This window comes from Sus scrofa, chromosome 18, assembly GCF_000003025.6.
Source record: "Sus scrofa isolate TJ Tabasco breed Duroc chromosome 18, Sscrofa11.1, whole genome shotgun sequence".
NCBI lineage: Eukaryota > Metazoa > Chordata > Mammalia > Artiodactyla > Suidae > Sus > Sus scrofa.
The window spans coordinates 45,376,312-45,512,039 of record NC_010460.4 but is presented as its reverse complement, the minus strand read 5'-3'; the positions used below and the strand labels follow the sequence as shown (position 1 = coordinate 45,512,039).

General features: G+C 51.2%; 13 protein-coding genes and 6 long non-coding RNA genes across 48 annotated transcripts in view; 7 read left to right on the top strand and 12 right to left on the bottom strand.

Annotated features, from left to right (window-relative positions):
- Nucleotides 6,059-29,363, bottom strand: LOC106506836 (translation initiation factor IF-2-like). Of its 5 annotated transcripts, none has more exons than XR_002340313.1 (4): nt 26,212-29,363; nt 23,584-23,625; nt 16,955-17,086; nt 6,717-6,838 (listed from the first exon to the last, which is right to left on the bottom strand). XR_002340313.1 is itself a non-coding variant. In XM_021078834.1 (3 exons), the coding sequence occupies exons 1-3, from the start codon at nt 26,941-26,943 to the stop codon at nt 6,704-6,706; spliced, it is 909 nt and encodes a 302-aa protein (XP_020934493.1). In that variant the 5' UTR covers nt 26,944-29,286; the 3' UTR covers nt 6,059-6,703. The 5 variants fall into 5 exon arrangements, 3 of the variants coding, with proteins under 3 accessions (XP_020934493.1, XP_020934494.1, XP_020934495.1); XR_002340312.1 differs by lacking the exon at nt 6,717-6,838 and adding an exon at nt 16,335-16,375 and having other exon boundaries at nt 26,212-29,362; XM_021078834.1 differs by lacking the exon at nt 16,955-17,086 and having other exon boundaries at nt 6,059-6,838; nt 26,212-29,286.
- On the bottom strand, nt 31,734-34,479 carry HOXA1 (homeobox A1). Of its 2 annotated transcripts, XM_005673302.3 has the most exons (3): nt 34,024-34,479; nt 33,726-33,820; nt 33,112-33,244 (listed from the first exon to the last, which is right to left on the bottom strand). In XM_005673302.3, the coding sequence occupies exons 1-2, from the start codon at nt 34,378-34,380 to the stop codon at nt 33,761-33,763; spliced, it is 417 nt and encodes a 138-aa protein (XP_005673359.1). In that variant the 5' UTR covers nt 34,381-34,479; the 3' UTR covers nt 33,112-33,244; nt 33,726-33,760. The 2 variants fall into 2 exon arrangements, with proteins under 2 accessions (XP_003134892.1, XP_005673359.1); XM_003134844.5 differs by having other exon boundaries at nt 31,734-33,244; nt 33,726-34,479.
- LOC106506838 lies at nt 34,624-38,677 on the top strand. The gene is made up of 2 exons (XR_001302424.2): nt 34,624-34,848; nt 38,221-38,677. It is a non-coding gene; the product is annotated as an uncharacterized LOC106506838 (long non-coding RNA).
- HOXA2 (homeobox A2) lies at nt 38,695-41,961 on the bottom strand. Its single transcript, XM_003134843.5, has 2 exons — nt 40,577-41,961; nt 38,695-39,904 (listed from the first exon to the last, which is right to left on the bottom strand). The coding sequence occupies exons 1-2, from the start codon at nt 40,977-40,979 to the stop codon at nt 39,165-39,167; spliced, it is 1,143 nt and encodes a 380-aa protein (XP_003134891.1). The 5' UTR covers nt 40,980-41,961; the 3' UTR covers nt 38,695-39,164.
- HOXA3 (homeobox A3) lies at nt 44,237-90,498 on the bottom strand. 10 transcript variants are annotated; one of them, XM_021079039.1, is made up of 7 exons: nt 88,422-88,502; nt 78,121-78,224; nt 64,742-64,921; nt 61,051-63,007; nt 60,455-60,537; nt 48,596-49,241; nt 44,237-47,233 (listed from the first exon to the last, which is right to left on the bottom strand). In XM_021079039.1, the coding sequence occupies exons 6-7, from the start codon at nt 49,119-49,121 to the stop codon at nt 46,428-46,430; spliced, it is 1,332 nt and encodes a 443-aa protein (XP_020934698.1). In that variant the 5' UTR covers nt 49,122-49,241; nt 60,455-60,537; nt 61,051-63,007; nt 64,742-64,921; nt 78,121-78,224; nt 88,422-88,502; the 3' UTR covers nt 44,237-46,427. The 10 variants fall into 10 exon arrangements, with proteins under 10 accessions (XP_020934698.1, XP_020934697.1, XP_020934700.1 ...); XM_021079038.1 differs by having other exon boundaries at nt 60,455-61,188; nt 62,222-63,007; XM_021079041.1 differs by having other exon boundaries at nt 62,222-63,007.
- Nucleotides 49,238-50,377, top strand: LOC110257592. Its single transcript, XR_002340416.1, has 3 exons — nt 49,238-49,537; nt 49,709-49,789; nt 50,098-50,377. It is a non-coding gene; the product is annotated as an uncharacterized LOC110257592 (long non-coding RNA).
- Nucleotides 51,622-60,774, top strand: LOC110257526 (ena/VASP-like protein). Its single transcript, XM_021078743.1, has 4 exons — nt 51,622-51,671; nt 51,828-51,967; nt 52,043-52,483; nt 59,824-60,774. Exons 1-4 carry the CDS (start codon nt 51,622-51,624, stop codon nt 60,168-60,170), a joined length of 978 nt encoding a protein of 325 aa, XP_020934402.1. The 3' UTR covers nt 60,171-60,774.
- HOXA4 (homeobox A4) lies at nt 66,378-68,772 on the bottom strand. Its single transcript, XM_003134841.4, has 2 exons — nt 67,997-68,772; nt 66,378-67,444 (listed from the first exon to the last, which is right to left on the bottom strand). Exons 1-2 carry the CDS (start codon nt 68,631-68,633, stop codon nt 67,092-67,094), a joined length of 990 nt encoding a protein of 329 aa, XP_003134889.1. The 5' UTR covers nt 68,634-68,772; the 3' UTR covers nt 66,378-67,091.
- Nucleotides 79,317-82,349, bottom strand: HOXA5 (homeobox A5). The gene is given in 2 exon segments (NM_001195232.1): nt 79,317-80,149; nt 81,163-82,349. Coding segments are annotated over 2 exon segments (813 nt in total). The 5' UTR covers nt 81,725-82,349; the 3' UTR covers nt 79,317-79,898.
- On the bottom strand, nt 82,093-88,510 carry HOXA6 (homeobox A6). The gene is made up of 2 exons (XM_005673298.3): nt 85,373-88,510; nt 82,093-84,019 (listed from the first exon to the last, which is right to left on the bottom strand). Exons 1-2 carry the CDS (start codon nt 85,812-85,814, stop codon nt 83,760-83,762), a joined length of 702 nt encoding a protein of 233 aa, XP_005673355.1. The 5' UTR covers nt 85,815-88,510; the 3' UTR covers nt 82,093-83,759.
- On the top strand, nt 89,425-92,976 carry LOC110257591. The gene is made up of 4 exons (XR_002340415.1): nt 89,425-89,529; nt 89,686-89,792; nt 89,948-91,110; nt 92,962-92,976. It is a non-coding gene; the product is annotated as an uncharacterized LOC110257591 (long non-coding RNA).
- On the bottom strand, nt 92,927-94,903 carry HOXA7 (homeobox A7). The gene is made up of 2 exons (XM_021079046.1): nt 94,321-94,903; nt 92,927-93,342 (listed from the first exon to the last, which is right to left on the bottom strand). The coding sequence occupies exons 1-2, from the start codon at nt 94,697-94,699 to the stop codon at nt 93,017-93,019; spliced, it is 705 nt and encodes a 234-aa protein (XP_020934705.1). The 5' UTR covers nt 94,700-94,903; the 3' UTR covers nt 92,927-93,016.
- On the top strand, nt 97,352-101,281 carry LOC106506841. The gene is made up of 3 exons (XR_002340419.1): nt 97,352-97,444; nt 97,574-99,334; nt 99,532-101,281. It is a non-coding gene; the product is annotated as an uncharacterized LOC106506841 (long non-coding RNA).
- Nucleotides 100,528-107,446, bottom strand: HOXA9 (homeobox A9). The gene is made up of 2 exons (XM_003134838.6): nt 103,004-107,446; nt 100,528-101,925 (listed from the first exon to the last, which is right to left on the bottom strand). The coding sequence occupies exons 1-2, from the start codon at nt 103,581-103,583 to the stop codon at nt 101,687-101,689; spliced, it is 819 nt and encodes a 272-aa protein (XP_003134886.1). The 5' UTR covers nt 103,584-107,446; the 3' UTR covers nt 100,528-101,686.
- LOC102159438 lies at nt 107,479-109,568 on the top strand. Of its 2 annotated transcripts, XR_002340417.1 has the most exons (4): nt 107,479-107,925; nt 108,517-108,650; nt 109,302-109,325; nt 109,491-109,568. It is a non-coding gene; the product is annotated as an uncharacterized LOC102159438 (long non-coding RNA). The 2 variants fall into 2 exon arrangements; XR_002340418.1 differs by lacking the exon at nt 108,517-108,650 and having other exon boundaries at nt 107,629-107,925.
- On the bottom strand, nt 108,781-118,515 carry HOXA10 (homeobox A10). 14 transcript variants are annotated; one of them, XM_013985769.2, is made up of 5 exons: nt 117,941-118,509; nt 113,276-113,511; nt 111,594-112,068; nt 110,803-110,861; nt 108,781-110,404 (listed from the first exon to the last, which is right to left on the bottom strand). In XM_013985769.2, exons 3-5 carry the CDS (start codon nt 112,019-112,021, stop codon nt 110,130-110,132), a joined length of 762 nt encoding a protein of 253 aa, XP_013841223.1. In that variant the 5' UTR covers nt 112,022-112,068; nt 113,276-113,511; nt 117,941-118,509; the 3' UTR covers nt 108,781-110,129. The 14 variants fall into 14 exon arrangements, 11 of the variants coding, with proteins under 11 accessions (XP_013841223.1, XP_013841224.1, XP_005673351.1 ...); XM_013985770.2 differs by having other exon boundaries at nt 113,276-113,449; XM_005673294.3 differs by lacking the exon at nt 111,594-112,068 and having other exon boundaries at nt 113,276-113,449; nt 117,941-118,504.
- Nucleotides 119,850-123,517, bottom strand: HOXA11 (homeobox A11). Its single transcript, XM_003134850.4, has 2 exons — nt 122,746-123,517; nt 119,850-121,320 (listed from the first exon to the last, which is right to left on the bottom strand). Exons 1-2 carry the CDS (start codon nt 123,464-123,466, stop codon nt 121,088-121,090), a joined length of 954 nt encoding a protein of 317 aa, XP_003134898.2. The 5' UTR covers nt 123,467-123,517; the 3' UTR covers nt 119,850-121,087.
- LOC102160006 lies at nt 123,780-127,574 on the top strand. Of its 2 annotated transcripts, XR_001302428.2 has the most exons (4): nt 123,780-123,957; nt 124,369-124,585; nt 124,964-125,159; nt 126,845-127,574. It is a non-coding gene; the product is annotated as an uncharacterized LOC102160006 (long non-coding RNA). The 2 variants fall into 2 exon arrangements; XR_002340414.1 differs by having other exon boundaries at nt 123,780-124,585.
- Nucleotides 132,994-135,728, bottom strand: part of HOXA13 (homeobox A13) — a 5,707-nt gene continuing 2,972 nt past the window's right edge. Inside the window, exon 2 of the mRNA XM_021078465.1 lies at nt 132,994-135,728. This exon is cut by the window's right edge and continues 1,232 nt beyond it. The gene's annotated coding sequence lies outside the window, so the exon portion shown is untranslated.

The window sequence follows — 135,728 nt, the reverse complement described above, 5'->3', positions numbered from 1 at the left end:
GGAATTCCTGTCGTGGCTCAGCAGTTACCGAATCTGACTAGCACCCATGAGGATGGCCTTGCTCAGCGGGTTAAGGATCTGGCATTGCCATGAGCTGCGGTGTAGGTTGCAGACGAGACTCAGATCCTGCGCTGTTGTGGCTGTGGTGTAGGCTGGCAGCTACAGCTCCAATTCGACCCCTCTCCTGGGAACCTCCATATGCCATGGGTGCTGCCCTAAAAAAAATAAATCAATAAAAATCAATAAAAATAAAATAGAGCTTCAGAGTTAGAACAATGAAAGCAGTCATTTCTTACTTTTTTAGAGTTAACTTTTTTTAATGAACTGATGATTCTATAAGGTGGTATTTATTTTCCTTAGTGCCCTTGCTTGAGAAAATAACACATTTGCAACCATATGAGTGCCCGTGTTATTTTTAAAATTAACAAGTACATGAAATCCAAAAGTTTAGAAATCATTGTCCTAAAGGTCATCTGGAAAAAAGTATATATTTAATTCTACAGACGACGGGAATGGTCTCTAGGGTAAAGAAGGGTAAGATTAGAGCAGTATAATGGTAATAGATTAGAGGCTCATTATTTGTTGACCTCTCCTTAATAGATTTTTCACAAGGGTAATTTGGTGAAATGTAAAAAATTAAAAATACATAAAAAGGAGAAACTATTACACAGAGTAATTTAATACAGAAAATATGAAATACAAATAGAATAAGCAGGACGTAAGCTTTAATAGCTCAAACCATTTCCAAATATCCATGCGAGTGCACACACCCGCACCCATACACTTCAGCAACGATAACGTTAGTGTGTGTGCTAAGCTGAGGTATCAGGATCAACTCAATATACTATGCATACCTATTCAACTCTACTGTTCACAGAGTCTAAAGAAAACAGTAAGTCTTCCAGCTCCTGGCCTACACCACAGCCCCAGAAACACTGGATCCCAAGCCACATCTGCAACATACACCACAGCTCACGGCAATGCCAGATCCTTAACCCACTGAGCAAGGTCAGGGGTCAAACCCACATCCTCATGTATACTAGTTGGGTTCATTACTGCTGAGCCACAAGGGGAACTCCCAGTCTGCTTTTTTTTTTTTTAAGTAAGTCTTAATGTGTTGCCTCTCATTTTTCCAAGTCACTGAGATGTATTATTATTTATTTAATATTTTTTGTAAGTGGAGTTAGTAGTACCCCAATTTTAATTTTGGATTATGATACTAACCCAAATACAATTTGTCACTGCCTTGGCTTTCTCAGTGTATACAGTAAGGGAAAAAGTAAAGACTGATAAAACCCTGTTATTTATTTTGAGTGAGTGAACCAAGAACAGTCCTACAGATAATGGGATGAATCACTAGACTGCAGAAGACAGCATCTGCCAAGCTTCCATTTTTAAAAAGCTAGCATTTCTGTAGTTCCCTTTGTTCTTCCCTTGCTGTAGGGCAGATGTCTCACACTACTTAGAACATCAAATAGTGGCTAACCATTGGGACTCAATAATTTAACTGTCAACCTGACAGCTTCATTTTTATTTCTCTTCCAAAATATGTGTGTTACCTTTGATTTTCTTCTTGTATCATTTTTCTATTGCAAAGCTACTCTTCTAAAATTTTTTTTTTCTCTACACAAGACTCATCAAGCTACCTGCTCTGGGGTTTGTGATAATTCCCTGAACACATTTCTTTATGAACATGAACTTCTGGACATTATATAAGCTATCTGATTCCAGCCTTGATCCTCAAGGAAACTTTCCAGGGTGCTATACTGGTGGTTTCTTGGTGAACCTGCCTAGAAACCACCACCATCTGCCCACTGGAATCAAGTCTTTGTCCTCAGCAGTAGTTCACAACTTCAATGGCATTAGAATCACCTGCCTGGCTCCTTAAACACACAGAGGCCCAACTTCAGCCCAGCTCAGTAAAGAGCAGAAATCTGGGGGATGCCACCCAGGCATATGTAGTTTCTTTCTCTACTTTGCCAGAACTGAGAAGCACTGGTAAGAGGTAGAAATTAACTAGGATTTCCGAAGTTACCCCACTGACTTGGCATTGTTTCTTTATAGGTCAGTCTCCTCTGCTAGACTGTGAACTCCTTGAACAGTATTTGGCATAGCAAGTTTTCAATAATTTCACTTAAAATAAAAATCCTAACTCTTTATTATTGTTTACATGGCCTGGTGTGAGCTTTTCCTTATCCATCTCACAGCTCCCTCTTCATCCCTGAGTTTCTTGCACACATACCAAATTTACTCTTACTTCCATGCCTTCGCATTTACTGCCCCGTAACCAGAAACACTCTTCTCCTTAAAAAGTCTTTTCCCTGCCAGCCTATATAACATAGCCACACCACCTGCAGTCTCCAATCACCTCCCGCTGTCTTAATTCTATAATGTTATTCACATCTGTTAAAAATTAACTTTCTGGAGTTCTCTCCTGGATCAGCGGGTTAAGGATCCTGCATTGTCACTACAGTGACCTGGGTTGCTGCTATGGCGGAGGTTCGATTCCTGGCCCAGGAACTTCCACATGCCCTGGACATGGCCAAAAATAAAAAATAAATAACTTTCATATTTATTATGTACTTATTTACTGTCTATTTCCACATACCCATTCCACCCACCCCCACACTAGGTTGAAAATTCTAAGAGAGTCAGAACTGACTTTGCTGTTATATCCTCAGGGCTTGCTTACTGTGCCTGGTATGGAGAAACCCTTAATATTTTTGAACCGTTGAATAAGCATTTGAATGAATGAATGAGCGCATCAACCCAGCAGACTGTTCAAAAGTTCAGGACCTCTTGGCCTAGCCTGTGATTAGGAACATTTTTTTTTTTTCTTTTTTACGGCCATACCCGGGGCACATGGAAGTTCCAGGGCTAGGGGTCAAATCAAAGCTGCAGCTGCAGTTCTACATCACGGCCACAGTAACACAGGATCTGAGCTGCATCTTAACTCCAGATACTTAACACACCTAGTGAGGCCAGGTACCAAGCCCACATCCTCACCCTCACAGAGACTGTCAGGTCCTTAACCCACTGAGCCACAATGGGAACTCCAGTAACATCTTTTTGATATTACTTTTTATCACTCCATGTCCCTTTGAAAAAGTGTCAATAAATGTAGGCTCCCACTTACTAAAGGTATTGTCAATTTTATTTTTTTGTCTTTTGTCTTTTTAGGGCCGCACCTACGGCATATGGATGTTCCCAGGCTAGGGGTCCAATTGGAGCTGTAGTCACCGGCCTATGCCACAGCCACAGCAATGCGGGATCTGAGCTGCATCTTCGACATACACCACAGCTCACGGCAATGCCAGATCCTTAACCCACTGAGCGAGGCCAGGGATCGAACCTGAAACGTCATGGTTCATAGTCAGATTCATTTCTGCTGCGCCACCACGAGAACTCCTCATTGTCAATTTTAAATCATTACATTGGCTTTTTTCGGTAATTCACTCCCTCTTTTGCCCAGATTGATTTGTATTTTCTAAAGTCACCAAGAAACAGAATATAAAAACCACATGCCATCCTGCTGTAGATTATTAAGATTTGGAGGTCGATTCATGATGAAGATTATTCATTATGCTGTATTATATTCAATCAAGTCATTGGCATCTTTCTAGAACAAACTTTATTTCATTGTCTCAAAAATAGAAATAAACCTAACTTATTTGAATGTATAGATTAAGTATACATAAGTTCATATATTAAAATTTGAATAAAATTAATATTTCACTTTCTGTTTGAAAGTTAATTTTTTAACATTTAAAAATTTTTTGCATTATAATTGATCTATAAAGTTAGATTTTTTTTAAATCTCAAAGCCAACAGTCCTTATAGAAGAATCAGTTTCTAATTCTATAATGGGATCTAGAATGGAAAGGACTTAACATGAAGAAATTCACAAGAAAAAAAAATGAATAAACTCACTTTACAGAGGAAAGAATTCCTCTGTTCCATAAAGTAAGCTTCAGCTGAATAGCTCATGTAAGAAATAGGATAAGAAAAATATTAAACAAAATATAGTCAGAGTAAATGTATTATCATGTGATATCTCTTATTGTTTACTAGGTTGTAACATAATACTCAAGGGTTTTTTTCAGTTGCTTATATTGTATTAGATCCTCTTTAATCACACACATCGACCCTGATCAAATGATCATGAAGGATGACCTTGCAAATCATGTCATGAAATCTGAATTATATCTTCAAAGAAAGGCAGGGCTATGGAAGGGCTGGGTCTTAAGCAAAGAGAGTATTACCAGCTTGGTGTTTGAGAACTGTCACTCTCGGATGGCGAATGGAGTGGAAGAGAACAGAGCTAAAGGCAGGGAACTTGCCTGGAACTACTGACCTGGAAGTGGACAGTGACAGCAAACATGAGGCTAGACAAACAGATTCCAGGGAAACTAGAGATAAGACAGACAGAACTTAATCATTGTTGTTTATTATATCTTGTCCTCTTTTATATATATTTTTGTGCATTTTACTTATAGAGAGGGTATTAAAAGGTTATAAATTAAAGGTATTTCACATTAAAGAATAATGGAAACAATATCTTACTCCCTATTCAATCCCCCAAATCTTAGAAGAGTTACAGAAGCAAAGCTACAACAGATTCACAGAATGCTAATCAAATATCGCATCAGAATATGCGACGTGATTTCTTTTGTCCTTTGTACAATTAGTAATATATAACTTGTACATAATACGTAAGCAATATACGACATAAATTGACAAACAGCAATACCACTTGTTTGTCCGCACGCCAAAGAACTATGAGCAGCCTCCCTATGGCTCTTCTGTAAATGATACAATGGCTCTTAATGGTCGGCAGAGCCTTTTCTTTCCTGCCCATGTCTGCATGTCCAAATCCAAAAATGTACTCTCCAGCTCATTTCAACTGCCATGCAGCTGTCTCAGATACCAGAACCTGGAGGTAACAAATCTTTTCCCCCACAGAGGTCCCATATTCTTTTTATGACACTTCATGTTCTACTTTGTGTAGACTATAAGCTACTTGTAACCAGGGTCCTTGCCATTTTTTATTTAATTTACCCATAGTACTTAGCATAGTGCCTGGCATGCCATAGAAACTCCATTAATATTTGTCAAATGAATAAATCAATACCTATTTCCAGCTGCTCTTTCCACCTCTGCCTTGTTTCACCTTGATCAATAGCAACGGAAATGCTGCCGAGATCAAAGCCTCCTGGGACCTTCTGAATTATAGGTTCAGGGAAAAAGGTTCACTGGCAACTATGTAGAAACTATACCAGATATTTCACTCAAAGAGATACTGCTAAACCACATGTCTAAACTGTGATTTATAATCTTTCTGACAACACTGCCCATTGACTATTTTAGCATAAAAATTCCAACCACAAATTTTTTCGGAACTTGGCTATCCCCACATACCACACTATACATAAGAAAATGCTCTAGCTAACCAGATTGGGGTCCCTATATTGAAACTAAAGACAGTTTTAATGACTTTTTTTTCATTGCACCACTTCTCTACATTGCATATGTTTGAATTTTTTAAACATTACATTTTTGCAAAAACAATTTTTCTTAGGGCCACACCCAAGTCACATGGAAGTTCCCAGGCTAGAGGTCAAATCAGAGCTGCAGCTGCCAGCCTATGCCACAGCCGCAGCAATGCCAGATCAAGCTGCATCTGCAACCTACACCACAGCTCACGACAACACCAGATCCTTAACCCACTGAGCAGGGCTAGGGATCGAACCTGCTTCCTCACAGATACTACTCAGGTTCTTTACCACTGAGCCACAACAGGAACTCTGTAAAAACAATTTTTCTCTCTCTCTTTTTTTTTTTTTTTTTTTGTCTTTTTAAGGCCTCACATGAGGCCTATGGAAGTTTCCGGGCAAAGGGTCAAATCATAGCTATAGCTGCCAACAAACACCACAGCCACAGCAACACAGGATCCCAGCAGTGCCTGCAACCTAAATCACAGCTCATAGCAGCTCTGGATCATGAACCCACTGAGGAAGGCCAGGGATTAAATCCATGGATACTAGTCGGGTTCATTACTGCTGAGCCATAATGGGAATTTCTAAAAACGATTTTAAATTAAAAACACAAACCCAAACAAATAAAACCCAGAATCCTGAATCACTCTTGAAAACTGCAGGGTGTATTCCATCATGGGCCATCTCAGTTTGACTCTAGACTAATGTTCTTAAAACTGACTCTCAGTTTTGATTTCATTTGTTTCATGGGGATGGGGGGGGGGCAGTGCTTTCAAAGAGCCAAGTGGTATACAGCAGAAATTGGTGCAATACTGTAAATCAACTATAGTTAATTTTTTAATGTATTTTTAAAAATAGAGCCAACAGGATCTGTGGCTCAGAACACTGAAGCACAACCAGAAAATTTGGGATGGCTCTTGACTTCATATCTCTTAAGTTTCTGGAGACACAGGATCTTCTTGGCAGAGGCAGCTTGTTAGCTGACCGTGGTGGACATGTGTTGCTTTTGCTGCCTCCATCTATCTGCTTCCTGCGATAACAATTCCTAACTTTCCACTTGAGGATCCGCGCCAGCCCCATTCTCAATCCGTGAAGAAGCTGATGCCACCTCTGGATTGGGGAGTGGAGTTTAACACCAAGACGAAGTCAACCTGAGCATCCATCTCTCCCAGCCACTGACAGGTTCCTTCTTGGGCGCATCACAGAAATCAGGCCAGTGAGGGCTGAGGAGGTTCAGGCTTCTGTGTGGCTACAGGGAAGGGAACTCTTTCTCGCTGGCTTTGGTATTGGGTTAATGTGTTCTCATTGTTGCTTGAAGGCATCTTGCATAGCCTGACAAAGAACTGAACACAGCACAAGGCAGCCATATTAACCACTAGAGGTAAAAGAAGACAGGTTCTGATGACATCATGGGAGCCCCGAATAGCTGCCTTTGAAGATTTTCCCTGGCCTTTCAGCTGTGTGAGTCAATAAATTACATGAAGTGCTCTGACTGATCTGTAGCTTAATCTCTCCCTTTTGTAATTAAGCCACACTGAATAGTGAGATGGCTTGACAGCACAGCACTTTGTAAGGTTTGTGCTCCAAAGGAAGATGCATAAACTTAAAGCATAATTCTTACTTGTCGAAACACATGAATGACTTCTGAAAATGTGACTTCTTATCCATTAAATTCTGTGATTAATTCTATTAATATTGCATGCCTACTCTGTGACTGTGCTATGCCCAGTGCCAACTCCAGCAAAGTCAGGGCAGCTCAGCAATGGGAAATAAATGCGGTCTTTGAATGTTTCCATTTGCTCAACTGCTCTGTTTGAGATTTATAACAAAAAAAGAGTTGACTATTTCCGTCATATAACTGTTCCTGGCCCGACTCCCTCCTGAATAACTGGGGGGTCTCTGTGACATCCAGGCTGGGGCTGGAAGAACAGGAGTGGGCATTTGCTTAAGGTTTCCTCTGGCTCATGAGCCTAGAACAAGGAAGCTTCCAAAGATAGTTTCCAGAAAGAAAGCTGAGACCAAGCAACACAATCTCATCAAAGCAATAAATTGAGGGGAATGGGCACAGAGTGAGACAAAAACACGTAGGAGCCACTGGAGAAATCAGGAGCAACTGGTTCAAACAGAAGGTGGAAGACGGAGAATCTCAGAGAGGCAGGTTATCACACCTGGGAAAGGGGCTATGAAGGTGCCCAGCTAACTCAGACCAGCAGGAAAATATCGTAGAGTCATCATTCTTTTTACTACGTTAGTGGAAACAATTCACTTGTCTAAATGAAAATCAAAGGACATCAGGAAGAGAAAGAGACCCCATGGATTTCCTATCCTGTTTTTGTCGCTTTAGACTGTGAGCTGGAAATGATTAGCAATCAGCATCCACTTCAACTCCCCTCAAGGGTGCCTTCCACTTGTGCTGAGACTGGAAAGCTTGAAAAGCAGATCTCCCCACATTCCAGCAAGACTTCTGGAATCAGGATCCACCAAATAGAAGCGACTGCAGGAGAGCTGGAAGGTGGAAGGGAGGTGAGAACAATCACTCTGCTCTTCTTTTGCCTGCTGCTGACAAGCAGGATTAGGGGTGGGGAGATACTGGGTTTTACCGCAAAACAGTCCCAGCGTCCAGTCAGCAGATTTGTGAGGCTATTGTGGGGAGCTCTCGAATTCCACAGTTCCATGGCCACCGCCCGACTTCCCCAACTTCCTGAACAAGTAGCAGCTAAATTTTCAGGCCAGTTCAGCATTTTTAGGAGTCACCTCTGAAGGCCCAGCATTGCGCTCACAACTCCAAATTTATTGATAAGAACAAAATTCTCTCTATTTAAATCTCTTCTTAAAGGAGCAAAATGGTTTCTGCTCCCTGAAATGAAATAGTCCACTTCCTAAAGCATTACAGAATTGCAGTGATAAACGAGTCAAGCCAAAGACGAATCCTGTTCACAGGGAGGGGCCATTTGGGTACAAATGATAGTTCTCATAACAGAAAAAGCATTGGGAAGTATGCAGATGAGCAAAGCGGCAGAACAGACGCATCTCTGCAGCAGCCGATTGTGTCTTATTATCTTGTCCCCAGGTAGAAGGGTTTCCAAGAGACAAACCTCCATAACGCCAAGCTCTCCGTTCTGAAGTGTTAGCCAAGTTAATGAGGTTCCTGGTACTCACTTGTCATTTCCCCATTGGAGGCACTTAGACCCAATGTGGAACATTAATAAATTGAATAGGTCACCAAATACAGTGGTCTTGTCAAGATGGAGCTGTTTGTAAGAGGTTATGAATCAGATTAAAATCCTCATTTGTCACAGAGCCAGGGAGGTGATACTCTTCCCTTAGCCACAGATCCCGCCACACTTCTCAGAGAACATTATATAAACCCAAATTACAATGTTATCAGAAAGCATTACCAATTAGAGTATGCAGATGACTACCTGTTTCTCTCATTAAAAGCACAGCAAGAAATAATAAGGACGGAATGCCATCCTGGGGAAAGCAGAGTCTTGAAAGTCAATATAGCCATTGAATCTAGCATATAGCGGCCCTGGAAGGAAGGTGATTCAGCAAAAATTTGGTATTTGTGAAGATCTGACTCAAAACCTCTACCATTTTTCAGCACTGCAAGTAGGAGGCAGAAGGCTTTTTCCTTTTTTCCCCTGGAGTCAGGGTGGGAGCTGCAGCTCTGTCCTGTGCTTAGTACTGCCACGGGGTCACAGGTCCCCAAAAGACCTGGAAGTCCAGGTCCTATGGGGCTGCCAGGGGAACTTCTAAAGTGATTCTGACAAATTCCAAATGCAGGATCTGTTTAAGAGCTGCAGTGGTCTTGGAAAAGCTGAAAATGAGAGAGACTTCAGAGAAACAGGATTTGTATGATTATCTATTGCTTGTGAATATTTTTTTTTTTCTTTTTGCCATTTCTTGGGCTGCTCTCGCAGCATATGTATGTTCCCAGGCTAGGGGTCGAATTGGAGCTGTAGCCGCCGGCCTACGCCAGAGCCACAGCAACGCGGGATCTGAGCCACGTCTGCGACCTATACCACAGCTCACAGCAATGCCGGATCCTTAACCCACTGAGCAAGGCCAGAGATTGAACCTGCAACCTCATGGTTCCTAGTCGGATTCGTTAACCACTGAGCCACAATGGGAACTCCATTGCGAATAATTTGTTAAATGCATTTTATACTTGGAGGAGATTGTACAGATATCGTCCTCTGCATTTTCACTGGTTGCTTGTAAACATGTGAGTCATTACACATGCTAATAGTATAAATAATTTATCTTTTTTTCAATGTTAGTGTATCTACTTTTCATGCATGAGAATCCTAGGAAGAGAGGTGTTACAAAAGAGAAAACAACCCAAAATTCTCCACTTTAGTCACTTAAATCTAGTAAGGTAACCTGCACTCCTAGTGCTTAGCTCCTCCAAATGTCTATCCCCTTATTAACAGCTATGCTTTATTAAAATAACTGTTTCACATAGCATTTCTGCAGCAAAGGAGCATGACAATCAAGTCTAAATCCATATTCTGCAGTTCGGTATGTGTGCTTCCCCTAAATTATCATTATTAACCAAGTTATAAAGATTTAGGTAAGAAATTCAAAATGTAGGCCGACGTTAGGAAGAAAGAGCTACCAAACACAAACAAAGGCATTTGGCCATAAAATGCCATGTGAGGGAGTTCCTGTCATGGCTCAGCTGTAACCACCCCAACTAGGATCCATGAGGATGCAGGTCCGATCCCCGGCCCTGCTCAGCAGGTTAAGGATCCTGGGTTGCTGTGGCTGTGGCGTAGGCCGACAGCTGTAGTTCTGATTTGACTCCTAGACTGGGAACTTTCAGACGCCTCGGTGCAGCCCTAAAGGAAAAATAAAATAAAATAAAATGTGTGATTTTAAGCATTTTAGAATATATCATTCCATTGTTGTAAAATTAATTCCTGATGTGTGTATTTATAAAATGTATACACACATGGGACCAATATTTGAAGACATGGTCAAATTAGAATGTTTTAAACAATATAAAAACCTATTAATTGTTCTTCTATGAACCTTTACAAAGCAGAGAGCAGCTGAAGTCAACATTAATACTCAGAAATTTATTTCAAAATATAAGAGAAAAGAGCATGGAGGTGGCATTACTGTTTGTCGCCTGCATGTACATCAGACCCTGCAAGTGATTCTGCAGTTGCCTCACAGTGGGGCCCTCCAAGCCTGTTAGATTATCTGATTCTTGGGCTCTGCTACGCATCTAACTCCCGCATCCAGCAGAGCTCGGGGTCATTCTTAGGTCATAGTGGTTAAAGATGGCTGTCAATTCACTGCTTGGGTTTCCAGTCTCCCTTTATCTCTGCCATATTGACGATTCTTAGTGATAATTTAGGAATTTAACCACACCAACCATATGCATGTTGTGTGGTTAAATGGTGTGTTATGTAGCACCAAAGCAACTGTTTTAAAAGCTCGGTGTGCTGTATTTGAAAGAGTCTATTACTCTTTGAAAGCTAAGAACTGGAACAGATACATACTTTTATCTGAATAAACAGTTATGGTTCTATGCTGCCTTGCAAATTTAAAAAGGGGGACTGTAATAAAACAAGTTGAAACTAGCTGATCCTGCTTTTTTTCAGTGCAAAAGTAATTATTATTCAGTCAAAAAATATGCAGGGAAAAAAAATAATTGCATAAGAGGACATTATATTCCTGAGAGTATCCACCTGGTGTTTTTATTTTGATGAAGACCCTTTTGGATCCATACGCCCGAGCAACTTAATGGTTGCCACAATTCTCTATGGCTAAGGAGAAAGACAAGCCTTAATTGTAAATTTGCACATGCTTTATTGCCAATGCAATGGCATGAACACATTTAACAGGAGTGTCATTCCATTTAATTACTCGGATTTTGACATGGACCTACCACAGATAAAATTGATGGTATGAGTTACGAGAACCATAAAAAATCACTGCTTTCTCCTCAAGGGGTGAGTATTAAGGTGTTCTTCCATATTCTCTACAGCTATCTGTGTTAGGTGAGGAAAAACTAAAGCATGGTAATAGGAAACCCATCCTCAGATTGCTTCCTTCCAAACCGAGTTATGTTTGTGACATGACCATGATGAATGATCTTTTTTTTTTTTTTTTTCAGCTTGCCGGGGTAAGATCTGTGACATTTAAAGAAAAATAAACAAATAAATAAGTAGGTGAGTAGACAAAGACAGGGAAAAGTTTTCTTCCAAATCAATCCTGTGTTTAATTTCTATCATATTTGCTATTTCTCAGCTTTTTCTCAGCAGTATTTAATGGTATTCATTATGCTTTTGCCTAAAACAAATGGGAAAAAAAAAAAAAATCCCAGGAGCTGGACAATAAGCTCAAGATGTGTTCAAGATGTGTGCAGGTGGACAGAAAGTATGACAGGGCAATGCTAACAGTCACTGCCAGAAATTTAAAACTGGCAGCAAGAGGAAGTCAGCAGCTCTAGTCAAGTAAGTGGTGGTGTGGCGCCTGGCATCCTGGCACATGGAGCCAAGTGGAAAAGTGCCAGATATTGGCTGGAAGAGCATAAAGCGCTGCCTTTCTCTTCCACAAGCTGAGGGAAGGACTTTAGCAGCACAGCATCAATGTTTTATTTGGCCATATTAAACTGTCTGCTACTTGAGTTCATTTTCCACATTCTAGTTGATGACTCACTGAAAAAAAGAAGCTAATGTCTTCTTAAAACATCTCCATGAGCCTCCCTCCTCAGTCCATGGAGAATACCTAAATTCCTAAATAAATCTATCAATTGATTACCCAAACAGATGATGAATCAAAGCATCTCTTTTGGTCTTTTAAACTTGAAACTGTCATTGAAAATAAGCTCATATTTATTTGGCTATTGATCTAGCAGAATCTTCGATAAAAATATTCTGCCGTGTGGTTTCATCCCAAGCTTCCTTTGTCTTTCAATTAAGAAATGGTTTTATGCTGTACCAAGAGAGTGAGATATTCAGAGGATTAAATCAATAGACTATAAATTATACGTAAAAGAAAACATCAGGTCATTGCCCTGACACAACAGATTTATTATTAAAGTAGGCAACTCCATGGCAATTCACTACATTCGTTTTTATAAAGTAAGAGACAGGGAGAGATCAATGATAACTTTGGCTTACTGTTGCTTTTAATGGTTCATTTATAATAGCTACTTATCTCCTATTATTTTAGCTTGCTATAATAATGTCAAGCCAAGAAAAAAAGATAATCACCATTATGGGAATATATATTTAATTCAAGTCTGGCTGACTATTCCTTAATCTGATTCATGTATTTGTGTCTGATGCATGTATTTGTGGAGTAGCCAGAAATATTCTAAAACGCATAGTGATTCTTAGTTACACGTTCAGAACTCCATTATACAGTCTACCTTAGGTTTAGAGTACAAAAATCAGGCAGCGTGGGGTGTACGTGCATAGGCATGTTATTAGAGGAACAGCCACACTGCAAGGCCCACCTATAGCCCTCCAGCTCAAACCTGCCTGGTACTAGCAACATCAAGAATAACTGCTGAGGATTTTCCATCGTGGTGCAACAGAAATGAATCCGACTAGGAACCCTGAGGTTGCGGGTTGGATCCCTGGCCTTGCTCAGTGGGTTAAGGATCCGGAGTTGTCGTGAGCTGGGGTGTAGGTCGCAAACGCGGCTCGGATCTAGTGTTGCTATGGCTGTGGCGTAGGCCGGTGGCTCCAGCTCCAATTAAACCCCTAGCCTGGGAACCTCCATATGCCACGGGTGTGGCCCTAAAAGGATAAAAAGAAGAAAAAAAAAAAAATAGAATAACTGCTGAATCCTAAGTAGACCCTTCAGCTTCACTATGTTTCCTAGAAACTATTGTCTTTGAAAATACAAAGCATATTTCTGCTCCAGACATGCATATGGACCCACACTCCATTTGCAGATACTCTGCAGCCACCCTGCCATTTTTGAATAATTACTGCTCTAATTTCAGTGGAGGTTGACACAGGTTTCTAAAGGCCGTCTCAAATGACAGAGAAATAAATTCACCCATATCTTTTGCTAAGGATGCAGGAAGGGGGTCCTCACCAAACAGTCCCCCAGATATCTTCTCTCCTGGAAAACGAAAGTAAATAAATATTAAAGGGGAGGTGGTGCGATTAAACAGGGAGGGGAGGCTCACTGGCACCACCCCCACTTCTTAGGGACACAGGAGTGATAAATTTAAAAGCCTTAGAGGTCCTGTTGTGGCTTAGCGGGTTAAAAACCCAACTAGTATCCATGAGGATTTGGGTTCAACCCTTGGCCTCACTCAATGGGTTAAGGATCCACCGTTGCCACAAAGCTGAGGCATAGGTTGAGGATGCGGCTCAGCTGGCATTGCTGTGGCTGTGTCGCAAGCCTGCGGCTGTGTCTCCATTTGACCCCTAGCCTGGGAACCTCCATATGCCATGGGTATGGCCCTAAAAAGACAAAAAAGAAAAACCCTTGGGTCTCCTTGGCAACAAAAGGTGGCTCCACCACTGCTTGCCCTTGTTGGTGGCCTTATCACTGATCACTTCAGATTCTCCACACCCCCTACTAGTGTTGCACATGCAACTTCATTCTACTTAAAAAGCAGTTTACGTGGAGTTCCTTGGTGGTTAATGGTTGGGATTTTTCCAAACAAAATATGCAACTCACCAATAAGCACATGAAGAGATGCTCAATATCATAGTCACCAGGGAAATGCAAATTAAAACTACAGTGAGGGAGTTCCTATCGTGACTCAGTAAGTTACAAACTTGACTAGTATCCACGAGGATGCAGGTTTGATCCCTGGCATCACTCACAGCGTTGCTGTGAGCTGTGGTGTAGGTCGAAGATGCAGCTTGGATCCTGTGTTTCTATGGCTGTGGTGTAGGCTGGCAGCTGCAGCTCTAATTCGACCCCTAGCCTGGGAACTTCCATAGGTCACAGGCGTGACCCTAAAAATACACACACAAAAAAGGAAAAAATGAGCCAGTCATAAAAAGACAAATACTGTATGATCTCACTTATGTGTCATAAAAACAGCAGAACACATGGTGGTTGCCAGAAGCTGGAGAGAAGAGAGGAATGGGAGTTATTGTTTAATGGGTATAGAGTTTCAGTTTTACAAGATGAAGCATTCTAGAGATGGACAGTGGTGATGGTAGTACAACATTTTGAACATATTAAAACCACTTAACTGTATACTTAAAAGTAGTAAAGATAGTAAATTTTATGTGATGTGTATTTTACTATGATAAAAAAATGGGGGGGAAAGGGGGCAGTCCTCTACAACTCTCCGAAAAGGTTCAAATATAACCGTCAGTACCAAATGTCGGCAAGGATGTGGAATAACTGGAAATCACAGACATGGATTATGGAGAGTATAAATTGGTACCACCAGTTTAGAAAAGTGTTTGGCAGCATCTATTAAAACTAAACAAATGCCTAGCCTAGGATCCAGTAATTCTACTCTTAAGAATATATCCCAGAGAGGAGTTCCCGTGGTGGCGCAGTGGTTAACGAATCCGACTAGGAACCAGGAGGTTGCGGGTTCAATCCCTGGCCTTGCTCAGTGGGTTAACGATCCAGCGTTGCCGTGAGCTGTGGTGTAGGTCGCAGAGGCGGCTCGGATCCTGCGCTGCTGTGGCTCTGGCGTAGGCCGGTGGCTACAGCTCCGATTAGACCCCTAGCCTGGGAACCTCCATATGCCGCGGGAGCGGCCCAAGAAATGGCAAAAAGACAAAAAAAAAAAAAAAAAGAATATATCCCAGAGATATATGAGTGCATATTTTCACCAAAAGACATCAACACGAATGCTCATAACAGCTTTATTCAAAACAGCCGAATGTCAGCCACAACCCAAATGCCATCACAGGGGGGTGGGTAAATGAAATGTGGAATATTCAGACAATGGACTACCACACGGCGATTACTGAAAATAACAAACTACTGCAAGTTCCCCTGGGGTGCAGCAGGTCAAGGATCCAGCATTGCCACAGGTGTGGCACAGGCCACAACTGCGGTGCGAATTGATCCCTGGCCCAGGAACTTCCACATGCCATGGGCGTGGCAAAAAAAATTAAAATTAAATAAAATAACAAACTATTATTACTAGTTATAATACGAATGAATCTTATAGGAATTATATTAAGCAAAAAAGCCATCACAGTACCTACTGTACTGTATAGTTTTACTTATATGAAATATGAAATACAGAATATTAATAGTATAGTAAGACTAGAATAGTAGAAGCCAGACTAGTGAGAGGAGGGTATTATCTGGGAAAGCACATGAGAGAAGCTTTTGGGGTGTTAGAAAAGTACTGTGTGCGCCTTGGTCCAGACGGCCATTAGACTGGTACGTGATGAATTTCTGAAGTATTATAAAGCCAGACAGAAAAGTCTATATATGGTATGATTTCACTTATACGACATTTTGGAAAAGGCAAAAATTTTTGGCCTTTTAGAATAGGAGTAGAAAACAGATTTGTAGTTTCCAGGAATTTGGTGTGGAAGAAGGTGACTGATTTCAAAGAGACACAAGGGAACTTTGGGGGATGCTGGAAATGGCCTAAATCTTGACCATGATGGTGCTACGCTACAGAACACAGTTATCAAAACTTATCAAACGATACATTTTAAAAGGCTGGATCTTGGAGTTCCTGTTGTGGCTCAGTGGAAACAAATCTGACTAGTATCCATGAGGACGCAGGTTCAATCCCTGGCTTCGCTCAGCGGGTTAAGGATCCAGCGTTGCTGTGAGCTGCGGTGTAGGTCGAAGACGCTGCTTGGATTTCCCGTGGCTGTGGCTGTGGCTGTGGCTGTGGGCTGGCAACTGTAACTCTGATTTGACCCCTGGCCTGGGAACTTTCGCATGCCGAGGGTACGGCCCTGAAAAGCAAAAAAGACGAAAGATGAGTACTTTATATACTTTCTATACTAAGTGTATATTATATTTCAATTAAAAAGCTTTACATTAATTTTTTCAAGTAAAGGTTAAATGGGTTATAAGACATGTGTTCCAGTACAAACTCTGCTACTGGTTTACTGTCAGATACTCTAGCTGTTGCAGCTGAGCAGAAACACAGAAAGCATTATGTCTGGAAGGAGCCCTGAAGTTCACAGTCACTCACCCCAGAGAAAAGTGATCTGTGAAATGTCACACAGCTACACACAGCCAGAAACTAAAACCAAGGACATCTGACGCTCAAAGCAATACTCTAGTTCAGCTCCAGTTCAAGGGAAATTTTTAAAACGAAAGAAAGAAAAGTCAAACCGACCATTTGGCACTGCATAAGCTGCAAATTTTCAACCAAGAGTGCGGCCGGGCCTCTGTTGGCACATACTTGCTTTTCTCTTCCAAAGGTACTGAGAGAACTAACCAGAAGTGTGCAAAGTGTCCTGAGCTGTTGAAGCAGCGCTACCTGAAGAATCTGAGGCATCAGAGCTCCTTTGATAACAGCCACTTACCATAAAATGTAGATGACCGCAGTTCCCAGGGAGGGAGCTCCAACTCAAAATCAAATCTTGGCACATCATCTTCCCCTCCAGGGTCCTCTCGAACCTCGGTTAGTCTCGCCAAGTACACAGACTGTCCTACCACTGGGAGAGTTATTTTAGGGTATAATCTAGGTTATATGACCTTTAATTAACATCTTGAAAATGTAGTTCTTCTGCAACAAAGTCAACTGCTTAAAGCGCGCACCTGCACAAACACCCAGACGTCACAAATCCTGTAAGGCACTGTCCGCTTGCCATACCTCTTCCAACATTGTTCGAACAAAACCATGAAAGTCTGAGGAGTGGGCCATACTTCTCTCTACAGCTGAGATATTAAGAAAGTGCTACATCAGCAGCCCCTACTTCCCCTTTCAATGCTCTGTATCTACCTAGATGGCCCTGTGACCTCCCACCCTCTCCTTCGCCCACACCCACGAAGGCCCAAGCACCAACTTCACTCTAACCCCCACCCCCCTGACAAAACAGAAAAGGCTCAAGGATCAGTTATTTACGCTTTTTTTTTTTTTTTTTTTTTTTTTTTTTGTCTTTTTGCCATTTCTTGGGCCGCTCCCGCGGCACATGGAGGTTCCCAGGCTAGGGGTCTAATCGGAGCTGAAGCCACTGGCCTACACCAGGGCCACAGCAACTCGGGATCCGAGCCGCATCTGCAACCTACACCACAGCTCATGGCAACGCCGGATTGTTAACCCACTGAGCAAGGGCAGGGACCGAACCCGCAACCTCATGGTTCCTAGTCAGATTCACTAACCACTGCGCCACGACGGGAACTCCTATTTACACTTTTTTGACTGACTGGTTACACTTTAGTTTCAATAACCTTTAGTCAATATGTTAATTCAAGAAACATTTACATTTAAACCTTTTTACACCTCAATGTGGACTGAAAGGTCAATTCTCCATTAAAGAATTTTGAACTTCAATATAACTTCAGCAAGCAAGTAAGAAAAAATTGTGGAAACAAGGAAGAACTGGAGATCACACTTTGTGTCCCCAGCTGTGGGGAGCACAAACCACACGCGAAGAGCTGAGAGGCTGTAGAAAGAACCCAAAGAACTGCCCCTTCACCCACTGGCTCATTCGCCCATTCATGCATTCAGCAAACATTTATCAAGGGGCTACCATGTGCGAGGTTTTGTACAAGGCAGAGGGAATGATTGATAAGATTCGGTCTCTATCTTGGAGTAATTTACAAAGAAGAGTAACAGACAGGATGAAAGAATTTAAAGGCCAAAAGCGAGAGGTGCTCTAGCAAATAAAATGCTAAAGAAGGATCATGTCTTCTCCCTGGGGCAGGGCGCACAGAAGGCAGGTCCGTGAGTTCAGATGGAAGGAGCAAGACAGGCTGAAAGGCAGAGAAAGGGCAAAATGAGTTCCCTCATCTTTTGGCCAAATATGTCGGAGAGATGGGAGGGCAATGGTTACCTTTTTTGTGCAAAGAATATTTAAGGCAGGAGGGGCTAACACCAAGCCCAGTGTCTCCTGCAGCCACAAACAAAGATAACTTGGGCTGTGGCAGCAGCTGGGTCCCCTCCTTTCATCTGCAGTCACCTAACCCGGCCAACTGATGATAAGCCAAGATGCCCTGAGCCACTTGAAGGGAAAGACGGGTGCCAGCATGGTCATACAGCACCATACTCAATCCACCTTTTTAAAAAAATTTTTTTTTTTTTTTTGCTTTTTTAGGACCTCACCTGAGGCATATAGAAGTTCCCAGGCTAGGGGTTGAATTGGAGCTGCAACCGCTGGCCTGCGTCACACACTGACACAACAATGTGGGATCCAAGCCACATCTGCGACCCACACCACAGCCCACGGCAACACCAGGTCCTTAACCTGCTGAGCAAGGCCAGGGATCAAACCCTCATCCTCATGGATGCTAGTCAGGCTTCTTACCACTGAGCCACACCGGGAACTTCCAAGTCACTATATTTTTAGATTTCTTGGATAGGGCGGCTTAGCTGGGCCCTAGTTAATATAAATATTCATTCCATGTCCATTGTGTATTTATTATGTGACAAGAACTGTATGCTGAGGAAACATAACGTAGGGAATGGACAGAAATGCCCTCTGGGCATAGGCTGCTTATGGTCTAGAAGAAGAGACAGAATATATATATAAAACTACATCTGCAAACTCTGGTAGTGTGTAAAGGAAGCAAGCAGGGTACTCGGGTAAGGCCTCTCTGAAGAAGCATCATTTAGCTAAGGCTCAAGATCTTTGGAGAAAATTGGGGGGGGCCTGATTCCAGCCTCTTTGATGGAACTGGAGACGGCAGGTGAACGATGTGAGCAGCATGGCAGCCGGAGGAAAGGTGCATCCTAAAGAGACATATACACACATACGTGTATAATCGCATAGACACACCGAACCATGGGTGATTATCCTGCCTTTAGAGTTGTTCCTAATGCCAGTTTCTCCTTTCAAACCAGAAGGTTTTTCGCACTTCCTTAGTCGCTCACGTACACCAGCACTGGCTCGCCTTGAGAGCAGAGGAACTCTGATTTGGAAGCATCCCTCGATTCTACCTACTGAATTTTCCTAAAAGTAAATCCCCTTTTTTCAGCAGCACACAATTTCCCCAGGGTTATCACTATCTATCTTACTCTCCCCCTCCCCCCCCCCCTTTTTTTTCTTTTTAGGGCTGTATTTGCGGCATACAGAGGTTCCCAGGCTAGGGGTCTAATCAGAACTACAGCTGCCAGCCTACCCGACAGCCACAGCAATGCCAGACCCAAGCTGCATCTGCGACCTACACCACAGCTCACGGCAACGCCGTATCCTTAATCCAATGAGCAAGGCCAGGCATCGAACCTGCAACCTCATGGTTCCTAGTTGGATTTGTTTCCACTGCACCAGGACGGGAACTTGCTACGTTCCCTTTTCATCTTTTCTGATTCACAAAACATTTGAAAAGCCTGAAGTTTCTACTTTTCTAACTCCCTTTTCTTTCTATCCCCTTGGCTTTCAGAGTCAAATAGGGGCATGGATTTTATGTTAACACTGAACCAACATCTCATCTTCTCCAACAAAGGTCATCACAAAACCTTAGCATTTGACCCAAATCACATGTTGACCACAGTCTCAACCAGAATTAAAGGCTTAATTAAAAAAAAAAAAAAAGAAGAAGAAGAATTAAAGGCTTACTCTCAAGGTACACATTTCGGGGAGAAAGGCAAATCACCTGTAATTATAAGACTTTTATAATAAAATCCTTAAAGTCTGTGTTTAAATTCTATTCAAAATATTAATTAAAAATGTAATATAGCATAAATTAGGTAATAGGTTATATGCTTCATTATGATTTGTAAACTCCTTGAAAAGGGATGGTATCTTCTCTTGGAAAAATTCTGCATCAGCGCTGAAAAAATGTTTTAATTCCTGAAGGAGCAAAGTCATGAGATAGGATTCAAATAGAAGGCAGCAAGAAAGAAACCAGATGACGGGAGAGCAGAAGTTCCAAGTGGGGGAAGGGATGGACTGAGAGGTCAGGAAGAGGTGAAGCCAGAAGGAATTCGTAGAGCCAGGAGAGCCGGACAAGAAGTACTTCTCAAGTACCCGCAGCTGACAGGTACTGAACCATTCACCTCGCACAATGACAGATGCTCAGCTAGGGACCGCAAGGGATGCCTTCCACGTCACTGTCAAATGAGGACCAAAAAATCTAGAGAGGAGATGAGAAAGAGGAAAAGTAAGAAGAAGAAAAGTTGGATTTCGAGAGTGTATACAATATTATTAAGAATGAGGGCTCAAGGGCCAGACCGCTGTATTTAAAAGGGAGCATTGCCATTTTCTAGCTGGGTGACCTCTCCCCTCAGGTTCTTCTTCTTTGAAATGGGGATTTTAATAGTTCCTACACCTCCTGGAGCTGTGCAGAGGAGTTTAGTGAGCCAGTCCACGTGCAGTGCCTCGTGCAGGGCCTACCACAATGCATGCCGTCAAGAAGCGTCAGCTGCTCTTACACATAACAGGCTCAGCCTCAGCAGAATAACTTCTCAAGATGGTAAGAGAGGAAAGCCGTACAATCTAACAGGAAATAAGTTTCCTTCTACAATTCTGCTGGATAAATGCATGGTTTCTTGGTGGACAAAGAAAAGGGCCATCTTGGGCTCTGTTAATGTACTTATTTAGGTTTAACCAGGTGAAAAGGTGTGTATTAAAGGACCTGGGGAAGCTGGGGAAGGAGTGAAGATGAAATGTGAAGAAGCTGCCATCTGGCCCATCTTACAGAGATACTTTCTAAACCATAGTCCAACTGCCCTCCCACAATTCCAGACCACAGTCCATAAGTCCTAAAACATTTCAAGGCAAATTTATTTGATGGATCGCATGGTACGTTGTCAGGATTCTTAGTTGTAAGCAGCAGAAACTGACTACTGGTTATTTAATTGGAAGAAGAACATACAGGTAGCTCAAAAAATTGCTGAGAAGACTAGAAATCAAGCTTGAACAATAGAAAGTTTGACAGCCAGAGTGAGGGCTAAATGTCACCACACAGCCAGTCTGGGGAGGAGAGCACTACCCTTACCCCAAGCCCCGATGCTGCCAAACCACTAGCCCTAAGTGCTGCTGCATGCTATCTCCAGCACCTTCACCATAGCTGTCCTGGAAACGATGGGCTTACCAAGAAAGCAAGGATATGGCCTTTTCTGGCTCACAGAGAGAAAATTCTCGAAACATAAAAAGTTCAGATATGGGAGTTCCCGTCGTGGCTCAGTGGTTAACGAATCCGACTAGGAACCGTGAGGCTGCGGATTCGATCCCTGGCCTCCATCAGTGGGTTAAGGATCCAGCGTTGCTGTGGCTGTGGTGTAAGCTACACTGTGCAGCTACAGCTCCGATTCGACCCATAGCCTGGGAACCTCCACATGCTGCGAGTGTGGCCTAAAAGCAGAAAAAAAAAGTTCAGATATGGGCCAATTCCACTCAAAAAAAAAGGGAGTTCCCTTTGTGGCACAGCAGAAACAAATCCAACTAGAATCCACTCAGTGGGTCTGGAAAGCGGCATTGCCGTGAGCTGTGGTGTAGGTCACAGATTTGGCTTGGATCCCGTGTTAATACGGCTGTGGCTGTGGCTGTGGCTGTGGCTGTGGCGGACAGTTGTAGCTCTGATTTGATCCCTAGCCTGGGAACCTCCATACGCCACGAGTGCAGCCCTAAGAAAAAAGAAAAGAAAAGAGGAGGGGAGGAGGAAAGAAAAGAAAGAAAGATACCTTACGTAATGAGTAATGGTACTTCCACTGTTTTAACTAATCATCAAATAAAAATTATACCACAGGAACACAGATAGTACTTGTGATAAAAGCGGGAAAAGAAGTAGAATTCAAAATTGTGGCAAACATAATTGCCTTTAAGCAAAAGTATGCATAGGGCCAAAGACTGGACTATAGGGAAAAAACCCATATTTTGGGAAATGTGTGGTAACTGGATGTTTTTCCTTTATGAATAATTTATCTGTATGACATTATAGACCCATGCTATGTCTTTACTAGGCTATGAGTCCAATAAACAAGTCATTACTATTCTGAGAGGTTCAATTCTGTCCACAGTAAAACCCCAAAAGGAGAAGTTAATTTTTCTCTATGCATATGCCTAATTATATATTTTTAATATTTTTTACAGAACTTAGATAACTCATAGTGTACATACAGGTATTATAACAACCTAACAACAGGCTTCCAAAATTTAAGCACTTAAAATCAGAAAATAATCGAAGGTTAAATCCCTAATTACATTATTAATCTTACGTTCTTAAGATATGAGGCTTCCACATATGAGAATTAAATGCATGGGCTATAAATTTCAACTTATCACTTACTCTGTAAAGAGGAGGAACTTAGAGAAGTTCTCTAAGCTTCAGTTTTTCTGTCTCTGAATGGGGACAGTAAAACCCACATCATAAGGCTGTTATGAAGAGTAACTGAGAAAACACACATAAAACTCTTAGCTCAGCATCTGCTACCAAGAAAGCCTGAAACAAATGTTAACATAAAAAGAGTAAGTTGTCACAACTTGCTAAAGCCTGGATCTCTCTCCTAGTAGGAGTGCTTCGTATACAGGTAATGAATTGCAAGTTAAGTTCTCCTGGTCCATGGGCACCACAAAGCCCTCAACTTCTATAGCGCCTGAATCAAGGAACAGCCAGGGAGTTAACATGCCCTCTGAGGGGTTTGGGCACTTAAGGAAGCCTGGCTTTCCTTCTTGATTTTTTTCTCTGTCTCATCTGTTGAACCATAAGAAAGATTTCTGAAATAGAAGAAATAAAATGGACCACCCGGTTCCTCTTCACCCGTGGATAAGAGAGATGAGCAGTCACCTTTTCTGTAGGATCCACAGAGATAAGTGCGAAGGAAGAAACCCTCTGGCCATAGATCTAGTTATTCAAACCTGCTTATTCTTAATAACTCTTAGATCTTCAGGATTTAATTATTGCTCGAATTAATTACTGTAATTACCATGTTTAATATAGTAATTAATCATTAATGTTATGAACACATCTAGCTTGAGACTCACTTTTGCCTGCCAGTTTTAATATCGACTTGAGTACATATTAAAGATATAAGCAAATATTTTTTTCTTACCACTAATGGTGCTAGCACCTTTCTGCGCCTCCTTTTCTTCACCTGTAAAATGGAAAAACCAAATTAGACAACTTCTACTGCCTCTTCTTAAATTCTGTGATTCAAAATTAATAAGATCAGTAATGTTGTAATGTTTGTAATTATGCCGAGTCCTTGTTCACCTATCAAAGTTAGAAAACTAAGAAGACGTAACAGTATGTGCTTCTACATATAACTTAACCTGACTTTGTGCAAATTGAGTTCTGAGGCGTTCCCATCGTGGTGCAGCGGAAACGAATCTGACTAGGAACCATGAGGTTGCAGGTTCGATCCCTGGTCTCGCTCAGTGGGTTAAGGAACCCGCATTGCCATGAACTGTGGTGTAGGTCACAGAGGCAGCTCAGATCTGGCGTTGCTGGGGCTGTGGTGTAGGCCGGCAGCTGTAGCACTGATTAAACCCCTAGCCTGGGACCTTCCATGTGCCACAAGTGCGGCCCAAAACGAAAAAAAAAAAAAAAAAAAAATTGAGTTCTGAGGATAACTGGCTTCTAAAGACTGGTTTCCTTTAGGCCTCAATACATTCCTTTCAGTTCTTGTTGAATCTGGTTTCTCTTGTTATGCTGAGTCACGAAGTGTTAAGTGGTAAACTTTGAGGAGTAGCCCCTTTGGGTGAGAATGAATTATGCTTTTCCTTTTTTCTTTAAATGTAAGTTGTGACTGGATTTGTGGTATAAAAAATAGCCAAATGAAAACGAGGGGGTGGAACCTCATGCATTCAAATGTTTGCAACCATATGGATGCTAGCTTTCAAGGAGACAGCACATCTGTATTTTACACTGAATATTTCTAATTTTGTCCATATGTTAGCCATGGCACAGACAAAATTTGAGACTATAAAGGGTATCTTTTTTCTCCCCTTCACCAGTTAGTGTCAGATATGAAAAAGAGACGTTTATTAAGTTAATCCTCTCATTGACTTTATTGCTAAATTTGACCTCTCTCTTTAGCTTTATTTTCATTCTTATATTTGCCATTGGCTAATTTTCCCAAGGATGGAAAGCTACAGTTTACATATATATCTGATATTCAACAGTCAGTTTCTCCAGCTCTTAATTCCTTACCAGTGAGCAATTTTCCACTATAGTCGCTGTTGAAACACTCACAGTCTGGTAACTCTTTGTAGAGGATTTATGTGGCTGACCCTGTGGAGCAGCATCACAACAAGTGGATAACAATTTGGGTTCTGGATTCAGTGGACAAGTTACTACTTAACATCTCAGCCCTCTCCAGTTCCTTATCTGAAAAATGAAAATTAAAAAAAAAAAAAAAAAGAAAATGGGAGTTTCCGTTGTGGCTCCGTGGTTAACGAATCCGACGAGGAATGATGAGGTTGTGGGTTCAACCCCTGGCCTCCCTCAGTGGGTTAAGGATCCAGCGTTGTTGTGAGCTGTGGTGTAGGTTGCAGACGCAGCTCGGATCCTGTGTTGCTGTGGCTCTGGCATAAGCCAGCAGCTACAGCTCCGATTAGACCCCTAGCGTGGGAACCTCCATATGCCTCAGGAGTGGCCCTAGAAAAGACCAAAAAAAAGAAAGAAAGAAAGAAAATGAAAATAACAACAATCCTTCCTTCTTGGGGCTGATTAAATGAGTTAATGTATGTATTTGACATAGGGCTTGGCTTAGAGTAATCCTGAATGAATACCAGATTTTCAGGATACTGGAAAACCGCATAAATTTTAGAGGATAACTTAAAAGTCAACAAGGGGAGTTCCCATTGTGGCTCAGCCGTAATGAACCGAACTAGTATCCATGAGGATGCAGGTTCGATTCCTGGCTCCACTCAGTGGGTTAAGGATCCAGCATTGCCACAAGCTGTGCCATAGGTTGCAGATGCAGCCAGGATCCAGTGTTGCTGTGGCTGTGGTGTAGGCCCACAGTTGCAGCTCCGATTCAACCCCTAGCCTGGGAACTTCCATATGCCTCGGGTGTGGCCCTAAAAAAAAGAAAAAAAAAGTCAACAAGAACATTAGCCTTATGTTATACTTTAAGAATCTCAACGTATAGAAAGGTTAAGTATCCCGCCCACGCTTATCCTGTGAATTCGAAAAGACTAAAGAGGCGCCCTGAATTCCAGTCCGGAGCACTTTCCACAGGGACTGCCCCCAAAGTGCTGGCGGTCCAGAGTCCTGCCCTCAAGAAGCTTAGGGTCTCTCAAGAGGGAGCCAAGACTAACACACACGGATAGTCTAGAACAAAGCTTCCTGTGCAAACGGTGGAATTCTGAGAGGCTCAGCTGAAAGAGTGCGAAGTAGTACAGGAAACATTCTAGAAACAAGTGAGACTTGAGGCAAAGCAGGGTTAGACTCCATAACTGAACGAGAGGTTATCTGAGACGCAAGGATGCTTTGCTGAGCACAGGAGTACTTGTCCTTCTAGGAACATTCTCTCATGTTGAGAAACTTGGAGTCATCACACCTGCAACCCCCACCTCCACCCTCAAACGCCAAAGGTGAACTAGAAAGGAAATGAATGTATTACTCAGTGGAACACAGTTTGAAAATATCTGGGAGGAGGGGGCAGGCAAGCAGGAAAGTCGCGCCTCGCCCCCTTTCGAATTAAAAAGGTGGCCTAGGGGGCTAGGCTTCCCACCTGCATTCTCTCCTGGGGGGAAAGGTCCTGTCCAGCACGCCGGGTTGGGGCCGGGGGGCGGGGGGGGGTTCCCGGGCGGGCCGGCCGGCCGAGGCCCTGACTAGGAGGAGTCTGACGCCACCTTAGGCCGCAGCTCTCAGCTCCTGCGACTCTGTGCCCGGAGCACCGGGACGCAGGGGTGCCGGCGACCAAAGAAGGAGGAGACGGGAAGCGCAGCGGGCCCCTGAGACGAGGCGGAGCTCTCGGCCGCCCGGGGGCCGCGCCCCGACTCGGGGGGCGTTCACGGTCAACCGCGCGGGCGCTGGGGCCGGGCTCGGCGCGCCGGCCCCGGGAAGGCCCGGATGCTGCCGCCTCCGGCGCCGCGGGGGTCCCGCGGGGACGCGAAAGGAAGCCGCGACGTCTGCTCCGGAGTTCGGGGCGAGCAGGCGGGGAAGCCGTGGGGGACGGGCGTCGTAGCCGTGACCGTGACGTCGGGGTGCCCCTCCACCTCCACCGGCCCCCGGGGACCCGGCGGCACCCCCCCCCGCGCCGGCCCCCTACGGCCGTGGCACCGGCCGGGTCTCCGCGCGCGACGCAGCGCCGCCCCCACGAGCTGAGCGCCCGCCGCGCTCTCCCCGCGGCTGCCCGGGTCAAGGTCCCCATTTGCTCTTCGGAATGGAAAATCCCCGTGCTTGGGTTCCCAGAACCGCCTCGCTGACGGGTGGACTGGAGGGGGGGGGGGTCCTGTACCATTTTAAATCATTGCTTTCTGCCTTCTCGTAATAGGGCTGTGGCGATTTTTCTTTTAAAAAGCAGCCGGTCGTAATTTGTGAAATGCTCAGCGCGGCTGAAAAGTATCTCGATTTAAAAAAAAAAAAAAAAAAAAGCATCCAATAGTTTCCCCTTTATCTTCTGTTGCAAACACCTGCGTGGTGTTTTGTGTTTTGTTTTGTTTTGTTTTTTAAACTAACCAAATAACGACCCAAACCTAAAAGGAAGACGTAAAACAATCTGATTTCTATAGATTTGCTTTATGGCGAGACGTTTTACCAATACATTTTTAACAAGAAAAATGTAATGGGATGTTTAAAAAAGAGAGATTGTATTTTAGATATGGTGATCTTTTCATTATTTACAATAAGCCCACATGCAGTCTTTCCACAATATTTTGTGGGATGTAATTGGGATTTGGGGTGGGGTGGGGGAGGAGTTCATAGGCTAACGTCTACCGGGCAGAGTTGCTTGATTGATCCTTGGTTTTCAGTTCTGCAACCTGAAGGTCAGCTATATTTGATGGCTGATGTTATTAAAAATAAGGCTCTAAAACGCTAGGGATTCCAGTTAAGCTTTTCAAACACTGACAGCCGCAGATGTCCGTTTGGGCAGCGGGTTCTGCTGAGATCAGTAGGGCTCCACCGAGAAAGGAAAACGTGGCAGGTTGTGTTGCAAGGAAACTTTATGTTCATTGTTTGGGCTTTGGGGGGGTGTGTGTGTGCACGTGCTTTAGGTGCGCCCTAGTGAGTCGTGAAGAAAATTAAGAAATTTGGTCCAGAACAATTCAGGAGGATGTGCTGTGCCACAAACCAAATAGAAACAAACACGAAAAAGATTCAGTGTTAAGACACCCCCATGGAGTATTCCTTGCATCTCTAAGCCCTTCCTGGCCAATACCTTCTGACAATTTAAGAGAGGTTGAACTTCAGTGCAGGCAATTCCTCTTTCATTTATTCTTCCGTAGTCTAGGTTTAAAAACAACAGCAGCAACAAAAATGTATGTGTGTTGAACATTGCCTGCCCACCCTATTTTCATTTTTATGTTTTAAGAACATATGTTTTTACCAGCAAGTAGCCCAACATTTTGTTGTTCCAGCAAGATGGTAGGAACTGTCCATCTGCCCTACAGGGAGATTGTTTCACAGATTCAGTAATGCCGATGACTTCAAAATCAAAGACTTAACTGAGTGGGTGGCTAGTAAACCAGAAGTGGAAAAATTTAAACAACATCCAACCAAAACAAATCATGTAGAATAAATGGGAAGGAACAGAATCAAATCTGGAATTTAGAATTAAGTGCACTGGCCTCAGGTTCTAAACCACTCTTTTTTTTTTTTTTTTTTTTAGGGATTAGGAGTGTTGAGATTATGTGCTCTAAGTCAGATCAACCCATCTCTAGGTGCCTTGTCTTTCTGACTCATAAAAATGACAGTTGGGTAGATGGATTCCTTTCAGTTCTGGTCACCTAGGCACAAGAAGTCCTAAGGCAGAACTTTTGTGTGCTCTCAGAAATGCAGGCAAAAAGTAGATTCTCTACAGCAGAGGGTCACTCTATGTAGCTATCTAGTGAATATCTTATCTGATAGGAACATGCTAATTCATGTTCTCCTGTGTATCGAAAAGGAAAAAGCCATAGCATTGCTAGGAGTGAGAGAGGTACATTACCATCCATCCAATATAAACAAAGATGCTGTTCATGCCCTAATTTCAAAAAAATTTTAAACAGAAGTGTTGCCTGTCATTCAAAACAGTAAATTAAAACTCAGGCTCCTAAAGCTTCTACTGCAAGGATGATTGTTCTTCAGGAAGAAACACAAACAGCAGTGACCGTTTTTTTTTTTTTTTTTCTTTTTTCCACAGACGTGCTCAGCCATCAGAAAAGCTTAATAAATCCTTATTTAGTATGCATTTATGCAGTGATTACATGAACTTTGACCCTTGAAGAGCTGTAGCAATTAGCTTCAGTGTCCAGCATCTTCTCCCACCATTCCCCACTGGCTTCCTTGGTTCCTTTTTCATCTCAGCAGTTTGTGTGCTAGGAGGGCGTAAAATTTTAAAGTTGACTTTCCACGTGAGGAATTTTCTTCTGCACAAGTTCCTGCCCCCTCTGCTCCTCCCCACTCCCATCTAAACAGCCATCGCAGATGAATATTGGGCCTGTGATTTCGATATTACTCAAACGCAAATGGATTTCAATTCAATCTTGCCCTGTACTTTCACAAAGAAGATAAACTCTAATGGCCCAAAGAGCTTCATTTCATAGCTCGTGGCACCTGAAATAAATCGGATCTCTTCTGTCAGGCTAATTTAACATTTTTAAAATATTCAACGTAATTTATTTTAAGTCAAATGAAACCTAGTGGGTTGGCAGAAAGCTAGAGGCGGCAGCAGAAGGGCAGAAGGAAAGCCCTCCCCCCCCCAAAAAAAAAGCTAGGAAGGGAGAGGAAAGTGTTTTAAGTTTCTAGTAAACACTGTTTAGCAAAAGAATAATAGGAAAGTTGCCCCTTTCCCAAAGAGGGATGGAACTATAATTGTTGCCTTTAGCGGAGAGCTCAGATAAACCGCTGGGACTCATTCTAAAGTGACCCATCACTGCATTCATCTCTTCTTGAACTTTCGGTGAACCTGAGATTAAACAGGGGTGAGCAGCTAAGCAGTTTGTTGTTAGCAGCCTTTTCAACAACCCTTTCAGACTGAGTAAATATTGATCGGTTTGAATCTGATTGCCCCAGAGGAAAACACCACGGGCATCTGAATAGCCTCCAAAAGTAAACTTTCAAAGGTGAAGCTGAGAGCAGACTTTACAGCCACAGCACGATTTCAACTCAGTCACTTTGGGGGACACCCTGAATTTCTGGAGCACTTTGAATGAATGTGAGGAAATTGAGGAAAAAAAGCATCTGAAACCTGGAATTTTATATTGCAATTATCTCAAGTCCCTAATTGAGACTCTTGTCCTTTTTAAATTTATCAATCAAATGTTATTTCCTGTTTTCCTCTTCTGTCTTCTGTCATTTCAGTTACCATGGCTGTCATTTTTCAAGGAGCTAGCTGTGCCCCTCTGAGACCAAAACAGAAAAAGAGAAACCTTGAAATAGGAGGTGTTAAGCGCCTTTGATTTAATCGATTGGGACAACTAAAAAGATACAAATGTTTTCCTCGTTGAAAGGTGTATTAATGTTTCCTAAATGCATTGCTTGTTAACTGATTTATTCCACCACCTAGAGAAGGCTTGGGATGTTTAGCCATAATTCATTGTTCTCTCTCTCAGCTACATTAAAACCAGCACCTTGAAGATTGGAATCTCCGGGATTCCAGCAGGTCGGCCCTGCTTTTAGATATTGAAATCTCGGCAGTGGCATGCAAATGACACTTTAACACATTAAAGTATTTGGAACCCAGCCATCTGTTTTGCTGTGTGGCCTTACACTAATAAACAAAAGATACTGTATAGGGCCAGGAGGGAAATGAAAGAGAGAGTTGGCTGACTTTGAAGTTCTCCTCCATCCACTTGAGTCATTTAGAAGCACCCCCTGCCCCAACCCAAGAGCGGAGGGGAGGGCACCGGGTGCCCTTGATATGGCCGCAGCAACTGGCTCACTCCCTTTGACGGGGAACTACAGGACATCTCAGGGCTGCTCTAGCAGGCCTGCAGATGACAAGTTTTTGTAGGATTCTCCCCCACCCGCGCCCCCACCCCCACCAAACCCCAGCCCATCCTTTGTAAAACACCCTTTGGAGAGGAAGGAAGTATTATTTGTGATGCTGTAAAAATTCTGCTCTACTCTTGGGGCTAAATTAAAGCCTCCAGAAATGTGTGAAAGTAAAGGAACAGTGGCAAGAGGTCTAGAAGGAGAGCCACTTTGAACTCTTTGATTTCCTGGCTTCCTCTGCTTGAGAGCAGCAGACACAAGCATTGGTCAGAAGCAGCGTGGATATTGACAGACTTCAGGGTGGCATCCACAAGTCCACCTGGAGGAATCTGTTGAGCCCAGGGAAGAAGTTTTTTAAAATGTTTTCCAGGTTTTGTCCTATGGACTTAGAACTGTAAACCCACTCTAGCCTTGATGGCGGTGACGTTAAAGCCGAATCTGATGGGAATGAGATGTGTAACCCAGAAGGAACGGGGGTAGGAGTTTAAAAAGTGGCAGGAAGGGGCGGAGAAGGAAAGACGCCAGGGTTTACTCAGAACAGACCACACTCGATTTAAAGGGTGGAATATTTGGCACACTGTCACAGACAAGCCAAAAAGGAGGAAGAGGGGTTGGGTGGGAGCCCCATCCCCAAACAGCTTTATACTGGAGCCAGTTAAATGTGAATCTCTTAGCTCTTGGTTCACTGATGTGAGGAAAGACTGACTGAAGAGTCTCGCCTTTGAAGGGGATTCTGTTTATATATACGTCAACATTCAGTTGGAGGTGAAAAGGTTAGCACTTGACCCAGGAAGTATCTATGTTTGTTTCAAAAATAGATCTGCTTCATCTATTTCTTCACCATTCATTTTTTCCATGATGGACTCTGATGATCGTAAAGGAACTGCTGCTGTTTTTAAAGAGAATCAACCTATTGCATGCACATTGGTTAGGTGCAATTACACTCATTGGGGAAGCATCAGCTCCATATGAAAAGTATTTCCCTTTTTTTTTTTTTTCCAAGAAGAGGCCCATCTCTTTGAAAATACACAACACCCTTCTCCCCTTCCCCACAGGAAAGGAGCCAACTTTGTAGGGACCAACAAATTGTAGCCAAGCCAGACACAGAGATGCTTAAGCATATCTGAAACTTGAATATATTTATTACAGACATCTTAAGACCCGTAAACTCTGCTCTGGATCACATCCTTCTGGGATCTCGGAGCTGTTCATGATTGTACAGGAAATGGGAACTATCACAAAGGATAACTGATAAAACTCAGTGTGGTACTTCGGGAACATCAAGACATTGTGCGACATGCAAAAGACTATTCACGAATCACACAAAATATACATTCATTGTGCCATCCATCACATTAACAACTGAGCTAAAAATACATCATATCCAGCTACAATAACTGTGGAGGGAAGAAGCTGGTGTGAAATAATACGTTTGGGTCCTGAATACTCCAGCGCAAATTTGAAAGAGTGTGGCCAGAGAAAGGAGAAAGGCGTGGGGATGGGGAGAGACTCAGCCCAGGGAGCCAGGTTTCTGACCCTTTATGCTGCAGGCTTTCTTAACTTGCTGAAAGAACAAACGGAGGCGACCCTCTGAGGCCTCTGATTGATTTTACTGGGAGCTTTTAGTCTTTAACCTATAATCACATACAAAGTTGTACCAGCTTAGAGAGTTTGCCCACCCTATTTTCATCCCTTAATCTAAACATTTCTAGAAAATCTGTATAAAGATAAATCTTTCAGGACAAAGTATTTACAACCAGCAGACTCACACACATGAAACTGAGTTAAATTAAGGGGTGAATTAATTGTGTAAACACGCTCATAGTGCATCTCTTCCTCATGAGCTCCTGGACTCTCTTCTCTCTCTATCCTACTTTAAGGGCAGAGTAGGGGAGAACTGTAAATACACGGTTAGATATAAGATGAGAGGCCTCCCTCTGACATGTTTCTGCTGGCAAAGGAGACTATTTTCCAAAGGGCATCTGAAAGGAACTGTAGGGTCTGTCAAAGAAATCTCCTAAAACTAGGGGCGTTAGGGGCCTTGAGAAAATTGATGTTGGCACTCAATTTGCATTGCGGAGCTAGCACTCCCCTGCCCCCACACCAGTCTCTAATCCAGAATTCACTGGAAACACAGTATCCTGGCCAGGAGTTCCCCAGATAGGATCAGAGAGGAAGAGAGAGATTGTAAATGGACAGGAAGATAAGCTAAGAATGTGCTTTGGGAAAGAAGTCCCAGCCGGAAGAGTCGAGTCTGGGGCTGGGGCGGCCTCAGTGGGAGGTAGGTAGAGTGTCTGAGGTAGCAGACCCCGGGGAAGGAACGCAGGGCGAGGAGCTGGACTTCTCGGAGGATTCCTCGGCCTTCTCCTCACTGCCCGGTGGGGTGGCTGGAGAGATGGGCAAGAGGCCCTCCTTCTCTCGTTTCTTCTGCTTCATTCGGCGGTTCTGGAACCAGATCTTCACCTGGGTCTCATTGAGCTGCAAGGACGCGGCGATCTCCACCCTGCGGGCCCGCGTCAGGTACTTATTGAAGTGAAACTCCTTCTCCAGCTCCGTGAGCTGCTTGGTGGTGAAGTTGGTCCGCACCGCGTTGGGCTGACCCACGTAGCCGTACTCGCCAACTTTCCCTGAGGGCAAGGGGAAGCGATGGGGAAAAAAGGGGAAAAAATTTATATTCGATATGAGAGTCCCTGTAGGCTTCAGAGCAAGATTCAGGCAAAGGGGGAATCAAGAATTTCTCAACACAAGCCGGGCTTGGGAGGGTGAGTGATGAGGTGTAAAGCGTTCATCTGAAGTCACCCATTAGCATGGTCAGACCAGTGATTAATGGAGCCTGGAGATATTAACACACACATACACACCTACCCACTTTCCCACGTCCTACTTCCAAAACCTCTAAAACTCAGCCCCCTTGGAAACACAACAATCCCAGATGTTCCTTTGTGCCAACCACACCTGGGCAGCCTCCCAACACCCTACAACACCGGTGGGAAGCAAGAATTTTAAAGAAAAAAACAAAACAAAACCTTGATTAATTTTCCTTGGAAACTAAGCATACCGGCTCCTTCCTGAATAATCAAGGATCATTCATGGAAGGGCAAGACTGACCTGTTTTGGGAGGGTTCCTTTTGACTTTCATCCAGTCAAATGTCTGCGCTGGAGAAGACGTCTCTGATGCAGGGGAGCGGCAGGCTTCTTGGTGGCTGGCGTGGAGAGGGGACAAGGAGTTATTATACGTGGCCAGGGCCAGGCTCTGATGCTCTTGTCCATATGAGTGGTGAATATATTGAGGCGAGCCCACCGCGCCCCCGGCATAACCCTGGTGGTGGTGGTGATGCTGGACCATGGGAGATGAGAGATTTCCAGAGTAAACAGCGGGAGCGCACGTGGGGTACCCACCACTTACTTCTGCTTCCTGATTTAACGCGTAGGAGCTGTAAGGCGCGCCAAAGTTCTGCGCGCCGTAGCTTGGACCACAACTCGAGTGGGAGTAGGACACCCCCAGGTTCCCAGGAGTCTGGTAGGTGGCCGGCTGGGGGTGGTGATGGTGGTGGTGGTGGTGGTGGTGGTGGGGCGGGCTGATCTGCACCCCCCTGCCCACTAGGAAGCGGTCGTCGCCGCCACAGCTATTGGCACTGACCGCGCACGACTGGAAAGTTGTAATTCCATGGTCGGAGGGGTAGGCTCGCGCTGAGCAGGTCCCCGAGTCGCCACCGCTGAGGATGGGGTATTCCAGGAAGGAGCTCATTCTTGCATTGTCCATCTGTCACTGAGTGACCGGGTCCTGCGAAGCCCTGAGTGACCGTGCCAACTTTCTCACTTCCTCCATGGGGCCGGAGAAGAAAAATGATATGAATGTACAGTGCGCAAGAGGGGGGGCGGGAGGGCGGAGGGCGCTAGGGGAGGGGCACGTGACTCTCTCAGCCAATGGCGGAGCCTCCTGCGAAAGTTTGCTGGCTCCTGCGGTGATGGATCACCCTTTCAGTGGCATTTAAATCCCCGGCGCTCCTCAGTCTAGGTGACGCGCAGTCGCCCCCCCAGGCAGCCCGGGCGGCAGCAGCAGCTGCGGCGGCTGCAGGGGCAGATTCCCAGCGTTGGGGCGAAGGGGAGCAGGGGCTGCCTTCTGCGAGTGGCCGACTCCGATCGCCCCCCTCCGGGAGGTGGGGGCTGAGAGCCATCCTCGGTCACCGCCCCCCTCCCCACCGTGCACAGAAAGAGGAACTGGCAAGAGGTGAGACGCCAAGAGGGCTCCGCGCTCTCTTGGGTCGGGAGTCAGTGGGAGGGAGCTCGCTGGGCCGCCACTTGCACACTGGCTGAGCCCGGAACGCGAGGAACTGGAAGGGTCGCTCCCCGGGCGCTTTCACTGCCGTCCCTTCTGTGATGCCTTGGGGGCAGTGAGGAGAGCCGAGAACGGTGGCGGGGGACGAGGCTGGGCCACCACCAGGTCTCCGGAAGGAGAGGGAAGTGCGCAGAGGGCTGGCTGGGGGAACCCGAGTGGGCGTGGAGGGGACAAGCGCAAGAAAGGAAACTTCCCTCTCCCTGTAGGGTCTTGAAGCCCCCGTTCCTCCCCCACCCCCACGAGCTGTTAGCGTGGCAACGGGGAGCTGCTGTAATTCGATGCTCGGGAACGGGTGAACCTTGGGAGCTAAGCTTGCCGGAAAAGGCCGGGGGTGGCCCGGCTCTTCGCCCTCCCTCTCTCCTCGCTCTCCGCCCCTTTCTCCTCCCCACTCAGCTCTGTTCTGGGAGCCCTGCGGGATCCGGAGCAACTCTGCTGCCGGATTTTGAGGGGTAGGAGGCGGGGGAGAGAGATGACGCTAGCCGACGTGGCCAGCGTGGGGGCCGGGCCGTGCGCTGCAGGCCATCTGCCGGCTCCCTAGGACCCAGGAGCCTGTGTACACCGACCTGGGCCTCAAAGGGCGAGACCACAGTGAAGTACGATGAACTCCCCCTCCACCTCCCCTCCCACCCCGCCACCCCCAGAAACGTTTCTCGTTTCCTGGAGGCGAATGTTAGGCGTGCTAGAGCTTCCTTCATCCACCCCCCCCCCATTCTACTGCACAGCTGAAGTGGGGGTGGGGGCTGGCAGGTGGGAGGGGCAGTGGACAGATGGCTGATGGTGGACAGGACATTTTCTTCTTCCCCAACAACACCTCCTCCCTTTTGTAAACTGGCTGTGTGGTTCCCTGTGTGAACCTTCAAGTCCTTCCCTAGAGAGACACGTGCAAATCTGAGCGTCATCCCAGGACAGGAGTCCTGTTCTCCATCACCCTCAGCCTACCCGGATGCTGACGGGGTCGTTAATTGCTGTTTACTATTAAGTTTCATGTCGACCCTGGGCTTGTAAAGAGAAAAGGCCAAACAGAGGCCAAGAATTGATGCATTCCTAGATAAAAGAAATCCAGACATCATCCAAGAAGCTTTGCAGCAAATACCCTATAGATTTTACTCTGATCATGTTCACCACATTGGAATCTGACAGATCAAATTTATCTGAGGGTGGAATGTGTATTTGGGGTTCCCACTCTTCTCTACTCTTCCCTCTCCAGTTAGAAGGAAGTTTTGCTGGAGGCAGACACATTGTAAATGGGTTGGCCTTTTAGGTTTCTGTCTGTGTTCTGTGCTCCACACAGAGAAGTTCTCCCCTAACCTGTCCCCCCCAAGAGAGAGAACTCTGGCAGTCATTTGACTGTGGTTTCCCTCCGTAGCAAAGGGGCATTTTCCCTAAATATTTCCTTCCGAAAGGGTATTTTCCTGTGACCTTTGACCCATCCCCGATCCTGGTTAAGAGGGAGCCAGGAAGGTCACTCCGGCCCCAATTTCAGCACCTGGGGAACCTCCTCCTGGAGAACGGAAAAGGCAAGGCGGACCTCCTGGAGGTGGCTTCCTGGGGAGCGCCAGGCCTCCAACCGGAGGACAGAAGGGGCTCCTGGGGGGGAGGAGGCACGAAGCGAGGGGGTCCGGGCCAGCATTGGACGATTTGCTCTCCCAGCCGAAGCTCCTCGGTACGTTCTTCCCCATCCCCCCCTTGCCTCATTCCTACCCCTTTGTTGGCCTCCTCCGCTCGGGTTTGCACGACCCCCTCGCCGCAGGGCTCGCGCCACAAAGCCACCCCAGTCCGCCACCGCTCTCCTTCCTCCGCTAGTTCTCGGCCTCTGAACGCCTCTCCCTGCACCTCTCTTCCTCCCTCCAGGCCTCTCTTCCCAGCCAGCGCGGGTGGAGTGTTTTTCTTGCGATCCCAAACTTGCGCTCGCACACAGGCCCGCCGCCCACGGGCGGGCGACCCACCCGCCTCCGCTCCCTGCTCCCCGCAGGCCGGGCTCTAGCGGCCGCGGCGGCTCCGCCCGGGCTGGTGGCCCGGAGCGCCACTCTCCCGGCGCGGCGCACAAAGGCGGCCTCCTCTGGCCGCGAGCCCGCAGGCTTCCGTAGCTCCGCCGCTTCCCCCCCCCAACCCCCACCCCCACGAAGCCCGGGGGCTCCTTCCGCGGGGTCGGAGACCCTCGGTGCTCCGAGCAGGCAGGCCGGCGCCCCAGGACTGGAGCTAAAGTCTCTTTAAACGCCCCGGGAGACGGGGTAAAAGGCGAGCCCGGTCACTATTTAAACGATCGCCTGCAAGCGGTTTGCTGGGCTCAAAGCGCCTCTTTCAGGGCTGTTCTACTGGAAAGGGAAGGAGTGAGGAGGAGGCGAAACGCCGCCGAGGCCGGGAGCTGTTCATGGCAACCGCGGCTCAGCCAAGCTGTTGTTTTAAAAGAGCAATAAAAATGAATTATGACTAAACGCCTTCTAACTTAATGCTTTCGGACGGGGATCCCCGGCAAATACGTAAGAGGATTTTTATTTGTGCATGTGTTCCTGCAATTGATCTCTTTGATGACATTCTCATTCATAGAAAGCGTTTGATTTATGAGCGTAGGATGAATCGCAAACGGCAGCGGCTTAGCTCTGGCCGCGGCCGGGCCGCCTGCTCCGCTCTGCTCCGCGCCTGGGGCAGGAGACCCGCCGGGGTCCTCGCACGCCTCGGCTGCTGCCGGGATTTAGGGGGCAAAGGGGGGTGGGGGTAGCGAGCAAGCCCATGGAGAGAGATCGCGATTTCCTCGTAACTTCCAAGCCTTGGCTATTGAGAGCCGGGTTTTTAAATCAACCCGCCCCCACACATGTTGCTTACACGCTGCGTTTTCTCACGGTAAGAACATATAGCCGTCAGAACAGAGCTCAGTAAGGGAAAATAAAGGTTGGGAGACAGAGGAAGGGAGAAAAAAACAGAACAACCCAGGAACATACCCTAGTTCACATTTTATTGATATTTCATTTAAAGTGCTTTTTCTCGTTCTCTCTCTAGAAACTGGGTTAATTTATAACCTAGGGTGCAGAAACACTCCATTTTTAAATCTCATCTTACCTAACCTGACTTCAAAGCTTTAATGATCCATTATTTACCATGTAAACAGATTTAAGAATGAAATATTGATTTTTCTGACCCTGAAAAAAAAAAAGAAGAAGAAGAATCCTAGAACGACTGAATCAGAGGATTGGAAAGAACCCTTTCTGAGGTCCATTTTCCTGCTAGTAACCATTGTCTTGTTTTATTTTTGTTTTTCTCTTTTAGGTCTGTTTGCCTGGACCCATCAACAGCCAGGAGACTAACCAACCACACTGAAAATGTTCTGGGATTTGTGGGGGAGGGGTTGGGATGTAGATGTTTGAAGCAAATGTGTATAAATAAATGAATTGCTGATAACTTAGTTTTTGACCTGGAGACTGGTAGATTAAAGAAGCTCCATGTTTCTGCTTCCTGGAGTTGGAGGTTTCTATAGGCACTTTATTTCTCCACTTTGAAAATCTTGGGCTTGGCCCCAATCTGGGGCTGCCCGGTCCCGTTTCGATTACCAATTTAAATCTATGGCTTGAACCTTTACGTTGAAAAAACCATATCCATTCCCCTAAAAAATAAAAAAAAAAAACCCGACACTTCTCAGAAGCCCTAACCTTTTTCTGGCTTTTGTTTTATTGTTGCTGTCTATTGAAGACTTTGAACATGCCCCTTTAATAAATATATTAAAATTGAAAAAGAAAATGGATTGTGACCAGAATTTTATTTACCAAGTTAGACTAAAAGAGGAAAAAGAAACCGTTATGAGCCTTGAGAAAGAGGGGGAGAAAAAAATAAGAAAGCTACTTATAGCAAAGGAGAATTTATTCTACCAAAAATACGCATGACAATGCATCCTAGTGTAATACAAAAATAAAAAGAAAGTGAAGATACAATTATATGATCACTTTCTTGCAGGTCTCATATATTGCTTTTAGAAAATCACATAGAGGTGGTTGGATTAGATTTAAAACAACTAAAACTCCAAAATAACCTGAAAAAGATGGCTCTGAACCTGGGCCAGGGGATCACTAAACAGAAAATCTTCGACATTTAAAGGAGGGAAAGGGTAGGTCAAGAAAAAAAAATAAAATAAAAATCAACTCTCAGAATAAAGGAAGGCCAAACCGCCTGGTCAAAGGGGGTTTTGTTTTGGGATGCTTTGTTTTGCTTTAATGTGTTTAGTAATTCAGATGCTGCAGGTCGATTGTGGTGAGTGTGTCTGTAAAAAAGTCAAAGCTGTCAGCTGAAATGTCTACGGGACTGTCGAGGGAACCTGGCAAACTGGGCGAGACTGCATCTGAAAGCTGCAGGCAGGAATCTGTGGAGAAAACGTTAAAGTCCTGCAAAGAGGGGACCTCGAGGGCCTCGGGACTGTCATTGTTTAGGCCTGAGCCACAGTTCTGGCCCATTGTTGACAAGCAGTTAGGAACAGTGGGTGACTGGTGCTGAAAATGTTTCAGATTTTTCTCATTGCTGGTTAAAGGCGAAACTGGGAAACTTTGGGAGTCGCCATTGTGTCCATTGGGAGCCTGCTGCTGAGAGAGGGCATTTTGCTGAAAAGTGTAACCTTCCCTCTCCAGAAGGGCCCCGGAGACGCTGAGGGCTTGCTCAAAGAGCGACTTCTCTTCCTCGTCCTCCTCCACTTTCTCAGAGTCTTCCAGGCTCTTAAATTTTCCTTCGCTGTTTTGGTTCTCCTTGCACTGGGTCTGCCTCTTGTGCTTCATCCTCCGGTTCTGAAACCACACTTTCACTTGTCTCTCAGTCAAATCCAGCAGCGCTGCGATCTCCACCCTTCGGGGTCGGCAAAGGTACTTGTTGAAATGAAATTCTTTTTCCAGCTCTAAAAGCTGCGTGTTGGTGTAAGCAGTTCTCAGGCGCCGGGAGCCCCCGCCGCTGCCATCGGCGATTTCCAGGGATTCTGCGGAAAGGGAAACCAACAAGAGACACATGCACAGTTGGAGGCGGAGGGGTCCGAGCCGGGTTATTCCGCTGGAGAATAAATAGAGCTGAAAAGATCAACTGCAACAAAATGGCCGCCCCTGGATGCAGAAAAGCTATTGTGCTGCCTTTCCTGGGAGCCCAGCCTGGGGAGACCCCATCTCTTCTACCTCCATCAAATTCCTGCCTGCAGCTCCCCCCAACCTCTCCATCCGGGAGCAAACTTTATATTAGCCACACCACAATTTATAATTAATGCATCAGCTGCTTAGCTGAGCAAGAGCGATCTATCACTCTTCATTACTGTCAAAAAGCCAAACTCTAGGACAACTAGACAAGAGGAGGTCAGTTCCAACTCAAATAAATCATCCCACATTACACAAGTTGGGGAAAGTTCCCCACCCCCTTCTTCAAAATACATATATGTGTATGTATATATATATATATATATACATGTCTCATGGTGGAGGGCAGGATCCCTTTTCTCGACATCAAACCCACTCCTGAGCCCACAGGGGAAGGGAAGGCAGCCAAGCATCTCTCCCTCTCCCCCTGCTCTCCCAGCCCACGCTCCCCTCCCCCCAACCGCTCTCGGGGCAGCCCAGAAGGGGAAGAGGATCCCGGGGACCTGGGGCCAAGTCTTTGGACTGACCTTTGTGGCTGAGACAGGCAGGGCCGGTGGCGGCGGCGGCGGCGGCGGCGGCGGCGGCGGCGGCCGAGGCGGGCGGCAGCGCGGTTTTCTTGGCCGCCTTCTTCTCCTTCATCCAGGGGTACTCGGGCGGCTGCAGGGCGCCGGCGGGTACTGGGCTGCCGCGGCTGCCCGCGGGGCTCGGCTTAGGGCGGCCGCCAGCGCCGTGGCGAGGGTGACTGCCCGGGTTCAGGCTGGGAATGGTCTGCTCAAAAGGAGGAGGAATCAGTGTCGAGTGTGAAAGCGTCGAGGTCTTGATTGATGAACTTTGAAATGTATCAGCGACAGGGGGAAAAGATGTCAGGCACTCAGCGAGCGACGGCTGGCTATTGATAAAACCAATCTCTCGCTCAAATTCGTAATTCATGGCCTTCTCCTTGGAGCCCCCTCGGAGAAAAAGTTCCCTCTTCTGGAGGGGCTTTGGGGGGGCAAGGCCCAGGAAAAAGGCGAGCGCGGAGGAAAAAAAAAATCTATCATAGAAGATCGCTGCTGGGGTGTTTTTTTTCTAATTCACTGATTACAGCCGTATGGGGACCGCGCTACTATTAAACTATTGAATTCATGGAGACAAGGTTGAAATTGGACCGAATTGGCTGTCACATGATTGCTTCTGCCCAATGACAATTTGGGCTTTAATCAAAAGAAGCCACTGTCTGTTTGATTGATCCAAAAAAGTCGGGAAGGAACGCCTCATTGGGGGCCAGCGAGGCTTTATTTACACTTTTTTCAGGGCAAAAACACATATATGTGGGTGTGGGTGGGGATGCCTGGGCGTGCGTGGGGGCGAGGGTGCCTGCCTGCCTCCGGATCAGCAAGGATCTGGTGTGTGCGCCTGGGAGTGTGTGTGAGTGTGCGAGTGCGTGCGAGTGGTGAGCCCTGCTGCGGGTCCCGCCGGAGGCTGCCCTCTGCCTCCCCCGCACACTCCGCGCATTGTTCGGTACTGTCGGGAAGACGCCTCGCACCTCACAAATCATTTAAGCACCTCAGTCTGACGCCTGCAGTCATTAACAAAGTAATCCATTAATCTTCAAAGTTTTGACACCCGAGGGCCCCGCATCCCAGCCACATAAGTTCTGCTAAAGCAGGAGGAAGAGGCAGAAGGAGAGGGGAGATGAGACAGAGAGAGGGAAGGGAGAGAGAGAGAGAGGGAGAGAGGGAGGAAGAGAAGGATTCTTTGGGGGGACCCCCTCCCTTGTATCTCCCTTTTCCTCCTCTGCCTTTTCTAAAACCGGTTCCTGGATCTCAGAACTGATGGCTCTCTGTTTTCCTTCCTGTCTCTTTCCCTCGTTTCCTCTCTTCCCCGTGTTCTGCCCTCTCCTCCTCCCAGTCTCTCCTCTGTCCACCTCTCCTCCCCACCCCCCGCAGGCCCTAGCCCCCCTCCCACAGCCCAGCTCCGAGTCCGCGCCCCCGGACCCCCGGACCCGGCCCATTGTTAGCGGGCTTTTCCAAGACAGCTAAGCATCTGGCTCCAGCGGGAAGCGGAAAACGGGAGGCGGCTCTCCAGGCTTCCCGACCTTCCTGCGCCATCAACTTTTCAGGAGTGGCTGGAGAAAGATAGATGCATGTGCCAAGCGAGACAACAACCCCAGGTCCAAGTGTTCAAATCCCTGTAGCCAGGGCGGCGGCCAGCCAAAGAAATGCCGCCCCGAGCAGGCGCGTGCGGCTCCTGGCATTCTGGGTTTCATACCCGTAGGGCTCGGGTGCGGTGAGTATTTCTGATTTCCAGGAAGTCTGTTGGAAGTTAGCAGCAGGGAGGGAGAAGGCTCTCGCTTGTTCCTCTCTCTCTCTCTCTCTCTCTCTCTTCCTCCCCTTTTTCTCCTCATCCTTGTCGCTCTGATTGGGGCTTCTTAGTTCAGATGCGGCGAATGCTCCCTGGCAGCCCGAATTGTCTCCTGCACCTTCTGGCTTCTTGGCCACCAGGGATGTTTGCACTCGGGTTCTGTTTCGGGCAAAACAGCACCGCGGGTGAGAGAGGGCGACCCAAGGAGGAATTATAAAGGTTCTGTTTCTCTGTTCACTTTCTTTTTTCCAACTCGGAGACTTGAGACTGAGCGCATCTTGGACTGTGCTGGAGGGTTCAAAAGATAACACCTTTAGGTAACCAACAATAACTTTGAAAAAATCCACCTCGCCAGAAAGAGGGGAGGAGGCTGAGAGAGAAATCTGAAGGTAGCTCTTTTCCCCCAAACCCTGAAGATGATGATTCTCTTTTGCTTCCTTTGAAATGGACCGAGTGATCAGACTCCCCCAGGCCGGCCGGCATCGGTGGCAGGAAAATAAATCATTCTGATGGCCAGGGAGAGAGAGATTGTCGGGGGAGAAAAATCTACGTAGAAAACAAGAAAGGCTGATCAAGACACAAGGATAGGACTCCATCTCTGAGGCTAGCGTCTAAGGGGGCTTGGGCTGAAAATTTGATATAAAGTGGCCTCGGTTGTTGACTAGCCCAGAGCATTGCCTTACAGATAGAGATGCTACTTTGGAAAATGTGGGGTTTTTCAGTTTTCTTGCTTTTATTCCAAACAAAGCTCTGAAGGAAGTCTGGGTGTGATCAATCTTGCTCACCAAAAGCCTTGACAGCTTCTGGCCCTTAAGAACACATTTCAGCTTCGAGCTCTTTCCAAGATCAAATGTGGCCGAGCAAAGAGGAGAGCAGGAAACGCAAGTAAATGAGGAAAACTAGTCTTTTTTTAAAGATTTTTTTTTTGGCAGCAGAAAGACTTAGGCTACTTTTAGGAAAGGTGCTTTTTGGACTCGGGGATGGTGGCTTTTGGCTTTCGCTTTACCCAGAAAATATTGAGGGGTTAAGGGGAGGGGGAGCACAGAGAGGGAGCAGAGCTGCCCCCATATCGCTGAGGCTTTGTCAGGGGCTGTGTGGGTGAGAGCTTTCTGCTCGCCTCAGCGGCCTTAATTCAAATACCATCTGGAGGAAAACCCTTTTCTTTGACCATTCAACACTGAAATCTTCCCCAAATCTATTACTTTGACTCAGAAAAGATATTTTAATAAGGATTTCCTTTTAATACCTAGGAAGTTGGAGGTGAGATCTATATTTTTCTTTGAAAGCCAAAATGAATGTCTTGACTGGCAAGCTATGGGAAATCATATTGGAATCTCATTTAAGAAATCTCTGCCCCGAGGGAAGGATGAAGCTCCAAACCTCAGTGAAAGAGTAGATTTTAGACACCAGTTCAAACAGTGGTATCCCTGAAAGACTTTCCTCTCTGGGTGGGTAGCTTTCTTCCCCCCCCCCCCCGTCTCCACTGTCCCATATTCTCCTGGGTAATTTTACACGCTTCTCTAAAATTATTGCTGAAAAGGAGACTCCCTTGTCTGCTCAGCCTACTGTGTTCAGATCTGAAAGACCAAAAGGGCAGAAAGCTTCGGTCCTCACAAAGACTGGTCCCCTGCATTTCTGAGGTGCCTCCATATCTCAATAGTGAGGTTGGGGTGGAGTAGGGAGCAAATCTAACCACAGCCCAACTTTTAAAAGAAAAAAAAAAAAAAAACATAGCAGGAGCTCCAGGAGAGATATGGGGGAAGCACCTCTGGCAGTGAGAGAAGCACCCAGATCTCTACAGCTGCCTGGATTTGCATCTTCCCAGTCTTTTTTTTTTTTTTTTCCTAATGTGAGAAGCTTCCTTAAAAGCAACTCCTTGGGCCCCAGTAGTTACCAAAAAAATAGTTCCACTGCTATTTTTTAAAGCTCATCAGAGGGAGCTTCTCAGGGGGGTGACAGTGGCCATGATGGTGTATGTATATTTTGGATTGCAAACAAAATGGCGACATTTTCCTTCTCTGCCTCTGAAAGATACAATCCAGGGAGATGGGGGGATCTATTTCTCACATCGGAAGCTCCTGACCCCCAGACCAATGTGGTTCCTCACTTCCATCTTGGGGAAGGGGGTGATAGGGATGCAGTTTCTGATTTTGGTTCCTTTTCTGGGCACTGCTTTAGTCTGAAAATGAAAATAGTTCCCTTCCCTGTGCCTGCCTTGGCCTCTTCCAGCCAGTCAGTAGGCAGCCCTCTCTTAAATCCAGCAGAATTGTAATGTTTAGCTCCTGTAGCATCAAATAAAAGAAGTACTTGTAAAACTGCATTTTTATTAGAAAGATACCAATCTCCTTTCTCTCTCCCCCTCCCCCTGGGGCCATAAAAGGAGAGCGGGGAGGGAAGGAGAGGAAATAAATCTAGAGAATGCCAAATCCTATATTCTGGGAAGAAGCCAATGCTGGCACTCCAGCAATCCACGGAAGGACTCCGGGAGGTTCCTCCCCTTCTTTTGCTGGAGACCTGGGTGAGCTTCGGTCTCTTCCGAGCCGCCCCGCTCCCACTGATGACTTTAGGAGTGATTCTTTCCTCCTGGCTCGAGAAGGCACAGAGAAGCATCCGCGGAGCGGCCCGGTGCTCCTAGAAAGTGTTCGCCATTCTCCGGGCGGCCAGTGATTTTTCCGGTTTAAGGCGTTGGCTGCTCCTCTTGGACCAGAGGAAGATCGTGGAGCAGAAGACAGCCCTACCTTGTTCCCCACGGGGGCTGCCGGGGCACCTGTGCCCCCCCCCCGCCCCCCGCACGCCTCGGCCCAAGCTGCCTTTGTTTCTCCCGCACTGAACGCGCCGCAACCGCTGTGCCCGCGGCGGGCCTCCGTGGCAGCTGGGAACCAGACAGCCCAGCAGGTTGGCAGCTTGGCGTTTGCTGAGCTGCTGCCGCTAGAAGCTCCGGCTGCCTTCCGGAGGGAGAATTCGGTGAGATCGCAGGCGAGCCGCCCGGCCAGGCCGCACGCGGGAGCTGGAGGGCTGCCGCGGCCTGCTCCGCCAGCTCGCCTCTGCCTGGACTCCACGCAGACCCTTATCTTCGGCCAAAGAATCCCTTCTGAACACAGATATTATTCAGAATAAAAACTTTATTTTTTTTGTTTTGTTTCTCAGAATGTGAGCAGCAAGGAATGTAGAACTCTCAAAACAAATCTAGCATTTTTCACTGTCACAGATTTTTTTTTTCAGTTTTGCAGGATGTTGCAAACCTAAATCACTGTTCTGAAAAGCTGGATCCTCTCTGGTATTATTGCATCATTACCGTTTTTATAAAGGAATTATATTTCCCTTTCAAATAAATTTTTTCCTATGTACGCCAATAGACCATTGAACAAAAGGCCCAAGAAACCTTCTGAACAACCAGGGTACAGAATTTCTTTAATATAAATACGAACGGATGGGGATAAATAATATTTAAAACTTAGATTATTCAATGCTTGCAAAAAAAATATAAATAAATCTGACTGTTCACCAGCATACACACACGGAAAGACGTACACTTAATCATCCTTGTACAGGGAGTCCCTGTTTCAAAGCGCCTTTGATTTTTTTCTCGCTCTTTACAAGAAGTGCAATTAAAAAAAAAAACCCTAAAAATTACAAAAAAAAAAAAAGTAATCGCTTCCCCTCGGGAGCCATAATGTACGAACAAATTCACATTGAAGAACTTGGCTAGAAAATTTGTTCATTTACCCTGTTTCTGATCAAAGAATTGAGAAGGTAAAGGGTGCAGGGCCATCGGCCGAGCGAGGGGCAGGAGAAGATAAATATCGCTACTGATACTGACAGCCATTCCAGCAACCAAGATTGCTACGTCACATAAACTATAAAAACGTGTTACCAAAGAAAACAAAACGCGGGGGGGGGGAGTGGGGGGGTGGAAGAGAGAGAAAAGGGAGGGGCGGGAAAAACCTTAAACAAAACCAAAAAAAAAAGCGACTGAAGAAAGGTGGTGGGAGGTTGGGGGAGGGACTCTCCTGGCGCGCAGCCCCGAGCCCACCATCACAGATGGGTGAGCTTGGGGGCTTCCTGAATTCTTCCCTGAGAAGGATGGTGGGCGGTAAGGTCCGTGTAGGTGGGGTGCGGCTCCCCCGGCCCGGGCCCGTGGTGGTGGCCACTGCCCAGCGGCCCAGCGCCCCCGTAGTCCATGGCAGCCGAGGCGGCGTGGGGGAGGTGAGTTAGGCCAAAGAGGGGCGGGCCAGAGTTGCTCATGGGCTCCACATAGCTGCCCCCCACGAAGACGGGGCTTCCCTGTAAGTGTGGGGTCCCATAGCTGCCGTTGCCCTGCAGGCCGTGCGCGTGTGGATCATAGTCGGGCGTGCCACCCGCGCCCGCCCCAGCTGCGGTGTAGCGCTTCTGTGGGGGTGGCGGGGGCGCGCAGCTGGGCAGAGGTGCGGGGTAGGAGGCGGGGGGCAGCCCGTAGGCACCCTGGGGGGGCTTGGAGAAAGGCGGGGGCGACTGGGGCTCATACGGGACGCTGTTCACCAGAGAATGCATAGAGTTCAGATAGCCGCCAGCGCCGGGGGGCACGGGACTGCGACTCGGAGACTGGCCCCCTGATGACGTCAGCATGCCCTTGCCCTTCTGATCCTTCTTGTACTTCATGCGGCGATTCTGGAACCAGATCTTGATCTGGCGCTCGGTGAGGTTCAGCAGGTTGGCCATCTCCACCCTGCGTGGCCGGCACAGGTAGCGGTTGAAGTGAAATTCTTTCTCTAGCTCCACCAGCTGCGCGCTCGTGTAGGCCGTGCGCGCCCTCTTGGAAGACGCCTGCCCAGGTGGGCTCTTGTCACCTGCGCAGCTCTCCCCTGCGAGATCAGAGGAGAGAGGAAGTGTGGCATCAGGGGCTGCCCGCAGCCCCGCCCAGCCCCTGACCCAGCAGGGCCCCCTTCTGTCTCCAGGCTCCAAAGATCCCTCCGTCAGGGCCCAGGAAGGGGAAGGAGGAGTTAGGTGCTCTCCTCTGTCCTAGTGGGGAAACGGTGCCAGTAGCCCCTCATTGAGTAAAAACAGGCATGTCCAAGGGGGAAAGGAATAGAAATCCTGGTCTGTACTTCTCTTCTGGCGCTATCTGCTTTCTGACTCATTTACTGATCCTTCAGCCGGATCAGACTACAAACTCCCTGTGGGCAGGTCTCACCATCTTCATTCCCTTCACAGTAACTGGATTGTGGAGCACCTTACATACACTCAATAAAGTTTTTCCTCCATCACTGTCTGACTGCAGGATTGGACGGATGCCTCAATTGGCCACTTATTTAATGTACCCAGTGTAGATGAGTGGAGCGGAAGCTCCAACCTGGAAAACCTTCTCTGCCCAAAGGGAGAGATCTCATCAGAAGTATCCATTTCTGGCCTCTTATGCTGGGTGCTATTAATTAGGATTCTCCATGTCATCCAGAACCCTGCCTCAGCTTTGCCTACTAATCTTGACCCTCCTTTTCCCCCTGGGCCCCCAAATCCTGGCTCTGCATGGTCCCAGACACTCAGGCTCAGAGCAGAACACTAGCAACTGGAGACCACAGGGGCCAAGGAAAGAAACCAAGATGGTGGGAAGCCCAAGACCCAGTGCCTGTTCTCTACTGGAATCTGGTTCCAGGAGGCCCATGTGGTTCCCATTAGGATGACAAGTCTGCATCTTCTCCCCCAGGAGATGGCTGGCTGCCTTTGCTGTCTGGGAAGGGCCTTGAGGTAAGGCAGCCACTCTCTCTGCTGGAGCAAAAATTCAAAATAGGCCCTGATTATAGGCAGAGCATCGATTCTGACCTGGAGGACTGCTTTTATTCGGCCACATTTCAGTGTGGGGTGAGTGCCACTGTTTCACTAGGAATGAGGAGCAGTGCTAAAAACAAGAGACAGTGGAGCTCGGCTTTGTTCTGCTGAAAGGTGCTAACTCCACAAGGAGGGATTCCAAAGTCACTAGGCCCCATTTGCTCTCAGAGAGGTCCAGAGAGACTCCCATCAGGTCTTTCTCTGGAGTTTCCAGGGCATACAGAGTCCTATCACTTCCCTAGTTGCCAAAACTCTGGAACCCTTTGAGGGTTGGGTGGAGGAGGAGCAGTGAACTCTTGGAAGTGTCCCAGTGCTCCCAGACTGTGCTGGCTGTGGCCAGAGGTGGCTTGGGAAGCCAGGAACCAGGCCAGAGGACCCTCCTCCGGAAGGCACCCCTTTACCTGAGCTGGAACCGCTGGTTTTCTGTTTTGTGTTTTGCCGAGACTCTTTCATCCAGGGGAAGATTTGTTTGGCCACGGTGGGAGAGTTGAGTAGAGGGCTCTTGGCTGCGCTGGCGGGGGTGGGGTTGCTGCTGGCATTCTGAGGTGGGGAGACTGACGAGGGGGGCGGAGGCGCGGCAGGAGCGGGCGCCGGGGGCTGCTGCGGGGGCTGAGGTTGCTGCGGGGCCGGGGGCGCGGCCTGGGGTGGCGGTGGGGCCAGGGGCGGCTCGCCTAGGCCTGGGGGCTGGCTGGGCGGACCGCTCAGCGTGCGCAGACACGCCTCGCTCAGCTCATGCGCCTTGGGGTGGCCCCCGGCATTTGCGGGCGACTGGAGTGAACAGGCGGGTCGGTGGTACTCGCCGTCGGCGCCCAGTGCTGCGGACGCTGGGTACGGCTGCTGACTGGCATTATAACCGAACCCGTTGGCTGCCTGATAAGGGTAGCCACCGTAGATCGCGGAGCTGTCGTAGTAGGTCGCTTTTTGCATCGCGTTGTTTCAGGATCTTGATCGCACACTCTGACAGGGGCTTGATACCCGTGAGGGCGCACATTGGCACGCCCCCGCGGTCACGTGACGCTCCGCCGCCAATGGCCGCCCCGCACAGACCTGGGGGGGCGAGAATCGCAGCGCCGTGAGGGCTCCGCGCAAATCCATCTTACTCTCAATAGCTAAGTGACATGAAAGCCATAAAAGAAAAAGTGGTCAGCAATATTTAGCAGCACGACTTGGCCCCGGGCGCAGAGAGCGCGCTATAAAAAGCCGCTGGAATTTACTGGCAGCTACAAATATTTGCTTAACTTGCGTCTGGAGTTGGGGGGTTTTCCAGGGAGAGAGGAGGAGAGTGAGAGGTCCGGAAACTGGGTCTCGGGAGCTGGAGTCCAAAAGGAGAAAAGCCTGATGGGGTAAAAAGGATCAGGGGTCGAGATCCCTACTTTTCCAGGGAAGAAGAAACGGGGGGTATCCCTTCGTCTCTACTCCTTGGAGTCCTCCCCGCTGGGGCTCACACACCGGGAAGGGGCAAGGGGGCCAAGGGGAGCTTGGGTCACCAATTTTTTCTCCAATCCTCTCTATAGGACTGACATTTGCCAAAAGAACCATGAGGCGGGGTGACATCCCATCCAGGCCCTTCTTGGACCTTCCAGCACCCAAGAGAGGTATGCACAAAATTTTTTCAGGCAATAGCCCAACTCGACCCACCCGACTTTGTAGACTTAAGAAGCTGAGCTTGTTAGGCAGATAATCTATCCTTGTGCAGCGATATGACCCACCTCTTCCAACTGAGCCCCTTGCAGTCAAGGAAGGGAGAGGAAAAAAACTTTGGATCCTGCGTGTGGAGGAACCAACACCACCACCCTCGTCAGGAAGTCAAACTCAAATCTTGGACAGTTCTTTACTCCTTCCCGGTCCCTATTTCTCAGGCAGGTCGCAGCAGGCCACTCCCACCTTTTTTCCTCTGTTACAGAAGGTCACCAGACCCTCCTGCCTTGGACTTTCTGAGGTGCTGTTATTCAGAGCAACTATCAAATTCTACCTGTTAAAACATGATGGATTAGAGGGGGGGGAAACCCACCAGGAACCTGAAAAACCAGCGTTCATCTCCATGACCACGGCTTGAACTCTTCTTCCAACTTAACGATAATAGGTTCTGTCTTAGAAACTGCTATGTAATTTGATGTATGGGGGTCATTTGGCTCCGGACGAGGGATGGAAGCACAAGCCATAAAATCCTGCCAGAGTTCCCTGATCTTTGTGTGCTGTGTTGTTTTTATTTGTTACTTGGCCTATTTACCTGCTTCAGAAATATCAAGAAAAGGACAAGCCTGGAAATCCAAAAAGCAACTGAAAATCTTCTCAACTCTTTTATTTAGAAAGCAGATTGCAAAAGTGAAATCTATGTTTTATTTTTGTTTACACTTTTGCATGGTCAACCTCTAGTTCTCAGCTCAGAAAACTTCCATGTGAGTTTATATAGTGACTGCCCACACACACCCACATGCACACAATCAGAATGTTAGTCTCTCTCTGACCATTTAAGAAAATTACAGTGGCAAATTCACGAAGAAAACAGTTGACACTTGATGCCTCAACTATGTGCATTTGAGTCCTGGAGTTATTCAAGTTTTCCAGGAATAGCAGACACTTGGTTAACTAGAAGAAAATTAATGTAATAAGCATCTACCAGTGGGTTATTATAATTTTGTTTTTAATAATGGACTCTTTTGGATTTCATTATTAAACCAACAATCTGACCAACATCTGGAAAACAGGCACAATTAATTTTCCAGAACCTCAATTAAAAATTACAGCATCCCTTATCCGGAGTTATTGTATGTGATCTTGAGCCCTGGAGTATTGTTTCTCTTTCGAAAATAGATAGGAAGTTACAGATACTATGATCAAAAATAAATAAAGGATAAAATAAAATTTAAAACAGAATAGCAATTTAATATCTCCGTTTCCTGTTCTTTCACTGAAAATAGTTCCAATTACATTTGGCAGTGTTAATCTCTGCCATTATGAATTTTTAACATACCGGGTTTGTGTAAAATAAAACGTCAGGTTAAGAAAATTACTCCAGACACTTGAACAGCAAGATATTAGATAAAATAACATTAAGTTGATTTTGAACATGCAACATTTCCAGTGACTTACTAATCCATTATCACAGGCTACACCGGCCTGTGGCTTACTTAAGTCGTTTCATCAACTTACGCATTGTCTTGCACAATAACAAAAATGCATTTAAAACTCAGCAAACAACCATCTCCATAAACTCAAAATGTGAATTCGCCGCGGAGATCCCACCAAAGTCTTTCCTATTGTTTGAGGTCAGCAAATAACCACCTTGGGGCCCACACAATCCCCCCACACACCCCCACCCCACCGCGCCACCCCAACCCAGCCCCCAAAGTTTGCAACCTAGTAAAGAAGTTGGAGATTTGCCAGTCAGGAAACTTTGCTTTGCACCCCCAAGCAAGGGCTGGGGATGGGAGGAGATTCCTCTGAAAAGACCCCTTTCTGGACAATAACCCCCAGGTGCAAGAACTGAAAGAGAGTTGAGGAGGCTAAACTGAGGGCAGGAAGCAAGCCCTATTGTCTCTCTGGAAGGTCTGCCCAAATTCAACCTCCTTCCTTCAGAGACACCGCTCCCTTTTGCCACTCCCGCCCTTTCTCGGCCTGCCCTCACCCCAGGTTGAAGCGGGAACCGCGGGTAGAGCCCCCGCGGCCCTTCGCCTACCCCTTCCTCTCCCTCCAGCCCCGCAAAGTTGCGGCTGGGCTAGGGAGCGGGAAGAGGTGGGGGCGGGGACGCGAGCGCGGCCTGAACTCGAAGTGTAAGGGTATCAGTCACTGCCGGGAAGGAAGCTCCGGCTTGTGAACTCTTCTTGAACCGAGATTTAAGTCTGCAGCCATAAATCACCGAGACGTAAACTCCGCCATTCAGCGCCGGGAGCGGCCGGTTGTGGCCCTGCTTACCTTAACTTGCGACGAGCGCCGCAAGCGCGGGCTCGGGCTGGGGCTCGGGCTCCGGCCCCCGGCCCGGCTCGGCGGCCCGGCCGGGTCCCCTCGGCGCGGGATGGGCACCGACCCTCAGCATCAGCCGAGGCGGCGGGCGGGAGGGAGACCCCGAGGCCCGGACGCTGCGGCGCAGAGCGTGGCCGCCTCGCTGCTCCGGCAAGGCTCGCCCTGGGCGGACTGGGGCGGCTCGGACCCCCCCCTCCCACCCACCCCACCCACCCTCCCCTCCCCCACACCCCCGCCCCCTGCCCTTCCCGAGGGCAGCAGCCGCGGCCCGGAGATAAGCGCTAGCGCGGCGCGGGGCTCTGCCTGGGCTAGTGGCACCGACTTGGGTATGTTTCTTATGAATATTACACGCGGAGCAGCGGCTGGTCGGGGGGTGCGGCGGGGGTGCTGGGGGCGGGCGGGAGGGGAGGCCGCGGCGGCTGGGGGGGCGCGGGCCGGCGTGGGGGATGGGGCCGCGGCGAGGGGAAGGACGGGAGCGAGAGGGGGAGCTCAGCGGCGGCGGGAGGAGGGCAGCCTCCCCCCAGCCCCCTGCGCCCTCCCTCTCCCCGCGCCCGGGCGTCACGAAAGTCCAGGAAAATTATGCTAATGAGGACAAACGGCGCTCACAAAGGGGCTCTCTGGCCGGGCCTCTATTTCCTGGGAATCCGTTTGAGAAACCACCTCAACCCTGTGTCCTGGACCTTTCCAGCTGCGGGGCCCAGGGAAAGGAGAGCCCGGAGCAGAGTGTTCCCCAGACTCTGCGCGGTTTGCCTCACCTGCCGCCCAGTCCAGGAACCTCAAATCAACCCCTGGGGGCGCTGGGATAGGGAGACCTCTCCAGGGCCAGCTAGGCTGTCTTTGATTATATTTCCAGGCAACTTTGGTTACGATTTCAAACCCTTGAAATCCTGACAGCCAGGAGGGAAGCAGCCTGGGGGAGAGGCAGCTGGTCCGGGCAGTGAAATGGGACGCTGGTGGCTCAGGTACACACAAAGGGGCTGGAAACCTGGGTCTCCAGCTCTTCTGTGCCCATTTCACAGCACAAACGTGCAGCTCACTCTCGGGTAGATAGAGCTCTGACCCCAACAGGAACCGGCATCAATAACCCCCCTTCCACCAATTAGTGGTCCCAGATAGGGACGCTGAGGAGAGGAAAGGCCCCGCGTGCCAGGTAACGCTGCCAAAACTTTAAGGAGGATGGTATTCCTCCGGCCTAAAGCCTCCCTCAAGTCCCCAGATTCAGAAGTGAACTATGCAAGGATATGTGTGCGGCAAAAAGAGAGAAATGGAGCTTTCGTGCAATTCCAAGGTGTCAAGGGCTCGGCCTCCTCAAAGGAAGGTGTTAAAAATATAAGTAGTGTGTCTAAACTGTCAGGGAGCCAAAGTGTCACCTTAGAGCAAAAACAAAGCCAAGGGAAAAGGGAGAAATCAAAAAGCACTCTGGGCCAGGGTGGCCTCATGCATACCAATGGTTTTTGTCATTTATGGCTGGGCAAGATTTATGACTCGGCGCCCCAAAGCTGTAAACAGAGCACAAAACAGCAAACACTTGCTCCTTATGGCATATTGCTGCGGCGCAACTTGAAAGGGGGAGCCGGGCCCGCGTAGGAGGCAAGAGCCGGCCGCAAAGAGCCGCTCAGCGGCATTTTGTCTTCAAACCGGCCGGGTCGGATGTGGCATTTGAAGAAAGAAGGCGTGGGTCAATAATCAACCCGCACTTTCTCCTCCAAACTGCTGACGCGACTCACCGCCTTCTCAGCTAAGCCAGCTGCAGGGAAGGCCAGCTCTCCGTGAGAACCTGCCAGGGGAGGGGACGCCGGGGCCGAGGGGGCCCAGGGCGCCGAGGTGAGGGCTGGGGCGCCCCGGGGCGCATCCCTTTCCACCGGCGCCCGGACTGTGCCGGCAAAAGGCAGACACCGGACCCGCCGAGGCGCAGGAGCCCAGAGAAAGCCGGGGCGGAAGCTCGGGCCCGGCCTCTGTCCGCCCCGACGAGGTGGCCTCTGGGCGCGGGCTGCAGCGGGCAGAAGGGGGGCTCCGACTCAGGACTAGGGTCTGGGGACCGGGCACGCAGACGGCCGGGGTTCAGGCCTCTGTGCTGAAATCCAAAGGACTGGCTTTCGGAGCTAGGCAGGCGAGGTGATTAAAAACAGTAATATATGGTAGCCGAAGGATTTTTGCTTGTTATTGTTGCTGTTTTGTTTTTAAAGAAAAATATCGCCTGTCGATTTCCACCACCAGAAATCACCCGCCGCTGCCGCGGCGCCCTTTCTAGACAAATCCCTCAGCCGTTCACCCGGCTCCGCCAAAACCCCGAGGTTTTCTTTGGGGAGAGGACCCCCGGTCCCCCAGTACCCCCAAGTTCCGTGCCCCAGCCGCTCTCTCCCCCTTGAGGACTAGAAGAAAACGTTTTCTCAGCACTAGAAGAATCTTTGGACCAGCGGAGGTGCTCTGGTGCCTTTCGACCCTTCACAGGGGTCTCCTTGTGAACTTGTCTGCGAGGGTCTTGGGCGGCTCCGAGGCTGGAAGTGCAGCCGGGGAGGAAGGTGAGGAGGGACTGTTGGCAAGAAGAGGAGAAATCCTGGACTGGGGAGGAAACTCATTCAGGAAATACGCTTGACTGTGAGGGTGAGGCTGGCATTTTGAGGGTAAAAGAGGATTTTCCTTTTTTTCTTTTTTTTAAATAGCTACAGTTTAGCTTTAATGGAATGGCTTTAGCTCTTTCCGTGGAGGGAAAAAAAAAAAAAAACACCGGTTCTCTATAAATGCCACTATTGGCTCCTCTCTGTGCACACTTTTATACTGAACCAGCTGGAGAGTCCATCCTTAGATATTTATTCCACTTGCTGGCACTGAAGCGACAATAAAAAGATGCCTTTAACAAACCTCTATTCCCTCTCTCATTCTTTCTAGCGAAACTATATTATTTATGAGTCTTTAACTGGGTCAAAAATGCGCCAGAACTGGGTCATAAATCATATGAAATGCTGACAAGTAATTGAACAGCAATTAAAGCTTACATTTTATTTCCAAGGGGTGTTTTAGAGCACTTGAAATGGCCTCAGTTAAACACGGTTAGTGCCTGAGCCGGTAGCGGGGGAGGGCTAGAGCAGCCCTCCATCTGGGGAAGTAAATCCCACTCAAGTAGGGGAAACCTGATTTGATTTTTTTTTTTTTTTAAGCACAGAAAGAAATAAGCGGGTTTTTTTAAAGTCAGGGGACAGATCCGATTCCCAACTCCTTGTAGGTGCCCCTTTCTCTGCCCTGAGAGCTTCAAGAGCAGAAGAAAGCAAAGTTTCCCTCACCTTTGTAGGGAGTTTCCATCCTTCCCAGGAGTGCTGGGTCCCTAAAGCCCAATTAGCTCTACGGCTTTCCCAGTAATTTGGACACACACTGCTTAACTCTCATCTGCCTCCATCCTGGCTACGGCAAGGTTCCTGGGGCTCTGAAGCCATGGAGACGCCTGTGTTTCTTGCAGGCTCTGCCTTTGGACTTCCCTCCAGCCCGGGGTGCATGGGCCAGCCCTCCAACTCTCCCAGCTGGCTGGGGGCAGACAAGGGGGTGTCCACACCTTATGCATTATGAAGCCCAAACTCCGCTCCCGCTCCTTCCTTTCTCTACCTCCTAAATGTTAGAATAACAGAGCTTCTGGGCATTCAGCTCACTTGCCTCCTCCCCAAGCCTCTCCTAGATTTGAGCTGTCCTTCACCCCTCGGGGGCAGAGGGTGCTCGGGAAAACAATGGCTCCTCCTCGGGGTCTGGCTCCTTTAGTCCGGCAAGTGGGAAAGCACGTCCTGCAACCCAGCACTGAACAAAGTGGCCTGAAGCATCATCAATAAAATGGCAGCGCATCTGGACACTCATTGATTTCCCTCTCCCAGCTGCTCTGGCTGCCCAGGTCAGCCTTCACCCTCCATCCTGGCCAGCGAACGCAGCTACCGGGGATGTGATTCCCCTTCTCGTTCACCCAGCCCCCACCCCCTCCAGGCAGCCTCGTCCAGCGAGTGCAGTGCGGCCACCTTGGCCCGAGCTGGAGCTCCAGGACCCTCCCTCCGCCTGGGGCTCCGCTTCTGGGACTCCAGCCCCGCTGCAGTGGACAAAGCCACTCGAGCATTGGAGGCCACCAGGCCCACCTAGTAAGCCCCCAATTGCCCCTTCCTTTACACCCCTTAACACTTTCCAGGGAATTAAATTCAGTCTGAGGCGCTACTGGGGAGCTTTCAAATGCTTTCAGTTCTAAAGGAGAAACAAAGGAAGAGAAGGGCTGAGGGTCCCGTCCCGAACCAGGGTCTCCTCGCCTGACCTTTGTCTCTCACAGCCGTAACTCACTCGAGATATGAACAATCAACGGAAATACCTTAAAATAAATTCCATCCTCCTGGTGTGGTCTGGAATCCCATCGGCTAGCTCGCCCAGAACGGCTCCATGAGCACTGAAAACTGCAATCCGCTAGGAGAGCGCTCTCCGGAGAAGGGGAAGGAGAAGGAGGAGGTGGGTGCGTGGGGGTGGGGGGGGAGCGCTCGCTCTGTAGAGAATCTAGAAAACGTAATCACAGGCAAAGCCCGCCCGGGTCTCCGCTCCAAATGCCACAATAATGCGCTGTATTATGTGCTCACGTGGTCATACGTCAACTTAAATCCTTTTATTTGAAATAGGGGATCACTGAAGGAACGAGGCTTCCGAGCAGAACATTTAGCTTTCAGAGAGAAGAAGTGGGGGACCCTGACCAGCAGCAGGGAAGAGTTCTGTCTAGGGCAGTAGGATGCTGGGGCACCCCCCCCCGCAACACGTGCCAGACCAGGCCACTTACCTCCTACTATATTTCTTTACACAAGATCCAAACACAAGGGAACAGCAACCCAGTTCCCATTCCCAGAGTCCATGTAACTTTCCTTGCAGTCTTCCACTCAAACACAAGCTGAACCCAGAACACACAACCACTCCAGGCTCCCCTGGCCCCACTGGCCAATACATCACAGGGCGAGGCGCAGGCCGTTTCCAGAAGAAAACCCAGTAATGACTGGTCTAGTCAGTGGACTCCCTAAGGGCCTGCCATTGTATGGAGTTTGCTAACACCCACACCACACACCACAGCCACTGGAGAAATCCAAAAGGCCCATAATTACCTGACAAAAGGCTCAAGCACCTCCTCCAAGTTCAGTTGGTTTTGTTTGGTGGGAGCCCGTAGAAGAGAGATGCTTGACTTTAGAGTGATGGGCAAAGGTTTTGCAAAATCTGGAGGGATCAAGTACCCTGGCCAAACCTGCACTTATGCTTTTTTCCTCGGTGCATAAATGAATGATACAGGAAATTATAAGCTTCTAATGATGAAAAATTAAGAGGAAATGATCTAATTGTCTTTGAAAGAGAGAAAAAAGAACCAACTTTTGCTGGCATCCCTTGAATTGACCTACAAGACAATCTAGGAACCTCTCAGCAGACAGGTCTGTCCATCTTCTCCCAAGACAACTGTGTGCCCACCATGGGAAACTGAACTGGACCAACTCTGCTCAGGAGGGACCTGACCTTCCCCCCTCCCCATCCTACTCCATTCCTGCCTTCTGCTTGGTAATACTGTCCCCTGAACATTTCACCCTCTCAGGAGGCTCCTTAAAAGTTCCTCTTTTCAGGTCTTAGTTTCTGAACTTGGGGAGTGCTCTGAGGTGGTGAGATTCTCATGCCATATTCTTTTGTGGGCCTTCAGCTTGCTCAGCCTCTTTAAGTGTGAGGACTCCCTTGTAGCAGCTGCAGGAAGCCGTGCATGACCCCTTCCCTCCCCTCCTCCCCTGCAGAGGATAGAAAGGGCCTGGTGAGAATGCACGGCCCTGGGTGAAGGGGCCTGGTCATGGGGGTATCCAAATCAGAAGAGCAACAAAAGAGGAGGAGAGCATTGGAAGAGAGCCCCTGGGCCTAAACTGGAGGTGGGGTTCAAGTGAGGTTCTATGGGAACATTCCCAGCTTTGGCCAAAGCCACAAGCTAGAACGTGAGAACCCAAAGTGAAACCTTCTTCTCTCAGGTGTTGAGGCTAGGGGATGGGACCAAAGGCTGGTTTCAAAGATCACTCTCCAATGCTTCAGACAACTGACACACCGTCCTCTGCTCCCTACACCCCATCCACCCACACAGGTTCACACTGAGCTCTCCAGAGAGCCTGGCAAACTCCCCTCCCTCCCCCAACCAAGTTTCTGCAGAGGCTTCAACTCAAAGATGAGAAGGGGCCCCCTTCAGAACTCCCAGAGCAGTCTGGAGCAAACCGAAACTCCTGAGGCCATAAATCAATGGGAGAAGTCTTTTGGGTACTGCTTCAGAGAAATGCCTTAACGCCAGTAAGGCCCAGCAGCATCTCAGCTCCAGCTAGGAGCCTCTATGCTGCTATTAACAGCCCAGTTAATGCTCCAACTGCTGTTTAACAATTAACATTAATGACTTGGGGTGGGATGGGGTGACTGGGAGGGATGCAAAGGGGAAAATCTGAGCAAGTCAAAGGAAATTTAACTTTTGAGGTGAAAATGGCTTCTCTAAGAAAGACTTTGGTCTGGGCGAGCCCCCAGGGAACCAGCAACTGAGAGTTCTCCTTCACCACTCTGAAAGCCGCCTCCCTGGAGCAAGGCTGTGGGCCTTTTATAGTTTAGTTCCAGAGAACAAGAATAGACATGCTCAAGTATCCAGGCCCAAGTTGGGAATCCCAGCTGCCAGTCCTCCCTCTACTGACTCTGCCTGCCTCCAACCTGGCCAGGGTACACATGCCCTAGATCCATGCACCAGAGCCAAAACTGCCCCAGAGTTGTCTTAGAAGGAGCAAGTGACAAAGGACACAGAGCTTTCGTCAATATTTGCAGGGCTGTTGGCAGATTAGTTATATCTGTATTCAAACACTGCAATCTGATTTCTCTGTCAAAAATACACTTAATATTTTTCTCCCTTTATTTTCCTCTAGTGGTTTTTCTACTCAGCATCAGGTAAGACCCTCTTAGCCCACTTTGTGTGTGCCCATGTGTGTGTGCTTGTGTGTGTGCGTGAGTGTAGGTTATACAGATCTTTATTTAACATGAGATATTTCCTGTGGGTACAATTACAGTACAAATGGGCCTCCAAGTTCTCTGGACACATATGGATGTGTATGTCATTTTATACACATGGCCACAGACCCCTGCAACTATTCACACATGCAGTGGTTCTCTTGTGTGCAGAGATGCGATCCTAAGTACAGGGTGAGGCGCAAATACCTGAATGTTCCATCTACACTTGGTACAAATAGACAAACAGTAGCTGAGAAAGTAACCAGCTTTACTATTCCTCTGTTTACTTCCTATCTGATAAAGTAATAACTCATCCGGAACACGGCACCAGCCTTAGAGCATCGCTGAATAGCATGTTTCAATTAATTAACAACCTGCTACCTATCGTGGGAGCGGAGTTTAGGGAAGACTGAGGCCTAAAAGATAGAAGGTGAAATCTCAGAAAACTTTATAAAGTAGGGAATTCCTGTAAGAACAAAGCAAATCCATTCCTTCACCCCGAGCTTCTGAAAGCTCTTCCAGCAGCCCCTCCCCCAAATAGGCACGAAATTTATGGATCTTTTACAAGGTAATAAACCACAGTAATTACCTCCCTGCATCCCAAACTAAGAGAACAAATTAAGCCAGAACTTGAAAAGAATTTTAAAGAGTTTTCCCGTGTTCCAAATAGGAAAAGAAAACGCCGAGACACAGAAAACCCCGCGCTTTTCCCGTAGGAGGATCGGCGGCGGATCAGCCCGGCTAGAGAAACCCAGGAGCCCAGCTGCCTGCGACGGTCTGCACCTTCGACACACAGCAGCTTCCCTCGTGCCCGAGGAAGACAAGACGGTAGGAGAAACTGCAAGGCGGCGAGACGAGTTTCCTGGGCGGAGAGCGGGGACCCACCACTACCGCCGACCTCACAGTCTCCGCCGGCGCCGCAAACCGTCCGCCCGGAGAGCGGCCCACGCGGCGGCCGCCGCGCCCGTGGCCTCCGCCGGCTTCAGCGGCTCGCTGTGCCCGGGGCTTGCGGGCTGAACCGAACGCACCCTTTGGACGCCCCTCGCCGCCCAGGCCGCCACACATCTTCGCTCTCCGCAACCGCCGCTTTCCACGCGCGGGCTTTGGGGCCGACGCTTTGTCCGCCCGCCGGCGGCGCCACCCCCGCGGGGCGCGCAGCGGGGGAACCTGCTCCCAAACTCGGCCGAAGTCAATATTTAACCTGCGAGGGGCGAGGGGCTGCGGCCGCCGGGGAAGTAAAGTCCTTCCTCAAGGCCCGGCGCGAAGCCCGGCGCAGAGCAGAGTTTGGGCGCAGCGCTTACCTCGGAAGATGCCGAAGGCGGAAGCAGAGCGTGTCTCCCGCTCCGGGCGCTCAGGGAGCCGCCGCGTCCCGTGTCCCCGCGCTCTGCGGACAGACAAACAGCACAGGGTGAACGGTGGCTGCGCAGGAAGGGAGCTGGAAGCCCGGAATCGCAGGCACAGGCGGCGCGGGCGCCAGGGTGGCCCCTGGGGTGACACGGACACGGAGGAGTCGCCAGGGCACTCGTCCGTGCGGCGCCCTCATTGCTCGAAAGGTTCCAGTCTACAAATGGCCTGAAGATGGTGATTTATTTTTGTAAAATAAATACATACTCCATCTCCGCACCCACACCCTTTTTTTCTATCTTTCTTTTTATGGGGGATGGGGCGGGGGGGGGAAGGAAGGGGACCAGGCGGAGGAAGACAGGAAGGTGGAAGAGGATTTCTGTTGGCGCGGCTCTGCTGTGAGAGCTCCTCACGCACCTCAACTTGGGGATGTGAATGCACGCTTTATTTTCTTTTGCTAACAAAGGGAAGCCTTGTCTGGGAGCATTCAATCACAGATTCTCCTGAAACCCCACTAATAGTGCTCATTTCTGTTTGGCGCGAAATCAGATACCGGCTCTGTCCATGGGCCGGGGGCAGTCTTGAGAGGTTTTGTCTTCTGGTTCATTCAAGCCCTGGGGCGTCCCTTCTCAGTCCCAGTGGGCTGCTGGGACTACCGTGGGCCAATTACGGCTGCTGGAAGTGGGGGAAACTGGGAAGAACGGAGCATGAGACAATACCGGACCTGGGGGCCCTACGCAGCCGCCCCTTGCGCAGCCCCAGGCCCCTAATTCTGCTGCTGTCTCATCCCTCCAGATAGTGCCTCCCTCTCTTGGCCTCTAACTAGCAAATGGTCGGCCAACTTTCTGGGGATGAGGGGGAGACACTGAGGAAGAGCAAAGATTCCTCCTGGGGCCTGGCTTGGAGAAGTTCTCTGCTGGACTGGGACTCTGAGGTCCGTTGCTTCCATAGCTCTGTCCCTGCCCTACTACCCCTTCACCCAGGCCTGGGGGGCCACCCCACACTCCAGCCTGCCCGAATCAGCCCTCAGCGGCTGTCCTGCATCCATGCAATCTTGCTGATAGCACCAAGAGAGGCTACCAAACAGCCCACAAGCCCCCTGGCCCACAGGTTTCAGGGCTCCCCAGTGCATGGAACAAGTGGCTGCACACCAGGAGCTAGCTGCCCTCTGCCACCACCTCGACCTGCAGCTCCCACCATCCAGCAGGCACTTGGGACTCAGAATCCACACTGGGCCTTTTCTCTTGTTCAAACTTGCCCTTTAGGTCCCCAAAGGGAGTGCCCCCTGACCTTGGGGATCCTGGCCTGCCCCTGAGCAAGGTGGGGTTTAGCTACCCTGCACGTTGCCAGTTGCCACTCAACTTAGCCCCAGAAAGATCCCCTCTGCCACCATCCACCATCACATGCCCCCACCCCTTGATGCTTAGAAGTATTGTCATTATGGTTATGATTATTGGTGCTATTTCTTTATCCCCAAGTCAAATATTCGTGGCTGCTGTTGCCCATAAATCGTGCAGACTAATGAGTCACAAAGAGATGCTGCCCAGGTTCTCCCAGTGCAATGGCCGCCGCCGCCGGGGCCGCTCTCTCGGCGGTTTTGGCGCTCGCTTGCTCCCTCGCTCGCCCGGCGCGGGTGATTTATGAACACCGGGAAAATTGAACAAAGCCGCGCGCCCGTCCTGTGGTATGGCTGCTGCCTTCCCCAGTGTGAATCAGAACATTACCAACTGTCTGCGCATCCGTCCCACTTCATCACCAAAGCCAAGATGTGACCGCACGAATCCGAGCCCGAACTCGGCGCTTCCCCGATCGCCGTGCGCTCCCCAGACTCGCAGAAACCCTGCAGGAAAACCCCAAGACCCAGCCTGGGCCAGCTCCGGTCCTCCCAGCTGACAGGGCTCACTCCACCCCCTCCTGAAGGAGTTAAAAAGCCTTTGGATATAAATCTGAGGATCTGTGTTTTTTAAAATCAAATAGGAAGTTGGGGGGCTCACTTCTGAGAGATTCATTCCTAGTGAGGCCCTGACGACTCCGATCCATTCCTGACGATCCGCATTAATTATTTAATGAGTCACGTGACCGCAAAGATTACAATTTCAATATCTCCCTTGAACAGGCGCTACACCTTTATCTGCTGCAACCAAGGTCCTTGCTTGGCTTTTTGAGTTCCCAGGCCTCTGGAACGCAGATGCCCCTACCCGGCTCCCAGGCAAGCCACTGCCATGGAAATCCCAGTGGAATTCGTTATTGCAGGACTATGAGAATTGCGGGCGGTGGAGTGCCCACTACTTTCCCAGGCAACTGATGTCTGCCCCCTTCTAGACCCAGAGGTCAGCCCACCTGTCTTGGTGCCCTGGCTAAGGTGGTTTGGTTACATCATGCCCCCGGCTGCTGTAGTGGCTCATCAGGCAAGGGCCCATCCTTCTTCCCTGGCAGCCGGACACCTGTGGTGTGGCCCTGTTGCAAGTGTAACCACAGATGCCTAAGTCCATCCCAGGCCGAACAGGCTTCTGGAAAGAAACGATGGCTGTACACTTCCCCCCACCCAAGACTATTCAAACTACACGTGCATGAATATGAAGAACTTGAACGGGGAGCATTCAGCGGCCTCAGCCTCCTCATTGGTAAACCGAGAAGACTGAACCCACATGGCCCCCAGATCTCTTTTGCCTTGGACAGTCTTTCAATCAAGGAATCTCTTTTAGCCCCAGGAATCAACCCCAGAGAGAGTGGGACTGGCCTGAAAGGGGGAAGGGGGTTACTCTTTGAGTTTGGGGCCTTGAGAAGAAGAGATGCCGGAGTGCCAAGACAGAAGTTTCAGACTAGACTGTTTCGCCACAGCCCCAGCAGCCTCCCTGATGCTATCAAGGAGTTAGAACACGCTTTCTTCCTCCTCCACCCAGCCCATACTCTTTTAGAGGAAACTGAGTGATTCTTGGGCCAGTGTATGATTTATAGAGAAGGGACAACAGGAGCCACTGTTGGGAAAGGTGAGCCTGTATTATTTAACACTGCCTGGCAGGTAGGGATGCAGAGACCAAGGAAGTGCCAAGAAGAGCCTACTGCCTGTGCAGAAGGGACACATGTACAGGGCAAGTCCCTGGTTTCCGTTTGCTACATGGATTCTTTGGGGGGTTTATTTCCTTCTATTGCAAAGAGCCGTTGATCTGTTCCTATGTTGAAAGGGCTGTAGCAAAGGCAGCAGTGAGAAGAGCAGCTCAGTTTGGAAGCTCAGGGAAGCAGGAGGACAAAGGAGAAATGGCAATACCCACCCAATGGGTAGGAGGCTGAGAGGGTGGGGAGGGGGGAGCACCCTGGGCCAGCTGAATATAAAGTCAGAGATGCTGTGCGGAGGGCCCACTCCCCATATATCTAGGTAATCTTCCCAGGAGCTCCATCCTGGGTATTAAGTACTCTACTATGCCTGTCACAGTTGAATTCCTGCTGTAATAAAACACCAGGGATATCGTAGATTTCAGCAAAACTAGGAAAGAGAGCCTGCAAAGGGCCATTTTTCTTCAGGGGGGAGAGTGTTAAGTACTTAATTCAAACTGTGACCATTAAAGTGTCTCCTATCCGATTTAGGTTGATTTCAGATGTTGACAAAACTTTTATCTCTGGAGTCATGCTCGGCATGGCTGGGGACTAAAGCAGATGAGTGTGTGTTAGAGGGAAGGAGGAGAAAAGAGAGAAAGACGAGGGGAGCACGTATAGGGGTCATTTTGGTAGGAGAATTATAGAGCTTACACAAAATACTGTCTTTAAAGGTCAAGGGTTTGAGGGGCCAGTAGGGTTAACTTTAAAAAAAAAAAAACAATTAATGAGATAGAAAATTTGTCCTCTGGGTGAACTCTTATGGTTGCCCTAGCAAAGGGCAGACAATGCACGATTTTGAAGCACAGAAGCACAGAGTGGGATTTCCTAAGCTGTTATAACAAGCTCCCTTAAAGACCACATCTGAAACAGGCAACACATTTGAAGAAATGACATAATCATCCATAATCACCGTGGATAATTCTGGCTTTGCAAAACTTACCAATACCTTAATAATCAGGACAGTTTGGGCAAAAGCTGCCATTTTGCCCTGGAACATTAGAAAATCTCAAGCCTCTCTCTTCCTTTCCTGGATAGATTTAGAGTAAGTGAAAGAAGCCCCCTTCACCCCCTTACAAGTGTCTCCAGTATGAAGCTGCTGGATGCCCCCTGCCCCTCCTTCCCTACCAAGGAGAAATATAAGAAGTTACCTTAAATGATGATTATCTGCCATTTGAGGTTTTGCAGCTCGCCACTCAATTTCCACCAAGAGTCTAGGCATTTTTTGAGCAGTCAGCCAAGATGCTGAGTCTTTGCCCGAGACCACATTATTTGCAAGAAGATCCCTCGCTTCTCCACAGACTTTTCCCAGAGAATGCCTTTCAGAATTGCTGTTGAATTACAAAGAAGTATTTATTGTATGAGGTGATTAATGATTCCTGGGAAAATTGCTATTTTCAGCGTGATTTAATTTCGTTTTACAAGTGCGTGTAGTAGGAGGAGTGTTAATAAGATGTAGCAGCAGTTGCAGTGCCTCCAGAAATCCCTGGCACCCTTCACACCTTATAAAATGCACTTTATGCCAGGTTTGGCCTGACCTGGGAGGGCGTGTATTTGTTTGCCCTTGTATTTTCTTGGGGAGAGGAGGCAATCGCTCAGGGGTCAGAGACCAGTGTCCATCACTTTCCTCTCAGATCTGGCTTGCTCCCAGGTAGAGAAGGGGTTCCCTTGCCTGTATCACACACAGGGCAGCTGAGACAAAAGGGGTAACAGCTTTGACCACTGGCTAATGGTTAGTGCTGATGGGAAAATGTGTTTAAAAATCTTCTGATACTGCCGAGGTAGGTGAGCGCCCCCTCCTATCGGTGCGAAAATTATTGCATGAACTAAAGACTACACTCATTCAAGGCCAGGTGACAGGTGCAATATTCTGGGGCCAGTGGGTGTTGGTTTTTGGAATCTCGTCGCAGAGTGCTCCCTTCAGTAACAACAAAGTCTAAATTCTCTTTACTGATTGGTGAGTCAGTAAACACATACGAGGGCTATGGAGACTGAGAAGTGGGTTTTGGTTTCCACCTTTTGAATCTAGAGCTCTAGGTTGGGCAGAAAGGGCTGGGAGCATCCGAGGAGGATGCCCCAGGATCAGGGTCTGGCTTTCTTCCAGCACTTAATAGCTTCACAAGTCTCACGTCTGGCTTGCTTAAGGTGTCATTATGTTTTTTCTTTCCTCAGAAGAAAACTGTGGAGGGGATACTGGGAAAACGCAAGTTATTGTGAAAGCTCTTGCTTCAAGAACAAACAAACAAAAAAAAAACCAAACAAAAATGTCAAGCTGTAGTTAATGAAGAGAATCTTTAAAACAGCCAAAGAACGAAAAGCAATCTCAACCCTATGCACAAACTATTTTTTATCTCCAAGGAAACAGGCAGATTAAGTGTGAAGGTGCAATAAATTCCAAAGGGACCACTTCTTTCCAAGTGTGCTCAGAGTTCAGCATGTAGAACAGCTGCAGAAACTCCTGGGCCCACAGCACTGCACGGTTTCACCTTTCATTGCAGGGAAGGACACGTTTCTATGCCTTACAGAGACTTGAAGCCTGAAAGCCTGGCCAAGTTTGGGAAGAAGAGGAGCCCTCTCAGAGCTCAAGAGCCTTCCTGCTCTTTGGAACTCTTCCCACAGTAGGTCAAACTTGACAAGAGTTCAGCTCAAACTGAACACACTCACACAAATTGCATGGGCAGTCGGTCCAAGTGCCCACGACTCAAGCCATCCTATAGGATTTTTACATGCAAGGTCAAGTATCTAATCCAGAGAACTTTTTTAGATTAAAAGGAGAAAACACACAAATATGTCTTAGAACTTTAATGTTTTTTTTAAACAGAGTTTATTCTTAGCACATGGCTTTCTACAGAGCCACACCACAATTTGTACAGTTGCACATGGGTCTATAATGCACTTCCCCTCCCCCAAGACTGTGTCTCAGAATAAGATAACAGTATCTCCACAACAATATTTTAAATAAATTGAAAGGAAGGGAAGCTAACATGGTCACATCTACCATCGAGGTCTATACATTTTGAGAATTAAATAATCTTGTGAGGTCCACAACAATCTACTCATTTATTCAGTTCAATACAAGCTTGTATGAGCTGCCAAAATGAAGGAGGGGGAGGTAAGAAGACAGGAAAAGGGTCTGTTTTCTTCTGCTCGCCAGGAATATACATGTACATGACCCCAGTCGGCATGGGCTGTGCCGCTGACTGTACCTGTCTCAAAAGTATTTGATGCCAAGTGGTCCTTCTCAGGTACCCAAACCTGGCAGCCTTGTTCAGGCCAGCAGGTTGTTCCACCAGCCAGCATCTGGGCCATTGTCCTCTCCTGGGTGGCAACCCAGCTCACACTCTTACTGGGATAATGTCTTTCTTTTTTATTATCCTTTTCACCAAGTTGGGTATTGTTTGGGGTCTGGTGTGGTCCAGATGGGAAGGGGTGGATGGGGAAGGGGGCAGAAGAGATGAGAAAAGCAGGTGGGGGAAAGAACTGGTCTAGAGCCCTGGAGGATTAAATGGAGGAGGGAATGGGTGTGGAGGCGCCCTGATGGGGGTGAGGGTGTGGGTGCGGGTGCGGGCTCTGAGTTTGTGGTTTCCCTGGCGGGCCTGCTGAGGCTGAGGCTGAGTTGGAGGATCGCATTTTAGTGTTGGGCAGTTTATGATCTTTCTTCCACTTCATCCTCCGGTTCTGAAACCAGATCTTGACCTGGCGCTCGGACAAGCAGAGCGTGTGGGCGATCTCGATGCGGCGCCGCCGGGTCAGGTAGCGGTTAAAGTGGAACTCCTTCTCCAGCTCCAAGACCTGCTGCCGGGTGTAGGCGGTTCGGGAGCGCTTGGGCTCCCCTCCGTTATAACTGGGGTTGACTGAAAGCCCATAACCCCGATGGAGAAAGCCAAGGAAGACGGAGTGGAAGAGAGGGAAAGGAGGAGGAGAGAGAAGGTGGGGTGGGGAAGAGCAATTGGACATCATCATTATATAATAACCTGACACCAAGTTCACGCAAGATACATAAAACTGCAAAGAAAATGTTTCACAGGCTATTGACAACGGGAAACACCCGAGAGCCATAAAGAATGGTGCTGGGCATTGGGGCTGAAGAAAAGCTTCAAAGACACATGGCCTGAAGCCTCTGCCAGGGCAATTAAATTTATGGGGGCTATAATTACTGCCCTAACAGTTTGGCGTCTCGTAAATCTCCCGATAAAGGGACCCCGGGTACAAAAGGGTTCTCACGTTGGGATCTGGCGGCTGGCTGGCGCACACACACCCACGTCCCACAGTAGCTTGGGCCAGTTGGGGGCTCCCCTCCCGAGGCCCCCTTCCCCTCGGCCTCTCCCCCTAACCCCCACCCCGACCTTGGAGCCTGGGCTCGGCCCCAGCCCACCCGCCCGCGCCTCCCCGGCGGCGCCACGTACCGGCGCTGACATGGATCTTCTTCATCCAGGGGTACACCACGGGCTCCTTGCCCTTCAGGCCCGCCGGGCTCTTGTCGGCCAGGAGCAGCGGGCACGCGGGGGCGCTGCCCCCTGCGGGGACGCCCGGGGTGGCAGGAGCCGCCTGGCAGCGCCGCGGGGGCGCGGGGGCCGCCGCGCGATGCTGCGGGGGAGGCGGCGGCGGCGGCGGCGGGGGCTGCCGCCCGGGCGGCAGGACATGGGTCGCGTGCAGGCCGTGCGCGGGACCCTTGGCGTGCGCCGGGGGCTGCTCGGACTGCGGCGGCCGCCCGGGGCTAGCGCCGCCGCGGTAGCCGTAGGGGTAGGCGGCGTCGGCCGCACCGTGCGCGGGGTAGAGCGCGGCCGCGGGGTAGGAGGGCTCGCGGGCGGCCCGCGGCGCGTAGTAGGAGGCGGGGGGCTCACGGCCGCCGCCCGTGTGGGGGAGCTGGGGCTGCTGCGGCGGCAGGTGCTGGGCCGCGGGCGCTGGGGGCTGCTGGTAGCCGGGACCCCCGCCCGGGCCGCCGTCTCCGCCGCCCGGGCCGCTGTGCTGCGCGTACTCCTCGAAGGGAGGGAACTTGGGCTCGATGTAGTTGGAGTTTATCAAAAACGAGCTCATGGTCATTAATTTGTGAAGTGCAAAAATACTAATTTTTCTCGCGTTGTCGTTTTTCTGGGCTCGCCGAGGCCCCTCCCCCTCCCGCTTCGCTTCCCATCCCCCTTCCTCTGCTCCCTTCCCCTCCCCCGCTGTCAAGCGCCCACCCCTCCCCCTCCCTCCGCCGCCGACGCCGCCAAAGTTCGCGCTCCTCCCCCGCCCGCGCCCGCGCGCGCGCTCCGTCGCGACCCCGCGCGCGCCCCGCCCAGGACCTCCACGTGATCCGCCCCCTCCAATGTGCGCGCCGCGCGCGCGGACCCGGATCAGGAAGCGCGCCGGCGGGTGATGGATGCTGGTGTCCCGCTCTGAGCAGAGGGGGGTAGCTGGCGCTTGGGTCCTCCAACCCCGCCCCCACGCCCCAACTTTGAGTCCCTGTGGGAATTTGGGAACCAGAGGCTTCTGGTTCTCTCAGATGCCCAGACTGGGCCCCATGCGTGCCCTACTCCGGGCTAGGCCTCGGGGCAGCCAGGCGGCCGCGGCCCAGCGCTGACCTCGGGGCCCAGCCTAGCCTGACCTGGCGGCCTCCTGGGCTCGAGGCCGCCTGGGGGAGGGAATGGTGCCAGGACTAAGGGGGTGTCCTGTTTTTTATCCGGGCCCTGGAATGAGGCCAACTGACCGGTTTTCTTACCAGCTGATTCCCTTCCCCACGTCAGGCTCGCTGTGTCCGGGGCCCCCCGACGTTCCCTGTTTGAGAAGCCATGCACGAGCCAAAAAGGGTGGGTGGGTGAGCAGCTGAGAGAAATCGGCCCCAGGAAATAAAGCAAAGCTATTCCAATATAACCGAATGAACACTTTTCTTTCTTTCTTTTTCTATTTTTTAGAAGCAGAATCTATTTGGTTGTTTCCCTAAGAAAAACGAGAACCTTCTAATAGCATCTCATTTGATGGAAGTGGCATTCAGAATTAAACATGCTCGAATTTAATAGGTGCAATTGTGAGAGAGACGATGGGGATGGATAGAAGCGACGATGCCGCCACAAAATACAGCATGGAAACCAACATCTTCCTACTAAAGAACACTCCCCAAACAAAAACAAGCTAAGGATAGCACAGGCATTGTGCCACCGGTCTTTTCCCGCTGAGAATGTTTTTGTCTCAGCTTTTCCAGACTGACACGAAAAGGTATATTTAAGAACAGTCTAGAGTTTCTGAATTACTGAAAGTTAGCATATTAACGACATCGGCAGCTCTGGAAAGTAGAGAAAGAGGACTTTTGCCTGCCATTTGGTCATTGAAATATGATGGGTCAATTAACTGCCGTTATTGACAAATGAATTACATATTAATTATACCTAATGTTGATCTCTGAAGTAAATACTGATGCCTTACACGATCGTAGTGTGTACTTTCCGTTTCCTTTTCTAACAGACACACCTAGATCCTACTTTTCATCGCAGATTAAAGCAGTGCAAACTAGCATAGTCTCGATTCTAAAAATACTTTCATATGGGCAAGCAAAGCAAAGATTTTTCAGCTGGTGCACCTTAGTTGATTTTTTCAAAGAACAGTATAAACAGCCTTCTCACAACTAAGTCTGGAAAGCAGACAAGGAAAGTTATAGCTTAAGTCTGGAGACACTTCAAAAGGAATGTCAGTTCTATCTTCATTTATATCGGTTACTCATAGGAGTTACTAAATGCTGGAATATATCCATTTGATGGATAGTCATTTAATGCTTAGCCACATAAAGCCTATTATATGGGACTAATCTTTAAACTAATTTAGGAAAAGAGGTTAAAAAAGGGATCATGTTAGCTTTCTAACTGCAATCACCCTGAAGTGGTACAAAGAGGTTTTCCACATTGGATGTGTGTCTGTGAAGAGTGCTGTCCATCGACATGGGGCACCTTGAAAAATTTTTAAAATGAAATCTGAGCCACAGAGAGAAATCAACACTGAATGTAATCTTTAGACATCCTCTCTAGGCTCGGGGGGAAAATCCAGTCTGTGATACAGTTGCCTAAACCAATATCTCTCTACAGCAGGAAAAATAATATATACACATATATGCCATATAACGTGAGTAATACACATACACACACACACACACACGATGTAATTTACAAAACTGAGCTCTCTAAGCTTCAGGGAGGAAAAAACATGACAAGGAAATTTTGCCCCTCTCCTCATGTCATCGGCCTTGAGTACTAGGGTCTTAACCATGTCTGTTCAATATTATTTACAGACACTAAAACAGAAAATTCATGTTGTTTAGCCTCAGAACCTTCTACTGCGTTTCTATTTTAACGTATTGACGAAACTCGGGCACTGTTTTGTATATGGTTAACCTAAACGAGTTAACTGTGCCTGTGTTTCATGTGGTTCTATTACTTTAGGAAGATGGGCTTACACAGAATCCCCCCAAGGCCTGTAACTTGTCTTTGTGGTTCCTATCATAAACACAAACGGAGCCAGGACCACCAAGTGTTATCTCACACACCGACATTTTGACATTTTACTGCAAGATTTATGGCTGTAATAAACAATCTCAGTACCTTTTCTGATCCTTCCACAATCTCTCTTTGCAAGCCATAGCATCATTCCATTGAATCAAATAATCTTTTGAAAAACAGAACAAAACAAGACCTCTTGCCTTCGCATGAGATCCAAGACACCAAAGTAAAGCCAGGAAGAAACTAACTCAATTAATAAATAAACCGAAGTTTACCAGCAGCATCTCGCCCGGAAAAAGATGGGATGCCCTGACATCAAGCAGAGAGGGAGCGTGCTAATCTTCGCACACCAACTGGCTCCAGTCCCAAGCAGGGTGAAAGCATTATCCTTTTCTTGGGAAACTGGTAAGCACATTTGCTCATTTCCACGTGCAGGGATAACGTATATTCCCAACAAAAGCTTTCTTACAATCCCATTAAGTGAAATAACTTTTCATCGGGTCCTTGAATCCCAGATGGAGAAGGAGAACGAAGGGAGTCCAAGGGGAGGGTGAGAGGGAGGCAGGGTTTTGCAGCCTAGTTTGAATCTGATTTGAATCATTTTGAATATATTTGGAACAGCCTCCCCTCTTGAATGCAACCCTGTCCCAAGTTTCAAAGTGACCGAACAGTGACACCGTGTGCATTTTGTTTCTTATTAATCTTACGCATTGACAGTCTTTGTTAAATCACAAGGCGCGCCCTTCACCAGCCGACATTTTCATATTTGTTAGACGCGCTGACCTGAAGTTCACCTCGGCCTTGGACTTTGCGCTTCTAAAAGGTCTATACAGTGTCTTTTAGGGAGCAGGGTGCTTTGCCCAGGTCACTCCTTCTCAGGGAAAACCAAGGGGGTGGGGGTGGGGGGAGCAAAGGAAATGTAAACGTTATGGAATGTATTGACTGTATTTGTCCTTTGTTCTCTAGAGCCAGAGTCCCCCAGACTGACTGTTCCCTATCTGAAGCACGTCTCTGGAGCACAGAGCTGAGGGGCTGCATTTCAAAATGCCTGATGGTGGCATTTGAGGGCTTCCCCCGCCACCTACACTCGGCCAAGGATTTTAGAGTAGCAGTACTTTATCAGGCATTTAACCAATTAATTGTTTGGGGGTCATTTCCTTGTAGTAGTTTCTGCTAGCGAAGCCAACCCAGGCATAAGAATTGAAATTCACATTCAGATGAGACATGAATTTTAACCAGGATTGTGCAAGAGGCCTAAAGATTAAAATCCTCCAAATTAAAAAATAAAAAAAGTAAGCACTCTAAAAACAATAACTTCTGCAGGGATCTTTTCTTTTACCTGAAAAAGGTAGCTAAGAGGTGTCTGTGATCCTTGAAGCTGACATGTTTCTAAGGTGTGGCACGTTTTAAACCAAGAGCACTATAACCAGGCTTTTCTCAAAGAGACTCAGAACTGTCTTGGTGAGCAGTAGAGCAGCGATCCGTTTTGTTCATTTCACCCGCCCAGATGTGCTGAAGTGTGCACTGCTGTAACAGCAGTCACCACAGTTGTTCCCTTTCCTCTCTTCTCATCTGGCACACCCCCATTTGGCTTCAAGCTCTTGGCCAGAGTGAAAACTTTACACATCGCACAGCGGAAGCAATCTGATCACTTCCACGAAGGCAGTGTTTGGGAAAGATTTGCTTCTGCCGCTGAAAGTACCTGGCACCAGCAAATCCAGTCTATCCAGCCAACGGGAATAGAGTGGGATGATCTTAAGGGGCCCTGCAAGGGTCTACATTCTGCGTAGCTGAATGAGCTTCTTTCTAGAGTTACAAGAAAAACCTGGGGGGAAAAAAAATTCTCTCTCTCTCTCCTCTGTTTCCCCACACGGATTATGCGAAGATCAATGCACAGACAAGAAAAGTATATCCCCCGGAAAACAGATGCTAATGGCACTAACACTTAAGGTTAATATAGGTGCAGGACAAATAAAATACTGTTTAGTTCTCCAGCTGCAAAGCACACCCAGACGTGGTTCCAGTCAGCTTCCTCAAAACGCTATTCCTTCTTTTCTACTCTCCTGCCCTCCCTCCTCAGCTCGCTTCCTCTCGCCTTAGCTTTTATTCCAAATGTATTTTTAAGAGTATTTTCTGGAGAAAAGAAGTCTGTCGGAGTGATCTTCCGTGGTCTGGCATTTGTCGATTCCACCTTCCCGCTCAAAAGGCATACACGTCACAGTTTATCCACCCAGAGATTGTACCACTCGCTTACATTCAGTGTAGGGTTAACAATAAACCATAATGAACAAGTTTTAACGATGGGAACATTTTCATGGTACCAATAAGCATTTTCTCACTGGTGGAGGGGTAAGGGAATCCTTTTTTTTTTTTTCCCCAGAAGATTTCCACTTCCTTTTTTTTTCCCTTCCCAGCTCTTTGCATTTCGTGGGTGACAGTTTCAGAAAAAGCAGTCTGTGCTTGAAAATTGCAAAGTACATTTTGCAAGAAGTGCCTGTGTTTGCCCTTTTCCTCCCACACTTCAGGGATCACGATGGGTACTAAAGAGGACACAAACTGGCCAATCACAATCACAGAGTTCAGATAAAGGAAGTTTCCTGCCCCCTTCCCTCCCCTTGGAAGGTATGATGGAACACTGGAAACGTGCTACGTTATTTCTTAAAGGTCCACTGATGAGTGCTGAGCTTCTTCACTTTGTGACGAAGCCACAAACAGACTCCTGGTGCTCCAGCAGCTAAGGTGTGGGTGTTCCAATAATCTATGCCTATTTACCTGCTGCTATTCCCTCAGAATGGGAGCGATCATTCAAGATGAAATACAGCATATATTACTCTTGAAAAGAGGAATTTTCTATCCTTTCCTTCGTAATTGAGGTCATTCAACCACTAGGGTTCACCTGGAGTCCATACGGTGATACACGCGGCGCTCCGAGCCGTTTTATCTTTTGTGCTGATAGTCAAGATCGCAGCTCTAACACCGACCTCAAGCTCTGTCTGGGCAGATGACTAAGAGTGCTGCACAACGTAAACTTTTGACCCTCAACTTTTTGACCTGCAGTTGCAACCACAAAGATACACAAAGCTGGGCCTTTTCTTTCAAGGCGAAGCCCCCCACCCAACCCCGGGAGCTCAGGGACGCCCTGCTTGCCACCGCCTTTTGGAATAAGAGGGCGAATTGGATATTCTTGTGTGTTTGTGACTGTATTTCCTGCCAAATCGGCCTCCTACCTCCTTGTGTCAGCACTTCAATAGGAATGAGATTATTTTTAAATCACTCGTCATTATTTGGAGTCAAATTTGGAGTAGGACACCTCACAGAAGTAGGGGAACCTCGAAAAAAGGGAAGGCAAGAGAAGATGGGAAGAAAGCAGACGATGGGAGCTGGAGACTTTTCCTTTATTTAAAAATAAAGACGCAGCCCTAATTGTTGGGAGAGCCGGCCCAGGCAGGCAAGTTGACTGTGAACTTGTACTAAAGCGTGCTCTGCTGGCGATTCCTAGGGTGTGCAGATTTATCTTCTCTGCATTTACTTAACCCGGCAGTGAACTGCACGGGCGTCATTTGTTAGGCGATGACAGACTTCACCTCCAGCAAGGGCTGCTTCACAAAATCGCAATAATTACCCAATAACCTTCATAACAAATATTATTATTGAAAAGACCGGTTTGTGGGGAGGGGGCCCGGTGGGAGAAAGGCAGCTTCCTTTGTGGCAAAACACCAAATAAAGCAGACCCAGGCAGATCTGCCAGCCCTGGGGTTTGGAATGGCTAGGACTGTGGCTCCCCTCTCCTATGTGGGTGGGAGCCTAGGCAGACCCCCTCGGCCCTGGCTGGAAGCCCCGCGTTTATAGTGTTTATAGTTTTGTCAATGACTGGAGAGAAATTCTGCCTTAGAAGCCAGAGGGCTGGTGCCCACAATGTTGTGCACTCCCCACGGTGGGCAAACCTCAGGACAGACTCTGGAGCGAAGGTGGGGAGAGGCTTTGAAGGGCATCTTTTAAGCTAAAAGGGTTGTTTCCTCTTTAATAGCCTATCTTTCAGGATGTAATTTGCTTTCCCCTCACTAATTGTTTGGATATAATACTCTTCACATCTCAACAAATGAACATGACTCCGTTTCTGGTAGAAAATTCTGTCCTGCTCTCCCAGAGCTGCCAACAATGAAGCAGGGGAAAGAGGAGGGGGAAAAAAAGGAATCTTGGCATAATGTTGTGGAATTAGACCATGGAAACCCTAACAGACCCCTAAGTAAGTGTGACCAGAAGCAGCTTCCTATTATATTTATCGTTCAGGAAATATTGTCCCTTCAGCTTGCAGAAACAAACGGGGCCGGGACATTTCGGATGCCTTCGCCTTTTGCAAGGCAAGGAGCAAGATAGACACTTCTGCCCCCGGCTGAGGCTGGATGTCTTCATAAAGCTCTCAACGACAGAGATTTTTTTCTAAGTTCCTCTGTAAAAACAGCCCAAAAGAATGCAGAAGAAAACAAATAACTTATCTACAAAATGAGCAGATAACCAGCCACCCTCTTTACTATGCTTCCTATGAAAATAGGAAGAAAGAAAAAAAATTCTCCAATGACGCCCACATAGGTCTGACTGGATGCTGTATTTTTAAAAAGTCATTGAACTCCATGTGAGTTGGCATGCTCTCTTAAACGCTAAAGTTTTATGATGATTACAACAGACAGAAATAAGCAAGTTGACAATATTTATAGCCTGTGATTTTTTTTTAAATGCGTGGGAAAGATTCCCCATATTGTGTGATGCTGCTCCAACAGCCTTTCTGCCCATTCGCACACCCCAGGGTGGGATGTGGCCATGGAGGTGGTGTGGACACTTCCTCCAGGCGAGTTACTCAAATGAACCTGCCAGCAGCCCTCTCTCTCTTCTTTCTGCCATGAATTTTAGCCACCAAGAAATCACTCAAGCAAGATCACCAGATGAGTAACTAAAATACACCCTTAACCCAATATTTTCTAATAAAGAACCTGAAACTCAGAGCAGCAGAACAAAGACTCCACAATTCACACACACACACACACACACACACACACACACACACTAAAAGAGAACCCAAATTGGGTTTATATTCTGGTTCCCATTAAATTGGAGATGCACCTTCCTGAGCGCTGAACTACCAATGCTCGCTTTAACAGGTTACACAAAACGATTTCAGAGATTCTGCCCTGTCACTATTCAAGAACAGTGGCACTTGGGGGGGAAGGGTTCAATTTTTCAAAAAACTTCCCAGGTTTTGCTTTCTGGACTTCCAATTTTGGGGATGTCTCTTGGACTTGTGTCGAATATAGGTGGCCTCTGCACAATACACTTTGTGGAAATTCCACATCTATACTTGAACTGTTTTCACTTGAAGGACTTAGTACATATCTTTCCCTATTAGCACTTGCACAAAACTACCCAGCCAGTTCTTAGGGAGAAAAGCCTTTGGAGACAGAAGTTCTCATTTTTTTTTTTTTTTTGTTTTGTTTCATTTCTTCTTTGGAGAATTTGGCTTAGCTCTTTATACGGGATGGGCGGAATCTGCTAGATCCCTTGTGGGTACCCATCCAGAGAAAGACCTCAGGACAGGCCACAGTATCCCCTGCCACAACTTTGCCACGAAGAATATAGGGGACTGGGCCAGATGGGGTGGCTGAGACCAAGTGGGAATTGTACCCAGGAAAAATTTACTTCACCTTACTTCACCCGTTGGTGCAATACTGGGAACTGTTTTGGAAATCATAGATTATGTAAATTTCCTGGGATCAAACAGAAAGAGCAGCTAACAAAAGAAAGCCGGAAGTCTCCTACTGACAAACGACCAATTTCTTCCCTAAACTACCCTTTATGATGTGTGAGGGAAAACAACCTAATGGCTCTGGGGACTTTTAAGTTGGGCATTGAAGACACCTCGAGTTCCCCCCAAACTTTAGGGCACAGTTTGGGAGAGAGAATTTGTCTGTATATGGCGGGGGAATAAGTTTCTCTCATCTTGAGTGTTATCTAGGGGGATGCCTGAGGTGCCTCTTGAGGGTCCTGTGCGGAGACGTTCTAATTCTACAAAGGAGGAGAGGAAAAGGGAAGGAGAGAGGGAGAAGAAAGGCCAGGCGGAAGAAAAGAAAGCGCTGGAACTCCTTTCATTTAGCCTAGGGATTCAAAGACTAAAGTTAAATCCGGCCATAAAGTTTATTGCTTCAGACTCACAGGCGGGTGAGAACAGTCCCACCGAAATAAAAAGAACGTGCAGGCAGACAAGGTTCAGGGCCTGGTCCCCGGCGCGGGGGAGGGGTGCTCAGCCCTCCCCCCTCCCCCAGGTGGGGACCCGCGGTCCCCAGCGCCCCGCGGGCTCCAGCGGCCTGGGCTCGGCCTGGCAACCCAGGGGCTCTGCCTGGAGGTGCGGCCCGCGCCCGCCAGCCTCTGCCACCCTCCGGTTCTCCCGAGCCAGCCTGCGACCCGGCCCCGAAGGCTGCCGCCTCGACTCAGGGCTGCCAAATGACCCCGGCCCGAGAAGACGTATGGCCACAGCCCCGTAAGGAATCCCGCCAGCGTCCGCCTCGGCCCTGCCCGGGCCTTTCTTTCAAAGTCCCCAGCGCAGCGCGGCCTCGGCGCCCGCGGCCGGCGCCCACCCCCACCCCCGGCTCCCAGCACCCCCCCCCCGCCCCGCGCCCCACCCAGGGCCCCGCTGACCCCGCAGAGCCCCGACCCGCCAGCCCGGGGATGGGGCGGCCCGGCCCAGGCTCCGCACGCAGGCCCACTCGCACACAAAAATCATCTTTTTGCACGGCGGCGAGAGCAGCGGAAGTCATTAACATCCGCGGTGGTGCAGCAATTAAAGTTAGGCCTAAGGATGCGGCGCGGCCACAGGCGCTCTGCACCGCGGTGCCTCCGAAAGCTGGCTCGTGGTGCTGCTAATCTGGGCACAGGGAAAGTTTGCTCTTCCCTTTGGAATTCCGAGGCGACCTCACCGTTACAGAACCACAGAAACACATACACGCACACAGATCGCGAGAAACAAAGTTTTCAGAGTACAAATCAACTTGAAAGCGCTCAGGGGGCGAGCTTACCTTAACTCGGAGGGAGCCATTTTTCAGAGAGTTTTGAGAACTTGTGGGTTGGACACTTCTGGACCTAAAATTGACAATTTGAATGACCAGGCGGCACACGTAGCCTGCAAAAGAGTCAAATGGAGTCCAGCGTCAGTGAGATTATATGTTATGTGGTATATAATGTTGGATGTCAACTCCCCAAAACCATAAAACTTACTTTAATGGCCCCACGTGACGTTTTATAGCCAGTGAGCCGATCTGTCTGTGCTATGGATGATTTTACGATCTAATTCATAGACAAAACCCTATTCATTTGGCACCCAAATGTCATATAGCCGGAACTGGGGCTTATAAAGTTTACTGTTTTATAACTTTTAAAAGGAAAGAAGGCATCAGTGTAAGCAGTCGGTAAATGTGCAAATCTCTAGTTGCGCTTTAGCTGCTCTGAGGAGTTTCCCAATCAAGCTAGGATGGGGTAAGTACCTTCCATTTGTAGCAAATTAATTGTAGCAAAAGAAGCCAACTGGGTTCAGGAGGGCGAGGAGCGGGAAAGGGTGCCTGGGTGGGTTAAGGGCAGAGGGTTGGGGGCCACAACTTGACATAGCATCCTCTTCAGCAAGTGGAGGCCTAGGATTGCCTAAGAAGAGAGGCAGCATCTGTGTGGGCCCTGAGTGCCGCTAACAAGGCCCTGGGCTGGGCTGCTGCTCCTTTCTTTCTCTCTCTTCCCTTTTTTTTTTTTTTTTTTTTTTTTTTAAACCCAGCAAGTTAACTCGGTTTCCTCAGAGATGGGCAGGTGGGACTGAGGCTTTGGAACCACCTACAGCTTTTCCACCTCCTGGCCTGAACTCTCTACTGGGGCAGAGTTAGGAGGTCGTGGGTCAGGGCATCAGTTTGAGGTTCCTTTGCACAGGCAAGCTGCTCAGGTAGCCTCAGACTCACTGCCTCCCCACACTGGACAGACAGACAGAAGAGCAGAAAGAGCCGCTTGCTATTTGGCACAAACCAGACTAAGAGAGCTTACAATAGAAAGTTTATTTTTTGTTTCCAGTCAGTATTTTTTCCTTAAAAACAAATACAAAAAAAAAAAAAAAAGCTGATCACAGTTTGCTTTAACAGCCAGACTTGGACAATATTTGTAACTTTGTTCACAAAAACATACATCACTGAAGCTGCGCTTATAAGAGCCACTTCCAGAGTTCGTGCAAAGGGTCCTACAAAGGCACGCAGGGACACACCGCTCGGAGTCACAGTTTTCGCCACAGAGTCACTAGTCACTACACGTCGAACAAGTTAAGTTGTGTCTCATCAAGTCACCTCTACAACAGCATTAATTACACAAGGAATATAGGTAGTTTGAATAAAAATATCTTTAACAGCTTGGAGCTATTGAGACAGGAACACTTCCACTCACATGCACAGTTAAACAACTGGAGTGCAACACACAACATTGGCACTAAACGAGGTCGAAGGGGGACTTTTTTGTGTGTTTTTTTTTCTCTTTTCTTTTCTGTTATAGTTACTTCAAGTAACACAGCTTGCTTCATATAAATAAGTTAAAACATCTATTTTTTTTTTTCAAGACAAAGCCATTCAGGACAAAGAGATGAACAGAAAGCAGATCTACTTATACAGGCGCTATAATGGCAATAAACAGGCTCATGATTAAAAGATGAATTAGGGCAACGAGAACAGGGCTTCTTCACAGAAGGAACACAAGGGAGTTTCAGAAAGTCACCTTAGTACTGACACTACGCGGGAGCCGCTAATACTGCTCAGTACTTTAAACGCTCAAAGACTCAGGGGCGGAAGGCCCCTCCCGCCGCCGCCATGCTCATGCTTTTCAGCTTATTATCTTTTTTCCACTTCATTCTCCGGTTTTGGAACCAGATTTTAATTTGTCTCTCGGAGAGGCAAAGAGCATGTGCTATTTCAATCCTTCTTCGGCGGGTCAGGTAGCGGTTGAAGTGGAACTCCTTCTCCAGCTCCAGGGTCTGGTAGCGCGTGTAGGCCGTGCGGGCCCTTTTGCCTTCAGGGCCGCCTATGTTGTCTGCAACAGAAAGTCAGCGATTTAGCTTCCAGCTCCTCAGCCTCTGGCTACCATGGGCGGCCAGCTGGACCAGCCGGGGTCCTGAGCAGGGCACTGGGGAGAAAAGCTCAACAAGTCCTCCCTCCTCCTCCTCCTCCTCCTCCTCCTCGCCCGCCCACCCCTCCTGAATTTCCTTCCCTCTTCCTCTCTAGAGAGAAAACAATACGATTTGGACTCTGGGAACAATCGGTCCATCTGAGGCTGGAGCCGCGTCCCCCGGAGGATCGCCCGGCTTTCCCTCGCCTCTCTCTTGCCCTCTGGCCCTGCCCCTGTAGCCCCGAGGCGGGGCACAGCCCTCCCAGACTGCCCACCACTGTGAAACCCACCAAAGCAAGGCCCTTTGCTGAGCGCCCCGCTGGCCTCCGGGGTCGCTCTCCCTTCAAGTTCCAGCCCCGAGAGCCGCGTCCGGTTCCAGCCTGCACGCTTGGGGCGCCCGCTTTCTTTTTCTTCCCTTTCCTTCCCTGCTCTCCCTCCTGTCCCCAAACTTCAGAATCCCGCCGGCTCTCGCCTCGATGACCCCCCGCCCCACAAGCCCCTTTTCGGGGACTCCAATTAGTAACGCTGTTTCCCCAGCGTAGCCCTCTTCATAAATTATCCGCCCTGACAAGCCCGATTCACGGCCCCTACTGCCATCCTCTACCTCTCTGCGCCCTACTCGGCTGGCCTGACCCGTGAGCGCGTTCCGAGGCGCTGGGGTTCAATGTGGGGCTTTTTTCCTTCCCCCTCCCTCTTTCAACGTCTAAACTTGCCTGGCCAGCGGCCCCTTCCCCCTATTTGCGAGCGCTGGGCGCTGCCGAGAAGAGGAGGAGGAAGAAGGGAGGCAGGGGAAGGAGGACGGCGGGGAAAGGTTCCATAGGGCTGGGAGAGGCGAGACCAGGAGAGGGACGGGGAGAGAGAGGGCGGTAAAGGAGAGAGGGGGGGACCGAGAGCCGCGCCCCCGCGGCCGCGTGGATTTAGAAAAAGGCTGGCTTTACCATGACTTATGTGCAGCTTGCGCATCCAGGGGTAGATCTGGGGTTGGGCGGGCGGCGCCGGGCTCGGCTCGCTCTGCGCGCTCGCCTGCTCGCTGCTGGCGGGGGCGTCCTCCTCGGCTCCGGACGCCGTGCCAACCCCCTCTCTGCTGCTGATGTGGGTGCTGCCGGCGTTGGCCGAGGCGCCGCTGGAGTTGCCCAGGGAGTTTTTCCCGCCGTGGTGGCTGTCGCTGCCGGGCGAGGGGGCCACGGCGGAGCAGGGCAGCGGGTCGGGCGGAGGCGAGTGCGTGGACGTGGCCGGCTGGCTGTACCTGGGCTCGGTGGGCGCCGCGCTGGCGCCCGCCGCGTAGCTGCGGGCGCGCTCCCCGGAGCCAAAGTGGCCGGAGCCCGAGCGGCCGACGCTGAGATCCATGCCATTGTAGCCGTAGCCGTACCTGCCGGAGTGCATGCTCGCCGAGTCCCTGAATTGCTCGCTCACGGAACTATGATCTCCATAATTATGCAACTGGTAGTCCGGGCCATTTGGATAGCGACCGCAAAATGAGTTTACAAAATAAGAGCTCATTTGTTTTTTGATATGTGTGCTTGATTTGTGGCTCGCGGTCGTTTGTGCGTCTATAGCACCCTTGCACAATTTATGATGAATTATGGAAATGACTGGGACATGTACTTGGTTCCCTCCTACGTAGGCACCCAAATATGGGGTACGACTTCGAATCACGTGCTTTTGTTGTCCAGTCGTAAATCCTGCCTGATGACCTCTAGAGGTAAACTCGTGCACTAATGGGGGAGTTGGGTGGAGGCGAGAGGGGTGGCGCGCGCGCCCCAGGCGCGTGCCCGCCGCCCGCCGCCGCCGTTCAGTCGGACTCGAGCGCCACCCGCTGGAGGCAGGGCGCATCGCCCCGCTTCCGACCCGGGGCTGCAAGGGCCGGGGTCGAATTGAGGTTACAGCCCATTATGGCAAAATTATTGCATTTCCCTCGCAGTTCCATTAGGATGTACCAATTGTGAGGCCGTCAGCTGCCGATCGCGTGCCCGGCGAGGCTGCAGAGGATTGGGAGGAGATGGTGACTTGGATTTTATTTACAACAACTTTATTTCCCCGCTGTGCAGCCCCTCTTATTTTTGTGTCGAGGTTGGGGTCAGTTCTGCCCGTCGTGCCGGCAGCTCTGAAATTTGAAAATACAGATATCACCTTCGGGGAAGGGGGGAGGCCATTGAGCCAATTGGAGAAATAAATCCTGCCAGCAGCAGCTACAATTACGGCTCTGTTTTTGCGAGCGCATAAGGGACAGTGTCCCTGCCGCTCTTAAATGACAGGCGTCTATTAAAGATAGCTTTTGTGTAGTGTTTCTCCGAGGCGAGGTCAAATTCCATACACTTTTATAACCGGGGTCGATTTTTCTTTCGTGTAAATACGGTTTTCGTGTCATTAGTTTGCTATTTTATTTGCTTTAAGTATCCAGCCTGGAGAATCTTCACCACCCGGTCCCTTTCCTCGAGCCAACCCGGCCCCAAGTCGGAGGATTCTCGGTGAACCCAGCGAGTGGGCCCAGGCTCCCCGCAGCCTCGGAAGCTGCTTAGGGGCGAGAGATCCATGGGTCGAGCTATTAGGGTCTTGCTTAGACCTCCAAGAGTAAAACGAGGGCGCTAACGAAAGCATGTTGCGGCAGTGTCTAGTATCTCCGTAGTTAGCCTCCTGGGTTCTGTAAGATGAAAGTAAGTCATAAATACAGCCTAAAGGCACGGGGGGTGGGCTCGGTCTCCCCGCCGAAGGCCAGGCAACGCAGGCGCCCCTGGCACGTTTGGAAACCAGGACTCTGGCCGCTCCCTTAGCCCAGGGCCCCCTCCTTAGGTCCTGAAAGCTGTTGTGGTGGCAGCGCCCGCACTGTCAGAGGCAGGGAGCCGGGATCCGGAGCTCGGAGCCTTCGGGAGCCCAGTCGTTCCCAGGGCTGTAAAGTTCCACCCGCGCCCAGGTTGGCTCGGCTGCGCTGAGGCTGCTTCTCTTCCACGGACGGTTGCGCGCGGGGCCGAGAGACTAGCTCTCTCCCGCCCTCTTTGTTCCTCGCGCTCCTTCCTGCCTGGGGGCGGCCTAGGAGGCCACGGCAGTGCTGGGGCCCCAGCCCTGAGGCCCCCTCTTTCCAGTGGTCCGAGGTGATGTGGCGATGCCCTCCGGGACTTGGTGGCGAGGAACCGAGGCGGAAGCGCCCAGCCTCTAAAAGGGGCTCGGCCCGAGGGTTCTTTCCTCTCCCGCGCCCCGGCGCCCCGAGCTCAGAGGCGTGCAGAGGCGCTGACACGAGAGCGGGGGACGGATTCGGGGCGCGCCCTGAGATCTGGAGCCGGCTTGGGCAGCCTTGGCGAGCGGGGCTGCGTGTGCAGTGCGCCCCGCTCCACCGCTGGGATTGGCTGTGTGTGGTTTGGTTTTGTTTTGTTTCCTTGTACGAAATAAATGCTCAGACCTTTGCAAAGCGCCGGGTTCCCCTGAAGCTGCGGAAGCCCCCCGGATGGGAGCAGGCGGGAAGAAAAGTTGGGGAGCAGGCGAAGGCAAGGGGGCAAAGCCAAGGGAGGTTGCGGCGCGGGCCTGGTCCCTGCCCAGGCGTCTACTCGCCCGCCTTTGCCTCAGCGTCCTCCCCGCTGGGCTGTGTGGAATTGATGAGTTTATTTTCCTTCTTCCACTTCATGCGGCGGTTCTGGAACCAGATCTTGATCTGGCGCTCGGTGAGGCAGAGCGCGTTGGCGATCTCGATGCGGCGGCGCCGCGTCAGGTAGCGGTTGAAGTGGAACTCCTTCTCCAGCTCCAGCGTCTGGTAGCGGGTGTAGGTCTGGCGGCCTCGGCGCCCGTGACTCCCGTACACAGCACCTGCGGGCAGAAACGGCCGGGAGCCGGTAAGCCAGGAGCTGGGCCATCTCACCAGCCCTGTGCCCCGCACCCCGGGCCTCGGAGCTGGAAGCCACCCGCCTGTCCCACTCTGTCTGGGGCCGAAAGCTGGGCTGCATGGGAGAGGATTATTTCATACCAAGCGAGATGGTTTCCACCAAAAACGACCTGGGTGGGAAATTATTGTTTGTGAAAAATCTGCTCTGTAATAAATACATTCCAAGCAAAAGAATATAACCGCATTCTTAACCAGGGGTCCCTAAGTCTGTTTTGTGGGAGGGTAGTGTGTGTGTGTGTCTGGGAGTGGTGGGAGTGGAACCCCGTGAGTAGAGCAGACACTCGGGTTTCACACACAGACCTCTGTGTAGATGTTACTGTGGCCAGTCACGTCAGGACACAACATGCTTTTGGGAAATTTTGAAATGGTCAGCCCTCTCAGATCTTTGCAGAGGCTTCCCTGTGGTATGGCCCTTCTGAGAAATACAGAGCTCTTGAAAACACAAGTGGATTTTAAAGCAAAACACCATACATTTAAAAATCTGCATCAGGCTCTGTCCTTCTCCAAGGATCCCCTGTGGAGTTTTTGGAAGCCAGGGGCAAAGAGATGGAGCTATGAGCCATCTGGGGTTTCTGGAATGTCGGACTGGGTAGGGCTATCTGTTCTGGTGCCAAAGGAACCCATGGGTGGGGGTCTCCCCCCAAGCTGGGCGTGTGAGACTAAGGCAGGGCCTCAGAAGGAGGCAGAAGTTGGCTCTGAGTGAGCAGTTGAGTGGAAGGGGGGAGGGGAGGGGGAAGAGAGAGGAAAAATCCTGAGGCTACGGATGTGGCCCTCCAAGGCTTGGGGAGACACTGCAAGGGGCCAAATGAGGGCCTTCAGCTGGGTGGGATTCCGAAAGGCAGAAAGGTGAGGGGTTGGGAGGTAAATCAGGATGGGAGAGAAGGCCATCATGGTTTGGGGATCTGAGCCGGGTGTTACCAGGGTGCAGTGTGGGCAGGCGCTCTCTCCCATCCAGCCTTGCTCTCTCTTCAGGTTGCCCCTGTCCCTGGGTCTCACACAGCCTGGCAATGGCCCCCCCATGCTCCCCTAAGGTGTCACCTTACATGGACACTAGTGCCCTGCCTTCATTCTGCCACAGCTTGATTGCCCCATCGGGAATGGGTTGTTTTTTTTTTTTTTTTTTAATTTCCTTTTTAAAAGCCAAGAAACTTTGTTCACTCTTTCCTCCTTTCTATTTCCTCTTTCTACTCTGCCTCCTCCTTCCTTCCTTCCTTCTTTCCCTGCCTCGTTCCCCCTCTCCCTCTGCTCTCATGAGGGGCTGCAAGGAAACACCTTACCCGCGCAGGAGTTCATCCGCTGCATCCAGGGGTAAACGGGGCTCGTGTACTTCCGGTCGGTGCCTTCGTCATGGAGGCCTTTGCCCGGCCCGCTGCTGCTGTCGGGTTTGAACTGCTGCTCGGGAGAAAAGTGCAGGTAGTCCCCGGGGCCCCTCTGCTTGCCACTGCCCGAGGGCGAGGCGCCACTGAGGTCCTTATCAGAATAGAAACACGAGGCCCCGTACTCGTAGGACGCCCGGTTGCAGGCCAGGACCGAGTTGGACTGTTGGTAGAAACAAGGTGAGGTGTACGTCTTGTCCGGGAGGCTCGACGCCCCGTACGAGGCCGGGAAGGGCCTCAGCGCGTCATAGCCGGCCGGGTAGAGGGGCAGCTGGCCCAAGAAGGAGTCCTGGCCGCTGGGCAGGCTCCCGGGGAAAGTGGGATTCACAAAATAGGAACTCATTTGCGCGCCCCTCTGCAGGACTGTGATTTGTTGTGTATTAGTACATCTGGCTATAACTATTAGTAGTCATCGAACTGGTTTGTTTCTGGATGGCCGAACGCCAAAAGCGACAGCAGCAAATCGCACCAGCTGACGCGGCGGCGGCCAATGGGAGCGAGCGCCGGAGCCCGCTCCCCGGGGACCGCGGCGACCGAGGCAGCAAAGTTACAAACAGCCCCCAGCCCGCCCGCCCGCCGCCCGCCCGGCAGATTAATGGGCGCGCACAGCCAGCCGGCCCAGCTCGCTCCCCGAACGCCGGCGGCGGGCACGGCCCGGGCCGGGGCCGGCGGATCGGGCCGGGGTAGGGGCACCGGCGTCCCGGCCGCCGCAGAGGCCCGGCCAGGCCCGCTCTCTCCTCCTCCCCTTTTGCCTTGTGGGATTTGGCTGGGTTTTCCTCTCCAAACAGGAAACCTGACAGCCCCGCGCCCCGGAGGGGCGGTGACAAGGATGGCTGGGCTCCGGCGGGCCTGCCCTCGCGGCAGGGCCCCGAGGGCGCCCCTCCCCCTGCACTCCCCTACCCTTGGGTGCCGGTTCCGGAGCTGGGGAAGGGCTCTGAGAAACCAGGCCTTCACGCCCCGCTCCTCACTCCGGAGCCCTCGCAGGGCTCCCTCCTTTCTCTCTGTCCTCACTCCCACCAAGGGCCTGAGCCTCGCCTCCGAGAGGAGGAAGGCTCACCTCGAGCTGACCAGGAGCGGGACGAGGCTGGTCTCTTCCCCCACTGGCCCCCTCCTCCTACATAAAACAGGTCTCCTTTGAGTCTCCATGGGCCTCCTTCCAATGGCCAGCGATTGCCTGGCCTCAAAGCATCCCCTACAAGCTGTGTGCCCCACTCCCGCTCCCTCTGAACCCAGGAACAAGAGGCCAGAAACCACAGATTTCAACAAGAAAGGGACCCACAGAGGAGTGGCTGTGAGACAGAGCTCCGAAGCCACCCTTGGGACCTGCTCCCCTCGCCCAGCTCCCTGGACTCGCCCTCGGCCATCCCGATCCGCTGAGAGATGAGACAGATCCAGATATGGCACCTCTGTCCTCATTTTAGAGGTGCTAGTGACCCAGAGACACTGGCCCAGCCCCACATAGAGGGCAGCTCCGCGGGCCCAAGGCTGCAGGGGATAATTGATGCACTTGGTTTCTGGGTCACCCATCCATGGGCGCTGTCCTGGGATATCCCCCTTTCCTGCCTTTTCTGGGACTTCTGGGGGGACTTGCCACCTAGAGTTGTTCCAGAACCAGAAGCAGTTGTCTCAGCAGCTCCAGAAATTGTCTGAATTGCTTTTACCGCAATACCAGGCCTGGCCTTCCCCACACTGGACAAGAAGCCTGTCCTGGGCTGCTCTCTCTTGCCTGAGAGGTGTGCCTTCAAGATAGTTGACATTTACAGCACACGTATCAATCTCATTTTATAAAATGTGATATTTTTCCAAAGGCATTTTTACAACTGTATTTGTTGGGCTTGTAAAAGTCCTTGAATCAGCTTTAAAATCCTCAATTCCGTGGAGCTTGAAGAAAGACTATTTATGATTTGGCTGAATTTCCGGAGGGTGTTTATAAGATCTGTAAAGCTGGCGAATGAAAGTGATGGGGTTCAGAACTTGGGGAGAAGTGTCAAGGCCCCCCTAAGAATCTGGCAATGACTTCCTTACTTCCTTAGTCTCTTTTTTGCTTTTTAATTTTCCCCCCTTAATTTCCCCCAAGGGGAAAAATTGGGAAAGGACCTGCATATGGTTGGCCTCCCCAGAGACTATTGTGCATCCTCAAAAGCGGCCGCTGCCCACCCAATGGCTAAGGCACCCAGAAGCTTTCTGCCCGCACCCCAATCCCAACCAATCCAAGGCGCGAAAGTTTCTCCTTTGCATATATAATAAGGGCCTGGGAGGAAAGGATATGATTTTAAATTGTCATCGAATTTCTTCAGAGAAAGGATCTGATAGGTGAAAATGAAAACTCAAGAGTCAAAAAATCAAAAAGGTAATTTTTAAAAAGCTATGTTAGAAAAAATTATGTTTGAGTTATTGTTTCTTAAATAAGACCATCAGGTGACAGTGATTTCAAGCAAGTTATTATCACGTAAGATGAAAATAATCGTTTGGAAACATTGATAAATGCTGAGGTTTATAATTTCTGCTTCATTCCTCCAGGACCCACACAGCGTTGGGGCTGGTGGCAGTTTACCACAATTATTAGTATTTGTTATGGTTCGACCTGGATTCTTGATGTAATCATTGTCTGAGTCAATGAAAGAATTTGATTTATCAGCTAAAAGCAAAAAAAAATTATATTTCCAGTTTGGCACTAAGGTGGAAATATTTATATTAAATTGAAATCCATATGTGTTAGCCAAGGTTGATACATATCATGTTGGCAGCTGCCCAATTTATTTCTTCAACCAGCATTAGGTGTGTGTGTGTGTGTATATATATATATATAGAAAGAGAGAGAGAGAGAGGCTCATTCAGACAAGAACAGACGCGTAGACGCCCCAGACGCTGGAGGGAGCCTCTCCTGAGAAGGTGAGAATGGCCCGCAGGGCTCTCTTCTCCATCAAAGCCACATAGAAAGTCCACTTACCTTTCAGCCGCTCTTCAAGGGGGACGGGATGGCAAGGGGCAGGGTGCCCACAGTTGGCCCTTTCCCTGGGCTGCCCACTGAGTTCCTCGCCCTCCTCCAGCCTGGAGTGCGGCCTGCTGGTGCACATGGGGGGCCTTGCAGGCCGCCCCCTCCGCCAGGATCGCTGGCCCAGGCCAGAGCCCATGGCACACAGGTGCGGCCTCGGGCTGTCACAGGCCCTCGCCTGGAGCCCAAGCCCGCCTTCCTTGCCACAGCCGATCCTCCTCCGGGCCAGCCAGGACTGCAGGCCTCAGGACTACGAGCGCTCTCTCCGGTTTCAAAATCCCAAAGCGGGCTCGTTTCCCCACGCAGCGTGCGCCCCGGGGCGCCTCGGGACGCGCAGTTTGGACAGAAGCAGCCATGACGTGCCAGGCGGCCTGTGCAACCAGTCTCCATGGTGCCGGGGTGGGGGCAGGACCCGGGTCCAGTCGGGCGTCCAGCTCCCGTCAGGGGTGGCCCAGGCGGAGCGCTTCCCCGCCAGTCAGGCCCGGAAGGCCGCCCCTCAGGTCCTCCCTCGCCCCCCTCTATTCGGGCTGCTGGGGAATCTCTGAGGGGCCCGCGCAGCAGTCGCGCCAGGCTGCGCGGCGCGGGGCTGCGACTGGCGTCGGTCCCGGCGACGGCCACAGCGTGGCAGCAGCGAGCGCCCGGCGCGGTGGCAATAAATAATCTGCCCGCGGCAGCCGCAGTCAGGCGGCCCACGGCCCTGTGATGCAAATGCGCCGCTTTATCCGCCCCAGCGCACCCACCACCCCAGCGCGGGCCGGCGTCCCCAACGTCCACAGACCCTTCTTAATTTTCGAATGCATGCCAAGGCCACATCTGAAGGTGGGAAAACAGCAACCAAAACCAAAACGCAGACAAAAAGAACTCGAGCCCAGAACCTCAGGGTCATTTCTGGGCTCTGCCCCAGGAAGCTCCCGGGCCAAATCTGGCCGAGGTGCATCCAGGCCAAGTCCGGGCTGCGCCACCGCGCTTCGTCAAGCCCACGCCCGCGGCACCCTCCGCGCCTCTCGCGGGCAGCGGCCCAGTCCTCTCCCGGGAAGGGGCGCGCGGTCGCCAGCCAGCCGAGGTGGGGGTCCCCCTATCGCCCAGACTCGGTTTGCGTCCTTCTCTCAACCTTAGCCGAGGGCCCCTGCCACTCGCAATAACACCGCTACATCCTCTGCCCCGAAACTTCCCGCCGAGCAACATCCAGCCATTAACCCCATCCTCTCCTCCAACACAGAATTCCATGCACGAACCTATTCCCTCTCCCCGCGCTTCAGACACCTCTCTCATCGGAAAACCGCGTGAAGGGAAGCAGGCACTCAGCAGAGGACCCTGGCTCAATTAGTAAGTTTTTGTTTTTTGTTTTTGTTTTTTTCTTCCCCCTCATTCTACCTTTCTATCCAGAAACCAGTTTCCGCGGAACAGAAGATGCTGGGTGGAGGCCGATAAAACCCTTGTCGATGAATTCACATTGCCCTCTCCGCTTCCCACCTTCCTAGGTCAGGCACTGTCTCCAGTTATTGGGGAATACAATCGTGCCAATTGAGTCATAAATGGAAAAAAAAAAATTCCAAACCCGGGAGGCTGGCGAGGACCGCAGGCTGCAGGGCCACTTCCCTTTGGGCTCTGCGAGGTCGCTGGGGAAGGGGGAGAGAAGACCTCAGTTCTCCTGCCTGGTGCCAGGCGCTGTGCCACGGAAGGAAGGCGGGCACTCACTGCCCGGGTGAGCCCAGGAGGGAAGAGAGAGTGTGTGCGTGTGTGCGTGAGTGTGTGGGTGTTGGCGTGTGGGGGCTGTAGCGTGTGATGGGGGCGGGTGTGAAAGGGGGAGCGGGTGGGTGAGGGTATGCCCCTCTTCGGAGCCGCCCCGGGTGCCCTCTCCCTCCGCCGCCGGCGCTGCCCGCCGTTTCACCACCTTTGCCCCTGTCTCCCCACATGTCTCACCTTCAGATGACGGCTCCCAGAAGCTCCTGCCCCTCTGACAGCTGTCGCTTGGGCAGCCCGGGGAGACGAATTGTCCTCCTCCCTGGTGCTAGAGGACGCAGGAAATTAGCCAGGTTGCGAATTGCGAAGCGGCCGCCGAGGCGCCGAGACCTGGGCGCGCCCCACCTCCAGCGGGAGCGGCCGGGCCGGGCCGGGCCGGGGCCTCGCCTCGCTCGCCATCGCCGGACAAAGCGCAGCCGAGCCGGGCTGGAAGGCAGAGCTCCGAAGCAGGCAGGACGGAGCAGAGCAAAAGAATGCGGCTCTATTCTCGCAAGGGAAATTATAAAAAAGTTCATGTTCACGGTTCCCATCCACATGACCGACAGCGGCCAATGGAAGGGCCGAACAACTCATAAAGTTGTATTGCAAAGTTGTAAATTTTCATAAACAACAACGGATTTATGACCCTTTCCCCATCACTAAGAGGAGGCAGCTCTTACACCGGCGCCATCTTACCACCGAGGCCGCCCCGACTTGGGGCCGCAGGTTTTACAGACCCATTTGGGCCGGGTTTTATTAAAAGAGCAATAAGAAGCGGGCCCAACCCAAGCGGGAGACCGGAGTCGAGGTCCTCGCCCGCCGGAGCTCACACTGTTCTGCTCTGTCCCCACCGCCCTGGCCCCTTTCCCGGCCCCTCATCCTTCTCCGCATCCAGATGCCCCGACCGGCTGGGGTTTCACGGGTGGGTCTGCGGCCCTTGCCCCTTCCCATACCCCTCAGCCTCAGGGCCGGGTCCTGGGACACCCTCGCTTAGCCGGAATGCGGGGTTGGTGGTTGCATCACAGGCCCTGATTCCCGCATCCTATTCTGGGGCCGGGTTCAGGGTTTGCGGAGAATTTGGAATCAGTCGCAGGGGAATCATACCCCTTTCCAAGCCCACCCTACAGCCTTAGAGGAAAGGGTGGGTTTGGGATTCGATCAAGGAATTTTCGGAGGGTTCAGGGGGAGGCTCATAGAATATAATGTATCGATCGAACATTCGGTTTTCAAGGGATATGGAAGATATTTGATCAGACACACACACACAAACCAGACAAAAAAAATCTCTACACAGAGAAATGCACCTACACAATTATGGACACACAGGCATGTAATTGTTGACACCCCAAAACACCTGCACTCAATTATGGACACAGAAATGGACTCACGTAAAAACAGCCACAGAAATACACTTACATAAAGAGGTATACACACTTATATAAATCTACACATTAAAAAGCCACACAAAAAGAGACTCAACATACATGTATACACAACAATATGTGACACCCCACCTCACTCATCCTTCCATTTTTGTTGCTCCAAAGCCCCTTTGGCTACACGGACACAGCCAGGGCTTGCTCTCCAGGAATGCTCACCCCCTCTTCCCCAGGTCCCCCAGATGAAACAGTCCACATTTCTTTGTCATCAAGCATCTTTATTTTTCTGTTACATAAAACATGGTTAACTGGGCAAGACAGGAAGTGTACCTTCCCGTTCCTGGAAGCCCAGGCTAGAGCAGAGAGAGATGAGGCGGACACAGGACAACACAGGAGATGAAGAGCATTGGGGAGGGCAGCCCTCCCCCACCTGCTACAGAGTCAGCTCTAGACAACACACCATGCTACAAAGTCACCCCATTGACACATCCTTCCCAAGTCAAGACATTTCTTACAAATGAGCTCCAAGACTATATAAATGACAAAAAAAAAAAAATCTTGTTCAAATATACAATATTTGCCATTGTAGGAAAAGTCAGGGTGCACATATTCACCATGGCTGGACAGTAGGACACAGGGACCAGGGGAGGGGCAGGGAGGCTGGGAGCATCTCTGCAGTCCTGAAGCAAACTCAGAGCTCTGCAGCTAGCTTGGGAATGCCCCTTCCGGAAGTAGGGGGTGATGGGCCTGAACTTGGTGTGCCCAGGCCAGAGAAGGAGGGATTGTGGGTTGCAGCACTCACAATGCTTTGGAATAAATATATTATTATTCAATTTAAATAGAAGCCAATGCCCTGGTCCCCGAACCCCAGCGCCTTCTCAGCGCAGCCTCAGGGACCCCAAAGGCTGCAAGCGGGAAGCAGCAAAGGTCTAGCCGGGGGGAGGGGAGAGGGCTCGGCACTAGGTAGCAGGCGAGCCAGCCAGCGCAAAATAGGTAGTTTGGGGCTAGTAGGTAGTACTGAGAGTCAGGTCCTTGCCGGTATTGGGGAGGTGCTGGGTGTCTGCCAGTGTTGGGACGCGTCTGGGCTTCCTGGGAGTGGAGGCCCTCTGGGCTGGGCCCATAGGTAGTTTGGGGGTGCCTCTCCCCGAGGCCTGTGCTAGGTAGTATTTTAACCGTGCCAGGGCAGAGCTGGCCGGCCTGGGGTTGGGGGTGTCTGTTGGGAGGGGTCCTCTGAGGCAGAGGGGATCCCCGAGGGGACCCAGTCTAGGCGGCTGCTCAATCCAAAAAAGTTGGGAGCTGGAGTGGGGAATAGGATGGATTGGGTGCAGGTTGGGACTTTTTTTTTTTTTTAACATTTTCTTTTTTTTCCTTCCGACTTGCGTAAATAAAATCAGTCTCCAAAGACGCTTTCCCGACTGTCTGGTGCAGCCAGGGCCCCGGCTCCGGCCCTCATTCCTCCTCCTCCTCTTCGTCTTCATCCTCCTCGTCGTCGTCCTCGTCGTCGGCCTTGGCGGCGGCGGCGGCGGCGGCGGCGGCGGCGGGCACGGCGCCCTCCGGGGCGACGGCGGCGGCTGGACCCTCGTCCTTATGCTCTTTCTTCCACTTCATGCGGCGGTTCTGGAACCAGATCTTGATCTGGCGCTCGGTGAGGCAGAGCGCGTGGGCGATCTCGATGCGGCGGCGCCGCGTCAGGTAGCGGTTGAAGTGGAACTCCTTCTCCAGCTCCAGCGTCTGGTAGCGGGTGTAGGTCTGACGGCCCCGCTTTCGGTCGGGCCCTGCGAACACACAGACGGACACATGGGCACGCAGACAGACAAGCCGACGGGGACACAGACAGGACAGTGCGTGAGCCAGGCCGCCATCCCAGGGCGCGCACCTCCCTCTCGGCCCGGACCCAGGCGCGAGTTCCCCTCCGCCCCGCGCCCCCAAACTGAGCTGGGGGAGGAGCGGGCGTGCTAGAGGAAGACTCCAACTGCGGTGCCAGACGCGCAGGCAGCTCCGTGAGGAGGGAAGGCGCAGAATCTCAACTTTACAACCGCCCTTTCCAGCCGGCTAGGCTTCCACAATGTCCTGCCTCCCCCTGACAAAGGGAAATTGTAAATATAGAGTGTGGGCAAGTGGGAGCCACTGTGCTTTGGCCATTCAAAGGCGAGCCAGGCCGCCTCCCCGCCTTGCTAGGCAAGTGGGAGACCCTCTGGGGCGGCCAGCCCTCCCGAGGTGCCTTCCCTCCCCAGCAGCCCTCGCCCCCATCCCCGGACCTTCCCAGGGCACTCCTGTTCTCTGTCTTCACTCCCACCCACCCATCCATCCCCGCCTTTAAATGGTCCCTGGCACAGGGGCTGGTAAGGAGCCCTAAAGGGTTTGGCTTTCCCTGCTTTTGAGAAAGAAAAGCCGGGCTGAAAGGAAAAGGAGGAGGGAGGGAGAGAGAAGAAAGGGAGGGAGGGAGACAGGGAAGAGAACAGCGAACAAACAAACTTAATGTTGAAATTCCAAGGCAAATGGAGTTAAATAAATTTACGAGGATCGAACCCATTAATTGGGCCATAAAAAGTTTTATGAGCCTCATTTACATACAATGCTACGGGCTCTCCACGCTATGGCGCCTCGGCTCTAATTAAAACCAGAAAGCAGCGCCGCCAGGAGTCACGGGGCCGCCGGCTCGCGGCCGCCTCGCTCGGCGCTCCGCGCCCCCAGCCCCGCGCTCCAGCTCCTCGTCCGCTCGCCCACCCGGCCCGCCTAGCGGCTGCGCCTACCTGAAGACCGCATCCATGGATAAATGCGGAAATTGGCCTCGGCCGGGCCATGCAGCGCGCCGTCGTCTGCCTTGTCGCAGGCGCCTTTGGCGAGGTCACTGCAGAGCCCCGGGATGTTTTGGTCGTAGGAGGCGCAGGGCAGGTTGCCGTAGGCATCGGCGCCCAGGCCGTAGCCGGACGCGAAGGGGCTCTGATAGAGGGGGCTGTTGACATTGTACAAGCCCGGCACGGTCGAAGGGAAGGCGCCGGCGCCCGCCCCATAGCCGCTTCTCTGCGAGTTGGGCGCAAAGGAGCAAGAAGTCGGCTCGGCATTTTGGAACAGAGAAGCCCCCGCCGTATATTTGCTAAAAAGCGCGTTCACATAATACGAAGAACTCATAATTTTGACCTGTGATTTGTTGTCCGGCAGCTTTCAGTGTCGGTTTTACGAGGTAGCGTGATATATGATAACATTACACCCCCAGATTTACACCAAACCCCATTTTCTTTTGGACGGAGCTCTCCGCAGCACGTGACCGCCCACATGACCGCGTCCGCCAATCTCAGCAGCCCTCACAGGTGGTCTCGCTCGGCGGGGCCCGCGGCCGCCTAGAATGGAAGGGGAAGAGGCTCAAATATGTGGCTAACGAATCTGCCCGCGCCCGGCCGGCCGGGCGCGTCCCGCGGGAAAAGGACTCCTGAAGCTCCGAGCGGGGACTCAGGCCAACGCCACCTTGGACCCCTGGCCTGCAGATGCCCCGCGGAGCCGGCGGGGCGCAGTCCCCTCCAGCCTATTACCGAACGCTGGACCAAGCCAGCCGGCCCTCCCTGCCCTTCTTTCTGCCAGCCCAGGGAGGGTCTCCGCACCCCGCGCACCCGCCCGCCCCGCAGTGGCCCGGGGAGCAAGTCGCGGCTCTGGGCAGATCGCCTTGCCTGCGACTATCCCCTCCCGGGTCCAGTGAGCCATTGGCCAACTTAGGACTCAGATCCAGATGGGGCAGGCACAGGGTTGCTTCCAGCTGCAGCGCGAAGGCCACCGCAAACTGGAACCATGTGGTTGGAATAAAGTCGAGGTCTCTCAGCTTCCTTTCCTTAATCGGTGGTGCACTGTTTACCCGCCCTCTAGGAAGCAGTGAAATATTTATCTATTAATGAGCCTCACTTGCCAGCAGATTTATTAACATGAGGCTCCCCTCCCTCCTCCTGGGTATCGCTGCCCTGGCTGGCTGGCAGGCTCTGTGCCTTCGCTCCTGGGCACCTGGCTGGCCTCTGGCAGCCTAAGAAATGGCCAGACACTCTTTTGTCCTCCCTGCCACCCTTGGTGTCCCCCTGTGCTCAAGGGGAGCCCAGTCTCTTTTCCCTCAGCTTGTTGGCACCTGGAGGCCCACACCGCTTCAGGTACCAGTGGTGCTGAGGGGTTTCTGGTAGCCTTCACTGGGGCCACCCCTGGGCCTCAGTCAGCTCCTCATGGGCCTGGCTGCCTGGGAGCCATACATGCATTAGAGCCAATGCGGAGAGGACGAAGGGCCCAGGTGCCTTGGGACTGCAGCCCACTATGGATTTCCATTTCTTTTGGAGACCCCCTAAACAAAAGAGGGACCTTTTCGGAAAAGCCACCAGCTCTAGCAGCTTCACTTTCTCATGGACTAGCTCACGGTGGAGCCCAAAGTGGTCTCACTCTCTCCCACCCATGGCCCCATGTCACCGAGCTTACCTTCCCAAGCCTCCAACCTCTGCGCAGGGTTGGATCAGCTGAAGCCCTCGCCGCCGGACCACTCCCTGGAGGATGGTGGGGGTAAACCCTTCCCCTAAACGCCTCATAAACGACCCAGGCCCTGATGCAAGCCCAGCGGCCAGGTCAGTATGCCTTTTACTGCTCGGCTCGATTGCACACCATAAACCCGACCTCACAATGGAATTGCCCCGGAAATTCTCCTTGGAATTATGGAGTTTGGTTCCTTGTGTACAAAGCACTTCCCATCACTTTTCAGAGGATCCAGGCGGCCCCCGTTCACCTCATCCTCTCAGGGGGTCCCAGAAGCACAAAAGGCAGCAGTACGATTCACATTGGGATGCAACGGAACCCAGCTCTGGCCTAGTGGACTGCCTAGGGGTGTGGGTGGGAAGGCAGGGGGCTGTTGGGCAGGTGGGTGCCCGGTGTTTTCCCCTGGGGGTATAGGGGCCATAGTGCAGCAATATCCGGGGATGCCCTTTGTGGAGGGCCAGAATGATTGTCTCTGCTGAGGAATGGAGACGGTAAGAGTAGAAGGCAAAGAAAAAAAAATTCCAAATAGCATTACTTTGGGGCTGGAAATAAAAACCTAAGAAAGCTAAAGGACCACCAAACAAACAAGACGAAGGCTAGGAGATCAAAGAGGTGGAATTAGACAGTCTTAGACCAATAAATTGTTCCTCGGGTGACACAGAGCAAGATGTAAAGAGAAAGACCGGCCACCACCGCCGTCTGTCTAGACTTGGGTGGCTGGAGCCGCCGACAGCAATGGCGTTTAAAGTAGAACCTGCCCTAGTGGGGCGACTGGACACACTGAGTGGGGAGCGATTTCTGGGAGCCCAGGGAAGGATGTGTTCTCAGCCAAGAGGGCTGGGAGCCTGTGCCACAGGCTCATCCTTGCCAGGGCTTTGTGCGGCCCAGGTCCAAGCGGTCCTGGCAGGACGCGATGCTCCTTCTCCTGGGCCAAAGAGGGTCCAGACACTGACGGCAAGGCCTCGGCCTTTCTGGGCCCAAGTCAACCTTCTGGGCCAAGTCCTGTGGGTACTGAAACCTCCCCTTTCGTTTCTGAGCTGCTCTTTCCCTTCCTAACTTTTGCAGCCACGTTTTAAAACGAAAAGGCCAGGCAAAACCAGGCTTTCAATACGGCCTCTTTAATTGCGTGTTCTCGAGCCTCCGTTTTTCTACTTATTTGGCTGGAAAGACACCAACGCACTGAGTTATATGTGGTAATATTCACAGACATACTCGTTGATGCTTGACTCGGAGCGGGCACGTGAAGGCAGGTTTCTAATCAGCGGAGCTGTCTTTAAAGACATTTTCCCAGCGCTCTCCTGGAGCTGGGATCCGACCTACCAAACAGAAAGTGTTTCCCCTGTTTTTCGTTATCAAATAGACCTTAATATTTAAATCCAGGTAAGAAAGTAAACCCAGCTTTAGGGGAGCGAATGGAGCCTTCTGAGAGTCGGGCTGCTAGCGATTCGTTTCTCTAAGCGTTTCAACCCGCACCACTCGCGCGGGGCCGTGCGTTTTTTCTCCATCCAGAGAGCAGGCTTCCGTCGCGGCGCGGGGACAGATTCATCCCTGATGAGGGCAAAGGAGCTGCGGCCGGCGCGGGGTCTTTTCTGCGCGGCTTTCCGGAAAGCAATTCCCCGGCGGCAGCCGCAGCCGAGCAGGCAGAGCCGCCTCCCAGCCACCGGCCGGCCAAGGGCAAGAGAGGCCCCACCTTGCAGTCCGTGAGGCAGGCCTCTGAGTTCCCGACCGGCCTGCACCTACCTGAGGCCTCCCCGATCGGTGGAGAGAAGCGGCCGCCACGGATCAGCTCCTTCGCCATGTATTTGTAGTTGCGTAAATCGAGCTTTGTATCTGCGGCTTGGATACACGGCCACTGGCGGCTCTTGGGGAAGTTATAAAACCCTTTCAATCAGATGCTGTGAAATTTCGTGTATGATGTAAGGAAATATAAGGAAGGCGTGTGTCTGTAATACCCACGGGCGTATATAAACAGAAAAGGGCTAGGGGGAGAGGGAGGGAAAGAGACACCCAGGAAAAATGTTAGCCAAAAATCCAGTTCTCAGTTTAACAAGCGTGTACAGCGCCGCGATGCAGGTTGTAAACATTTTGTGGACTTGGCCGAGATTATTACAACCCAAATAAATGCACCGCGTGGCTTGTTCACAGGGCTCCGGGCTGCTTCCAAGGGTTCCCCGTTTGCTTTTGCGTGTTCCCTTCCTGTGAAACCACCCTGCACCGGGGCGGATCACCGCACCCGCGCTCCGGGCCTCTTCTTGGAGGAGGCCTGCCCAAGGTTGGGGATAGACTGGGCCTGGATTGGGGTGCCCTCCCTCCAGCTCCTGGCCTCCTGAGCCGGGGACGCCTGCGTATCCTCGGTGCATTCACCGCAGAGGAAAGTCGGCGGCGAGAGAAAGCAAGCGCGGCGTTCACCATGTGAGCGCCTATCCTGGAGCTGGGACGTTAATACAATTATTTTAAACATCACGTTTATTTTAGAATAACCAAAGCAGTTCCTGGTCTGTCCCCCAGGATTCTCCGTCCTGCCAGAGCCACACCGGGCAGCTACCAAAAACGCCTTTATGCCCAATTTTCAGCCGCCTGATTTTGTTTTCACGTTTCTAAGGCGGCCTACCGCCCTAGGCTCCCGGCTCGCCCGCGGGCGCTGGCTCTCCCGACCCTGTACCGGGGTTGCAGCCTTGGGGGACCTCCCGGGCCGCCGCTGGACCCTTGGCCGCCGTGTGTGCCTTCTGGACACGCTCTAGGGGGTCACCAGGTCCAGGGCCTGCAGGCCTTAGTCCTAATGTCTGTCCGCCAGTCAGCCGCTTTCTCCGAGAGTCCCGCCGCCCCGAGGCCTGTCCCGGGCTGGGGACGGTAACCCTGGATCGGTCCTCGCGCCTGGTGCTATCGCCCCGCAGCCGCCGGACCACTGCAGCCCCGCAGCGCTAGGCCCCCGGCGTGGGGGAGAGGGAGGCGGGCGCGGGGTAGGTCTGGCCAGGGCCCGCCGCTTGCTTTTTGTTTCTCAGCGAGGCTCCCGGCCAGGCGTGAGCAGCACCGAAAATATACGACCGCCGTTCACTCAAATCTGGGGCTCCGATTCCATTAAAGCTCGTATCAAGTCGACATCTTAGGAACTTCCCAGGGTCGTGGCGGCGGGAGATGGCGGCGCGGACGCCTCTTGCGTGGAGCCACACTGCCATCTGCTGGCCGCATCTTGATACTGCAGCCCAGCAGCCGGGCCTGAACTTCGTCAGCAGCCGCCGCGGATCCCGTATCCCACTCCCAAAGCTGGAGGTAGGCCCATGGTGGGGGGGGGGGGGGGGCTGCACAGAGCCCGGAATCGACGCTGCCGAGAGGGCAGTGCCCATAAAAGAGAGCTGTTTCCGCAGCCGCTTTATCGGCGGCAGACAGAGCAAACAAATGAAAGGGCTTTGGTGGAAAATCTTAATTGGGGCTGGACAGTTGTAAACTCATTAAGGGCCGAATTCCAGACAGTTCGCAGAGCCGGCCTTTATGGCACTGCACCCTTACTGCCCATTCTTTGAAGTTCCTTCTGTCTGCAACAACAGAGGGCGTCCCAACCCGGCGGCGGGGTGGCGGTGAGTGTGCGGACGCCCCAGTCCCCCGCGTTCCGTTCCCCTTTAACGCGCCCAAACACTGATAACTTTGCCGAAATCGCGGGGGTGGGGGGTGGAGAGAGGGAGGGCGAGAAAAGAGAGGGGTGGGGAGATGAGGCTGAACCCTCCTCCCCATCTAGAAGGCCCTCGGGCCTGCAAAGTCGTGCCGGTTCCCCCCGCAGCCCTTTACACCCCATAAACGGTAACAGCCCTCATTTTCTTTTATGGCGCTTGGGGCTGGTCGGTTGCCTCGGCTCTGCCTCTGTCGGGACTTGTGCCCGGGAAGGGTGCGCGGGGCGGGACCCAGAAGCCCCGGGGCGGGCCTGGTAGGATGCGGAGGCGCGGGGGCGGGCGCAGGGACCGAGCCCTCGGTCCCCCGAGAGCGCCCGTCTGTCCGTGGCTGCGGCCACGTTGCGGAGTGTTTGCTCCAGTTTCTTTCCCCGCAGACTCCTTCGGTCCTGCCGCCATCCCCTCCTCCTCCCGCCCGGGAAGTAGGCCCGCGGGGTCCCCTGGATCCGGGCTCGGGAACTCCTCGGGGCGCCAAGATGGAAGAGTGGCCTTTCCCAGCTGCTGGCCAGCCACCCGCGACACCCCAGCCCGGCTACTCCGAGGCCTCCCCGATCGGTCCCCCGCAAGTGGACACAAAGCGGGGAGCAGGGCCTGGCCGCTTCTTGTTGCCCAGCCTTCCTCCTCCGCTGGCAGCCGGCCTGGTAGGCAGAGCCCAGGTCGCCCCGGCCTGGCTGCGGCAGGCGCCCAAGGCCCACCAGAGACAAAACTGAGCTTCTGCTCTCCTCCCTTCCGCCACCCGCCCCCCCCACCGCAGGTTCCCCGGCCCCGGAGAAGATGGTGTAAAGAGCTGACCCGCAAAAATTAGAAAAGAATCAATATATTTTATTTGGCAAAAAGTTAAATATCATCTCAACACAACAATTTGGTCAGTAGGCCTTGAGGTAACTATTGCAAAATATACAGTGTACGTTCAGCCCGATGGAAACCCCAGATTCATCAAGGATTCAAATCTAGAACAGCCCAATGGCGGTTTCATAGCGTATAATTTATTATCAATAAAATTAACTCCGTTACAATAAGCATTCATTTTCCCCCAATTAAAATTCAACGTAAACCATAGGTAGTAACCTTCTGCACATATGTATAGCTCCAAATTTCCTCAATGTTTGGTGCAAAAACAATATTCAAGCGTGTTTGATGACTTTTCTTTAATACGTGGATTCTATATATACAATTGACAAGACAGATTTATAGAGCACGTACAGACTAAAATGCCCGCATTTCGAGTGGAGAAAAACCATGAATCTGTGTGTCCCGGAGAACACTTTCTCTTCTTTTCTTATTTTATTTTATTTTATTTCACTGGGATATCCTTACAGCTAGTTTACAACCAAAGTTTAACAGCCTAGTTATACAGAAGACATGTTCCACTACAGAGCTATACTCTATGCAACTGCTTTCTCCCTCAAAAACAACCTGAGTTCAAATCGAATTCTAGCTTTTCACAATCACAACGGGTGCGTCACCCATCACAGAAGTTTGAGTCACAAAACATAATTACCACAATAAAACACAGTGTTCAAGTATCTGGGCAGATCGCTCTGCCGCACAAAAAGCAAATTAAATTAACTACACAGACTAAAAACTATACAGCCCGCAGTACAGTTGTGCATTATAAAAAGGTAGTTTTTTTTTTTTGTCTGTTTGTTTAAGTCAGGAACAGGTAGATTTTTTTTTTAATATATACAGGCTAGCACACACAGCCATCAGCGCTAATGCCCCCCTTTTTTTTCCGTCTTGTAGAAAATGGAAAGCTTACAATACCTCCTCCATCAAAGTGGCAGGCCAAGGAGCCAGCCTGAGCGGGGTTTGCCAGGGGGAGATGAGGGCCTGGAGTTTAGAGCCGCTTTGTGCGGGGTGGTGGAGGCTGGGGTGGGGTGGGGGTAGAAGAAGGGGACGGGCAGTTCTTCTTCTCTCTAGCTCGCTCTCTCTTCTCTAAATGAACTGGATCGCCTTCGCATCACTCGTCTTTTGCTCGGTCCTTGTTGATTTTCTTCATTTTCATCCTGCGGTTCTGGAACCAGATCTTGACCTGCCTCTCGGTGAGGTTGAGCAATCGGGCCACCTCGTACCTACGGTCCCTGGTGAGGTACATGTTGAACAGGAATTCTTTCTCCAGTTCCAGTGTTTGGTGCTTTGTATACGGGCAGCGCTTCTTCCGTGTGGAGCGAGCGTGGAGCCAGTTGGCAGCCGGGTTACCTGCGGGCGGGGGAGAGAGACCAGGGGTTTAGGAGGAGAAGCAGCACACCCACCCCCTCGGCTGGGGGCTAGGAAAACTCCTAGGGGGTCTTCGGCCAAAGTGCAGGATGCTGGTGAATTGGTTAGGGAAGGCAGCCGAGTCTCCGACACAATGGAACCCTGGCAGACAGACGCAGGGACGGTCACATACAATTGCACGCAGTAAAACCGCGGCTCCCCCCTCCCCTCCCAGGCTCTCCTTTCTCCTCCTCTGTCCTCCTGTCCCCTCCTCTCTTTCCTCTCACTCTCTGCACATTGTGTACGGAGTGAAATTTGAAAACATCTCTCTCTTGCCGCACAGGGGGGAACCACGCTGCCCCGTGTTCTTTAGGAAGTTCGATATTCTATTTCTCCCCTCACTGATTCTGCGTGTCTTTCCTCCCCACCTTTCCTTCCACTCTCCCTACTCCTTATTTTGACCTCCCTGGAAGGCCGTGGGAGCTGGGCAGGCCACCACGGGCACCCCTAGGCATCCCAAGGCCGTTGATCACTTCTCCAGTTTATTTGAATAATCTTTCAGGGGACCCTCGTGTCCCAGCCGCCTGCAGCCACATCTTGGGCAGGATTTACGCCGCCACTGGCTGAAGGCAAGAAGTGGAGGGAATCGGCCGTCTTCCCCAGCGTCCCGGGTCTGGCTGCCTCGGCTGCAGTTGCTGCTGCCGCTCCCGTACAATCTAGCCGCACAAAAGACTTTCTCCGCCGCTCTGCTTTCGAAGAACAGCCCGAAGTATTTCTGTCTTGGTCCCGGGCCGCCAAGGCAGGGGCGGCAGATCTTGGCTCGTCCTCGCAGCCCCTGCCCCGCCCCCTCTCTCGGCTGCAGCCGCCTCCCCTCCCCCGGAGCCCTGCGGGCCAGCTTGTCACTGCTTTCTGGACTTGGGGCCCCATCTGAGGCCTCCCGAACAGCAACTTCTGGCTCCCGGCCTCTGCTCAGGAGGCTCCCAGCGCGGGCGAAGGCAGGCTCTGGAGAAAGCTGGAAGGCCGGCAGATCCGGGCGGCCGGCGTGGAGGCGGTGGCTGGTCTGGAGGGAGGAGACACTTACTGGGATCGATGGGGGGCTTGTCTCCGCCGCTCTCATTCTCAGCATTGTTTTCGGAGAAGGCGCCTTCGCTGGGCTGTTTTTCTCTATCAACTGGAGGAGAACCACAAGCATAGTCAGTCAGGGACAAAGTGTGAGTGTCAAGCGTGGGACAGTCACCCCTTCTGGCCGACAGCGGTTCAGGTTTAATGCCATAAGGCCGGCTGGAGGGCAAGCCCGCGAAGGAGAGCGCGCCGGGCGTGGGCTCCAGCCAGGAGCGCATGTACCTGCCGTCCGGCGCCGCCGCCGCCACGGGCGCCTGGGGGTGCACGTAGGGGTGGTGGTGATGGTGGTGATACACGGCCGCAGGCACCGCGTTGGCGCCCGCCGCGTGCACCGGGTTCCACGAGGCGCCGAACACCGCCGCCTTGGACTGGAAGCTGCAAGGGCTGAAGTCGGGGTGCTCGGCCAGCGCCGCGGCCTGCCTGGGGGGCTGGCCCAGGGCTCCCGGCGCGTAGCGGCCCGCGCTCAGCTCATCCGCGGCGTCGGCGCCCAGCAGGAATGAGTCCACGTAGTAGTTGCCCAGGGCCCCGGTGGTGGCCATCGCCGTGCCCCGCGCCTGGCCGGCCCGGCCCGACCCGCGGAAATTATGAAACTGCAGATTTCATGTAACAACTTGGTGGCACCAGGGGGGGGAAGTACAGTCACCTAATAAGTTGCCGGCGCCCGCGCCCCCATTGGCCGCGCGCGTCACGTGCTCGCTTCGCAGAACAATAACGCGTAAATCACTCCGCACGCTATTAATGGCCCGGTGTTTTGCAGTCATAATTTTTATAGCAAAAGCCATATGTTTTTATGCAAAGGGATCGCGGCGCTCCACGATCGGGTTTGTTTTAATTGTGGCCAACGAAGATTAAAAGATCAAATCTGGCCTTGCCTCTGTACTGCCTCCCCTCCCACCGCCACCACCAGACACACACTTCTTAAGCGGACTATTTTATATCACAATTAATCACGCCATCAGCAAGGCGCGGGTCCCGCGTGCGAGTGCGGCCAGTGGAGCCCCTCACATAAAATTAGACAATAATTGAAGCCATAAAAAAGCAGCCAAATCGCATTCTCGCTCTACTGTATTTAAATCCATATTTATGATATTTCATAAGGAGTTATTGTTTCAGAAGCCACACAGGCTGGTGGGAAGTTGGGAACGACCAACAGATTCGTTTGTCTCGTCGTGACTCCCAGCTGTAAAAATTTACGAGGACTTGGAAAGGTTAAATTAGACTGTTGTGTTTGGTTGGCGAGCTCCCTGTAAATAATCTTTGCGGTCCCGGGAGATGCGAGTTTACCCCGGGCTGGCTGAGAAAAGTCAAATTCAACGCAGTATCCGTCCCAAACTGAGCCACCGCTGCCCCTGCCCCAGCGCGCTGGTCAGGGACAGGCCGCCGAGAGGGCACCACCTATTATGCGGCCCTAGAATCTGCCCGACTGGACTGCTGGACTCCCGAGCAGCTCCCAAATTCACCACTGAGCCTCCGGCGAGGGCCTGGAGGAGCGGCCAGGGAGAAAGTGGCCGGCAGTCCCCGAGGCGATCGGTTTGAGGGCCTGGTTGTGCCGCCCGGTTCGGCCCCAACCCCGCGCACACGCGCGCCCGGCTCAGCGTCAGCAGGGAATCACTCTCCCTGGGCGGACGCAGCAGGCGCCTCAGCTCTGTGCTCGGAGCCTTAACGCTGATCTCTGCAAGCCTGGTCGAATTCCCTGAACCTGAGCTGCGGGAGGGGGGAAAACAAAAACAAAAACAAAAAACAACAACAACAACAAAAAAATACGAGGCAGCATCAGTGGAAGGCGACTTCGGCTGGCGAAAAAGCAGCCCCGCCTAAGAGACCCCGCTGCTCCAAGCTGGGAGGACCGCAGCACCGGGGCGGCTGGCCATGGGCCCCTTCCTTCCTGGCCGCCGCCTGGGGCCCTCCTCGGTTACCCATCCGACCCGCAGCTTAGTACAGTTACAAAGTCCCCAGCAAGGGGCCGCAGCTCAAGTCCAGGGCTAGAAATTAAAACGGGAAGCTGCACAAGGCATTGGCTTTTAATCTCATTCCTTAGGTTGGCCAAATTGAGAAGGATGTTTCTTACCGCTTAGGGTCTTTCAGAGGTAAATTAAAAGGCCAAGGCCTGTATGTTAATTGGGGGGGGGGGCTACCCCAAATCCGGACAGAAAGAGACGACTCCTAAAAACGGGGTAATTAAATTCACGTGTGAACACTGTGTTTGCAAGCGTGTGTTTCTCATTAGCCCACTTCCCTGGCGGCGAGGGCGAGAGAGCGGGCGGGCGGGTGGGCGGCATGAGTCGCTCCAGCTTCTTTTTTGCCTTCATCCTCCCCGACAGTCCCATTAACCCCCTCCCCCAACCGTGATACATCCCTAACCCAGGCGGGAGCCCTCAAATGCCAGGTTCTCCCCGAGAATGAGGCTGCGAAGCCGCACGAAGAGCAACCGGGTGCCCCTTCCTCGTCGGAGCCGGAAGAGGGAAGCGGCCGACACAATGAACTCCGACGTGGCCGGCCGGCCGCCTCAGCCCCCTCCTTACTAATATTTTCTTTCCCTTGTAAATCCCTCCGCCTCATCCCCACCCCCACCGCAGCCCAAGGTGTCCCAGATATCTGGCAGTTCACCGGACCTCTTAGATTTTCATTAAGAGAAATTAACCCCGGAGGAAACCTTCGCTCCTAATTGTAATTGTATGCAAACGGGCTGGACACGCCAGGTTGCATTTCCACTTTTCCGTAACCGGAGAAGACAAGGATTATTAACAGTAAGTTTAAAACGAAAGGCTGTTTGTTTAGCTTTAACCGCCCCCACCACACACACACCATCATTACTAAATAATTAGCAGGCCTTGAGTATGAAACTGGTGCCTAGAAGAGAGGGGTATCAAAAAACCAAATATTATTCCTATGCAGTCCACATGTTTGAAGAGAGACTATTCAGGCTCCTGTGTCTGCTCTTATTGGAGAAGTGAAAGGAGCTGTGTGTGCCTATAAAAAATAACAAATGGGTGTAATTAAAACTGCATTTTCTAGCCCCAGAGTTCAAAAACCTTGGCCTCCAAAACAAATCCAGTACTCAGGTCCTGAAAATGGCAGAGAGGAATTCAGGGGAAGTGTACTGGCCTTTCGGGTAACAGGAGCACAGACTGAGCAGTGAAAATAATTCCTGGGCTGCTGGAGCTGGGAAGGAAACCACTGCTCCGTGGGCTTGAGCCTGAAGGCCCGGCAAGTGTGTTGGAGGACAGGGAAGCGTGGAAGTTGTTTTCAGTTCCTGGTAGTGAAAATGGTCCCTCTGGCTTCCAACGGTGGCCTACAACTTGGAACATGGACTCAAGTTTGTATCCCAAGGGTTGTGGAATTTAGAATTCCTTTCCTATATTAGTTGAAACGGACTGGCACCAGAGGCTTCCCTTCTCCAGCATCTGTCCTTACAAGGATGCCATATCTGACATAGTCTGAACCTAATATAAGCTACCGGCAGGCAAGCAGCCAATCTTTGTCCTAGCGGGGCTCCCTTATCGCGGTTAAAGCCCGAGCCTGGACTGGTAGGCCTGCGGAGCCGAGAAAGCTTCCCCACCGAGTTTCCTGCGTGATGATCCACTGAACCTGGCTGGGCCTCAGTCCAGGTCCTGGCCTCCTTGCCCGAGGAGTAGGCACACACACACACACACAAAACCCTGAATGCCTCCTAATCAGATCTCTTAGGCTGCCGTTGCCGACCCGCGGAGTAGGAACGCCAGGCCGCCGCCATACGGTCGTGATCGTAACCGAGGCCTTGTCTGCGCCTCGGCTCGGCCAGGCCCAGACCCGCAGCCCTCGACAGCCGCGGCCCTTGAGCCCTTCCGCAGCAGATTCTGACCTCCACCTGGGCACGCATAGAAAAGTAAGATCCCTCCAGGTTTCCCCCCTGCAGGCCCTGATGTCTCCAGGGTCCGTCCCAAAGGAGTGGTTGGGGAATGAAAGGTGGCAGAGGAAGAAAACCCGGACACAGACTGAAAATGAAAGAAAACTAAAGAAAAGGAAAGAGAAAAAAAAGGAGCTAAGAAAACAAGAAAGATAAAAGAGGAAGAAAGGCGAGAAGGAAAGAAGGAAGGAAGAAAAAGAGGCAAAGGCAACTCTTGGGAGTAGAGAGCGGCTTACAGAGGGAAAGGTAATTGACAAGGCCAGGATCCCAGCCCCTGTCACTCCTGTCTCTCCTAATTTGGCCGGAATCTCCACTGGTCAAGGGGTCTTTCCTGATTTGTTCCCTGGGTTGGGGCTAGAGGCACCCCAGCCTTGCAAGAGAATGTCGGAGTCCCTGGCCAGGCGGAGGCCTGGAGCCGGGGAGGCCCAGGATGGAAGCGTGCGCCCCTGACCTTGAATGGCCCGCGGCCCAGAATTCCTACCACGCCCCTGGCGTCCGCGATGGAGCAGCTAACCTGACCGTACCTGCTCCTGGCCAGGTGGAGATGGGGGGTGAGGCCAGCAGTCTGGCAGAGAGCTGAGAACGAGGCAGGGTCGAGGCTCCTGCGCGAGATAAGCCGAGGTTGCCACCGCAGGCCAGGCGCGACCAGGGCCTGGATGCCCCGCCCGGCACGGCCCGGCCCCCGCGCGCACAGGTACCTGGAGACGATTTCAACTGAAGTAATGAAGGCAGTGTCGTGCTGTCGAGAGAAAGGTGGATCCCAACAACAGGAAACTACCTAAATCACCGACCAGTTCTGATGCAGCCCGCGCGAAGCTGCCTCGCCCTCCGCCGCCACTGCCGCCGCCGCCGCCGCCACCGCCGCCGCCGCCGCCGCCAAGGGAGAACCCTGCGATCGCGCCCGGCCCCTCGCCAACCTGTGCCCGCCACTGCCACTGCGTGTCCCGGGCTGCCGCTAAGGCATGTCAGAGAAAAAAGCCACTGGCCTCAGGAAGGTAAACCTGGGAGAGGGAGGAGGAAGGTAAAGGAGAGCGAGAGGGAAATGGAAGGAGGGGAGAAAGCGAGAAGAGCGGAGAGAGCCGGCAGGGCGCGTGCTGCTTTCCCAAATCTTGCAGCCCAGCGAGCCGGCGCGGCGCCGAGCGGCGGCAGCCCTGGGCGATTCGAAAGCGCCGGGGACGGCACGGAGCCCGGCTCCCTGTCTGGCCTCGGCCTCCCGCGCTCGCTCCCCGCCCGTCGCGCTCCCCCTTTCTCCCTCCCAGCGGGCCCGCCAGCCGGGGCGCGCGCTCCCGCGCCCCCTCCCTCTGACTGTCCCCCCCCACCTCCCGCGAGCAGGAAACGCGTGGCCCCGCGGAGGGCGACCAGGTGGGGGAGGCCTTGCTGGGGGAGGGGGGGAGCCCCACGCAGCCCCGCCGCCGGCTACCTAACCGCTGCCGCGCACGCCAGGGACGCGCTGTGGGCCCAGCCTGCTCCCCGGAATCCTAGGCTGGGGGTCATCTAGGACCCGGGGACCCACGAAATAGGCGGCCTCTGCAAACCTCCCTGGGGCTCCTGAAAGAAATCCTGTTTGGCTTCCTCTGTCTATGCAGCTCCCCTCTCAACTGAAACCACTGGTCCAAGACAGCCACAATCCAGATATACTAGCAAGTCATAAAACTGAACAAAAGCCGACAAACCTTACGGCACCAGGGCTATAGGGCCCAGACAAATTACGACCGTCTAGGTAATATTTAAATAGATGCCTAAAGTAATTGCAGGGGGCGCGGGCTAGTCCTCCTGTTGTAAAAGTGGTGGACGGGATAAAGTGGAAGGTGAAGATAAGAAGTCAAAAAAAAGAGGTAAAATTAAAAAGCTTCATTCCACAGCTTTTATTCTTCTATAAGAACATAAACATCATCTTTTTTCCACGCACAGCAGCATTACAATATTAATTTATTCTGATTTAAGATTAGAAGTAAATAGAGCTAGAACTAACATTTATAATAACGATAGAATGCATTTGCATAAAACAAGATTGGCGATTTTTCATAATAATAGACATTTATACAGATTTGTATTTTATAGTTTTTTTCTTTTTCTGCACCTACAGGTTTGACCCTTTTATGCATGTAACTTCACAGTATAAAGGAAACCCCAAAAATGTCTCCCTTCTCTAGTCTATTCCGCTTGCCCCTGCCCTCCTTGGCTTCCATGAATTTTGGAAAGAAAAAGAAAAGAAAAAAAGGGGGGGAGTGGGGGGGGACTCCACAAGATAGGGAGAATTATGATGTGCTTGTCGTGTTACCAGTGGTAACCATTATTTTATGACTAAAAAATCCACTAAATCTGCATGTACTAACAAAACTACATTCAATTTTTTTTTTTAAATCTACAGCCAGAAGAACATGGAAATTCAGAGGTAAGTGAAGTAATTTCGTCCTGCAATGCAAGACCTTACACAAACTGGAAGAGAAGTCTCCTTCTCCCGGTCATTCTTTTTTTTTTTTTTTTCTTTTAAAGCTGGGATATCTTACAGAGGAAGGAAAAATTAATCTTTCTGACTTTCTCAAATTTTTTCAATCAGCCAACATCAAGCCCTTTTCCCAAGCTGCGTGTCCATGCCTGCAAGCCCTTCTCATTGCCAAGGAAGAAAGGAAGAAAGGAAAAAGAAACACAGGGGCCTGTATCCCCTGATTAAACACAGCCCAGCACGCCAGGCAGGCGAGCCCGGTGGCAGGGCTCCTTGCACCATTGACCTCAGGCCAGACACCTCAGCTGCCTACAATGGGACCTCTGCCTTCCGGCTAGGTTTGCCGGCCCTGGAGGAAACCAGCTCCCCCGGGGAAGGCAGGGGCCGTTTCAAGCAGTGGAACCCAGAGATAGCAAACCATCCCAGTCACCACTTGACACTTAGGCCAATATCCTTCTCTATAGAATTTTAGCGCGATATGGCTTTTTCCCCCAGAAAACGACGAATAGACCAGCACCAAGCAAACACAGACAAAGAAACAAAAAGTCAGAACGAACCAGCCCTGCACAGATGTAACGGCCAGCGAGATGGCGAGTGTGGGAGGGAGGAATGGGGCTCCGGCACAGGTGCGAGTTCCTGGGCAGAGCCGATGACAGAGGGAGGAGAACGACTCTCTGGAAGCGGAAAAAAAGAAAAAAAGAGAAAAAAAAAAAGAAAGGAAAGGAAAAGAAAACCACGTTGCCTGGAGCTTCATCAGGAAAAATTAAAGTTGGCTGTGAGCTCCCGGATCCGGTTTTCTCGGTTCATTTTCTTCAGTTTCATCCTGCGGTTCTGAAACCAGATTTTAACTTGTCTGTCCGTGAGGTGGACGCTGCGGCTGATCTCTAGGCGCCGCTCTCGAGTAAGGTACATGTTGAACAGAAACTCCTTCTCCAGCTCCAGCGTCTGGTGCTTGGTGTAGGGGCAGCGCTTCTTCCGGCCGCTCTTTGCAGTGAGCCAGTTGGCTGCGTTTTCGCCTTTGGAATTGCCTGGCATTTAAGAAAATAAAGAGGGGAAGGTTAAATTGAGGCCACGCGGGCTGCACGCAGGGGTGAATTCAGGTCATCTCTACCATAAGAGGGATGCCCTAAGTCACGCCAAGGGAGTTATGCCCCCTTCGGTTTGCCCAAGGAGAGCCGTGCCTTCAAAAATCATGTGCACAGTCCAGTGGGCCTCCAATCTACACCTACTCCCCCAATTTACATTTCTCTCAACTTTTTTTTTTTTTCCAAACACCTGTTTTCGCACAAAGCTGCCAGGCACTTGCAGAAGGAAAGGCCTGGGAGAGCAGGCTGTATATCTTGAACTTAACGCCTTTCTTTGCTTCTCGCCCCAAGACAGACAAGCATTTCCTGCAGCCCCCAGACTGGGGGTGCGGGGTGCTTACTCAGAAGGGGGTCGGCCTGTGTGGCTGTGTCTCCCTCCAGCTCCCTGGTTGCCCAAGGCCTGATGAGGAGAGGAAGGGCATAGTTGGGACAAGGGGAAGGCACAAAAAACTGATTGAGGTCAAGGGCCTTCCCTCACATCTCTTCAGGAGCCAGGGACGTGCAGTCTGGGCGACTCCAGTTCCAGGGGAAGCGAAATGGCCCCTCTCAGACTCTCAGATCAGGGCCCAGGCGTCCGGGTCGGATTTGCCTTTTCTTCTCCCCGCAAGGAGGATTCCCGCCCCTCCAGCAACTTAGAAAAAAAGCAAGGGGGATCGTAAACTCGAACTTCGCCGGTTAATGGGCTTATTTATTGGTGCTGGCGGCTGCTTATTTTGGATGCCTTACAAACATCCGCGCTATCTGCGGGTGAGCCACTTTCCCTCCCTCCCCCTCCCCCCGCGTGGGCCGCGCCTCGCAGGACAGACCCAGACCTCGGCTTGGGGTGCTCCGGGGCACGGAGAAGGGCATGCACAAGAGGGGAGCGGCTCGCCCGTGTGCTCGCCCCCAGTCGGGGTGAGATGAGGCGAACGCGGAGGTCGTCTTGGTGTGCGGCGCTAAGCCGGACGTGAATTTTTACTGCGTCCCCACGCCCAAATATTAAAAAGCAAGTTCACAAGGTCAGCCTGCCTGCAGCTCGCGCCAAGGCCGGCCGGCTGCTGTGCGGACTCCTGGCTCTCCGCTGCTTCGCTTCTCTGGGTCTGCCTGCCTGTCTGCCCGCCTGACTGCGGCCCTTCAAGCGCACCCAGCTTACCCAGGGAGTCCTTCTCCGGCGAGGCTTTGCTGCTCTCGGAAGGGGCCGGGGAGAGCTCCTCCGCGGCCGAGGACGACGCGTGCGCCTCCTCGTCGCCCTGCGAGCCCCCGCCGCCGCCACCGCAAGCCAGCGTGGGGGGAGGCGGCGAGTCGAGAGCTCGCTCCTTCCGGGCTGCATCCGCCGAACCGGAGGCGAGCGCGGGTGGCGGGTCGAAGCCGCGCCCCGGGGGTTGAGCGGGGAACGGGCCGGCGCCGAGCTGCTGCGCGCCGCCGCCGCTGCCGTAGCCCTTGGCGGTGCCATAGGCCTGGGAGAGGCGGAAGTAGCCGGGCACAGGCACCCCGCTGGAGGTGCCCAGGGCGCAGCCGTCGGGCGGCGGGCCCCGCGGGAAGGGGGCCAGCTCGGCAGCGGCGGAGGAGCCTTTGGGGCATTTGTCAGTCGAGTCGTAGAGGCAGTAGGAGCTCTCCTCTTTGATGTTCTGCGCGAAAGAGCACGAGGTGGCCTGCGGCGGGGGCTGGGGTGGTTGCGGCGGGGGCGGCGGCTGCTGCTGGGGCTGCTGCTGCGGCGCCCCTTCGGGCGGCTCCATCCGGCATGACCGGGGCGCGTCCAGCCACAAGTCTATAGGCGCGGGCGCATAGCTGTGCGCCCCAGGCCCCAGGCCCCCGCTGCCACCACCGCCACCGGGCGACGCCGCCTCATTGCGCTTGCCTCCCAGAGCCGGGAAGAGCCCGCAGCTCTGCAGCCCGTAGGGCAGGTCGGCGGCCGAGGGCAGGTAGACCCCGCCGTGGGCGTAGTAACCGCCGCCGCCGCCGCCCCCCGCGCCGCTGCCACCACCGCCAGCCTCGCCTCTGCCGGAGCTGATGAGCGAGTCGACCAAAAAAGAGTTCGCGGCGGGGCTCTCTGAGCATGACATTGTTGTGGGATAATTTGGCGAAGGGAGCAGATAGCCCTTTCTGGCTGACATTTCTTGTGCAAAACATGCTGAATACGATTAGCAATCCCCCCGCACCGCGGCGGGCGCCCGCAGCCAATCCTGAGCCAGAGTTTCCGCGCGACCACTCCCAGTTTGGTTTCGTAGGCGCGGGGCCGCTCTCCGAGGGCGCCCTCTGAGCCCGCGATTGATATAAATATGTAATCTGTATTGATGGGCCGCGAGACGCACACTCGATACCTCAGCCCAAAGGCCAGGAGCTGCGGGGGCTGCCCCATCGCGGCCGGTGGGGGGCCTGGCCCCTGGGCTCGCCCCGCCCATGCCCAGATGTGCGCCCTCCTTTGGGGTCTGTTTGAAGGGCCCCTGGGCCCTGCGCAGTTAACAAGTGGGGTGTTTATGGTGTGCACCCCGGCCCGCCTTGGGTGCTCCCCATTTTAATTTCGGAATCAGCCACCGGACCCCAGTGTACTCTAATCACCCAGCGGGCCGGGAGGGGCTTCAAGCTCTTCCCATTCAGCCCTGGACCTGGAGCTGTCTCCCCAAAGTGGCAGACCTGGTTCTAAGGCCACCTGGATCCTCAGGGGGGTCCGACATCCAGAGCAGACCGGACGCTGGCGATGGCCACTTCTCTCTTTCTCCTCTCCCAGAATCTCCCCCCAGATGCACCGCCCTGGCCTCTCCGCCCGCTACATGCCCCGCTCCTCCTCTACCCATGGGTTGATTCCGTTAGGACGTTTGCCTACCGTCTGCTCACCTGGCTTGCCTTCTCTGCAGCTCCCGTCCGCGAACCTTGGTGGGCGGGCCGGAGTAGGGGGTCGAAGCGACTGACAACTTTGGCTGAAAGACTCCCCCACCCTTACTCCGAGGCCAGAGCCAGGTCCAGGCACCCCTCAGCGGCATCACCCTGGTAGCCTCCACGCTCACATGCCTTTCGAGGAAGTGAAAGAAACATCGGTCTTCAGGGTCTTGGGCTTGCCCAGGGGCAAAGACCTGGAGGGGGAAAGTCGGAGGGGGGGGGTGCAGCCAGCGGGCACCATTGCCACACAGCTCTCCAACTCTCCCCTTAGCCTTGGCATTCGCACGCTGCCCGAGGCTATGACAAGAACCAGTGTCACCAAACTCCTGCCTCTCCGTCCCCTCCCCTCTCGCCCCCCCCCTCCAAACCCGCGCCTGGGGCAGCCCTCACTCCCGCGGTGTGCGCATTTTAACGAGGTCCGCGGTGAGGAAATCCGTTCCCTGTGAGGCCTGGCTGGGCTCACGGCCCAGTTATAGGCGCGTTCCGAGGCCAGGCCCTTTGCTCAGCAGACAGCCGGGCCTCCTTCTTCCCTGGCGGTAGGGACTGCGCTCTTAGTCAACTGGAAACGGCCGGCGCAGGGCGCTAGCCCCCAAGCGTGGGCCTCATACAGGTCTCAGGAAATGCGACCTTTTCCGGCCGGATCTAGCGGAGCCCAGGAGGTCGCTGCCTTGCCCCTGGCCTGCGGGCTACAGCTCTCCAGGATGCCCCAGGCCTGCGCGCTCTGCCAGCTCCTGCCCCTGCAGAGGGCTTGGCTGGAACTGCTGAACGCCTGGATCCCAGCAAGCAGACCGCTCAGGCCTCTGCCTCTGGCAGGGAAAGACCCTTGCATCCCGGGTTTTGCCAAGCACTTGGCCTTGTTCTTTCCTGTATGAACCCAGTCAGAGGAGGAAGCCGAGCCTGAGAGGACCCAGGGAGAGCGATCAGGGGAGCTGGCGGCAGAGCCTTGGCGCCGGCTTCTGAGATGCAAGCAAGCAGTTGCCGTCTCTGCCGGCAGCGGCTGCGCGGCGCGCAGCACCCGGGAGGCCGCGCCACCGCTTGCCTTGCGCTCCAGCCGCTTCTCCCTCTGCGCCCCGGGGCTCCTCGGAAAGGGCGTCTGGGGTGGAGAAGAGAGATAGAGAGAGAGAAAGAGAGAAAGGAACAGAAGGAAAGAAGGACCGAGGGAGAGAAAAAAGAGAGGTGAAAAGGGAGAGAGCATGAGAGAGCCAGTTCTCTCCAATCCGACAGGGTCTTGAGGCTGCAGTGGCGGCGCAGCCAAATCAAGTGAAGAGTCTGTACGGAGAGACGGGGCACGGTCCTCCCAACTCCACATCGCACAAACACACAAGGCCAAGGCAAATTCTAATCAAGCTGGGCCCACGAGGTCAACGAACTTGAGTACCAAAAGCTTCCGATTCCCACCGCGTAGGACCCTTCCCCAAAGGGGCTTGGTCCTTACCCAGCTTGTCAGCAGAGTGAAACTGACTGGGACTGATGAGCTCGGCAGTGCTGCTGGGAAATGCCACAAAGCTCAGGACTGCCCGAGCAGCGGGCTTTGCCCTTCAGCACTGTCCATGCCTCTCAGGAAAGGTCTGCCCAGTGGCAAGAAGGTCCCAAGTACAGGAGATAGTCCCTTGAGGACAATGGGCCCCAGCAGGCCAGGGGGCCAGGAAGGTACCTTTCTGGATGAAATGCAGAAAGCACCTTCCCAGACCACAGATGGGGAAGGGCCCGGCCATAAGAGAGAATGCTTGAGATAGTGAAGGCTAAAAAAATAAAATAAAATAAAGTGAAAGACAACGATCTAAACCTGTCTTCCTTAACCTTTTTGGAAGTTAAGGCTCCCTTTGGAAAAATCTAAGGCCAAGTTCTGACTCTTAGCCTGTGAAAAGTGCACATGTGTTCAGTCCCACAATTTCACTCATCATTTTCGAGAAGCTTACAGACCCCTCAAAGCCTTCTCCTTGGGCTCTTCAGAATGCTCCAGCACCCTCTGGGAATTCAACAGCCTTGCCAGTTTGACTGGTAAGACAAACCGGGTATTTGGCCGTAGGCAGCTCGGGTCGGTCTAGTTAGGGCTCCTCCGTAGGGCAGCCAAATGGGCTTCTAGGCTGTGTGGGTTTTAAGAACATGCACGCTCCAGCCAAGGTTACAAAAAAATCATTTTGGTATGGCATCTGCTACAAGAAGGCCACCCCAGCTGCTGAGTAGAGGAGGTGGAAGGCCCGCTGTGGGCTCACAGACCATGGCATTGGCATTTGGGTCTTCGCGGCCCTTTGGGGGAGAGCTGGATTATTTCTCTCCAGTGTCCTTTTCTCCCCTTGTAATAAGCCAAATGGGATGTTAGGTCTGTGCTGTTTCTTGCTTGGGGGGAAAAAAAAAAAAAAAGAAGAAGAAGAATGTGTAAACTTGTGTGGGATGCCCTCTCTGGCCTAGGACTGCCACCCCACCTCCCCTGCCCAGCCGAGTGCTATGAAGAGCCTGCGACACAGATTGGCCTGCCCGCTGGTTCAGAGGAGAAGATAGCCACACAGCAGAAGCTCAAGTAAAATGCCTGCTGCCTTTTCAGCATCTCCGATGGGCCCCCAGGATGCTATACACCCCAGACTGTGACACCAAGGTGTTAGCTTCCTCAATAGAATATTCCATTCATGGATCCTCTCAGCATACCTGGGGTTTCCCTCCCCAGAGAGATTAAAAAAGCAATTCAGTTGCAGCTTGAGTTGGTTTGGGGACTCTCTCTCCCTCCTACCCATTTGCCTTCTCTCTCTCCATTTTGCCCTCTCTCCCAGCTGCCGAATTTCTCTCTGGCGGTCAGGATGTTTTGACCTAAACTCTCTGGTGTCTGCTTGCTCCACCAGGCCTGGGCAGCCACCAGGGCCCATATTTTATTTAGGAGTAAATATTGCTCATTGCTACCTGGTTGATAACACCATCCTCCCACATGGCTGGGGAGCTGAAGTAAATGCCAGGCTGGTGAAATAAGCCCTTTGGCGGGAATTATCATGCGGTTCCTGGATAGTGGATTCCTTCTCCTGAGCAGGCCCTTGCAAACCATGAGAAATAATAAACTTATTACAAAAAATATATAACTTTAAAAAATACAAGGTACTGAGATTAAAATAAACAATTCCTATCTAGAGGTCAGCGCTTTCTGGGCTCAGAATTGTCTGCTCATCTGTGGAGCTGAGCTGTGTGCCCCACAGAGGGAAAATAAATGCTACCTCCACATATGCAGGTTTAACAAAAATTCTGGACTTTTTTGATGTGCATTTACCACAGAGTTAAAATCTGGCGGGGGGTGAGCAATAACCTTTTCCCGTTCATCTTTAAGAATGTCAACATTTTCAGGGTTATTTGATGTGTCTGCTTAGAATCAATCAGGTGCAATCTCTCCCTAAACAACTTGCTTTAAATTTTTTTTTCTAAATCTGCACCAGAGAACCGGCCCTTCTCTCCTGATTGGGACCTTCTCACATGCACCCCTCAATTGCAATATTCTTAGTTGTGTCCATAATAAACTGCCTCTGGCCTTGAAATGAGAGAGGGAGCTTTGAAAGGGTTTTAGGGATGGCTTGGGCTGCAGAGAGCACCGTGTGAGCGTCCAGTCTTTGCTTTCCTCTGGCAGAGTTTGGAAGACCACGCTCAACAAAGACTAGTGACCGTGATCGGGTAAAATTCACATGCACACTTAAAAGCACACACAGGCAGCACCCACTTTCTCTGCGACTCCTCACCACCTCACCCATGCCCTGTATGGTTTTTTTTTGGGGGGGGGGAATCTCCAGAAACCAATGAAAGCATATTGGAATTTTAAAAATTAGATATAGGAAAAGAGGAGTTTGAGTCTGGCTTCTGAAATAGAAGCGATATGACTATTTTAATCTTGTTTTATGACGACTCTGATCGAGAGATTGCTTGATGAGTTTATTCTCAGAGCCATCTTTTGAAAATGCGTAGGTATTTACCCATATAATTTTTGCATATTTGCAAAAGATCTGTTTTTATATCTAAGACTTTGCTGCAAAACTCCAGCCAGGTTCATAGAGGTAAAAATAAGCAACACAGACTTCTCTAGCAGCCTCAAATAATTCTAATGCGGCTTTTCTGAATTTGCATTTTTTCCCCCCCAGAACAAAGATTACCCCCAGGCTGCTGGGCAACCCTAGAGATGCAACCTAGTAGGGAGCCAGCGTCCTCTATGCCTTCTGTCCTGAGGAATGAGCCCGCCTCAGCGGCCATGGTCGCTGACCACCTCATTGTTTTGAGTAGAAACTTTCTGTTTTTCCCAGTCCCGCCATCTCACCCCCCGCCCCGCGCCAACATCCCATGTCCCAGCGCAGCCCGGGCCCTTTTGCCTGGATGCCCCCATCCCTGGTTCATCTCATTCTGAATATTTCTACAAAATCTAAAGATAGCCTTAGGTGAAATGCTGGCGCAGAGAGTTAAAATCGTCAACTTTTCCACTGAGGCCTCCCCCTGCTTTCCAACCTTTGGGAGCGATGAGAGAAGGGGGGTGGGGTGGGCTGAGCGCCTGCAGCGTCACCCCAGAGCTCACAAACCCAGCCACTTTCCCCAGCCCGGCTCAGACACCGGCCCCACTCCTGCCCCAGCCAGATTGAAACTGCTAAACTTGTGGCCTCTTACCTTGACACATTTCCGAAATCACTGCCAAGGGAGAGCTGGCTTCTCCGCGCCGCGACGCCTGCAAGGCCTAGCGAAGGGGCTCTGCTTTAAATTACAACACCGACCACTTCTTGAAGGTGAGCCCCCTCTTTTTTGGATATGAAGGAGAGCGGGACAAGTGAAATAATGTAACGTGCTGCTCCTAGTATCAGAAGCGAACAAAGGCCAAGAATCGCGCTGGGGTTCCCGGCTCCCCGGCGGCTTTGACATTGATCGGAAGTGCGCCATCTCGTGGCGGCTGGGCGCCTAGGCCGGGCCCGAACTCCAGCCGGGCGCCGGGAGAGGAGAGCAGGCTCCAGGCAGACCAGGGGGAGAGAATGTGCCCAGCCCCGCTGCTAAAGAGATCTCATTTTTACATCTAAGAAATTGCTGCAAAACCCCAGCCGGGTTTATAGCGGCGCATTCCAAATATGCAAATTGGCCGGCCCAGGACGGGTTTACGACCACATTGTCACAGCCATCGGAGGATGGGCTTTTATAGGGCTCAGAAATCAAACCCGCGCCCGCTCACCGCCCGCCCTCGAACAGTTCCTCACTGGCTAGACTCTCTCTAGCAACTTGTGAGACTTTGGTTAATCTTTAACTGTCCCAAAGGAAGTCTTTCCTTAAATCCTGGGCCTCCCTGCTCCCTCCCTCCCTGCCACCCCTCGAGAGTCCTTGTTCACCTCTGTGCGTCTGTCTATCAACCCAGACATTCATCTCGGGGTCTGTCCCACTCCCCTTTGAGCTTGATTTCTCCAGTCGCGCCAGTTAGACAAACACACAAACAAATAAACAAAGCGGGGATCTGGGGTCTGGGGCCTCTCTCCATCCTCTCTGCTGCTCCGGTCCTGCCTAGGTGGCTGGGGAGAGGGTGGGGTGGGGTGGGGTGGGGTAGGGTGAGGGTGGGGGTGGGGTGGGGGTGGGGTGGGCAACAAAAGGCTCTGGCCTCTCTGCCCTGCCCCTCAAGGTTATGGGTGATGTCCAAATTTAAGGCAGAAGTTCAAAGGCAGGAAACAAAGGGGAAACCGACATCTTTCTTTCCCCAAAGAGAAAGGGCAGCTTCAGCTGCGAGCTGGGGAGAAAGCGCCCTTAGAGTCGCTTGAGAGTCTGCTCTGTCTTCGTACCCAGACCAGTCTCCCTCTTGCTGAAGGGCTCCCCAAGGGACCCCAGAGTGTTTCCACGTCAGGCCTCCTCGTCCTGAAATGAGTGAGCCCAGCCTGGGATCAGACCCATCGGCCACCTCAAGACCCAGGCTTTCTCCCAGGGCTGGGGTCAGCCTGAGAGGATGAAGCCCCATATTCCAGGCCCTGAGACTCCCCCTTCCTGGAACCTCACTTCCCCAGAGGACCTGGCCATTCACCTTGACTCCCTAAGCCTGGCTTCTAATGGAGTTAAATCCTGACTAAGTCACTTCCCTACCCCTTCAGAGGCCTAGTAACTTGTCCCCTTCCTGGGGGGGGGTCATAACGCTGGGGGGGGGGAGTGGGGAGCACAAACATTTGGCAGTAAAAGGTGAGCAGGGAGAGGAATGTCACACCAGGACCCAATACTCAAGTTCCCACAGTCTTTATTTTCCTTGTGCCCTGTTGCCTGTATACATGCTTCCATGTATGCGGTGGGTGAGAATGGAGGACAGGCCAGTATTCCCATTACAGACAGAGCCACCAGACACTTCTTAACACAGGGAGACAGAGGAGCCTGGTCTGCCCTCTCAGCTGAGGTCCCCAGACCCTGGCAGACCGAATGAACTACCTCAGAGCATCTCCCTAATGCTTCTCAAATATTGCAAGAAATTAAAAAAGGCCATTCTCAACACCCTTCCTCCCCTTCCCCTCCAATAGCCCAAAGGAAATCAATTAATGCAAAAAAAAAAAGTATCCAAGCGAAATAGGTTATGGGTCCTTTATTTACAAGTCTTTTGAACACCATCCCTGTATGAAGTGTACATTCAAATATTCTTAGCAGTGAGTGAGTTTAACCATGGGACACTGTAAACAGATAGAGCCTTTAAATATTTTCTTCATCATCTCCCCCCCCCCACATTGCATCTTTTAAAATTCGCTTTGGTTCCTGCAGGGAAATATATATATATATAATATATTTATCTTTTAAAATAATTCCAAATCACTCTGGAGCTCTTGGAAGGTCACCAGAAGCTTCCAAGCTCAGTTCTGAGGTGGTGAAGGGCAGAGTATGGTACAGGAACTGGGTGTGTGGGGGACTTGAGCCCCCTCAGAGCTGGGACTGCTGGCCAGGCCCGCTGCTCCACCGAGCAAATCCAAGCTTGAATGAAGTGTGGTGTAGACTTTGCCAAGCTGCTGGGCTCCACAGGCATTTCCTGAAGAGATCTCGGCGGCCGGCGGCCTGGGTGCAGCCTCTTGGATTTTTGATGTCTTCCACCTCGGAACGGTCTGCTCTGGGACCAGGCTTTAGGCCTGAGTGGCGGGTCTCCTCTCCTCGGTAGGAAAAACTAGGTGGGCTGCAGAAGGCAACTGCTAGAAGCTCAGGCCTGGGACAGTGCGGCGAGTGGCTAGGAGGGGTGGGGAGCCACTGATGCCACCTGGAATAGCAGATTATTTTCCCCTCAAGGCTCAGCAGCCCTCTCCCCACTCGCATTCACCCTCTTAGTTCACCTTTCACATTGCCTTTGGAAAGCAGCCCCAATCCGGGCATCTAGGAAGCCGCCCCCTTCCTTCTGCTCCTGTCCCCAAGCTGAGTTGGCTTTGGAGATCTGGACACAGCAGTCCTGGGGATGGGCAGGCTCCTCGTGGAGGGTCCTGGGCAGGGGTCGATCTCCAGGGGGCCTGGCAGGGGGCCCAAAAGTCCCGATGGAGACCACACCCAGCCCCAAGCGCCACAGTCTCCAAGAGCAAACCACCTAGGGTCCCAAACCATTCATTCTAGTTGAGGCACAATCCTCCGAATCCAATTATCATTAGGAATCTTAACCACAGATGCCCCGGAAGAGTCCCGGCGGCCTCCTTGGGGCTATCTCCACGTAGCCTCCCCTCTCTTGCACAGCTCCTTTCTTCAAAAGTCACCGCGTGCCTTGACCTTGTCAAGGGCAAAATCTGCATAGAATCTCCTGTGAATGAAGCCCCCACCCAATTCCAGCTGGCTGGAGCCTTAGAGGAGTGGGTTGGCTGAGTAGTACTGTAAACGGTCTCTGTTAATTTTTTTTTCCTTCATTCTCCTGTTCTGAAACCAGATTTTGACTTGACGGTCGGTGAGGTTGAGCATGCGAGACAGCTGCAGGCGCTTCTCTTTGTTGATGTACACACTGAAGAAGAACTCCCGCTCCAGCTCCCGGATCTGGTACTTGGTGTAGGGGCAGCGCTTTTTTCGGGTTCGCTGGCCACCTGTGGAGGGAGAAAGAGGCAGGGACTGAGCCAGGTGTGGCGGCTGCAATCCATCCCAGAGCCCCGAGTGGAGGAAAAGCGCTGGCCCCAGGGACTGGAGGTCCTTCCCAAACCCCGCCAGGGTTCCCTCCACCCCCCAAGCCAGGCCCCTGCCTTCAGGCTCCTACTGCCGGCTGGGGACAGGCTGCGGGCTGAGGCTCAGCCCCAGATAAAAGCCAGCTCCCCAGATAGGCCCCCAGGGAAGCGGCTCCCGCTGCCCCAGAGCAGAAAGGAGGGCTCCTCTCTGCAACAGGCGAGTTGGTGCCGCGGAAACCGCTTTCAAAGCAGCCGAGTGGGGGTTGCCGGCTGCCTCCAGCCCGGCCAGACTAAACAAACAGCCGCCGGAGGACATTTCACCTTCCAACACCTGGGCGGCCGGTTCCTGAGGCAGTAAAGGCGGCCCCAGCCCCAGTCTTTCCCGGCTGGGCTGTGGCGTGACTCGGCCCTCGTTAACATCTGGGGCAGCTGCCGGGGCTTTGTCAGCCTGAGTCGGGGCCACCAACTCCTGCCTCCCCGGCCAGCCTCCTGGCTTCCGAGAGAGGTGGGGAAGTGGCAGAGGAAGCCCCCTACTCTGGGCCTTCCCTGAGCACCAAGGCCCCACAGCCATCCAGGCCCCCTGGCAGGGCAGGGATGCTGTTTCAACAGGGTGGGGGAGTGGGGTTTCCAAAAGCTGCAGCCAGGCTCGACTTGGTCCCCTTTCAATAAAACTCCACTAGAAGCCACGGGAAAAAGCCTCTTTTGACAGATTGAATAACAATTGTAACATGCAGTCGGACAGAAGGCAGCACGTAATTGCCACCGCGCCAAAGGAAAATGGCTTCCTTTGGACAAAAAGGCCAACTTTGGGTTAATTTGTTTCTTCTAATATATTGCTCGGGCTAAGCGGGCTATTTTATCTGTTAAACACGCTCCTAGCGCCATCGTTAAACAGCGATGCCTTTGAATCCCGGCTGGGACTGGAGTCCCCGCGCAACACATGGCTTTTATAAAAATCTCCGGATTACCTCGCTATCAAAGGCTCCCGAGCCCTTGCAGGGGGAATTTACAGGCGCCCACCTCCGGCTCCCCAGCCCGGAGCTGGCCCCGAGCGGGGTCGAGCTGCCGGGCTTGGGAGCTGAGAAGGGAAAAAAGGGAGAAAGAGAGTTGTTTTTTTTTTTCCTTTTTTTTTTTTTTCAGGCATGCCTTGGCCGGTGGGTATTTCACGGCCAATTTCAGCACTCGCCACGTGATCCCCGCCTTTTATAACAAAGTTTTGTTGGGGGAAACCTAAAGGCCCTTCATAAACCTTATATGCTTATAAAACAGCATATAAAAATTTAACAGCGGTGCTGCGCTAGATTTCCAACTCCCCTTTCATAAAGCGCTGGGCGCTGCCTTTATACGTACTGGAGCCGCCGGCCTTGTCCTCAGTGTGGCCGGAAGACGACTCGGGGCTGCTGCTGCTCTCGGGGCGCCGCCGCCGCTCCTTTTCCTCCGCCGCCGCCGCCGCCTCCCGGCAGCCGCCGGCGCCGCTGTCCGAACTTGAAGTTGCCGGCGTGCCCGTGGCCGCTGCCGCCGCCGCCGCCGCCGCCGCCGCGGAGGTCGCCGCGGCCGCCGGGGCCCCCTTCTCGGTGCTCTTGTCCCCGGGGTAGTCGGAGGAGGCGAGGTTTTCCGGGGTGCCGTAGGCCGTCTCGAAAAACTGGTCGAAAGCCTGGGGCAGGACGCCGTTTCTGCCCACGGTGCTATAGAAATTGGACGAGACGGCGGGGGTGGGGTGGTGGTAGACGTTGGCCGAGCTCTTGGCCAGCACGTCGCCAGGCACGCCGGCCGCGCTGGGCGCCTGCAGGCAGTCTCTGTGCACGAGCTCCTCCGCGGAGTAGCAGTGGGCCAGATTGCCGCGGGGGTGCCATTTAGTGGCGGGCTCAATGGCGTATTCTCTGAAGGTCACTTCGCGCACGGGTTGGACCTGGGGCAGGTTGGAAGAGTAGGAGTATGTCATTGGGCGCGAAGACGGGGTCTGGGGCAGAAAAGAAGGGAGGCTGGAGAAATCTGGACCCGAGACGTAGTAAGTACAACTTGGCAAATACATGTTAGAGGAGCAGGGACCACGCTCATCAAAATCCATCATTGGGCTACCTTGGGCTCTCCGCAGTAGCCGAGCTTAACATGATTCTCCACTGCAGCTGCCTCTTTGAAGCGGATCCGTGAAGTAGAAATTTGGAGACGTAAGCTGACGTGGAAATCTATCCCCATCCTTAGCAGGGAGGTGCTGGTCATGTGACCCGATGTTGAAATTGACAAGCTGCGAGCTGGTCCGGGCCTCTTTTTTTTTTTTTTTTCTTTCCTTTTTTTTTTTTTTTTTTTTTTTCCCTTCTCCCCTCCCTCCCCGGCTTCCTTTCTTTGTAGCCACCTCAGGGGAAGCAACAGATCGTCACTCGGTGTTCTCACCGAAAGCACGTAATCGCCGGTGTAACTCATGTTGGCTGGGGGGCCTCCCGGCGCGCGGCGAGGCTGGGTGCTACCCTATGGCAATTGCTTGTGCTCAACTGCACGGTCCTGGCCCTCGAGTGCGCAGAGGGCGGCGAGAGAGCTCAACTCCTACCACCCACCACTCCCCGGGTGAGGGCTGCCACAGGCTGGCGGTGGCGGGGGGAGCTCGTCGCTGCGCGGCCCGTGCGTGATCTCGGAATCTATTCGCCTGGAGGTTCGCGTTCGCAGTTGCACCTCCTTCTTCGCTGCCCCCCTCCCACGGGCTTGTTGTGGGAACCACCTCTGTCTCCGATGCCGGCCGGACCCCCTTCGGGGCCAGGGTTCGCAGCCGTGGATGTGCCTGCCTCGTGGCTTGCCCGATTTGCACGGTGACTTGATTACACGCTCTCATTCATGGTCACTTCCGAAGCGCTTTAGCGCCTTCCGTCCCTAAACCGCCAACAACCAGGGCGGCTTCCCCCGCGGTTTGTCAGGGATCCGCAGGTTCCGGAAGGGCCTTCGTCTTACCCGGGATCCACCTCCCCTTCCTTGTCCCTGCAGGCCTCCTCACCCCAAGCCCTGCCCTTGGAGAAACCCCTTCCTCCCTGCTGTCTGCCGGGGTTCGGGGTGACTCCGCAGAGCCAGAGGCGCGTGGACTGCGCCGCTGCGCACTGGTCCGCCCGCCGGGTCTTCTGGAGCTGAGGACTCGGAAACCATGCAATTGAGGCGAGACTTGGGCTGCTTTGGAGGCGCTGACATCCGAGGAGACTTCTCCTGGGTATGCTGCACCTTCCGGGGGGCCTTTCGGGGAGCTCCAGAATTGTAGGGAGAGTGGGGGCAGTGAGGAGGAGCCAGGGCCAGGGAGCCGGGGCTGAGAAAGGGGTAACACTGCCTCCTTTCCTTTGCAAAGCTTGGGAGCCAGGGATGTGCAGGGCAGAAACTCAGAATGCTAGGCTCATCCCACAGAAAGAACACAACGCCAAAGCAAAGAGACTGCTTCTGAAACTCCCAGCACCCTAGGTGAAAAGAATGCTTTGAAAAGGCTAGGTTTGAGCTAAAGATAGAGACAGAGGCCATAGCTGCTGGGAAGAGTCTAGCTTTCTTGGGAAGTGGAAAGAAAAAATTGAGATGGTGAAAAATGCTTGCCATCCTGCAGGACTGACTGAACAATGTTTGGGAGAAGCAGAAGAGGAGGGCATAGAGCAGCTCTGCCTGACCAGGAGCTGGGAGGGGCCCAGCTCTGAGGCCTCCCCACACCTATCTTCTTGCAAGGAACTGGATGTCGCCGGAGAGAAGTTGAAAAATGAAAAAGGATAAATTTTTCCCTTTCCCCATCCAGGAAATAGCCAAAGGTATTTATATATCTTGGGGAGATTTAGAGTATAAACTCTAAGATCTTTGGTATTTAAGTGTCAACATCGATTTATTTATTTATTGCTGAGCTGACTGTAACTGACTCAATAACAAATCTAATCATGTATTGCACTGGAAAAGAAATATTCTCATTATGTATTTTCTCCAAACGATGGCCCACCATTGCATTTGAATGCCCACCGTAAATATCAATAATATCGAGTAATTACTCTGTAGTGGAGTAAACTAATTTATTAGCATTAATGTTTATGTGGCTTCTACCCCCCTCCTTCACAAGGGTTGCGTATCACAAATCAAACTACTCAGACACATCGGTTTAATGAACTCTTTATTCAGGATTTGCTGCAAGAACTTTCATGGCTCTCGAATCCCAGAGAGCTGAACTTGAAATTATTTGAGCATCTTCAGCTCGACCTATGTGTCTACCGTGGCTTGTGCAGGGGGAGATATTGGTGTGAGTGGGAGTCTGGTGGGAAGGAAGATTGTTTGGGAAGGGTCGTTTGAGACCTCCTAAAGCTGGGAATCACAGCTACAAGATTGCCCTGCAGTGAAAAAACTTGTATTTCCAGCGGCGACCAAAAAGGCAAAATATTTATTTCTCCACAGCATCTCTTTCTTGAAGACAGAATATAAAAGGGAGAAGGCAAGGTTTGCGAACAGCCATATCGAAAGCCATTCCCTGGCTGATTTTGGCTCTCAAACTCTCCCTCAGCAGCCCACCCAGTCCTTGCCACCCCGACCCTCGAACAAAAGGAATGCTTGAGGGGTTTCAGTGACTTTGCCACAACAAAGGCGCCACCATTGCGGGGCTTGCCCCGCCCCTGGGTGAAGGCAAACAAATTCTTGCACTTGTATTAGGGCTTTTAAGACTATAATTGAACCCGGGGGCGTCTAGGAGAACCGAAAACAGTTCTAGACAGACCTGGGGTTTTATAGCAGTGTTGGCAGTCAACTTCAGCTTGTGCCTGAGCAGACTGGCTGCGGTGGCCCGCCAGCGGGGGACGCCAAGCTACCTACCCCAGCTGCACTGCAGCCCCTCTCCCAATTGGATCAGTTTTCGCCTTGATGCCAGGGAAGGTGGGGGGGTCCCTGCAGAAAGGTCAGTATAGGGATGTGCACTGTTCTGCATAACTAGTGCTTCCCATGTCCTTGAGAGCCAAGCCAAGAGGGTGCTAGATCCCAAGGGTGTCTGCAGGAGACAAAGGCGAATTCCCCGGGAGAGGCTGGGGCAGAGGAAGGCGCTCTGGAAGCCACTGGCAGGGCAATTTGGCTATATTGAAGGGGGGTGCCCGGAGGGACTTGCAGCCTGGGAGGGGGCGAGTGGGGGTGCTGCTGTGAAGACAGATGAGGATAAAGGCTTTTGATGCCAGAAGAGAAAACGCCCTGAGCAGCGAATGCTTTTATTTCCTCAGCAGAGACAGGAGGGGGTGCTCAGATCCCCAAGGCTGCGCACCGTTCCTAGCTTTGCCTGCTTCTGCCCCTCTTGCCTGGAATATACTGGAGGCACGAGTGTGGTTTTATTTGTGTGGAGGGGGGGTATTTGGAGGTAGGTGCAGTTCTGAGGATCAGACCAAATCTGGGGGAGGCAGGGGAGGCAGAGCTTCGCTTCGGGGTGCTCGGTTGTGAGTTTGCTCTGAACCTAACTGACTCTTCTGCTTTGTAGGAGGCCCAACAGCCAAGCTGAGCCCACTCGGCTCCACGGACGATCCGAGGGGGGCGAAGCCTGCCCTGGAAGGCCAAGTGTGAGTTGCATTTTTTGAAGAATCCAAGACAGGCAAGGCTGTGACATTGGCCCTGGAGACTGGTTTCCCACGAACCGTTCTTTCTCAGGAGCTCCTCAGTGCGGGGCCGTCTCCAGAAAACAGTCTTCAGTGTGTATTTCCTTTTATCGTCCACCCGGAGCCCCACGGCAGCTAATGCTAGAGGCCAAAAATGTTTTGGAGGAAGAAAAACAAAGGCAGGAAGTGGCGGCAGCCTGACGGTGCGTGTGTGTCTGCGGAGACGAAGGGAGGGAGCTGTTTCAATCTCTTCTTGTTTTTCCAAACTTGAAGGTCTAGGCTGCCCTCGAAGAGCCGGCCCTCGCTCCCCGGCGCAGCGTTTGGAGATGGCCACCCGGAGAGGAGCAGGCTGGCGCCCGAGCCAGCCTTGTCAGGCGGAAACGGCTAACGAGGCGATTTGCTCAGCAAAGCAGACCAAGCCATTCTCAACTTCGTTTGATTTGGCCCTAAAAGTGGGGGGTTGGGGGATTCTGCAGCGTCTCCTGGACCCTCCTCTGCGGGCAGGCTGAGTGCGCCTTGGCGGAGATTGGTGAGCCCTGCGAGCCATGCTCCATGCACCCTTCCAGGCAGGATATCATATCGGAATAAAGTGTGTCCAGGTGCCTCTGCCCAGCACTGCTGCCTCCCCTTCTTCTTGCAGCCGAAGGGTCTGGGCAGCAGCCTGAGGGCGCCTGCTTGCGGTGCCCTGGCTGAAGAGCCTTGGCGTGGATAGTGTGCGCTAGGGTGAAGTAAGCCTTTTCACCGGGGTTGTTGTGCTGGGGAGCTCTTTCCAGCATAGTCACTCAAGGGACATGAGCAGAACCGACTGTCACTTGATAGGCAGCTTAATAATACCCACTCACTCTGAGGGAGGATAGGGCTGGGGGCAGGGAGCGCCTCCAGACCCCAGGGGTTCCCGAGCCCAACTGGCTGTGCTGCTTGGCTGCCCTCTTCTCTCTTTGGGGCTGGCGTGGACTCTGGCAGTGGTTCATTGTCCCAGAATCTGAGACTCCGAAGTCCCCAGTGTCTGCACCTTCCAGCCCTTTGACGGCTCAGTGCACAACCCCTAACACGAGTGCCCACAGCGGGCCACCCGCTCACCCCCTTTCCTCCCTAGGCTTCCTTCTCCATCTCCCTGCGGCTCTGGCTTGCCTGTCTCCCGCCCCTTTCCAGCCGAGTTTTCCCTTGTGCAGGCTCCTGCCTCTTCTGATACCCTCCTAGGCTGAGCAAGAGCTAAGGGGCCACTGGGGGGCACCCAGTATGAAAACACAGAGAAAGGGGTCTCCTAGGTTCCTGACTCTCCCCCAGTTCAGGCCTCCACCAGGGTCTGAACTACATTGCTCAGCCTCACCTTCTTCTGAATACTCCATTCCAAGGCCCTGCCGGGTTCTTTCTCTCTCTCTCCCTCTCTCACCAATACTTGCTCCTTCTCTTCTTGGGACTCAGGTCTTGCTTCCTTAGGCCTGGGAGGGGTTAGGGCCCACCTGACTGACCAAAATTCACTCCCAAAGATCTACAGTTGTTTATCCGTGGATTCCATAGGGTACTAATTTTTTTTTTTTTTTGCTTTTTCTTGCTGGTCTGAGCCCCTACCTTCCTCTGTCCCTAAGTGTCACACCTGTTTCTAGAAAGACCATTTCAACCCTGGTGGTTGTCCTGTGCACAGGTGCAAGAGCCAGCCAGAGGGCTCAGGGCGGACACAGCCATCAAGCCCTTCATGGGGTTGGAGGCCAGGCCTCCATTTGGGGGCTTTCTCCTTCCAAAAGGAGTCCTGTAGGTACATCTGTCTGTTCTCCATAAGCCTGGGGGTTGGGCTGTCTGATATTCTCAGGAGATCTCCCAGTATTTGTTCTCAGAAAATGACCTATTGGCAGGTCATGAGCAACTTACCAAATTTCCAGGCACTGTCTAGAGGTGGCCCTGGGGCTTTGATGAAACATCAAGAGACATACCCCCGATCACTACTAGGTAGAGGCAGGGGTTAATTTTTCTCCTTGGCTTGACAAGGCACCTGTCCCACCTACAAGCTCCACTGCCCTTCTGTAAAGCATGGGAACAGGTAATGCCTTGAACTTGACCTTATGATTGGCTCTTATCTGACTCACAGGTTCACTCTCCAAGGTTCATAAACATCTGAAGAAGTCCACATCCTTCCCTTGGCCGCTTCAGTGTGGGGCATAGGGTTAACAGAGGGTCTCAGATACCCAAAGCAATCTGGTTATTATTTAGTTTAGTGGGTCCCAAAGTGATGGGAGAAAGAGGGTTACTTCCTTTGAGAAGAACTATTTTTATTTTTATTGTTGGGGACTCATTAAAAATTCTTCCCCCTACTGAGTGGGAACAGATGGGGGGGAGGGCATTGAAGGGCAAAGTCCTGGCTCTCAGTATCTGCCTTCCTTTCTCCTTGCAGCTTCGACCCGAGCGGGTTTCCCCAGCTAAGTGTGTCTGTGATAAATAGGACAAAAGAAAGTGACCCAACCAGAAGGCTAGCTCTGGTCCTCGGGGTCTTGGTCCCCACAGGAAGCTCCCATACCCCAAGCTTCAGCTGCCACCTAGGGCCATTCCCCAGGCTCCTTCAGGCCTACCCAGCCTGGAGCCATGGCTCACATTCCAGCCTCAAGAAAAGGGGACTCCTGTCCAGTCAAACCCTGTCCTGGGAGTCTCCCCCACATGCCCTGATAGGCAGTCCTGCGAAGGTGTCTATCCACTGACAAGCCCTCTGGCTATTGTCTTCTCAAGACGCTGCTCCACTCCTGCAGCCCTTGGGATAAAGCCCAGCTTTTCTATATGCTGTGAAAAACAACAACAACAACAACAACAGCAAAAACCAGATGAAATCATTTGTTGGGCCTCTTTGATTCACCTGGAGCAATAAGCTCAGGGGCAGATGGGGTTGAAACCTGTTGACCCCTAGGCCTGATGCGGTGACATGCTGCAAGCAAGCTATGGGCAGAGCGAAGGGGCGCTTACCCCTCCACAGCACAGGGAGGGGGTTCTTGGAGTCTGCGAATCAAGAATGGGGTTTTTTCTTTTCTTTCTTTTTTTTTTTTTAACCTTTGGCAGATTTCACCTCACTTCTTAGGGCATCATTTAAGCAGGAGAAGGAACGGAAGAGCATCAAAGTTCTCACCAAAGGCCTGCCAGGCACTGAGGGAACACATCTGGACTCAGGGACCTCAGGAGAGGCTTCCAGCAGGTTCTCTGCTTCCCTATCCTATTCCCGGCCGGCTGGTCCCGCTGACCCTACCAGGCCCCTTGTTTCTATCAGAGCCCAGAGCTCGGATCTAGCCGCCGCGTCCTTTCTCCCGAGCTTGCAGGCGTTACCTCTCACCCAGGCTAGGCCTCCGCGGGCTCAGCTCTTCTGGGACTCGACGGGGACAAAGCCGGGGCTACCCTCGGTTGCCGGAACTCCTTTTTAATACGGCTAGGGGAGAAGGAATTGATAACCAAGAAAGAACTACTTTCAGTCTGAGATCTCGGGGTATCAGACCACGCTTGCCGCCGGCCAAGTGTGTGTCCTGCGCCTTCCTGCGGCGACCGGCCCTGACCAAGGCGCGGAGGACTTGACCTTTGCGGCGCGAGGGGAGGGCGCTCTCTGAGCTGCCAGGAGGGGGATTCTGCTCTCTCCAGCCTCTCCCACCCAATAGCAGCCCGGACAACTCACGCACACCGCTCACCCCCATTCCCCCCTGCATTTTGTGCAGTGTCCGCAGACCCGCAGCCGGAACAAAGCCCCCAGCAGCGGTCTCAGGGCTCACCATCGCCTTTGCGAGCGCTTGTCCCCAACTCCCCTGGGCCAAAAGGCTCTGAGCTTGAGCCCAGCGGTCTAAGCCCCCCACCCTCCACCCCCCAGCGCCCTCCTCTCTTGCTTAACCCCAGCCGTCCTCAGCCAGCGCCAGGGTACTCTTCTGGGTGCCAGCCGGGCCCCTGCCGGTGCCACCTTCCCGTGCGCGGGGTCTGGTCTCCGGCAGCGAGTAGCGCCGGGCCTACAGCCGAGCCGAACGTCGCCGGGACGCGGGGCCCAGCGAGGCCGAGGCTGCTTTCCGGCCCAGGGGCCGAGACCCAGGGCTGCGCTGGGTGCCCGGATTCGGCCGCCGGGTCCGCAACGTGGCCCTACGTGCCCAGCTCCCTCTCCGCTCCCTCGGATCTCACCCCACCCGTCAGGTCGGGGCTCAGAAAGCGGAAGTATTTGGTCGAGAAAAACACGGTTTCTTTTCAGCCCGTCTCAGAACCCCTTTTAGAGAAAATGCTCCTGTCAAGTTTTATTTCCCGTTGCAAACCACCTTCCACGCTGCCAAGAATTAAGACCGGGAGAGATTAAATACCCGATTATTCTCGCGGGGAGGGAGGGGCGGGGCGGAGAAGGGGCACCCGCACAAAACATTCGTTTGACTCGGCTCGTCCTCATCAAATAACGCCCGGAGCGGCCCGCGAAGGCCCGCGCGGGCGGCGGTGACGTCAGCCTGCAGCTGCGGGGCGCGGCGCGGCGCGGGGGCCCGTCCTCCGGGGTCCGCCGGGCGCGGGCCTGGGGGGGCCCGGGCCTTGACCTCGGCCTGACGTCCTGCTGCAGGCTCCCTCCGGCCCACAGGCCGTCCGAGCGAGGCCGGCTCTTTCAGGCTTTGCGCCTCCATTTTGAAGAGAGGGTTCATTCCGACGCGCGGAGGATTTGGAGCCTCCTCGGCCCCCGAGGGCGCGACATCGGGCGGCTCCCCGGGTCCGCAGCGGCGCTTCTCCCGCGCGGGCACGTCCCGGCCCCTGGGGAGGCCCCGCGCCGCCGCGCAACCGCCCGCAGAGGTTTGCACATCCCGGAGGCGCCGCTGTGATGCCTGCTGCCCTGCGGAGCCAGCTCCTCGGCGGCGCGACGGAGCCAGGCTGAAATGAAATCAACTGTGGCAAGGCCTTGGCTGCTTCCACGGAGGACTTTTTCTGTGCCAGCGTCTTTTTTCTTCCCTTGAAATTCAAATTAAAAATAGCAGACACCTTTCGGGCATTCGTCGGCGCTAGGTAGATTGCGCTAGGGTTGAAGCGGTCGATCGGAAAGTGGGTTATTTTCCTAAAGAATGAACCCGGCTGTTATTTACCAGGCGGCCTGGCGGATGAAAACTTAATTCTTGTGTGCGTGTCCTAAAACCGAGGCATAAATCTCCGCAGGCCTCTTGGATAACGTTACATCTTTGCTTATGAAAAATGGGATGTGAGCGACTCGCTGCACATTTCTCTGATTCTCCAGGTCTTGGGCCGCTGACACGCATTCGATCAACTTTAAAGGAATGCGCATAAATCAGCAAGCCCCTAGCGTCTCCTCCTTGGAGGTTCGCAAATCCGGAAGGGCGCCTCTGAACCCACCGGGTCTGGGGTTTAGCAGTCCCGGGCAGGCTCCGTCTCCTCTCCCGCTCCGAAAGAAACCGGGAGTTCGAAGAGAAGAATCGAGACGCCGCATCTTCACCAAACCCTCCAACACACTCAGCAGGGTGTCATCTGCACATATATTACACGGTGAAATGTGTCATTAACTATTCTCACACATAACTATCATCCTCAGCTGAATTTCGCCGCCTCGTGAATTTTTAAGAAAATATCTCAATTACGTTGAATTTCCAAAAAGACATTCTCCCCCTTTCTTTCCTTAAAAAAGTCTTTCTGTTTTCACACACACACACACAAAAAAAACCATTTTAAATGGATGACTTCAGCTCTGTATCAGGCATAAATAGTAGTGAAATGCAAAGTGGCATTTTACAATGATCCACTTAAAATACCTTAATACATTTGACGGTATGAAGAGCAGATGGGAAAAGTAGGGTTTTTTTAAGTCCCATATTTTCTTTCTTTCTTTCTTTTTTTTTTTAAATGGTAACATGACAGGCCATTACAGGATTAAAAAATCATTGCTAATTTAATAGATGGAAATGGTGTCTAGTTGTTTCCATTATACAATTTCTTATTCTGAAAGTGTGTCTCTTTTAAGAAAAATATACTCGAATCAGCTATTCAAGATCACTATCCCACTCTCTGGCATTATTACTCCTATGTGGTGGATGTTCTCCTGGATGTCTTTTTTTTTTTTTTTTTTTTTTTTTTTTTTTTTTTTTTAAGATTAGACTAATTGCTATTTGGGTTTTAGGGGGCCATCACAATTCCTGCTTACTTCAGGTTATCTGGTAGATCCATGGGAATTTTAAGGAAGATGTAAGATCGACATTATCAACAACTATTTTAGAATGGGAGGGAGAATGCTCTGAAATATCTGTGGTCATTAGTTTCAAAACTGGAGGGAGGGGGGGAAAAAAAAACTACTACTTTACCCAGAGTTCCTGCAGTGGTGATGGCTTCTGAAAGGGCTGGTATTCCTGCCGCAGAGCTGCTGTTGGCCTCCTTCCTAGGCCTGAGGCTCAGGATATTTCTTACATGTAAAGAAAAATATCCCCCCGTCAACAGAAGAGTCCCCTTTGGAGCTGTTCGTAAACACACAGTTTGATCCAGCTTTGAGGGGATTTTCCACCACTTTAAACATTTTGGGAGAAAGTTGCTACTCTGGCTTGATGGCAGCTCATTTAGAAATGGAGCGCTGTGGAACAAGATGTGGGGCGGTTCATCTGAAGCATCATTTTCATTTGTTTCCACAAGTGGAGTGAAAATCCTCAGGGCAGCAAAATTTGATTGCACTTCACAAGACCATTCCATGTGTATGTTTCAAGGCCATGCTGTTTTTGAGACAGCTTTAGAGATTCTTTCTCTAATTTTCCATCTGCGAAGGAGCTGTGAGTCTTCAGGTTGGAGAGGTTTCCATCAGCCAGGTTTGTAACTGACCGATATTGTTTTCCATAAAATGATGAATACGGTTATTCAGTTCACAATTACCTTCCTCTAACATGACAATTAAATTAATCCCATCTCAAAGTTCTGCATCCTAAGGCTCCTGGTTCCACCAACATTTCAATACACATGTGTTTCGGACAAAAACACATCACTTTCCGTGTATACGAAATCCATACACATACATTTGTGTTAGTTATGTGTCTAAACACAGCACCTGATGTGTTGTTAGGGCTCAATAAGTAGTAGCTATGATTGTTGTTATTATTACAGTTTTGATGGTGGTTGTTAACGTTAAAGGTATGTATTCCTTCTATAAATCAAATGGCAGCTTAGAAAGCATCAGTGTAAGATTGCACACCACCTAGGCGCAGCATTCGACTCTGAGCTCTCCAGGATAACTCTCCTTCTGCATTCATATTATGGTCATTTATTTTGCAGATATGAGATATTTAAGCTCTCCATACTGACCTCTTAAGAGGTGAGTTTCTTTGAATTTTTGAAATGTAACTCTAGAGCTCTAGAGTTAGCAAGGCATCTGAGACTTTATTTGCCGTATAGATTTCCTCATAGTTCTAATTAGGATGGTAGACCACCTTGGAGGGTTAGGGCCAAGAAAGAATGGTTATTTAAGAACACCTCTTAGACTGTAAACAGAAATGTACAGCCTGAAAGCAGATCTGCAGAAATCGGATGCAGAGAGAGTCACTGTGGATACAAGTCAAACTTGGCCATTAAAGAAAAGGAGCAAGACTTCGGCATGTAAGGTACATTTGGTACCTCACCTCTCGCAATCACCTTAAATTACATCATCCTGGGGTATCAGTAATTAATGACACCATATCTGTACAGACTCGACAACATATATACAAGCACACACAGCACTGAGAGGCAAATGTATACATGTATACACATATGATATATATTCACATATATACAGGCACATGTATAACTTACATATATTCAAAACTGCTCCATCTGGAGCCAAAGAAATGAGTACTAAATCTCTAAAACAAGGAGTCAAGGAGGTAAGACCTTCTGATTCCCTTGAAGCTGAAGAATTACAAGGAAGCTTGTCAACGCGAGGTGGCGCCCTTGATCTACTAATCCAGCCGAGGCCAATTCATGAGCTGTCAAAAGTCAAGGTCACAAATTGTCTTTTTTCATCAAGGTCAAGGTTTAAGGCCTTTCCTAGTCCTGTCATTTCAACAAATATCCAAACCTGCCCTCTCAGACACATGCAGACCCGACAGTAGATTTTAAAATACGATAGCCTGGGCACTGCGGATACTAAACAACTGGTTTTCATTTTCCACAGGGAGCCTGGGAATTTTTACTATCTCTTCCTCCTTTCTTTTCTCTCCTTTTCAGAATACCTGACACTTTAACCTTCTTGCAGCACTTGTCTAAATTTTTAGGATTTTGGTTATGAAGGATTCCTCTCTTTGCTTAAAAAAATTTTTGCAGCCAAAAAAAAAAAAAAAAAAAAGCTGAATACTAATAGAAAAGAATGGTCCTGGGTTTGTACAGGACAAACCCGCTCCTTTTCTTTCTGTGCAGGGCACGTCTAGCATAGGAAAATAATGAGTATTTTCTTCAGATTTTAATGGCAGTGACTACTTCATTAACATAATTAATACCACCATATCAACTATCTACAGGTCTAAGGTTTTTTAATTATTATTTTTAGTCAAAATATTTGAAAAGCAGGTGCACAAATACATTTTCACAGTGTGCCGAATGTCTTTATTTACAAGATAGCATGTTATAGTGAATACGAACAAAATGAATGTGCTGGTTGACATAACTGCTTGATTAAAGACGTGCTGTGAAGATGAATCCCTACACTTTCTAATGCAGTCTCAGAACACAATCACAAGGAAAAAATACGAATCCCTTAACAGATCAACATGGAGAATGTAAACATCTAAATGTTTCAGGGTAATGGATTTCCCCCTTCTGAGTTTTCCAAAA

Bases quoted from the DNA above. Each gene is read 5' to 3' on its own strand.
- HOXA10 (XM_005673291.3), bottom strand. From the start codon at position 112,554: ATGTCAGCCAGAAAGGGCTATCTGCTCCCTTCGCCAAATTATCCCACA. The intron at 110,405-111,593 runs GTAAGCTGGGTG...CTTAAATGCCAG, and splicing joins GCCGGAGAAGGACTCCCTGG to GCAATTCCAAAGGCGAAAAC.
- LOC110257526 (XM_021078743.1), top strand. From the start codon at position 51,622: ATGGGAGGAGATTCCTCTGAAAAGACCCCTTTCTGGACAATAACCCCC. The intron at 51,672-51,827 runs GTGCAAGAACTG...CCCTCACCCCAG, and splicing joins TTCTGGACAATAACCCCCAG to GTTGAAGCGGGAACCGCGGG. The intron at 52,484-59,823 runs GTATGTTTCTTA...TGTTCCAAATAG, and splicing joins GGCTAGTGGCACCGACTTGG to GAAAAGAAAACGCCGAGACA.
- LOC106506836 (XM_021078834.1), bottom strand. From the start codon at position 26,943: ATGGTACAGGACCCCCCCCCCCTCCAGTCCACCCGTCAGCGAGGCGGT. The intron at 23,626-26,211 runs GTGGGAAGCCTA...TCCATTTTACAG, and splicing joins CCCCCCAGGAGAGAATGCAG to GTGAAGAAAAGGAGGCGCAG. The intron at 6,839-23,583 runs GTAAGAAAAAAA...TGCTGTGTTCAG, and splicing joins AGGTGCTAGCACCATTAGTG to TTCTTTGTCAGGCTATGCAA.
- HOXA7 (XM_021079046.1), bottom strand. From the start codon at position 94,699: ATGAGTTCTTCGTATTATGTGAACGCGCTTTTTAGCAAATATACGGCG. The intron at 93,343-94,320 runs GTAGGCGCAGCC...GTGTGTTCGCAG, and splicing joins TCCATGGATGCGGTCTTCAG to GGCCCGACCGAAAGCGGGGC.
- HOXA11 (XM_003134850.4), bottom strand. From the start codon at position 123,466: ATGATGGATTTTGATGAGCGTGGTCCCTGCTCCTCTAACATGTATTTG. The intron at 121,321-122,745 runs GTACGTATAAAG...CTCCCTCCACAG, and splicing joins GGACAAGGCCGGCGGCTCCA to GTGGCCAGCGAACCCGAAAA.
- HOXA9 (XM_003134838.6), bottom strand. From the start codon at position 103,583: ATGGCCACCACCGGGGCCCTGGGCAACTACTACGTGGACTCATTCCTG. The intron at 101,926-103,003 runs GTAAGTGTCTCC...CCCCGCCCGCAG, and splicing joins CAAGCCCCCCATCGATCCCA to GTAACCCGGCTGCCAACTGG.
- HOXA6 (XM_005673298.3), bottom strand. From the start codon at position 85,814: ATGAGTTCCTATTTTGTGAATCCCACTTTCCCCGGGAGCCTGCCCAGC. The intron at 84,020-85,372 runs GTAAGGTGTTTC...TTCTGCCCGCAG, and splicing joins GCGGATGAACTCCTGCGCGG to GTGCTGTGTACGGGAGTCAC.
- HOXA2 (XM_003134843.5), bottom strand. From the start codon at position 40,979: ATGAATTACGAATTTGAGCGAGAGATTGGTTTTATCAATAGCCAGCCG. The intron at 39,905-40,576 runs GTCAGTCCAAAG...CCCTTTCCGCAG, and splicing joins TGCCTGTCTCAGCCACAAAG to AATCCCTGGAAATCGCCGAT.
- HOXA3 (XM_021079043.1), bottom strand. From the start codon at position 49,121: ATGCAAAAAGCGACCTACTACGACAGCTCCGCGATCTACGGTGGCTAC. The intron at 47,234-48,595 runs GTAAAGGGGTGC...CTGATCTCGCAG, and splicing joins AACCAGCGGTTCCAGCTCAG to GGGAGAGCTGCGCAGGTGAC.
- HOXA1 (XM_003134844.5), bottom strand. From the start codon at position 34,380: ATGGACAATGCAAGAATGAGCTCCTTCCTGGAATACCCCATCCTCAGC. The intron at 33,245-33,725 runs GTCAGTCTTGCC...CCTTGCCCTCAG, and splicing joins AAGGAACCCTCCCAAAACAG to GGAAAGTTGGCGAGTACGGC.
- HOXA4 (XM_003134841.4), bottom strand. From the start codon at position 68,633: ATGACCATGAGCTCGTTTTTGATAAACTCCAACTACATCGAGCCCAAG. The intron at 67,445-67,996 runs GTACGTGGCGCC...ATGGGCTTTCAG, and splicing joins GAAGATCCATGTCAGCGCCG to TCAACCCCAGTTATAACGGA.